Source organism: Camponotus floridanus, unplaced genomic scaffold (assembly GCF_003227725.1).
Source record: "Camponotus floridanus strain SB8 unplaced genomic scaffold, Cflo_v7.5 scaffold81, whole genome shotgun sequence".
NCBI classification, from domain to species: Eukaryota; Metazoa; Arthropoda; class Insecta; order Hymenoptera; family Formicidae; genus Camponotus; species Camponotus floridanus.
In genome coordinates, this window is record NW_020229851.1 from 4,198 (window position 1) to 126,093 (window position 121,896).

Below are 121,896 nucleotides of genomic sequence, written 5' to 3' on the forward strand. Positions count from 1 at the left end.
AAAAATTATTAATTCTTCTATAATATATTTAATAATATTTTAATATATCGATATCTTACTGATATCAGGGTACCCATTCGACTTGCCTCGAATTTTTTAGTACTTGTACATTTCATGTATATTTGTGTGTATTAGTATAATATTATTGATATTATTGATTAACATAAGAAAAGTTTTATCAAATGTGTCATATTTTGCGCATATATTTCCTGCATGTAAAATATCTAACAAATTTTCTATATAAAATATCAAACAAATTATACTTAAAAATTAATATTAATGGCTTAAAATGGCAGGATGTCCAACACCTAGAAATAATCTCTCAAAAGAGATCAAAAGTAAAGTTAATTAAAAATCAGTTAATAAAACATATTCGTTCGTAACCATATATTTTGTTAAAAAAAGTTCAGAGATGAACAAAAAAATTACAATTTAAATTTACCTATTTGGTAAATTAATATTTATCTCTATATAATAGCTATATCTATGCTCAATGCTGCACTACTAACAATAAGTCTTTTCCAAAGCGATAAAAAATTTTTAAACCGATATTAATATTAAGAATAATAATAACAGAAGAAGATTTAATAAAAGAAGAAAAAATTCTTTATTCAAAGTATATTATTTAATTATAATTTCGTGATTCGACTTTAAAAAAATCTGTCGTTTAATTCATTGTTAAAACCATTGCTTCCAGGAACTGTGTCCAAAAAACCTGGGTTTAATTCCAGCTCTGCAACCTCTAATTTTCAACGAGGCATTAAATTCGTTGTAAATTAATTGTTCAAGAACCGACGAGAAATTATTTCTGCAAAAGGCCATTTCTTGATAGTACGAACCGCGTTAGTATTTACACGAAAGACAATAAGATAGCAATCGCGTCTTAAACCAAAAAGACGAAAAAAACGCGATGTTTGTAATATTAATTATACATTTATTTAATAAATATTATTCATTTATTTAACAAATATTTAATTTCAATTCGCAAATTCACGAATATATTTAATTGACAAAATCCCGAACTTCTAAATAATTTTGACAAATTGCGATTTTACATTATCGAAAGAGCAAGTATTAAATTTCGCGAGTGAGAAATTAATATTGCATCGTTGGCTTAATATCAAATCACATTCATTATTTAATCATTTTTATGTTACGCATTATAATAATTAAAAAGATAATTGAAACTACGAAATTTAGAAATCAAAATTTTCCGTATTTATTAACTTCCGTATCAAAAACAGACTATTAAATTCTAGAATAATTTTAAAATAAAATGTCTAACAGACAACGAGTATTTATTGAATATATATTAATTTTGTAAACTTTGCGTTATGTATTATGTGCATTTTTTCAATTTTTTGCAATTAATATAATTTACAATATGTAATTATATATATACAATATATATAAATTATTACAATATATAAATTACAATGTTAATATGTTGATTATATACATAGTATAGATGTAAAATATAGATTACAATGATGCTATCTCTATCAAATAAGTCGATATCAGTTGCAAATTTGCACAAAAATGTTCCAAAATAAGCACGTCTTTTATTGCTTAAATTGATAAATGACAATATTTTATCAAATCGAATATATATATATATATATATATATATATATATAAACTGTAAATTTAAAAAAAAATAAGAAATTATTTATGTTCTAATATATAATTTAGCTTTATTTAATATCTTAATTATCAGCATTATTAGATAATGATAGCATTTACATTTGAACTTAACATTATATAAAATGTTTATAATGACATACAATATTTACTATATTATATTTATTTTTATATATACGAATTATATTATTAATATAATTAATAATATAATATATACGAATTATATTATTAATATAATTAATAATATAATTCGTATATATAAAAACGTAATTTACAACACAATCAAATTATTAAATATCCACATTACATGTAATTCACATTATATGCAATGTGAATATTTATTAAAAAATCAAGAATGATGTCAAACATTATACATCAATCTTGATTGTACAGCTTTTTCAGAGTACAATTAATATACAATTTTACATAATATAATATACAATTTTGCGCTCTTAAATTATATCTTATGTTTTAATATAAGGAAAAACTTTATAGTATATTATATAGTAATTATCTTACTATATAAAATACTATAGTTTAACAGTTCATAGTCTAATAATCCTAACAATACTAACAATCCTTATCGATCTTAATAGCCCTATCAATCCTGACAGCTCTATAAGTCCTAGTAACCCTATCGATCCTAATAGGCCTATCGATCCTAACAGGCCTATCAATCCTAACAGCCCTATCCATCCTAACAGCCCTACATTGATCCTAACAATCCTACAAATCCTAACAACCCTATCGATCTTAACAGTTTTACCGATCCTAACAGCCTTATCCATCCTAACAGCCCTACCGATCCTAAAAACTGTAGCAGTTTTATTTGCTGATTAGGCCAGCAAGAATCCGTGATTACTTAAATCCGCGATTTAGGAAATGTGCCCTAAACACGATTCGCGAACCTATTTCCTTTTTGTCACCATTTATTTTACGCGTCTTGATTTATTTTTTAAATGTTAACGTGTATTTTATGTCGGACCCGTTTATTTTACACGTTTATTTTATTGCGTGCTATTGCACGTAGAAATACATATGTATATTTCGTTTTTTTACTTCTGACCAATATTTTGGTCATCCTCTTCATCTTATTTAAAATAATTTGTCGGATCAGTTAAACCTACCTTTCACTGATCACGACCATATTTAATTTGGCTACTTTTAGCAAAAAGTTCAGAGATCTCTCTAAGGTCAATAAAAATGAATAACTCCTTTCGTTGCAAGTTATTTTCGCATGAGCATAATTTTACGCTCATTTATAGTCGTAATATGTAACGACCATTGTCATTTTAATATAACTTTGCTTTAACTAATATAATACTAAGTCATCCATCAAAATTAATTGATTGAAATTTTTATGTTATACATATATATATAAAATATTTGTAACAAAATTTATAATAAACTTATAATAAAATAAAATTAATTGAACATACATTTTTATATTTTTCATTGTATTTTTTCTTTATACTTACTTATTCATTAATTTTTTTAAATATTATATATGATTTACTTAATCAATAACTTAGATTTATAATAGTCAAAGCAAAGTTTCTGATATGCTACACTACATAAATAGATGGACTACGAAAAATTAAAACAAAATCAGCATGTTAAAGAAACAAGTTATTATATAAAATATTAATAAAGTTAATAGCATGTTCTTTATTAAACAAAATAAATAATTGACTGTAATAAAGAATTGATAAAAAATAAAGATTTTTTTTCTATATTTATTTAATTAATAATTTTTTTCTATATTTATTTAATTTTAAATTTGCATTCCTAAGATGCTGTACTACTATATATTGAAAAAAACTATTAAAGTTAATATACGTATTAAAGTTAATATATATATATATATATATATATATATATATATATATATTAAATGTAATTTGTTTAATTTGTTGTAGCCCATTTATTTTAAAGTAACGAACCTATCTACAATCAATATCTACAATCTACATCTACAAACTCCACAAATCCGTTACCTTAACATTAAATAAAAGTTTTTGACTCACCAACACTGATGCGCAACAACGGAGTCGATTTCGAAGCTACGTTGTCTATAACATACAAATATAAAATTCAAATTAGCAGTGTTTAAAATGATTAATATTTTATTATATATATATATATATATATATATATATATATATTATTATATTCAATTATTGTACGCAACGAATTTTATATTCGATACGAGCAATAATAAACAAATATATAAATATGGAATAATTTTATAAATTGTAAAAAACCTATTTTTTAAATCGAAACTTTTTTTATAGGATTTATATAAAATCGTTTTCTTTCATTCTTTCTTGTTTAAATCATTTGAATAAGTGAATCAAACTAATGCAATTTATAATAGGTAATATACAAATAATAATACCATCAGGTTGTTCCGCTGGTGCAGGATGCCTCTCCTAGGCCGGCTCCTCCTCTCAGATCGTCAGGTTTGTTGCGTCAATCTATAACATATAAAGAGAAGATTCAAATTGTAGCGGAGTTTAAAATAATTAATATTTCAAAAAATTATTATTGTATGCATTGAATTATATTCGATATAATATATATATATATAATATATATATATATATATATATATATATATATATGAGATATGATATGTATAATAATAATCAAATTAATAAAATAATTCTATAAAATAAAAAAAAAACAGAACATTTATTAATAATCTTCTATCTTCACTAATTTTATAAAAGCTTATATTTTTACAAGATTACAGCTTTTATTTAAAAATCTTTATCTTTAATTCCCTCTTATTTAAATCATATAAATAAAAAATCAAATTACACGATTAATTGTTTAATTTAAATATATTTTATATTTAATATATAAATACAAATAAAGAAATTATTTACCAGAAGGTTGCTCTGCCGGAGCCCGATGTCTCTCCTAGGCCTCCTCCTCCTCTCAGTCTTAAACGCGCAATACTTTTCGGCACTCCCGCACTCACGAGCGATATTTTTATATCGCTATTTTCGTTATTTTACGCGCGACACTGAACAGCACTCCCGCACTATTTCGATGCTAAATTTTATATTTGATCGCGCGATGTATATATTTAATATATATATACCTTTAACGGCACTCCCGGTTTCGGTACGAGCGAAAATTCCATTTCACTTACAAGAATCCACTTCAGGTCAATAGGTCGGGAATGCAACGATACAACGAGCAAGAATTAAGCCTAAACCGGAAAGAAGACGAAACGATTGACGGAAATAGAGAAAAATGAAATTCCCCAACTCTTTTTCGCGCATAATTATCCTATCTCGTATCGAACCTGGACCCGCTAAACACGATTTCAGGTGCTTCGCCCGGACATATTATGCCTCCCGCGGTTGCTATATGTTACACCAGGCTAGTGGACGACAAAAGAAGAGGATACCCACATTTTTTTAATGCTTACAACTAGCAATTTAGAAAATGGGGAGGCAACCCCTTTTACCGAGCGAAAATCGCGCCTAGGAGAATCCACTCGACTCCTCGACAGGGTTAACACACGCAGTGCGTGTAGCTGTAGACGAGCAAAGAGAAGGGACCCATTGACAACCATTCCGAGCAATCGATCGAGTTCTAACTAATTCGGGCCGAATCACTTGATGAAGCACGAAGCAAGAGTGTACGTTGCAGAGTATGCAAACCCGTACATCCCAATTAATTGGTATCGGAAGTAGAGACTCGTGACAATAAATGAAATTGGAATTTTTATACGAAAAGTTCAACGCCGAAGCGCGAAAACGCGATGATGACGCGAGAAAACTTAAACGCGAAAACGCGGTAACGAGACGCCGCCGTCCGCGACATGTTGACGGCACCGACGACGGAAAGTCGACGACGCAATGCGTCCAACGCATCACATATGAGCCATTGTGCGACTCGTGGTATTGCTGAGCTGGGTACTTAGCTTCCCCTTCAGGCTCCTTGAAATTTATCCTAAATAAAAAAATTTAAAATAAACCTCAAGGCACCATCCAAGTACTGAGCCACCCTACCGCGTCAAGGTGTACCCGTAGGGGGTTGCATTATATAAATTTATAATATAATATAATTTATATATATGAAAGAGAAAGAGAGAAATTTATATTATATATAATTTTATATAATTTATATGGAATTGATTATATCATTCAATAATGTAATCTGACTCATTATAACGCTTCCGATTTTTACGTCATGTATGAAATAAGTATGTAAGCATTCAGAATAAAAATTTGTTTTCTCATAGTAATGTTTACTTATATATGAATATTATGAAACTTATATGAATATATGATTTATGAATATATGAATAAAAGATTAAATACACGACGATCATTTTCTTTAATAAAGGAAAATTGAAATCTAATTCACAGAGATGTTAGAATAATAAATAACAATGAGAAAATTATATAATAATTATATTATATATAATATTATATTGTATATATTATATATAATAATTATTATCACAATTGCTGCTCCTTAGATTTGCAACAGCGTTCATATTAATACATAACTGCTTAATTCTCTTTCTTATTATTTATTTCCGTTCCTATATGTGAAATGTCGACCGAAAGATAAAAGCAATTTGGATAAGAAAGCTGTCTAATTGTATATATAAAACATACTATCTTAAACTGAATCAATCAAAATTTTTATTGATTAAAAATGTAACACAACGTATCTCTCATTTAAGTAAACGTTGTGTCTTTTTATAACATTTTTTGCGAATTATTTAGAACAATAAATGTGTTTTTAAACTCTGCAAATAATTTTTTAGAAGATATAGTTAAAATGTTTTAAATATATTTTTTGCTAAATGCAAATCAAATTTATCAATGAATTAATGTACGTTAATTACAACAATATCTTATAGTTGAAAAACAAAAGAATATTGCGTTATATGTTAAATGATAATTAAGAATAAATTCGAAAAGGTGAAAAAGGAACAGGCAATATGTCTAAAAGTAACATGAATGATAAATAATTTATAAATGACATACATTTTATATTTCGTTGCTCCGTATGTGTTGTTCGATGCTTTTCCCCCTTTTCTCTCTTTTTTGTCCTTTGCTATTTCTTCGTAGCACTCACATTCACTTCCGAAAATACGAATAATAATAATTAATTATATATGGAACGATTGCGAGACACTCCCGATCGCGGAATAATTACATGAGAAACGCACTTTTTAACATATCGTAAAAAACAGAAGACACGAGAGAAGTACTATTTTCGTTCAATATTTATACAAAGTTTCAAATTCATGCACTACTCATTATAAATGCTCCGTTTTATTAATATTATATTAACACGAATTATAAAATCGACAGATTAATCTAATTGAAAATCATGATAATCGTTCAATTAATAATAAATTCGATAATATACGAAGAATATCGTTTCGCACCACTATCTTGCTCGAGTGTCGCCGTATGAATGATACCAAGACCGCGGAATATAAACATTAGCGCGCTATTGTATACTCCGTCAAGGCTAAACATTGTTATTGTCTGTTCGAAATATTTTACTTATTTTGACGAATATATACGCGAAATATTTTAAAATATAGAAATTTAGATTTTAAATGATATAGATTAATTATATGATTATTTATTGAAGGATCACTTTCATTATATTAAATATATATTTATATTTATGATTTCGGTTTTGCACGATCTCAATCTGAATTACATTTAAATAATCGAAAAATAGATAAAGAGTCACGAATGATTTATATTTGATCAGGGCCGAATTTGGGGGGGGGGAGGGCAACAGGGGCTGAAGCCCAAGGGCCTTTACCAGAGAGGGGCCTTCAGAACACAAATTTTAGGGTAAAATTTCCTATCGAATGGTATACAACACTTAAAAAGTCTATGTATATTGCTTGACCTTATTTCACAATAAATTATTTAAACAACGTAACAATTTCTATTTGATTTTGGTTTAAAAATAGTTAGAAGTCTCCACCAAGTTATAAAACAGAAACATAAAAATCATATAAAGGCTATGGGAGCCAGCGCAGATATTATGCACACAAGAAGATTCAAAACTAATCAATAATTAGTAATAAATTTATTAAGTAATGTTGTTGAATATTGGAATCGCAGACGTTCTTTCGATCCTTTTTTAGCTATCTTAAAATAATATAAAAATGCAATTAATATAATAAAATAAAACAAATAATAAATCGTAACGGATAAGTTATAAGCAGATAAGTTATGACAAATAAAAACTATCAAACCACACGTATCATATGATATGGTCGTTCCATTGCAGGTCGAATCCTTCCACAGAGGTGTAAGTAGAGATTCATATTCCAATAGTCATAAATTAAAACTAAAAAATCAATAATTAGAGAACAAAATAACCCGCAATTGATGACACATAATAAATAAATAAAACAAAAGTCGATAAAATAAAATAAAATAAATGAATATAATAAATACGTAAATAAAATAAATTAAATGAACCGTGCGTTGGGCTCAGTAATAGCTATAATAGTAAATGATATAAAATCCGGGATTCGTGAAGGATTCAAATTATGAAGAGCATTCTCAATGTGCTGTGTAACCGAGCTGATAGTCTCATATTAAATATTAAATAAATATTAAATAAATGTCAATATTAAATATTAAATAAATGTATGTGCATAAACTTACTCGAAAACAAACATCAAATGTTTGGGAATTTGCTTACAGCTGAAATGTAATTATGATGTAAATATTCGATCTCAGTCTGCAAATTCAAACTATTATTTTGTTTTTTAATAAAACACATTTCGGAAATAAGACGTTTATGAAAGACTAATTCTTTATCTAATATAGCCACTTCATCCCATTTGAATTCATGATGCAATTGCAATCTATGGTCTGTAATTAGCAATTCGACGATTTCTAATGATGTGTTTATAATGTTTTTTAATTCTAGTTTGAAGTCGTCTACACTCATTTGACACACATAAGACGCGTTACAATCCTTACAATCAATTTAATAAACAACATTTATGGAAGATGATTTCGGTAGATCCGATTCGGTAGGTTCGATTCCAATATTCAACCAACTTTACTTAATAAATTTGTAACTAATTTTTGATTAGCTTTGAATCTTCTTGCGTGCGTAATATCTGCGCTAGCCCTCATAGCCTTTTTATTTTTATGTTCTTATCACTATTTTTGAAGTTTAATTTAACTAATATAACATTTATTGCTATTATTATACTAATATTGCTAATATTTATTTTCATTAAACATGGGTAATTTTGAATTTTTTCAATTATAAACTTATTAATTATCACCATTAATAAAATATAAAATATTCATGCACATACATTTAATTTTCAATTATTTAATTATTTATTCAATGATTTTGCAAGTTTAAGTTATGCGTATAAGTAACTAAAGTATTATTTATATTAGTTATTGCATATACTGGTCTCTGATTGCTATTCAAGTGAGTATATGATGAAAACGCATATTCCATTAAGTATATATATGCTACACTGGAATGCATAACACACTATTACGTTATAATTACACTTTTATGAAAGAAAAGGATTTGGCAATTGTTGTTGAAGCGATTAGGTTGCCAAAGTTTCAATATGTTTTCGATTGATCACGTTATGGCATCCTCAAACAATACAGAGATGAGTACTCCACGGGATACCGATCCTTATGCAAACATACACCGCCGTATAAAGAGATCGTCCGATTCAACCGATCTTTAGAGAGATCTTCTGAGATTTCGTCGACAAAAGAATTCTATTGTAGATCAAAACGGTTATATCCATTGATTAAGAATGACTGAAGATAATAGTGCTGGAACAATTGTTTAATCGATGATAAATTTTATATTAATTAATATTGTTGATCCTTTTGTTTTACACAATCATGGTCCTGATTTCCTTCTTTCAGATATTATTAATTCTTTATTAGTCTGAAATACAGGTATGAACCATGGATATTCGTTCTTTCGTATCTTTTAGCTTTCATATCTTTTTAACTTCTTTTTAATATGTGTCGCTGCAGGTATCTTTTGCTTTCTCGTTCTAGATTTGAAAAGAAAGATACCTAAACAGGTGCATGCTCAAAAATTCATGCGCTAAAAGAAAGAATAAAAATGGGATTCACCTGTACTCCACACACCTAACAGAGAATTAAGCGATGATAATTTCTAAAGACGCTGCATTTGCCGCATTACCTGAATGCGAGATTCAATATATCATGCGAATCATTTTGCTGCCTCTATTAATAATTTTGCTTATAAGATATATACTACGGAAAAATTATGTATCTCTCTATCTGAGATTCGAAAATCTAAGAGATTAAGAAATTAAACGGCTAACTAAACAATATAATGGATACATAATTTATCTTTATTGTTATCTGTGATTTAACGCGAGATATCTATCGTATTTCTTAATGTTAATGATGTAATCCATGAAGTAAAATTGTAGAATGCAAATTGGTTTTTAAGTAATATATCTTTATCCGGTTTTAAGTTAGTAATTATTATATCTATAAAATGGAATAAAAGTACTAATAAATAAATTGATATATTCGAAATAATTTCACCTTTTAATTCTATATTTCATTTTTAGATCAAAAAGATAATGAATAAAATAAAATCGAGAGGAAATATTATCAAAAACTGTTGGTACGATTTGACAATATTATTGAATTATCATATATTCGCGTGTAGTAATAAAAACATATTGTATTAAACATGCATGTCAATTGCTATACTCACAAATTTATATATTACAGTTTTGCTTGAGCATATTTGCAAACATTATTATCTATGAATAATATCATGTTGATAAAAATACAGCTGACAATAACTGACAATTTTAATCTTAACTATAGATAAAACATATGTATAACTATATTTATTTTTTGTGACATTCAGTTTCTCATCGTCTTTAATATCTTTAATTAAATCCAAAAATATTAAATATACATAATAAATATATAATAAATATACATATTTGTATATATTTTTAAATATATATTTACGTAGAAATAATTTAGGAGACAATATATATTTTATTGCAACAATATTATTATTAAATGCGTGATGCAAATATTCATAAATATCAAGAGTACTCTTTCTGTGAAAAAAATGTTTTTAAAATATTATTGTACAGACATAGATAATTTTTTTATTAATACGTAAGAATTCTTAGTTGCTTTTTATAATGTATATATATATATACATATATGCTTTCAATCTGTTAAAATCCTATTATTTTGTATAATTATAATTATGAATACGTATTGTTCTCACGAATAACTAAAAATTTGATAAGAATTAGAAAACTGACATTCTTTAAGAGAAATAAGAATATGTGCATTAGAATCAACAATTGATTTATGATTCAAATGCTTCACATTGTAATTCTTCGTCAGCAAAGGAAGACTGGAACAGTTTTCAAAGTGCAAGCTAAAAATAATTTAGTTTTTATTTTAGTTTGTTTTTTTTAAGTATTGCAGAGTTTATACTTTATTTTAAATATTCTTATAATCACAAATTTAATATTGTTTAGGCTAGTAAGAGTTAGATGCGGATGATATTTGATGACTTTTTTTTTAACTGAGATGCAATGTATCAGTTAAAAAAATTAATTTTTCTTTTGAACTTGAATAGCTTTGTGCACAGATTTTCCTTGAAGTAATACCAAATAATTAAATAAATCAAAATTTTAATTTAATAAATCTCTCCTACACCTCCTCGAAAACAACATAAGCTAAAAAAATATTAGGGAAATCGTTGAATCCGGAAGTCATTATAAACATTTTATTTTTTATCAACACATTAAACATTTAAATTATTTATAAAATAAGAACAAATGTTTCGTTATTATTCAAACTATTTTAATGTGAAAGTTGTGCATCTAAAATTACTTTTACTAAGAAAATTTAAGGAAATTAAAGCGAATCATATTTTATATTCTCAATCGGAAATTTAATGTTTTAAGCTAGTAAGAACTAGATGCGGATGATATTATATAATTAATGTGATGCATTATATTGCTCATGAATCACATATCAAAATTATAAAATGTGTATTTTTTTCAATTAAAAATTTTTAGTAAAAAGAATTGTACTAAAAATATAAAAAAATATAAATCTATGGCTATAATAAAAAGAATTTTTAAATATAAATATTTTTTTATTCATTTTTTAAATTTATTTTTCCTTATCTGATTTTCGTTAAAAAAAAAGAAAAAAATGAAAAAAATAAATCTATAAATCAGTAGGAAATACAATAAAAGAAAAAAAGTAATAGTCAAACACACATTTATTCGCGTATATAATCGAATATATCAAATACAAGATGATCATTTCGTAGACTAAAAGAAATATACATTTTTTATTTATGTTTCGTGTTAATAATTATACTTTGGAATGACCGGATTAATATTTAATCCGGAAAGTCAATCACACATGTCACGATGTTATTCCCGCAGTAGCGGGAATAATTGTGTCTCAGGACGTATGAATTTTCTCTATATTTATGTGAGAGATGAAACGCAGCCTCATTTGCAATGCAGGTCTCAGTCTTCGTATAATACATTCCACTTCATTCTTCATCATATCTCCAACAAACATGTACTTGATGTGATATCTATTATAATCATTAAGGAAGACATAAAATGATATAGATATGTATGTATTGATCTGACTATAAAAATGTTTGATCCGATAATAAAAATATTACGAAATAAGATCTGATATCTTTCAAGTGAAATCTTACAGAGAAATATTATTTTTAATTTTATATAACTCTCTGTTACTATTTTATATGTACTTTTTACAATCTTTTAGATATATCAGATGAAAAATAAATAATAAAAATATTTAGTAAAATTTATTAAAAGTGTTTCGTACACATACACACATGATCCATTAAATTTTTGATATTTTTGATATTTTTGATATTTTTGTGATATTATAATGATTATACATATACATAAAGGATACAATAAATCACAAATGGTATCCATATAATTCAAATGTGCTTGAGTGTGATCAACTCGTTCCAACATTTCATACAGAGAAACAGTGAGTTCAACTACGCAATGTGGCCGTTCTGCATTAAATCTCACTAATGTAGGACCGATCAAATGGCAAGCATATATCAATTGCTCTTCACTGCTCACAACTGGCTGTAGTTTTTCTTTGATAAATCTATAAAGAAATATTTTTTCATTAATTCAATACAATAAAAATATGTGATGATGAATAATGAATATAATGCTATAATAAAATTTATATTTCTAAAAGTTACGAAAATATTAAGCTTAAATTATTTTATATGTAGTATTTACTGAGGCATTGTTGTGATCTGTCCTACACCTGCATGATGCCATACTGAATGTGCCAGTGCAAGCATGTAACTGTACTTATTTTCTAGTAAGCTGTTATGTGTAATGTTGAAATTAAATATCTGAAATGGCGTCAAATTCTTGTATTGCCAATTAGCTAAAGCGGGACTGCTGATGGTCTCCACTAAACGATCGTGTAATGCTGACCAGTAACATTCCGGCAGTGCCGCTAACAGTAAACCGATGCAATTTATCCACAAATGTATCTCATCTGATGGTACAACGGTATATCTGTATATAGAATAAAAATAAAAGTTATATATGAATCAAGTTTAATGTTTACAATCACATTGTGTTAATAACATAATTATAAGTAAATTTAAAATAAAAGAAGAACAGTACCCTTTAGCCACAACATCTAATAGAGAATTAGCTACTAAATTTGCAGCGACTGGAAGGGCCATAAGTTCCACACAAGTTACATATAATGCATGTGCCGCTGGATTTGGAAATTCATTGAACCTCCAATCGGTAGCAGGAAAATGAGCCGTGCCAGACATTGCTTTAACAAATATGTTTCATTAAAATAAGCCACTTTCTATGTTTATTGTCTCATTTATAATTCCATGTTTGTTAAGAAAAATTCAAAATTTCTCAAAGAGTATATTAATATGGAAATAAATAAATTTTTGATTAAAAGAGATTTTTAATCTCTGGAAAAAATTAAAAACTTTTAGATTATAAACATATGAAAAACTACATATCTTTCAGTTTAAATCAATAGTAAAATGAAAATATTATTTATATTATGTGTAACAAAAACTTTTGTTGCCTTACTTTCTACGATCCTTTGTACAAGGCGAATGTAATAATCCAATTCTGGTATCCATTGCACTGCGTCATCGTTTAAGCGCGTCATGTACTTTTGATAAGCCTCGGAAAGCGCCCACCCTGGCGCTCTAATTTCCCGCAATGATCCCAAAACAGCAGACACCAATCGACGTTTCAACAACGGTCGATCTCGCAATTTTCTTTCATAATAATGTAATGTATTGTAGAGGTATGTGACAGGCCGATCTGAAAATATTAATAAAAATATTAATAAGTTTTAATTATAATTATTTTCGATAAAAACAAATTTTGAATTGCTATGCAACCTGCGCATTATTGAAAAAAAGTCTATTTCTTCTAATTGTAAAATAGAAAAAAGTGCACTTGAACACTTGACTTGGACAATTTATTAATTGCCATGCGAAAAATAATAGACTTTTTGATATCATTTTGCGAAGATAATTTGACATACCGTGAAATTTGTACAAACAGCCCAAATGTTCCAACAGTATCTCTAAACTTTTGATAACAGGTGGTATCTCTAGATACCTATGCACTACTATGTCGAAAACTGGCAGGAAACGAAGACACACGTTTCCGAAATATACGGGTAGACTTTGATATTGACTAGGCCCGCCGCTAGTTTGCTCCATAATGCCCTCAGGTGCAAACTTCTCAGGAAATTTCCTGTGAAAGGCGAGATGCTTCTCGTGCCAATTCGATTGTTTCCAATGCTCTGGTGAATTCTCCTTGACGAATTCTTGCAATCGATTTCTAAACTCCGCTGCTTTCAATAGTAATAGCTGTATAATGAAGAAGCAAACTTGTGCCTCGTTTCCTTCCTGGGTCCTTAACGCCAAACAAAGTATCAATCTGTCGATGGTCACTATGTTGTACTTCCAGATCATATCGTTGATACTATCGACGCATTTATTAACATGTTGACCAGCAACGCTATTCGCGAATTCGAACACTAAGTAATCGCAGAATTTTCTAAGATGGGCTGATAGTGCTCTGGCACCGATTCTCTCGAGAATCTTGTACGCGATGGGACTAATACAATCAGTCTTTAGTATCATCTTCCACAGAACGCATAGGAACAATGGTGGCGTTCCGGGTACAGAGAAATGTGCGATAATGTCGTTCTCATTGCTCATGGATGACCAATTTCTATATTCCTCTTCGACTGCTTTATTAATCTGTTGCTTGTTCTCTTTCGGTATGCTATTTTGTTGGAAGAATTCGCTCAATACAGGCGGGAAACACTGTAGAGTGTGATTCGCCCAAGAATGTGGCGTGTTTTGCATGATGGTGTTCAATAATTCCTTACACCATGTGCCACTGAGACTATCGGCACCTGTACCAGTCACGTGCATGGAACGCGCTAGCGTTAACACCAATGCTCGATTGAGTTCTTCCGATTCTGCAGATACGAGAGTCTTCGGCTCCGACAGGAATCTAGATAATTGTGGCTGTACCTCCGCCGAACCGAGACCAGTGATAAGTCGTAGAGCTGTGCTTTCGACGCACAGATGAAGCTGCGTTTGGTTGGTTTGTGGTACCGCTGCGAGGCTATGAAGATGCGACAATAACTGGACTCTGTAATGCGGCTGGATATGATGCATTCTGTAGCTGAACATCTCCAGCAAAGTGTATAGCGTACCCCAAGCGTGCGATTTGAAGACCGTCGGTAGTAACTGACTAATAAATCCTTTGATACCAAGACTCTCAATTTCTGTGTACACCAATAGTCTGCTGTAAGTTTCAACCAGTGCCGGCGCTAGCGCCATATTGCTCTTGGATTGCGCTAATTTAATCACATGCGTGACAATACTATGAATCAGGCTCATCTTCGAGTGTACGGTCAATGAATCCAGGATAGACATCGAGAGCGGCGTCGTCGGACCATTTGCCAGCGCCGCGGTATTCTGTAAGATCTGCAAGGGTTGCTGCTGTTGATTTTTCTGTGTACCCAGAATAGTATCGACTAATGCCGCCATTGGTCTACTGAAGTATTCTTGATTCGTCGAATAAGCGTTGCACAAGAGTGCGATGCGATAATCCGAACCCATACAGAGAGATGTGTTTGGCATAACTAAGTGTTGTAGGAACTCGTGATGAACCTTCAATGTGTGTGGTATAGGTCTGTGAATGTTGGAGACTGGTTCGGATTGAGCTTTCTTCAGCAAGTGTATCCATATGCATGTAATGGCCATCTGATGAGTGCATAATGCCTGTGTATAATCCGGGACAGGTAAGGGCTCCTTCTCCGGATAAAGAAGATCGTACAATTTCAGTACAGGCAAGAAATTCGACAATGGATTTCGTTGAATGCTGCCGGAAATAAATTGTAAGAGGACCCACATCAGATGATCCCTGCCCTTTCTCAAGTCTCTGCCCGCCAATTTATCATGTATTGCCATGACGATACTTGGGAAACACGCGAATTGGAAGAGGATGAAGTAAATGAGCTGTGAGGATAAATGCAACCACACCCAATGATTAGCAACAGTCCCGTCCGTTCCTTCTGCTGGTAAAGATTCATTCTCGGCTCGTTCCATTGCGAGTATGACTAGTTCTACCAGTTGTTCCTCCAAGACAATGCATCGTTGCTTATGCTATTATATAAATAAAAATGTATTAAGGTCAATACAATGGTTTTTAATACATATAATTTGAGAAATGCATTCAATATGCAAAACTAAAAGTTTTATATAAATATATTTAATTTCTTTTTCTTATTTACATCTTGCAATAATTTTTATATTAACATCTATGTATATAACTCATATTTTGATTTAATAGTTTTACCTGTTTTTGTAAACCAAGCATTGAACAGACCATATCTCTACTATACGGTTGCTCCAGAACATATCGGAGCAATTCTGTTTGAGGCTTAAGTAAATCTGGATCATAAGGTAAGTTTCCTTTCAAAGAAAATTTCAATGTAGTAGGATCCAATAACCAGGGATTAATCAAATGATCTGCGTATCCTGTATGTTCAACTACTGGTAACATTTTTGAGTGCCCTATTATAGATACCATTTGTGCAGTATTTCGAAAACTTTCAACAAAATTGGAAAGCAATTTTGCCAACTTCTGAAACATATGTGACATATATATGTAATATCAAATATATATTAATATATAATATTAAATAGTTATTTTCAAAAGAATTTACTTAATAAAAGAACATTTTTCATTTGATATCACCCAAGCAATGACTAAAAGTAAAATAAGTTGATTAGATAACATGTGAATAATTTTGATCCACACATATTAGATTTAGAAGAACAGTTCCATTGTGCAATCGTCACATCAGAAATGGTCCAACCATACAAGAAAATCTTATTCGCACATCGAATATGTGTATAAAAGTGTGTATAAAATGTGTAAAATAAAAAGTCTGCATTTTGAACATATACTTTAAAACATTTGTACTTTAAAACATTGATTTATTTGTAACATTTTAGAACCAAAAAAATTCTTAGAACGTTGGAACAATAATTTTGGATAAAAATTATTCACATGTTATCTAATCTACTTATTTTACTTTCAGTCACTGCTTTAGTGATATCAAATAGAAAATGTTCTTTCATAAAGTAAATTGTTTTAAAAATAGCTTTTTAATAGATATTTAATAGCTTATTATTAATGTATAAAATTGTTAATATAGTATCAAAATTAAGTTTTATTCTATATAATTTTTGTTAGAGTTATGTTTTGAGGAATATTTTCATGCATGAATAATTTTTAACATAAATTTTATATAATTTAAAAATATAATATTTATAATACTAAGAGAAAGAGAAAGGAATATAAGGATATATAAACAATATAGAGATATAAAGGCAAAAAATGTATAATAAATAACAATTTAGATTTAAAAGATATGGCTGGATGAATGTTTAGAAATATTGTAACCAAGTCCTTCCTTGACAATAGCTAAAGAATTAACTAATATTCATAATACTTGAATATTATCAAATTTATTCATTACTTACCCAATGAGGCCAATTCTTGTTATCAGGATAAGCTTTTTGTATTTCATTGACAATAAAATAACCTGGCAATAGGCATGCATTTCTATCGAAAATATATTCAATAACATTCTCTAAAGCTTTTAATTGTGGTTGTACTGATGCATTTAATCGAGCTGGTATAGTTTGCGCTTTTTCCTTGCATCCCTAGTATAAAACAAGATATAGAACATAAGTATATAAATATATATTTTTGTAAGTAATTTAAATATTCAATATTTAATCCAAGTAAGTATTATGTGAGAAGTATTCTACATGCACATTAAAAATATGATATAAACCATTTATTAATAAGAACCTACTTTCATGATCTCTCTAACTCCTTTATAATCAACTCCACCAATGATATGTCGAATGAGAACAAAGCATTCGACCCAAAAGTCTTCCAACTGATACTGTAATTTATCACAACTCAAAATACATTCGCACACTAATCTGAAAAAAATAGAAAATTTAATACTGGAAAGAAAATGAGAAGAGATAAAGACCAAAATTTTCATTTATCTGAAAATATACCTAGCAGGTAAAACATTTGATTGCACTAAGTTTTGTAACAGCGATAATAATAACTGTAATCGTCTATGATTAGTCATAGCTGCTGCCATTGAAAGAAACTGACGAACAGCAGCTTCCTGCTGTTCTTTTGTTAATCCAGTCATAACTCCTTTTAGTTCGTTTTGCCATGTTGTTATTTTCTCGCTTTCATTGTTAGGCTGATGGACAAGAACACAACTAAATGCTTCCTCTATTGCTTCGACTTTCTGAAATATATAAGATGCAATGTATAAAAAGAAAGAAAGAAAAAAATTATCTTGTTAATTTCTTTTTATATATCTAGATCTCTAGAATTAAGATTACGTCCAAGACTTCATAAAAAAATTATAAATAGAAAGAAAATAAATATACACACATATATCTACACATATAACACATCTAAAAATTATACTTTCTGATACTTACTAAAATATCATTCACTATACTTGCGATCTGCGTTTCACTGCTCATCTTCTTAACTGCATATTTTTGTAAACATACAAAATTTTAATTAATAAATAAAATGTAATTTAAAAGAATCGATTAAATATTTCGTAAAGATCATCAATATTTTTTTTCTTTCCTTTATACGTTTCTAAAAATAAAATTAATTAATATAACATTAAAAAATTAAAATATATTACCAATCACATAATCTGGTACATACACTCAAAACTACCTCAATGTTCCAACTATCTTGAACAACTAAAAAGGGTCACTTTGACCAACTGCAGTTAAAATGATCGACGATAATTTTCAGTGTTGCCAACAATATTTTTACCGATATGATTGGCCGCATTCAGCGGATTCAAGACCACTAGTAGCAATCAAACGTGATTGGTTTTTACTATCAGATCCGACCAATCAGCGTCGAATTACATCGGAAAATCTAGTAACTGTTGAATCCGCTGAATGCGGCCATTGTTTCTTTCTCTCTCTCTTTTTTTATTTCTCTTTCTCTTTTAGTAAACATTTCGAAAGAACAAAGAAAAAGTATACAGAGAGCATCTAAATATATAAACTCTTATCAGTACATATCTTATAGTAGTAAAATCAATTTCAAGCGAGAAGATTTTTTTGATTGATCATAAATAGCGTGAAAATTAAATCATATATCAGGTCATATTTTAACAAATTTTCTATATTTATTAAAGATCATTGCATGTGAAAAAATTTAATCATATAAAATCCGTATCAGACTACAGTATTGAAGTTGAGATTGAAGGTTGAAATTTGATCAAGTAGGACAAAGAAATTTTAGCTCTTTTTGTTCTGTTGCTAGGTCGAATTCCAATCTTCAATCTATGTAATTTGATATAAATTTAAAGACCAAAAATTTTCCGATATTGCCTTCAAAAATTTACTTTCGAGTAGAAATAGCAAAAGTTTCTTTATCCTGATTGGTCACTTAAATACTATTCTATCCGATGATAAATTTTCGAACATGATTTCCGCTTGTACGCCATAGACAAATAAACTATACTCAGATGGTTAACCGTCTACAAAATTGCCGTCATATTGCTAACATTGTTAACGTTAATAAAACTGTGACATGATAGAATACGATTCATCCTATCAATTAATATAACAGCAACATGATTAACTTGATTAATAATTTAATTTGCTCGATTATCTAAGTAGTTAACAATCAATTACACTTTATTTCCCAGCAGATCCACATATATATCCAACCAAGGCATCACAAAGGATTCCATCCATGTGTACAACTACACAGCTACGATTTCTATGCACTTCCGGCACATCCGGACATTGGCCGCGACGAGCCTGCGGTGAAACGTGGCGCGTTCAGTTCGCTTCAGGTTGCCAGGCCTGATGGATATTAGGCTGCGCACATAGAGCAGGCTCCCCTCCCCGGCCCCCGAGCAAGAGCGAGGAAGAAGCGGTGCGCTGTTTAGGCGCTGGTTAGGTGCCTGGTGCATCAGGGTAGGGGGGACCGACCGCGGTCACGTGACCGAGCTGCGTTTTGAGCGCATTAACGCAGGTACGAGGCGAATTCATTGTTTTTTCTCTTCGTAGTTTTACGCGCGCCACGGCCCCAAGCGCCGAGGTGCCGTGAGTCCCGCAAACGCTTCCGCCCACCGAGCGAGGCACGCGCGCCCACCACGTCGACGACGTAACAACCGTGTGAGTTTACCTAAGCAAGGCGCGATCGTCCTTTCTCGGAAGAGAAATGGCACGGCCATTCCGACGACGTCTCCCCGTTACGGGAATCCATCGCGAATGCACCGCCGTGACGATGCTTGACAAGCCTGCCTCTCGCCGAGCAGAAATGGCGTCCGTGCACATGGCCCTGCGAAGGAACATCCTCGCTCGAGGGAATCGCGCGCGCGCGCGCCAGAAGAGGCTCCAGCGCGAGAGCCTGGGCCCTCTGCCCGTCTCCGCTCGCGCCTCCCCTCGCCCCGGGCTCTCTCGCGTATCAACGTGCGGTATAAACGTGCGAGCGGCCGACGACGCGCCCGACAAAGTGTTCCTTTTTTTTCCGTCTCTCTCTCTCTCTCTCTCTCTCTCCGTCTCTCGTTCTTGCCGCGATCGGGTCCCATCGTTGGTTTTTTCTCGCGGAAATTCCTCGGAGATCGACGGGTTTCCCGCCGAGTCCCTCGCACGATTTTCCTGGGGAACTTACGAAACGCTTCGGGGAAGTCTCTATTTCGGGGATCGACGAAGGAAAGCGAGTAGGGGGTCGTTGTCCATCGCGGTGAATCGTCGTGGCGATAATAATACATTCCGTTTAACTTTCGTCATCGTTCCTCCAAATGGATTCTCCGTATCTTCTATTTATTGTTAAATGATCCTAACCTTTGGGGTTTTGGGATCTCTCGTGGGGTCTCGAGCACGTTTTTCCAGCTTAACTGTTCTTTGTACGCTGAAAGATATATTAATTATCAGTTTTTTATAGGAATATATTAGTGATATTTTGTTAATTTTTGTTTAATAGATAGGTGTCTAGATTTTCATTAATTAATTTATTTCGCGCCTTTAATATCGGTGATAAAAAATGTCCCTCGTGGCAGATTTTTGCCTTACAAGCTAGATTTTACAAGCTTTTACAGAGAAATTAATTTCTATTAGCGTATATATTTATTACTTGTATAAAATACATGTGTAACTTGCATAAAAACAAAATTAATTCATGTTGAAAAATACTATTAAAAAGAATGTAAAAATTAATATTGTTGGAAGTTTTAGAAGGATATTCATGGAATATTTGCTAAATACAACTTGACTGACTCATTCCAAAAGTTATAATTTATTTTGTACAAAATAAGATACATATGTTATATTCAGATTCTAATACGACTTATATTATATGTTTATATTCATATATAAACATACATATATATTATATTTCTACTAGAATACACATGTATTTTTGCATTTTCAGAAATCTAATAATTAATTCTCTCATCACGATACAAATGTATGTAACATATGTGTAATAACAAACATATTCTGTTTCAGACTGTAAATAGAGAGTGTACATAGTGTGATACCGTGAGTGAGTGAGGTTTTAGTTGGCAATGAGTTCAAATAATAAATCTTTGGTGTCCTCTGGTGGAAGAGGCGCCAATAAAAACAAATCACAACATGGCAAATCAGATCATCATCAAACTAAATCAGATTCGACAAAACATGACAAGGCTCAGGTTAGTAAACTCTATCATCTATCTTACATTATCTAACGTAAATCTATAAAAACATACAACATACAACATGTCTAGTGATTAAAATCTATAAAAACTTATATAATATTTCTGCGATAAGATGAAATAATTACTTTTTATTATTATTAGATTCGAAACTATTAAATAAGAAATACCTTGACTGTGTATTGTACATAAATTATTAATATTTTAGATTATTTAAGATTATTTCTTTCTTTGTAATATAAAACATTTGATCTCTGTTTGATTAAATGACTAAATGACAGATAAGATGTTGAATATATAACGTTCATAAAATTGTCAAACTAACATTTTAAAGAAAATTGTTTCTAACGATTGTTATATAGCAAAATACTAATCAGATCCGGCACGCACAAATTATCGACACCAGAATGGCGGGAGGTGAGGATCCTATCCTGAAGGAACGTATCAAGCAGGTCATGGATATGACTCGACGTTCGGAAGACGAAGTGATCATGGCTTTGCATGATAGCGACGGAGATTTGGATCGTGCCGTCAACGATCTTTTGGAGGGAGTGAAAACAGAATGGGAAGTTAAAAAGAAGAAGCCGCGTCAGCCTAGCGGTTCAAAACAGAATGCGGATCAATCAGGTGGTCAGGATGACAGTGGCGATTGGGAGGAACGACGCAATCAACGAGGTGGCGGTGCTCCGCGTATGCGAGGTCGTGCTAATCACGACAATCGTGGATGTTGGTTGAACTCTTTTTTAATGCCTTTATTATTTTTGTTATTTAAGAGTAGACGTATTTTTGTTATATAAGAGTAGACGTACATATGCATATATATTATCCTTTTTCTTCTTATATGTTTATAGTAAGATTTGAAAGTAAATACACTTGTACAGACGAATTTTTACACATCTATTTTATAAATAACTATTTTTAAAAAATTTTTGTTTGCAAATATAGGGCGTGGACGAGAAAATAAGGAGAATGAGAGGAACATGGAGGATGGTGTTCGTGATGGCAGCTATAGCAGAAGAGGCAGAGGTGGGCCCGGAAGATCGGGTCGTGGAGGTCGTGGCGGTGGCAGAGGTCTTGGTCCAAGAACATTTGCGAACCGCAACGATCCAGCGTCTGGCTCGGCTCATAGCTTTAATCGACCGATTGACACCTGGACAGGTGAGGAGCAGCAGCAGAGTAATCAAGAACCAAAAATAGGTAAGTCTTAATCTACATTGTGATCAAAATTGTCTTTTCCCAAATTATAACTATATATTATAGTTAAATTACTAGATATATAATAAAAAAACATTTTTATATATTTATAATAATTAGCAATACAGGCTTAGAATAAAATACAGTTTCAACATACATAGTTTGTAACGTTGTTTGTAATATTGTGTAATGGAATTACCATAAATACATTCAATTTTAATTTAAGATTCTCTTCAGTAAATAAATAAATAATAATTATGCAAGAAAGTAACGTGATATTTATATATTAATGAAGAATTATGGAATTGGTTTTGCTAGCGATGGTCCTACAGATTTTACCATAAGAAATTAGATTTAAAAAATGAAAATCTGTTAATATAATAGGAATATCATTAGCAAAATCATTATAAAATTAAAAAATATATTACAAATTTAAGATATCACACACACATATTTGATAGCAACCAAATAATACAATTATAATATAAATATAAATTATATATATATATATATATATATATTTATATATTAAAAAACGATTTTGTACATCTCATGTGTGTGTGTGTGTATATACATATTAAAATTGATAATCTGTATATAGATGCTTGGAATAACTTGGATTCTACAGAAGACTGGGACAACGAGGAATATACAGGATCTTTAGCAGATACTAAGGTCTTTACACCGAGCACGAATATTCTTGAAGCTCCTCCTGCTTTAGAAGAATCAAAGCCTCAGGAAATACCACCAACGCAATCGGGCCAAAGCGTTAATCTTTCATTGCTCCAGCAAGAAGTAAGATTTGACAAGATTTAAAAATAACGTCTCACAATCATATAACATTCCATATTATAAAACCATTCCAATTAAATTTAAATTATGAGATCAAAGTTTGCGTGAAACGCAAATCTATAATTATATTTATGATTTTTTTTATTTTTAATAAATTAAATTAATCGTCTAATATTACAAATAAATTTTACTACATTTTATATTATTTGACCATTTTCATATGTGGATAATATATACATTATGGTAATTAGCTAATATTAACAAATGATTAAAACTTGACTAAATTTTGACTGTTATATATATATATTTATATATGTACTCATATTACATTATACAAATTATTCAATTCTTTTAAAATAATAATTCTTAAAAAATTATCATTTAAACAGGATCATTAAATTTAATGTCAAATTTGTCAATATATTAACTATTTGCCATAGTATATATGGTGCTCACATATGAGAAGCATGAAATAAGATGGTATACAATTAAAATCCATATCAGCTTTGATGTATAAAAATTGTTGACAAATGACGAATTAGTACATGAATAAATATAATTACAAGCGTGCAATTTTTTCGCGCCAATTTTGATCGTTTATAATTAAAATTTATTTGTAACTTTTGACTTTCTTTCAAAATTTTCGATTATTTTGTCGAAATTGTATCTTTAAAAGAAGATATAGAGAGAATATTATGCAGTAATTGTATAAGACTCTATACATCCATTTACTTCATATTTTAATGATACTTTTTTGATACAATTTATAGGAATTACCAAAATTGTCGGAAATATCCGCGTTGCAGCAGCAGAGTTTGATACAACAACCTCAACAACAACCACAACAGCAACAAACTGTATTAGGCTTACCAACGATGCAATTGCCGCAACAACCTAGTGCTATTAGCAGTGGTGTATTAACAGCAGCGCAAACACAATATCTGACGCAACTTACTCAGCAGACGAGCGAAAACTTGAAAGCGGCTGGACAAACATCGTTTTCGTCATCTATGTCTAGTCAGGTATTATAATATACAAACTTTGATCGTCTTAAATGGTTCGCAAAAAGTGGAAAGTTCCTAAAAATAAAAAATTAAAGAGCAGCTAACTTTCATCTATGTTTCCACTTGCGTTACATTCCATTGTGAGAAATTACAAATATACGATTGCACATGTGTAGTAGATAGAGCATAAAAGAGTAAATTGTAATGTGCAAAGTACAAATCAAACCAAAATATCGCAGTTTTACTGTTTAATAAATTTTCACATTATGTATAATTAATCTTTTCATGCTTAATTTCACCTTAAATGATTTTTATATATATACATGTACAAACTTATATTTATAGCCCCAAAGACAAACAAAACAACGTCCAAGAGTTCCTCCACCATCAAAGATACCATCGAGCGCTGTAGAAATGCCAGGCGACGCGGTGAATAGTGGAATCGGATTTCTCGATGTACAATTCGGTGCGCTTGAATTCAGTAGCGATTCAAGCTCCATCGACGGTTCGGCAAACGAGAAATACAATTCCACAAATAGTACAATTCCCGGCGTAGACATGACTTCTGGTGCGAGCACCGTAAACACTGCCAATACAAGTAATTCGCTCGACATTGAAACGACGCAGACTTCCACCGCACCATTCAACGCCAGTTCTCAGATGGTAAAATTTACTCTTGTTACAAGTCATTTGACATATAACTACTTATAAATATATATGACAATTTTCGATACATGTAATTTACAATTATATGAAAATTTTCAGTTATCAAGTACCGACAATTTGCCAGTATCGAGCGAGCATTCGATCAGTTCCCAAAATTTCACTCGTGGCAGTAGCACTGGCCAAAGTTTGGACATAACTAAACAAGACTTTACGTCACAAGTCTCGCCTGGGAACGCGCCGACGTATGGGAGTACGACGACTTATCAACCGTCGCAAAAATCATCGTTCCAGCCATCGAGTGGTACGCCGAGCACTTACAACGCATACTCGAACAACCAGTCCTCGCAGTCCACCTTCCAAAATGCGTCAGCTGCCAGTACAAATAGTTATTCCGCGACAGCTACGGTTTCACAGGCGAGTTACAACTCAACGTCATTCCCGCAATCTAACGCGTCGACCTTCAATCAAGCGTCTCCTTCCGCATCGGCGTCCGTAACTTCCGGTTACAATCAACCCACCACCAGTAGTCAGGTAATAAGTATAGTAGTTATCTGATTTCAAATATTGATGATTTAATTGTGAGAGTTTTTTTACAATTATTTACTTTTCTTAATAGGTCTATCAGCCTACAAGTGGATACGTAGCGGCAACAACATCGCAATACGCGCAAAGCGTAGCTACCAACACAGTATCAAACAGTAATGCAGGATATCAAGCTTATCAGCCTGCTTATCAATCTTCTGTTACAACATTTACATCGCCGATAACACAGAATTCCGGTGTTTATCAAAGTGCTGCACAATCTGTAAGTACAACTTCCTCCTCTTATCCTGTTTATCTTCAAACTTTTTTTTTCAAGTTATAACGCAAGTTTACGTAACTAAATATTGAATCAATTCTCGGCAGGTTTATGCGAGTCCATATGGCAGTTATGCTAGCCAACCGCAAGCAACGTCTCACACGAATCATAAACTAAACAGTACTACAACGAAGGATTCGCAATATGATAGTAGTGCGACGACGTCGAACAGTTCTCTCGCGACAACTAGCGCACCGACGTTGGGTCTCACTTCAACCTCCGTCAATAGTTCGCAGACCAAAGTAACGAATTCAAATGGTTAGTAGATATTTGAAAAAAATCGCAATTGAAATCCTTTCAATAATTCAATTAACGGAAATGTATTCTCAATCAGCTGTACCGAAAAGCACGTCGAGCGGAGTAGTGACGGGCAACAGCGGTAACATGACTGGTGGTGCAGCCGGAAGTATGACTCCGATGCTGAGTCATCAGTACATTATGGGTCAAGCTGGTGTACCATATGCGGCTTTTCAGCAACCAGTGTACAGCTATGAAGACCTACAGTTGGTGCAGCAACGGATACCTCATATGGTCAGTTGCTTCTCAAACAATCAGTCCATTTGTTTCTTTATGATTCATTTTAGTGCAAATGCATTGTTCATGAGTAATTAACTTCTTTGGAGTAATGTACACTGAAATAATATAATTTATTTGACGTTAATTGACTTTACATAAATGCAATTTTGAATGTTACATCTATGGAGAAAAAATTATTAATATATGTTACTCCAAGAAGCGCGCTTACTCCATCTTATGTTATATATTATTATCTAATATGAAAATTCCCAAGGTAATCGTTTCTTTATTGCTTGGTAGCTGCTCGTAATTCCAATATTTTCATCGAAATTTTTTCAATCTTGTATGAATGCCTTCACGATGACAACGTAAATCTGTTTTTCTTTGTAGCAAGTTTGTTATGAAATAAACAATTAAAGACAGATCGGGTTTTCGATATTTTATGTAAATGTATTTATTAAAAGAGGGTGGAAGAAGCACTTTTGAAACTGTGGGGCTTACATTTGACATTTAGATGTTGATCATTTTAAGATGATTGTTTCGATCTCCGATCTATCTTAGCTTTTACTTTTTTTCCTTTCTTGTCTTGAGTTCATGTAGGTTGATGTGTACGAGTAATGTCATGTGAAACTGTATGAAAGTACGCGTTATACTGTCGCGTGGTGATGCGTAAAAATGGTCGGAAGTTGTATTACACTTTGTAGCTCTCTCTTCCCTTCTTCCTCTCTCCCTCTTTCGTTCGTTTTATTCAGACATTTTTTTAATCTATATAAATATGGAAGGAGTGTGAGATGATGATAGCAAGTACATTATAGATACGTGCGATTTACAGTTTGATTTATCGCCAGCAATAGTTTCAGTCGCGAATAAATACAACTTAAACATCTCTCTTTACTTTCTATATATATATATATATATATATATATATATATATATATATATTATTATATATATATATAAATCCAACCAACCGCATGTTATTTTTCCCTAAGTACGTGTAGAAACTATAGACGTTAGTTAGCCTTCTTGTATTTGGAGTACACAGTGTATGCATGTAGTTTTGTGTTTGGTTTCCCTGACTAACGTGCAGCCAACTACTGGTTACTATGACGCGGCCCTGGGCTATCAGACTACCGGTCCCGCTACGAGTCTCGGTGGTGGTAGAGGTGACGCGCTCTCCGGCGTGCAAGGCGTTCAAGGTGTGCAAGGTGTGCAGGGAGCCTATACCAGTATTAGCGACGCAAGATTCGCCAGAAACGACAGTAACGCATCCCCGGTACCTTCCACTATGTCGCAGCAGGTGAGTCTCGTCGATTTTTCTTAAAGCATAATCACGAGAAAGATGCTGTATATATATATATTACGAAAACTTTACCAAATTTTTATGAAAATTTGCAGACTGCTACGCAACAGCCAATGATGAATCCCACTCTTCCTCCGGGATATGCATACGCTTTTACGTACAGTAGCGGAATTATGCCGGGAGGTTTTCAATATGGAACTCCCGCTATTTATCCGGTAAATGAAATATTAAATATTAAATTAAGTTAGATATTATTATTAAGTATCAATACTATTTTAAACTTTCCAAAAAATTCGGGCGTTAATTCAAATTGTAAGAAAAATGTTTCGGTAAAATAAAAATTTAAGTTTTTTTTCTTTTTTTCGATTGTTCTCGATTGATTTGAAAGTGATTTGTAATCCAAATAAAAATCATTGTCAAGAAAAGAACAGCATTCAAAAACAGATTTTACAGCTTTAAAATAGTTTCCGAGAATATGTTCTCATGATCATTTTTATATACATTTGAATTTCATCAATCCTAAGATTCGAGCTGATACTTTAATTTTTTAAAGAGTACATTAATATTAATGATAATATGTATTTATAATACTAATAATTAAAATAGTTTTAATATTACTAAATAATACTGATTATTCTCTCTAATAAGAATGTTAAGTTGCTAAAAAATAATTCTAGTAATACACTACTAAATTTAATATAATAGTATTAATAATATCTAATATTAATACAAGCTGTAATATTTAATATCTGCTAATTAATACAAGTTGTAATATCTACTAATATCTAATACTACGAGCTCCCAATACTAATATCGAGTCGGTTTACTACGTCGTATAGCAAATAGCGACGGCCGGAAACGCTGGTACAAACAGCGGCGCGTACAGTGCCAAGCCAGGTAGTTACGGATCCGGTTATGGCGCCGGCGCGAGCTATGATGCGCTAGCTTCCGCCGGTCCGTCCGGGGAGTACAAAGGCACTGGCAGCAGTTACACCGGCACGCAGACCGGCAAAACTGGCACTTCCACAGGAAATACTAATACCGCTGGCTCTTCCGCGACGGATATCAGCGCCACAATGTACGCTAAGAGTCACGTGGCTCTCGGAAAAGTAAACGTGAGTAGTCATTTACGAACGTAAACGTCGTTGGAAATCCTACCCTCTGTATGTATCATGCGTATATATTGATGATTGATAAATTGGTTTTTTTCTTTTCAGTCTTATGAAAAGCAGGCTTTCCACTCGGCTACGCCGCCACCGTTCGGTCTTACGGGTAGCCAAAACGCTGGCTTGCCCGGTGGTTACGGCACGCCGCATCTATTCATCCCGACTATACCGCATCAGCTGCATCAACCGCTTCATCAGGATGGCGGCAACAGCACGGGCCAGAGGTCCAATACGAGTTCGCAGAATAAAGCTCAAGCAAAGCCTGGATACAGTCCGAGTTATTGGACCGGCAGTAATTAAAATGGAGCTTCGAACTTGACACACACGCATGGCAAATTGATCCAACATCTTACTAGTAAAAGAAGAAATGAAATCGTTTGCCACAATTGTGTGAAATGCAGATGGTACGAGACTTTGACTCTTCATTCCGCATTGACTCGTGTTTATATCGGAAAGAAAGATATTTTGACTTCGGAAAAAATAATATACTATTATTTTTCTTTGTTATTTTCAACAATTGGCGACGTCAATGAGAATGGAATAAAGAGTGAATATTTTTGAAAATTGAAAGGTATATGCAATTATTAACCGGATGCTTCCTTCAACGATTTGTAGCGATAATGAATTAATCTATTGTGATCTTTATTTCTTCAGTTAAGCACATTCTCGCAAACTTGTTCAATGCAGACATCAGAATAGAAATGCGATACTACAACAAAATAATTGCATTTTACGCAATGATACATGCAAATTTCATATAATAATTTGCATATTCTTTCCAATTGCGAATTGCACTCGTGCCAAATGAAATTGTAGCGTTTACCCAATGATTGCGGGAGACTAATCATCGTTTATGTCGATCATGATGATAAATTCTACTTATGACATAACTATGTCAAAATTTATGACATAATTATGTCATAAAATTTATGACAAATCTCAGGCACGTCGCACAACGCGACAAAGCTAGTATCGTGATTTTGTCGTACGATACATACCGGAAAAGAAAACGGTAACATCCGTTAGGTTTGCACTAGATCTCCCGTCTGTATATTACAGTGCAATTTCGAATATATTGTATCGACTGCTAAAAAGGGTGATACATAGTGTAACTTTATATTCTCTTTTCTTTTTCTCTCGTGTATAATGTAAGCATCTTGATTTAATAAATATGGGAAAATTGCATCTTTGTGATAGCGTGTCGCTTAAAAATGCGAGAATAAAGATGTACGTGTGAAAACGTAAGTTTTTATACAAATTTATAGCGTTCTTATTTTCGATATATTAATAACGATCTTGGATAAAGATTGCATTTGTTGCACTTACACATAATTGATTTGAACACATCTTTATGACTGGAATTGATTTTTCTATTATTCCTGATTTTAAAAAAGCGTATTTTATGCATCATATATATTATATTGAAATTATATAATCAAAATCGAAGCCATATATGTAATTCATATTACTTTTCAGTATCGTTACGAAAAAATTGAAAATATGCCATAGTATGAAACGTAGTAATTAAATATTTCTGCTCTTTTATTATTTTTGTACCTATATACTATTTTTATTTCTCTCTCTGTATTCGCACATTTGACCAGATTCTCGTAAAATCGCAAAGCGATGCAGAATAATTTCTTATTTTTTGTAAGATTGACAACAATTGAGATTTATGTTTTATTATCAGAATCTCTTGAATTATGATTTACGAGAATATATATTACATTTCTCAAATTAGTGCATTATATTTTTTATTTTTCATTCGTTTACTAATTTGTATTGGCGATTGGATGCCATAATTAGTGATTAAATAATTTAATTTATAAAAATTATATTTGAAAGCTTTAGCTTTTACATATGATTATTATCTCAAGGTTTCAAAAATATTTAAACATATCTAGAAACGTTACGGATCATCATTTGGCATATTAGTGCATTTCTAAATGTATGGAAAAGATAATTAGAAATAATTTGTTTCAAAGAAAAGATTAAGACTTCAGATTAATGAATCTTAATCTTTATTATATCACAGCTTTTGGAAAAGCATTAATGACATTATTAAATCAAAAGTGTTAGTGCAGCTTTTTACAGTTTATTCAAAAAACAGATATTCGCTCAAAGCATGTGTGCAAAGAAATGATGTAATAATTTCTATTGCAACAATAAATAGAATCGTACAGTTTAATACACGATAGATATGAGTTATACAAATCTTTGTTGGAGAAGAAGAATGATCAAGATAAAGACAAAATGTGGGAATTATTAAAACAAATGAGAATAAAGTAATTTGTGCAGTAACAATGAATAATAGCGATATTTATATCTTTTTCATTGAGATTATAATAATAAAAAAAGGAATCGATTCCGTCTGGTGTACACATTCGTTAATATTGCATTATTCGTGTTGATTAGAGACGCGCGAATTGTGTCACTATACAAGATATCTCTCACAATCATAATATACGATATTTTAATAGCATATTTTAAAGCAAAATAGTATCTCGAAAGTCATAAAAATGTTGAGATCAATTTTTTAATTATAAATGGCCAAAATTAATCGTATGATATTACATAGAATTATAAGCATTATGCAATTAAGTTTCATCATATGTGAGTGTTACATATAGCAGTTAATATATTGACAAATTGATCAACAAATTTTAATATTAAATTTGATTTGTTTAAATTTAATTCTGTTTATTTTAATAATTTAACAAAATATATATTTAGAAAAGGATGAATATAATTTATATAATCTATATAATAATTAAATCAATGGATTACTATAATATATTATCCATATATGAGAGAAACGACAAAACAAAAATCAATATCCGACAATATAAGTAATTGATATAAGTAACAGATTCTGATAAATATCAATATTATTAGCTTCAATTAATGAATATTGATGATGAAACTGTAATTATAATGTTATAAATTACTTTTGCGATTATTTTGATTGTTTATAATTCAAAAACTATTTTGACTTTCGATACTTGACTTTCATACTTTCTAATTCTATTTTACTTCCGGAATATTCTATTAAAATATTGAACAATGGAGGGAGATACTTTGTATACATATTAATCAGAAAACGAAATATAATACATTGACCAACGGAACAACATATACACATATTTTGAAAACATACTTTACATTTTTGCATTGTGAATAATGAATGATCGCAGATGTTTTTTCGGATGAAAAAAACAGAGAAGAGAAAAGTGAAAGAGCAAGAGTACGGTCAAGTGTAACGCACGAACGAAAGAAAAAAATGTACATGAAGCGTTTTCACAAAGGTGCTGTGAGAGAATTGTTACAGTTTGCGCGTGTACAATATAAACGTGAGGAGTAATAATGTTTCTTCTAGCACGAATGGACCGACCGAATGTGAGACGGTCGTCAAAGCTTTACGAGATACCGCTAATGTAAGCGAGAAGTAAATAGTTGTAAGTAAACTCTCGTTATAGCGACTGCATATATATAAATATATAAATATATAAATACATACACACATAAACTCGTATAAATGCGGTATGAATATATAGGATGCGTTTTGAAGAACTTTGAAGACCAAATGTAGTTTAGCTTCCTTGTTTTTTTTCGGAGGGAGAAAAAGTATAAATCTGTACTCGTCAACTCTGGAAAAAAAGACATCAGACTACATTGTCTTCGTCGTAGTCCCCACGAATATGTGGACTAACAACTGACTTTAATATACACGTTCGAACATAATCGAGCGTCAAAATAAAAAAAAAAACGACTTGATGAAACCAAGTCGAGAGAGAATCACAAGTAACGTTTTTCGTTTTGTCTTAGTGTATGTTTTAGTCCAATCGCACTTTTCGTGTATACTCGAATCAATCTAGGGTAATAGAAAAAAAAAGAAAAAAAACAGTATACTAAGTGTAATGTATAATGGAAAGTAAAGAGAGAGAGAGAGAGAAAGAGAGAGAGAAGGGATGCAAAATTAATGCGAAGAAGTTGAGTAAAAAAAACAGAAAAAAAAGAAAGATGAGATTCAGAGTAAGCACGTTTGTTCTGGTATATAACTATTATACATTAATAATTTTTGTATTTTTGTCAAATATTAACCGATTAAATGCGAGTGCAAAATGCATTACGCCACTATCGCTATTATATAATTAATAATAATAATAATAATAATAGCTACTACTGTGTATAAATATGGATATATAAGAATAAATGTATTAAAGAAGTCTAGTGATTTACATACCCGTGGTGCACACTTGTATTTTTCAATCCTGCGTTTGACGGTTACTTCCAAGATTCTTCCAAAGATCTTCCAAAATCTATTCTCATCCCAGTACACAATTATTACACTATTATAACATATTACACTATTATAAAGTTTTTTCAATTGTTAAAAGTAGTTAACTCGTTAAGATAGTTGTATGTATATACAAGATGGCTATTTTTGAAATTTTATTTTTTAATTCACCGCAATAATTATATTATGTATATACAGAACAAAAGGATGAATCTTTGAACAAGATTTTTGCGCATGCGCATGTCATTGAACACGTGATCAATTAATTTAACAGACACGTGCTAAGGTCATTCTTTCGTTGAGACCCATATATAAATTAATAATATTTTTTTGTTATGATTTATTCTAACAATATATATCAATAATATATCACGTAAATAAATATATATACATGCATCATAATATTACATATAAATAAATATATATGCATGTATCATAATATTACAAAAATAATTAACATATTCATATACCATATATTACATATATATATTACATATATATATATATAATATTTTTTACTTCTTTTTCGCAAGGTTTCCAATAATATCCCTTATCGAAATAAAATATATACAATTGAAGCAGAGATACCAGAAACGCTTACACATGTGGAACGAACGCTTGCGCACGTGGCACAAAATAATCTTGCGTATGTGTCATCTGTCATCTCGCGTCGTGTGGTATGTGAATATGTGTGGCTGAATATATATATATATATATATATATATATATATATATATATATATATATATATATATATATATGGACCGATGGAAAGCAAACCTCAAAACACAAAAATGAAAAAGGAATTGACATAGATAAATGGTTAAAAGAAATTAATTCGAAACCATTAAGAATTATGTATACTTTCCTCAAAGAAATAGGTAAAATTATAATAAAAATAAAAATGCAGGGACAAAGAGTAATTACAGCAAGAATACAATGTAAGGAATATTGAAAGAAAGTGAAAGGTTATGTACAAGATCAATACAAAGAAGAAAGAAAAGATATAAGTTTTATGGAGTAAAAGGTGTCAAAAATATAAAATCGGTTGACGATACACTAACTGTAAAAAAAAAACTTGAAGAAATTGAAAAAAATAATTAATCGAATGCTATAATGATGTTCGTCGAGAAGTTTACGATCACGATTGTTTCTTTAATGCCTGGTATTAAATGAAAAGTTTTGTGTAAAACTAAAGCGTCTTTTTCTCGAAAAAGAAAATGTATTCATAGGCAACATTTAATCAGACAAAAATAAGAACGAAAATAATATATATGTGATCTTGTTCTATTCTCACTTTTTTGACAGCTGTTTACGCAGACTTAAACATATGGAATTTTATTATATCTATAAAATGAATTTTTTACAGTTGATAAAGATATCCATATGTCTAAAAAAAAGGAGATACTCCTTTTTATTAAACATACATTATGAAACGTGAGGTACATTGATGACAGAATTAAAAATTAGTATCAAAGCTAGTACATCGAAAAATGGCCACTATGTGGCATCAACAGGTCTTTGCGCTTGATGCAAAGTATAATGCATTACGAGCTAACAAGTTCCCTAGTCTGGGTATGTAATGTTTCATTTGTATGCATATATGTGTATATTATAATAATAATATTATGTGTATATTATTTGTATGCATGTGTATATTAAGAAATAACTGATGATTTAAGAAATGATTAAACTTAATACATTCGATATCCTGTCAGGTATGTTATATATTCGTCGAAGAAATCAACTACTTCGTGAGAAACCTTCCAGAGATCCTGAAATCAGCACACAATATTTGAAATTGCGATCGGAATTATTACGTCGACGTTATGGGGAGAAACAACAGGAGCAAAGTAGCATGGGAAGTCATACGATTAGCGAGGATTCATCAGAAGGCAGATTGAAGCATCACCTCGCGCAACGAAAATCTACAGCGGAAAATTTCGCGTTCGCCGGTGTTCATCATGTTTTCGATCAGCATAAGGCAGCCATAACGATGCTGAAATTCGCTAATAATGATAGATCCAAATTGTGTTGCGCGTCATTGGATGGTACGCTGTCTATATGCGAAGTCATTGGCTCACCTCCGAAAGTTATTGCTTTATTAGAAGGTCATTCTGGCGGCGTGACTGCGCTTGATTGGAGCATCAGTAATGATCTAATAGTCTCTTCCTCTCTCGATACGACAATACGACTCTGGAAAATATGCCAGGACGTAGAGCCTATTTGTCTACGAGTGGTAAACGATCAACAGCGAGCAGAAGTTTTGTGCTGTAACTTTTTACCTGCCAATAATAATCTCATCGTGGCAGGTAATTCCCAAGGACTGATTCAGATCTTGAACGTGTCCACTGGTATATATATGCGTGGTGGGTCCTGCAAAATCGGTGGAAAGGTCGGTTTTTTATTTCTCGAGAAAAAAGAATTATAAAAAAAGAAGGTTTATACGCACACAAATTACTGTAATTTCCGTAATATATCTTGTAATATATTTCCTAGATTCTTTCCCTCGCCTGCGAGGGCAGCGGCGGTTCGGTGATTTGGGCTGGCAATGATAGAGGTGTCGTAGTGTCTTTTCGATTGGAACCCGGTGTAGGACGGTTGACAAAGTTGCAGCGAGTGCAAGAGACCGGCGGAATGATAACCAGCCTTTCTTGGCGCTCGTGGCTATCAAAAGATGCTCCTTGGGCAGCATTGTTAGTGAGCAGCGCATGTAACGCCGTATTATTGTATCGTGTCGCAGACAATCACGGTTCTCTATATTTTTGGAAAAAGTATCCTATCAAGCATAGGTAATATTTTGTTACATATATTCTTAGTTTACATAGTTTATATTCTTCGTTTTTTCCACTTTAATATATTGTTACTTATGATCACAGTGTAAGAATATTAAATATTCATCTTTTTTTTTATAAATGTTCTTTTTTTCTATGGATTTCTATATATTGGATGAAGTATCATGTCATAGAAAAAAAAAATATATATATATATAATTAGGTATTTTTACTTGCATAAAATCAATTGTGATTATGAATCTGAAAATATTCAATATTTGAACGTTGATATATCCACAACAACAGTTATTTTAAGTATAAGCAAGATAAATATACATATATATCTTTTTTTTTTCAATTTATTAATTGATTATAGCTTTCTAACATAAAATTCAAGCAATCTTATCATTTTACATTTTTATACGATATTTTTATAGGCATTACCCATTGAGATCTACCTTCTGTCCACAAATGGGTGCATGTTTAATAGCTACCGGATCAGAAGACGGAGCCGTTCACTTGCTGGATTTAGCGAGGGAAGGAAAGGCCGCTAGAATCAATCGATTACTTGGTCACGCGACACCTGCGTTAGCTTTAGCCTTTAATTATGATGAATCCTTACTTGCGTCCGCGGATCACGATGGACAGATTATTTTGTGGCGTAATCATCAACGTCATTTATAAAGTATTTTTCTCATTCCTCAAAGTTATTATTGGAGATTGAAAAGAAAAACAATTTGTTCGAGATATAAAGCAAATGAAAGTATTGTAAAAACTTCCATAAGTCTCAGTTACATAATTATAAAATGCGATGTATAAATGTATAGATTTATCTACAATGCCGAAGTTTTGTACATATCGCGATTTATTGCTGTGAAAATAAAAATTGAAAATTAATATAAAATTTTAGGATATTTATAAAAATATATACTTAGGGAGTTGATGAATAAATAGTACTTTTTTCTGTATAACAATATATTAATTGTTCTCTATTTCATTTTATATAGTGAGCATAAAGCAGTATTAATAGTAATAATAATAGTGTGGTGATAGCGAGAGACGTGATGGAGCACTCGTGGTACTATTATAATAGCGGTTTGTTCGCATAACTTTTTCAATATCGCGCGCATTCGTGAAACAATAGTGACATAAAACTCACACAGTTTCCACGATGCTCAACTACATTTAATATTCTGTTTCATCGATTTGTTCTGCTTCCAATGATTTATCCGTGTGTCCAGTATGAATAAGTATACAATGGAATATACATTATCGCAAATAAATACTTGTAAAAATCTCTCTAAAATAGTATTTATACGATCGTATTAATATTTATCGCGCGTTCGCGAGTATATTTTAGAGATCTATAGAAATATCTTTTACAATGTACCACATATCGTAGATTTATTAATGCTTGTATACTTTCGCACAGTATAGTATACTGAAGCGAAAAATAGTTGGGCACAAAGTTATTTCATTAGCATAAAAGTAAATAATAAATTCGAGACACTTATCATATACCACCATAGAAAAGGCAAACGTTTCTGTAACGTAATCTCGTATTACGTGTATATTCGAAAAAAATTAACATCGTTGGCAGATTCTCGCTTTAGTACGATATACGCGATTTTTCAATTCAAACGTAATTCGCGTATTTTCCATTTTTTTTCTGAAATTCAATATAAAATTGGACCGATCTACGCATAGTATTTTCTCATCACAGATCTAAGAAAAGTAAAAATATATCGATACAGCGTGTATATATTATGTAAAAAATTAGTCGTGCAAGTAATTTTTTTCCATAATTCTCAAGACAAGAGTCTTTATAAGTAGGATGATATATCCTGTATATCCAGCTATACAATATTTTCACAATAGAGAGCGGATTTGTTAATAATATTTAATATCGAGAAATATCGTGTGATAATGAGTATCGGTAAAGGACAAAAAAAGAAAAGATAACGCGAAAGACGGTTATATGTCTCTTATAGATAATCGCAAAAATAATCGTGTCGTTCTACATAGGCACTACTGCTCGTTTAACGATTACGCTATAAACAATAACTATTTACACGTATAACGAATTGTTTATCGCAATTCTTTGATGTAGCTTTTCTACGAATCGATTGTCTAGAGTTAATACTTGTGTCCATTTTTTTTATACAGTGTCCCTCTGTCATTACTTGTTTGTTCTATCACGATTATTAGACCATCACATGCGAATAGGAAGCTTCTTTAATGACAGTAAAGCCGCAATTATTTATATATTGACACGCTTTTTCCGTACTTACTATACATAGAGTACAACTATAACAACTCCGCGCTAACAAAATCCACTAGACAACCGATTGACCTGTAGCCGCGAATAATACCTGCTACATCCTCCTCAAATTATATACATTTGTTCGTGTCACACGATGATAGAGTAATCTCGGTATCATCGGTGATAACTTCATCGAATGCGTTAATGAAAATCAACGAGACATTTTCACGAGATTGTTTCGGACGGACTAAATTGTTTCTTTCTTAAAACACAACACAGACTTTAGTTTCATTGTAGGTAGGTTTCATTGTAACACGAATTGAAACACTTCACTTCTCGGTGGTTCCCAGAGTTTCCCAGCTATCGCGCTGAAAATTTCTTGTAGAAGATGAATCAGGCTGGACATCTTCGTGAGGCACCTTTGGCAACGTGTTATCATCACTCGTTACGATACATTGGTCTTGCGCGATGACGTTCTCAAGTTCCAATTCATGATTCTCTTTAATGTCTAACTGCTCCGCGTGCGGCTGTTTTGCAGGAACGAACGGAACGGACGGTATACTATTCGATGATACTAGATTTAATTTCAAACGATCCCTCGTATGTCTTAACTCTCCTAGTTGATGCTGTTGACATTGATCATAATCGTTGGTGAAATCAATGTTATTCTGGTGCGGCTCTTGTTGACAGCTATCCGTTTCATCCCGTTCATCAGACAATAAAGTCGCATTCGCGCCGGGAAAAAATTGGCTGACGCACCTACTCTCGCCAGTTTGAAACTGAAAGGGTCGATTCGAACTGGTAACAAAAAACTCATCGTTTCCTGAAAAGAAAAGTAAACATGTAATATGTTACATGTAGAAATTTTCAAAATACACATGTGATCTATCTACAAAATTCTCGTCTCATACTCTAACGTACCAGCATGATTGGCATCGTCGTAATTTAAAGGATACATATCTAATCGCGGCTCATTGATCATTTCTTCCCAATCTAAAACATAGGAAAAGCATCACTTTTATTCAAATTTGGATATTTAAATATTATTATTTAGATATTTAAATATTTAATTATTTAAGTTTTATTTAATTATTTAGATATTTAAATATTTATTTAGATATTTAAATCTGATGTTCAGTTTAGAAAATATTTACGAAATATTCATCATATGCATAAAATGTACCAGAATACGATGTTGGTTCTGAATTAGTGGTAACGTCTGCCTGATTGTCCACAGGTGGTGTTTCTTTCGGGTACTCATACACACAGTGGTATCGTTGCTTCTTGAACCATACGCTCTTTTTCTGATCCTGGACAAATGGCATAGACGTCGGTCCGATTATGAGAAAATACATACGCTCCAAACTACATCTATATTCACGTATGTCTAGCGTTTGTATTGTTTGTAAAAAAAAGTACTGGCGCTAAATACCTCAAATTTAAATGTCTGCAAGGGAAAGAGTCACGCGAGAGGTATGTTAAAATTACATGCATTGCTCTGTGTACTTAAGTAATCGACACACCTACCAACTCATCCTAAGCAGCAGTCAGAAGAACGAAAGAAGACAATGTTAATACATATGTACATACAAACACATACATAAAATTTTGTATACATCGTATTATTTATCTATTTACAACGCTGCTTACCCCAGATTTTAACGTTTTGTCCGGAGACCTCAATGCCGATCGATGAGGTGCTAAAGCGGCATTCCAGGCCGAAGGCGTAAACTCTTCCTCTTCTTCTTCATCTTCATCGACACCCAACTCCTCTTCCAATTCGGTATTCACCACCGTACTCGTCGCTTCGTCATCTTCGTTCGTGGTGGTACTTTTGATCCGTATCTGTTCGATATGCGGTTCGTTGTATCTCTGCAGGAGCGAATTTAGATTTAGAAAAACGATTATATAAAAGTCTTTAATATATTAAATGTATAAATAAGTTTTCCGCTATTTTTTATTCAATGTTTATTATTAACGAATTATATACATGTACAGTTTAATCATGAAAGTAATTCTCATTATTTTCCAGCATTTTCTTCAGATAAGTTATAATTCCAGATCGATAGAAAGTCTAGTATTTATTTGTGATAAATTCATCAAGTCATTTTCTTACTTCTACGACATTTTTAAATTTTTTGTAAGACAAAGTTACATCGAAATAAACAATAATCTAAAAGCGCTATGTCCGGTGAGTATGCTAAAGGGGGAAAAGGATTATAAAGATGAAGAGGAGAAAATGGCTTGATGAATTTATCGCAAGTAAACAGCACACTTTTCATTAATCCTGAATCTATAACTTATCTGAAAAATGGAAGTGTTGAAAAATAATGGGAATTATTTTTATGATTGAACTGTATAATTTGTTAACATAATAAATTTCATAAAAATAGTAGAAAACTTTTATACATTCAATGATATTTTTTTTATACAGAAAAGAAACGATTTACCTTCCACACAAATTCACCGGAACTGGAACTGTTGTCCTCGTCTTCCTCTTCTCCCTCTTCATCTTCCTCTTCTTCCTCTCCTTCTTCCTCTTCTTCATCTTCATCTTGACTGCAACATTCAAGCTCGGCGAAACTCGTCGACATTAGATCGTCTTGCAAGGGTAAAGGAAGAGGCAATGGAAAGGACGAAGGCAATTGTTGCCATTTAGATTCTTCCTCAGGACTTGGTAATGGTGCGCCTCCGCTCGCTTTCATGATTCCACGCGACTTATCCTCTAATGGACGCGTCATCGAACAAGTATAATCTAAATTTTCCTCCTCGGACAAATCACCATTCGTGGTGTCCCGATCTTCTTCCTGTAATCGCTCTGCCAGTCCTTCCAATAATATCATTTCGTTGGTACGCGTGTCGACTAATAACACATCCTCGGACGGTACCGAGTCTCTCGAAACGATCGACGCTTCCCTGGAATTTGATATTAAAGACTCAGAAGTGACAGTGCTCTCTCGCTCCTCTAAGATGGGACTAAGCGGCGTTCCGTATACATTGTATCTGAAGACAGAAAACGTTAGGTGTTACATTGATAAATTGCTATTTAAAGGTTCGTTGGAAATAATGTAATCGACCAAAACTAGCCAAAAAAATTTTTGTTTATTTTTTGTTTATAATAATAGATATAAACTGCACTATGATTTATATCTATTATTTGATCTTATATACTTGAAAAGGACCACAAGCGTATGGTCGAAACAAACGTCGTAACAAATAAACAAAAAATTTTTTGGCTAGTTTTGTCGATTACATTATTTCTAATGAACCTTTGATTAATTGACTAGCGATATTAAGATAATTTATAAATTTGCTATTTAAAATTGAGATCTATTTTCCATGAAAAAAACTGTACCTGATCGAGATATCTACACCTCCGCCCATTTGATCGGTTGAATCTTCAGCATCCTCGTCGTCCCATCGTTTACTGTACATATCGCTGGAGACGGTTGAGCCTTCGTCATCGTGAGCTTCCAAAGATTCTACGATCTGCATCTGAGCCTGTGGCAATTTTTCCCTGAGTTCATTACGAATCGCAGTTACAAATTCCTCCTCCATGTTGAACGACACATACGAATTGTCGCTACGTAAACTCACTGTGGAACTGTCTTCATCCTCGTTTTCACAATCCCCCTGCGAGCATTGTTCGTCTCGTTGAGAATAAATAGTATTCGCGTCCGTTTTTAAAGAGACTTCCGTTTCCGAATCGTACGATCGATGAGCGTCATCTTCAGCCTTAGATCCTTGAGTTTCATAAGTTATATTCTTTTTTTCCATCGTCTCGATATTTTTTATCGTGTTTGATTTCTCCTTCGTATCGACCGTTTGTGTCAATTCGTCAACTTGTTCTTCCTCTACATTCAATTCATTCACATTCGTGGAGATATGATTCGAGACATTTCCTTTCGAAGGCGACAAGCTCTTGTCAACGCCGGGAATAGAAATTGTACCCTCTGTTATACTTTCAGGGCCGGCAGTAGCGTAATATTCCGCGTCGAGAATAGTATCTAGCTCGAGTAGAATCTGGAATGGCTCCTCTTCGGTGTAGAACGATCCGGAAGTAGCGGCGTTATTGGCCGAAGGCAAGAGGTTGCCAGACGTCGGCAGACAAGTCGCTTCCTCTTCCTCGCAAGACTCCTTGTCCCGAAATCCCGAATCGGAGCTCTGCTCATCATCCGGCGTCGACAGTTGCTTTCGCTCCTCATCGTCGTCTGGCAATAGTTTTTGCTCCACCTGCGCGTTCTCCGCTGTAGAAAAATGATCATCGGTACTATAAATCGAATAGACGTTACAAAAGTTCGATGCATCCGGCGTAGATACGGCGGTCACGGTTAATTCCGGTGCATTATTACCTTGTTCAGTCGATGCCGATTCTACGTACTCGTTAAATTCCGCTTCGTCCGAGAAACCGGGTACCTTGTGCTCCAAAGCGGAGTCTAACGCGTGATTCCAGAGCAAAACGTCCACCGTATTGTGTTGGTCGGTCTCGATGTTACTCGAGAAACGATCGGAAATATCATCGTGGATTGTCTCTTTATTAACGAACGGTATATCGGTCTCTTCTTTCCTTTCCGCGTCTTCCTCGACGAAGGATGTTTGGTCAGGTACATAGCGAAGAAGAGGAAGATCCGGATCTCCTTTCGACAAGAGTCTCAATACGTGTTTTTCACTGCGCTGCGCGTTATCCGCGTTCATCTCGGACAGGGTGTCGTTGTTGCCTTCAGGAGTTTTTCCCGCGTCGTCCAAAAATAACCGTAAGATCGGCGTATGACCCTGATCCATAGTAAGAGTCAAGAGTTTCGGTCGCTCTAAATTTTCCAACGATCTAACTTTATTAGCGACGTTATTGTTATTATTCGGTAGTGGATCCCGTAACTTCTTCAGTGCCTCGTCGAACTCGTCCGCGGGAACGGTGTGTCTTAGATCGCTGTCGCTACCGGTCGTGGATAACTTCTTCTTGACGTTTTTCTCCGACGAGTTTTGCGCTCCCATTGACCACTCCGCATCAGAATCGGGATCGATGTGAACGAGGACCATAAGATCCGTCACGGACTTGGACTTTTGCTTCACTTTTTCCGTGTAAACACCCTTTTCGACTCGACCCTTCCAGCTCTCCTCCTCGGTTTCCGAGCCGGATTCCTGAAACATCGCGGAGTTCTTCATCCCCGGGATGTTTCTCACCTGTTCGTCTGGTCCGAGACGAAACGAGGACTGCTGCAACATGTCTGTTGCCGGCACGTCGTCCACGATGTGAGTCCAATAGTCGGAATCGATGCTTCCGCGTAAGTCTTGCAAACTGGCACTTCGTACGTGCTGCTTGCCGCAAGCATTCTGGCGCAAACTCTCCCAGCGTTGTTCGAAATCCACATGCACCGAATGTTCGTTCAGAAGAATTTGTCTCACATCATCCAAGGAGGGTCTGTCTTTCGCATTGACATTCAAACACAAGCGAGTCACTTGACATATATTCGACGAACAATTAACGAGATAGCTTTGCAAGAGTCGCGTACCATTTGGCGAGACTTGTTTCTTCAGAGATAGAATCATCTGAATGACTTGTTCGTCGTTCATATCGTTGTATGGCCTCTCGCCCCAACTGATGATCTCCCACAAGAGAACCGCGTAACTCCACATATTGGCTTTCAATGTGATCTCTTGTGTCTCGATCGTGGTATCTGTACAATTTAAGCTCTCCGGCGCGGACCATCTGATGGGTAAAGCTCGATCTCCTATTATATAATAATCCTCGGGATATTTCTCGACTCCGGTACCATAATCTCCCAACTTGGCTGATAAATCCGGAGCGATTAGACAGTTCCTCGCCGAAAGATCCGTATGTGCGAAGCCGTGACTGTGCATGTGTTTCAAACCGGCCGCGATTTCTATCGCGATTCGAATTGGAACATTTTCCTTGGTAAGTGCGTCTCTTGACGTGGTGTCGCAATTTGACAACAAGAAGCCTTTCAAATCGCCAGCTGGACACGACTCGAACAATAGAAGATACGGATCAGTTTCCAAGCAGAAACCGAGCAGAGCTAAAACATTCTGATGACGTAGTTTCAAGTACGGCGTGGCCTCACCGAGAAACCAGGCTTTTTCTCTAGTGGTAGCCTCCTCGGTGAGAATTCTCACGACGACACCACCCGATTTCGAGATTCCTTTCGACTGTTCCAAATCTGCCCGACCTTCAACAACCTTGCCGAACCATCCATGACCTATTTCTCTAAGATACTTGAGTTTTTCTCTTGGTACGTAAAGTTCATTGGAATTAAACCATTCGCTACATGGCTCTTGTAGAATAGAACGATCCGTATCTTGATCCTCGTTACGTGGCGTCGATAGAGGTATTGCTTTAGCTTTCGGAGGGCTTCTTGTTCCAGATACGATCGAGTCAACTGGTAAAGGTTCAAATTGGACTCTCTCGGAAGCAGCTAATGTCCTGGAGGCATCCAATTCCAATCCTTCAACAGATCGACCAAAGGTGCTTTCCTGTTCTATACTGCTCCCATCTTTGAATTCCTATAATAATAATAATAGAAAAAACGATTTTACGCTCTTGTTGGATGATATGAAAATAAAAGTTTATCACATACAACATACTATGCATGCTACTCATTAATATATGGAAAAAAATGATTAGGAAACTTAAAATCTATACTTAATACTATACAAGCTACAAATTGTAATAATCAAGCCATTTGTTTAAAATTTAAATAATTATCTTCTCTAGGTTAAATTATAATAAATTAGCCCTATAATATTGTATAGAATGCATTACAGTATAATCACATAGAGAGACTCTATCTATAAAAACTTATCAAATAAATATATATAATTACATATAAATATTAATTTATATATAAATCATAGTTTATGTAGACAAAGCCTTCATTAGAAATAACTAAATTAATTTTATAACTACATTCCTATTTGGACATTCCTATTTAGTTTATGCAATTGGATATAAAGAACCTGCAAGATCAATGTTACCTGATTGTATTTCTCTGCTTTGTCCTATAATTAAAAAAATGCAGAGACTGATGTTAGAGCTGTAAAGCAATGACATTATTTTTTCTACATTACTTAAGAAAATCTGATAGCGATCTCAAACTACCTTGAATCCCTTTGGTCTTCTATGCCTCTGACAACAGAGGCAGCCAGCCAAAGTTAATGCTGTGGCGGTGACGCTTGACAGAGCAATCGCATAACGCCAGTAGTGTTCCCAAGAAGCATGAGTGCGCGGTGAACCTGGAACAACAATAAAGTTTCATTCAATCCCTGTTCCAATAATACCCAGAACCGTTACTCCAAATGTTAGCTAATCCCATTCTCGTGCATTTCAATTGATTCTCCATCTCTTTCTACAGAAAAGGAAAATGAGAAGCGGAAAAGTGCTTCCTTCCTGTCTACAAAACAGCATATGTCGTGTACGCATGTGTATAAAGAATTTCAAGAGATGGACAAACAATCGAGTCCGGAGTAATATTTCACATCAACGGCCCTCAAAACTAGGAGAATTCAAGAGCAAAAGAAACAATGTACCCGCGGCGATTGAGGTGGGTACAGGGTAGGCTGCGAGCATCGGTAGACCCACCCAAAACAGCCAGCATGCCCAATGTAAGTTCCGCATCGCGTATACCGGAGGGGAGTCTTCGTTTTCGACGAGCTGGCCTAAGTCATTCTCGGCGAGGGAAGCAACGAGACGTTCCTCTCGTGGACGGTCGTCGACATGCGATGCTCATAATCCTCGCCTCCTCGCGTGCTCCTCCTCGTGCTCCTGTGACAGCAGCTCTGGCGAAAGGTGGCAACGCGCACAGCACAGACACGTTTTATCCGGAGCGTGCATCGTCGCCAGCGAGTCCAAATAACGCGTTGTGCAAAGAGAAGCTTTTTTTTTTACGCCATGTCACTCGTACATCGCTCTCTCGAGAGAAAGAAGCGTCAATGGGGATGTTTTTTTTTTCTGCGCGGATTACGTAGTACGAGGTGAGAGTTTAATCTGCGTTATCCCACGGATTAGGAAGTGATCGAACATCGAACCGGGTGTGAAATATCCGCTGAATTACGACAGCGAGTGGGGGAGATGGAGAGAGACGGAAGGACTTGTTCCGCCATGTTGTTGATCCTTGACGTTTCGAACGAGGTGTGATTGGTGTCAACAATATGGCGTCTTAATTTTCTTTGATCCATATTCTGTAGAGACCCTCTAATAAGAGACTGGCCATTCAGATAGAGTGAGCGTATGTTGAGAGCATGTTTCGTCCATGTTTATGCAAAATCCTGTGAGAGAGATAGATATAATATAGATAAGATTTATGCAGAGATTCTAGATTTCAGATCTGTCAGATCTGTCATATCTTTCTGAGGTTTAATAACATATAAAATTATATTTAAAAATTTTTCTAAATAATATATGTCAAAATAATTTTTCATATTTACTATTTAAATAAAATAAAATGTATCATTATAATTTTATATTATTTTATAATTATTATTATTTATAATATTAATATTTTAATTTAAATAAAATTTATTATAATTTATATAATATTAATAAATTATAATAAAATTTATTATAATTTATATAATATTTCTTATATATTATCTATTATAAATATTATAAATATCTATTATAAATATTATTATAAATAAATAATATTGATTATTTATTTATAATATAACATGTATGTATACATGTATTATAAATATTATAAATATATTATAAATATATTATAAATATATTATAAATATATTCCTCAGGATGTCCATTGTCTCCTCCAATTAAAAGATAGATTTAGCCTTCCACCTTACAAAAATTCTAGACATATAGCCTTTGAATTTATTAAACGTAGAATCCAATCTTTCGAAATTTGATCCTTTATTAACGTCAAAAATTAGAAGTCATGCAGTTCACTTTCTTAACAAATTTAACATTCTCGCAAGCGGTGACGATAACGATACTATTAAATTTTGGAATATCAACACAGGCAAGTTAAAGAAAGCACAATTTATATAGTATATTAAAATATAATAAATCCAACAAAGATATATTAATGTGAAAAAGAAAAATAATTAATAGAATATATAAAATAAGATAATAAATAGAATAATATGAGAAAAATATAAGTTAATTTTTCATTTATTGCAGGTGTTTGTTTAAATGCAATACTCCCAGAAAGTCAAGTCGGTGCTTTATTGTGGTCGGAAAATTATAAAGAGATTGCCTCAGGACATGGATATGGATATGGACAAAATCAAATAACAATTTGAAAATATCCATCCATGACAAAAGCGCTAGTCCAGATGAAACGATAATGTTGTGAAAATGTTTCGATGTAAAATCAGATGTTGAGAAGTTATCTGGAAATCCACAATCAGTGTTGAACATATATTATAATTCAATCATTTAATGGACCTTTATCTTCTCTTACATTCATTATTTAATTTTGAAAAAAGAAAATACGCATTTTGCACGCAGTTTATCGGCATTAAAAAAATGTTTTACGCATCAAAATATTTTTGCGAAATACACGAACATTATTTGCGCGTGTCGCAAAATGCGCATGCATAATTGTTCCAGATGGAACAGTCTATCTGTGTGTGTATACGTATGTCGTTGGATCATCCGCAACGAATGTGAATTTTCTACATTTATTCTACGTTCAGATTCGAGTGGAACACGTGAATTTGCTGCTCCGATTGAGATCGAATGCATGAAATAATTGTGAAATATTGGCCATTGTGTTTAAAATACGTGGATGATTGAGAAAAAAAGTCACGTCCGCTGAGTAAATCTAATGGCGACCGAGGAACATAAACGCTTAGCTGATATCGTGAAGGGAACTCACGCCCTGTTGCGCGTCGAATGTCATCAATATGGCTCCGAGATCGCATGGAAGCGCCATGTGGCGCGAAATGACGTTTTGCAGGTTCGCTTGTGCGCGCGTAAAATTAAATTTTAATGCTTATTAATAATACGTATTATTTACTTTAATATTTATTAATTTTAATAATATATATTGTTCATCTTAATACTTATTAATAATAATATTTTTTAATAATACATATTGTTCATCTTAATAATCTTGATACTTATTAATCTTGATACTTATTAATTATAATATTTATTAATAATATATATATTGTTTATCTTAATACTTCTTAATTAATACTTGCTAATAATTTATTTATTGTAATACTTATTAATTTTACTTGTAAGGCCTAATTGCATCAATATTATTTTGATTTTAAGCAATATTTAAATATATATCTATTTTTATTTATTTACAAAGAAAGTTAAATATATATTTAAGTCTCGCTTAAATTTAAAATAATGTTGGTACAACCTGGTCTTAATAATACATATTAATAACAGATAGATAATTTTTAATTTTATTAACTCGATATGGAAAACGTAAATTTTATCTCATCATAATTTCAGGAATATGCTGTGTCTATGCAGAAATTGGCCACTACGTATTGGGCAGATAATAATTTAAAAAATGGAACGTATTGCAGAATGGAATGGATAAAAACCCAGTGCAAGGAGTACTTTCTTCATGGTGATAAAAAGAAGTATGATAAGAGAGAACAGGACATAAACGCAAAAATGGCTCTGAAAAAATTAGATGTTGAGAATCGTACACGCGAGAGCGATCTTGTAGAAGATCAATTAGTAAACTCTCACGAGCGAAGAATATCGGTATTGGACGTAGGAAGTTGTTACAATCCTCTAAACGTCGATGATGCATTCGACGTCACTGCGATAGATTTAATTCCCGCGACAGGAGGAGTTTTTCGCTGCGATTTCCTAAATATCGCGATTGGAAGGGAGAAAATTCTTTCGGGGGACACGCGTGAGATTCATCAGCTACCCGCCAACTCGTTCCACGCCGTGGTATTCTCCCTGTTGCTGGAATATCTGCCATGTCCGAAACAAAGGTACATCTGCTGCAGGAATGCGTACGACGTGTTGAAGGTCGGTGGCTTGCTGATCATCGTGAGTCCGGATTCGAAGCACGTCGGTGCGAACGCGAGGCTGATGAAGTCTTGGAGGTATACGCTGAGCAGATTGGGATTCATGAGGATCAAGTACGAGAAGCTACGTCATATTCACTGTCTGGCGTTCAGGAAATGTGCGTGCAAGGATGTGGCGATGAGATGGTGCGAGCTGCAGCGTTTCTCCGAAGACGATAGAAGATACATGTCCGAGACAGAGATTTTCATCCCGCAGGACTTTCAAACCATTTGTCCTGACGAAAAACTAGAAAAATTACATGAATATGATAAAACTGATTTAGCGAGCATCTTTTCTGAGTTACCGTTTGATGAAACAGCCATTTAACTTTTCATTAGCTCGTGTGATTCATGTTTTAAGGATATTTAAAAAACTCGTGTGATGTATCTAATCGAGACCAATGTTTCATTTATATTTATATATCGTAAAAAAAATATCAATAATTTTTATTTTGGAAATATTTTTCCTTTTTGTCTTGATCGTTATATATACATATATACATATGTAAACAATATATATTAAGACACATATAGATAATATATATTTTTACATATATTATTTATGTGTGTACATGTGTAAATAATATATATTTTTAAGAAAAAAATATTTAAGAGTATACATATATATGTAAAATTAAAATCTACTGTAAAATTTTGAAATACAAGAAATCAGAAATACAGAAATTTTGTTACGGAATCGGCCACCTATTACCTAAAAATTAAAAGATGTCATCATCAACTTGACTATCTTGATATTAAATATGAGATATAAATTTTATTATTATTTATTATACCTGTAGGAATTATAAGATGTAAGGTGTAAGAAAATAAATAGTATGTTTTAAAAATTGCGCTTTTTTTAAAAGCTTAAGTTATATATCAAATGTCAGATGGCGCTAGAATCGAAGAAAAATTTTGAGCGAGTACTTTCTACATTCGAGATAATCTGTGATTCTTCTTCCTGCCATCTTGAAAATTTCTTTCTGATCGTTTCTTCTTGTTGATCCACGTGGTACGTATAATTTCACCTTTTTATTCGATCTCTTTAATAATTTTTTATGTTGGAATATTTATTTTATAATCGCGATACTTTCCCAAAGTCATCAAGTATTTTGCAATACGGGTATATTTATAGGAAATTATTTTTTTAGGGTTACATACATCATACGTAACCCATCAGCAAACCTCATGTAGTTTAAGTAAATCTAATAGAGAAATATGTATCTGAATATAATTTAAAGAAGCACGTAATAATGTGATTGTTATAGGGAATCCAAAATGTCTTCACACTTGAATTGGATGATAATCCGCGACAACAATGCTTTTCTCCTTAAAAAGCGCAACATCAAGAAACCATTTTCCACAGTTCGTAACTCGCAATATCTTACAAACATTATTAGTTGCAATTTTCAAAAGTGAGCCAATAACAAAGTTATATTAATGAATGTATAGGAATCCAACAATTTAACGAACCAGAGCAGCTATCGCTACTCTGGTGTGATCCATCGCAAGAGTGTAGGGATTGTTGATACTCCTGATAAGAAGGGATTCACAGTTGTCTACAAGAAGGCCAAGGCAGTCAACAAGCCTGCTAAGGCTACTGTTAGGAGTACAATGAAGGCGGGTGCACGTCGTTCGCTTTATAAATTAAAGACACTCTTAACGAAGAACAAGTATCGTGTAGATCTTACCAAGGTATATGAATTAATTGTTGCTTATTGGAATAATTCTATTTTAATATTAATGTTACTAATGCAATATGTTTTGTAGGCTGCACTACGACGAGCTAGTGCTGTGCTGCAATCCCAAAAACCCCTTCCTGCTAAAAAAACACGAACTACTAAGAAGGCCGATTAATTTGTATATTTTATTAAATATATGTTATAACATAATTTGTTATGGGTGACATAACCTGAGAAGTAAATGTGCTCTAGCTATGTGAAATTATTTGTCTTGATATATATAAATAATTGTTTTGATATATTATTATTTGCTTAGATGAATTGCCTTATGCACCTTTACTTTGCAGATATGTCTGGTGTTATTTTTCAATCAAAATTTTTATAATTTCATATTTTGATTACATTATAGCAATATAATAGGTAAGATTTTATATATGTTTTATATAATGGAGGGAATACTAAATTATTTAATCTTATATAAAATCATTTTTTTAATTTTTAGATAAAAACTAATTAAAAAACATTCCTGAAATATAATTATAATTAATCTAAAGGAAGATTAAAATTATTAGGTAACTTTTCTTTTTATTAATTGATTTATTATATGATATACAAAATGTTTGAAATGATGAGATAGTTTTACCACCAAGATCTATGAGTGCCATGATTTATGGTATTTGCTAACTGATTATTGATATTAATTTAAATTTTAAGTAGAAAAGTAGCACAATCTTAACTAACATATTTATTTTATTATTTATAGATCTCCTGTACATAATTCCTAAGTGAAATGGCACCTTAAAATTGTATATAAGGTATTTTAATTTTTATATTCTCTTCTATACTATTCTTTATATATCAAAATTAAAATAAAATGATGTTATATTTATCACCAAGATCTCTGAATGTCATGATTTTTCAATTTGCTACTTCTGATATTATAAAATTCATCATAAACATTTTATAAATAATATTCTTCGTTAACAAACATAGAATTTTCTATTTATGTTTCAGAAATTTGCTAAACTGATGCAATTTGTGATTAAACAACAAGAACTACAGGTAATTTTTATTTATTAGAATTCTTTTTTTTAACTATAAAATTATAATATGTATTAAAATGATGATAGTTTTACCACCAAGATCTATGAGTGCCATGATTTATGGTATTTGCTAACTGATTATTGATATCAATTTAAATTTTAAGTAGAAAAATAGCACAATCTTAACTAACATATTTATTTTATTATTTATAGGTCTCCTGTACATAATTCCTAAGTGAAAGGGCACTTTAAAATTGTATATAAGGTATTTTAATTTTTATATTCTGTACTAGATTCTTCTATACTTTTATACTATTTTTTATACATCAAAATTAAAATAAAGTGATGTTATATTTATCACCAAGATCTCTGAATGCCATGATTTTTCAATTTGCTACTTCTGATATTCTAAAATTCATCATAAACATTTTATAAATAATATTCTTTGTTAATAAACATAGAATTTTTTATTTATGTTTCAGAAATTTGCTAAACTGATGCAATTTGTAATTAAACGACAAGAACTACAGGTAATTTTTATTTATTAGAATTCTTTTTTTAACTATAAAATTATAATATGTATTAAAATGATGATAGTTTTACCACCAAGATCTATGAGTGCCATGATTTATGGTATTTGCTAACTGATTATTGATATCAATTTAAATTTTAAGTAGGAAAATAGCACAATTTTAACTAACATATTTATTTTATTATTTATAGGTCTCCTGTACATAATTTCTAAGTGAAATGGCACTTTAAAATTGTATATAAGGTATTTTAATTTTTATATTGTGTACTAGATTCTTCTATACTTGTATACTATTTTTTATACATCAAAATTAAAATAAAATGATGTTATATTTATCACCAAGATCTCTGAATGCCATGATTTTTCAATTTGCTACTTCTGATTCTAAAATCCAATGTAACATATTATGAATAATATTCATTATTAACAAACACAAAATTTTTCTATCTATGTTTCAGAAATTTTTTTAATGAAATCATGGGATTTGTAATCAAGTGTCAAAGACTATAGGTAATTTTTATTTATTAGATCTCATTTTTTTAACTTTAATAATATATTTGAAAATGATATTTATCCACAAAGATTTATGAATGCCAGTATTTGCTAACTGATTATCGTTGACAGTTTAAAATTTAAATAGAATAACAATTTAATATTTATTATTTAAATTGTATATGATTTTCAAATAATAATTTAAATAGTATGAAGATATTTTTTTCTATACATATATAAATGATTCTTATTCATCATCTTATATACAACCAAAATTAAAATGATGTTACAATAACCACAAAAATTTCTGAATGCTATGATTATATATATTAGTATTTGCTATCTGAAAATAATATTTTAATTTTGTAATATTTTAAGTTATATCCTTTTATCTTATGAAAAAATATCTTCTGTTTCAGATTTTATTTTCCAGATGTGTCCTTTATCGAAGTTTTCTTTATTAAATGAAATTATATTATTCAGGAGAGGAAGAGAACAAATTTTTTAATTATGTTAATATATTATATGCATAATTTAGATATATATAAAATTTATAAGAAAATTCTTAATTCTTATATTTTTATCTTAAACAAACAAATAATGTATTTCAAGATAAAAATAAAAATACAATGAGTAAGTGTGGGCTCTCTGTTTATTTTTATTAATATAGTTCTACACAAGAAAAAATTAACTTATCTCTCCAAGTGGTAAAAGAAAAAATACAGTACATATGTCTCGCGTGCTGGCGCTAGTTTCTTTTTCGAAGTCTTACACGCGAGAAAAAGATAAGAAATGAGTAATATAAATATTATAAAATCTACAGACAGGCATTCGTTATATACGGCGAAATACTAAAACATAAGTTACATAAAGTTTGGTTTCTTTTCTGGCTAATAATAGCTCGCACACAATATTTTACAATAAAATACAACTTTTATTTAACGCGCAAATCATATTTTGCTACACGTTTTTAATAAATATTGCAAATAATACGTTATTAATATAAAAATATGTATGAAACAGAAAAAAGTGAAACGATAGGAAAAGAAAAAGAGAGAAAGAAAGTGATGAAAAAAGAAAAGACAAGGGAAAAAGAGGAAAAAAAGAGAGATAGAAAAAGAAAACTAATCTAATTTATGTAAAGTGATGAATAATATAATCTTACTGTCATATACCAATGAAGATTAACAATAGAGTAAAACGCTGTATTTCTTTGACCCTCTATAACCCAATTATTATAGCATTTTTTAACGTACATCTTGTTCTATAAACAATATGTAATTGACATTACATGTTGTTATTTTTTGATTTTAGTTTGAGCAAAATTATCTCCCAAAAAAAAGAAATTAATTATTAATTAACCATACAAGATAAAAATAATGTTTTTTATAACAATTTCCTTTCCTTATATCATTGCAAAAATGATAATACAAAGTAACATTACTGCTTAAAAAATGAAAAAAATGTTTGGATTATACAGGGTTAAAAAAAGATAATTGTCAATTTATATAAAAAATGCTAATTATGTTCGTACAATCTGTATACATAATGTATGATCTATTGTCGTACAGAATGTCGTACATTTCAATATTTGATAAAAAATAATATCTATATAATATCGTTATTTTTATGTGTGAAACGATAAATTGATTAATATTCTATTTTAGTAGCCCCATAAAATATGTCTAATATAAATAATGATAGGCTTGCAAATCAATTGAGGTCATTGGGAATATCTTAGGTAATTCTTTACAAAACGTACATATATACACACACACACACACACACACACACACATATATATATATATATATATATATATATATATATATACATACATATATATATATATAGCACATGCATGCGCGGATTACGGATTTATATTTATTTTATCTTGATCTTGAAATATGTATATTATAAAGGATTTATTCCTAATTAATATATATTTGAAATCAAGCAGCGCTTTTTTTCCGAAATATTTTAAGTGAAAGATAGATAGTTATAAACCCATACAGAACATACTTTGTATTAGATATCTACTTTCAAATATTCGGATATCCAAATGTCCGCCATACGAGATTTCATAAATGTCCATAAAACATCCACGGATATGTAGATAATATATACACATCCAGTAGATATCCCCGCTAATTCTTTTTATATTCAGAGATATAGATATTTTATACATTCTATTAGATATCTATTAATTATCCATAGTAGACATGGACATTGTGTAAATATGTAAATATTTGATTTGATAGATATCTATTAAATATATTTTTCTGTATGGGAATAAGACTGAAAAGAATCTCTTAAAAAATTTTATACATATATAGAATATCAAAAATATGTCGGGATAGTTAGATATTTCGAAAAGCATACATTTTATAGAAAAATGTTTTAGATAAAAGTTACAGGATACAAAATAATGTATTTAATGATGTTAACAGTTTCACCGTGGATTACGTTACTAAAGTCAAGATTAGATTTTTTTCAAATAGGATCCCTTATTTTTTATTCCAGATTCTGATAGCTAATATGTAGAGCTTTCCAAAACATTGTTATAATGTTTATTTTCGTTTAGATTTCTATGAATTATGTATTTTCCAAGTTAATTTACTGCGGACGTTAAGTTTATCCAAAATTAAATGCAGATTGCACAGATTTACATCTTATGTACGTGTACATATTTAGAATTATTAATATTATTAATCAAAATCATTCATAACATATGTCAAAGTTAAAGTCATATCTTCTATTTGCTTTCTTATATATTATATATATACTCTCATTATAGTAAAAATTATTGAACTTCAACATAAAATATCTCAAAAATTATGTAACAGACTACAGGTTGATTCCAAGCGCATGTTACCCAGGAATGAACACTCTACAACATAATTCAAGATCAAGATGATCCGTAATATGTAAGTTTTTGTAAAGAATTTTTCTACATCTTTTAAATAGATTCGAAAAGACCAAAACTGCGTTATTTATAAAGATATATGAAATCAATGCTATATATACAGGAATGACAATTCCTTTCGTATATCGATACATCGATCGCCGAACTTGACGAAAATGACGAGATAATGACAATAATATATGAACAGTCGATATTTCTCACCTCTAAACCCTTAAGCAATAATAACGGAAGATAGGCTGATTATTGAATTCTATCGGTAAGTACAGTGGTACGTCCATTTCGTATCTCTTTCGATTGCCATTATAATTCGTTCTAAATCCCATTTCACTTGCGTTTACTTTAGTACGGATAACAGTGCATTATATGTACGATACAATTGTTTACGACAATAATACTAACCGTTTCTTAGTATAACATTTTTTCTTCCATTTAGATTTAGAATAAGACTATTAGATCTATAATAGTCATCTTATAATGATATAGGTATTTATTATATAATATAGAAGGAGAGAGCAAATATATATAAAGGTATTTAAATACAATTAATGTTTCTCAAATGTCGCGCGATACCTTCGTGTTCTTATTCAATTATGTTTGTGAATAATCCAACCTTTTTAATTTTGCAGATTTTTACAAATTTTTCATAAATTTGAGAAAGTTAAATTAGATAAAAGATGTGCACAACATAAAACTATAATCAGTGAAATTATAGCAATTTGTTCGAGTTTTTTGATCATTAAGTAATATTATATCGTACTTAAGCTACTGGCATAGTATCCTGAGACAGTTGTCTTCTTGTACCAATCCTTATGATGATTTCCTCATGGCTGTTTTTTTTTAATAAATGTATATATATAAATGTATATATCTTCCTTATATTTTAAAATGTACACATTTAATTGTTTCTCAAAGCGCGTTTTAAATAAAAATTTAAATTTAGGTAATTAAATTCCCTCCTTGAGTTATATCAATGAGTAATTAAAATTATAAAAAACCAAACGCAAAAAATCATTTCATTATAATTATTAATTACAAATGTACTTATTCGAAATAAAAAAATCTGTCCCATCTCTGATCTTACGTATTGGATCCTGCACATTTTGTACACTATTATATAAAAGTAATGAAAGCATTGCAATTCGTAACATGTACGTCACATTATTTAAAACCTAAGTTTTTCTCTCATCTATTAAAAATAATTTAGGTTTTCTAGACTCAATGATAATATTTCCTCGTTTTCATCTTATTTTTTATAACATTTTTCTTAATTTCGATACAGTTTTATACTTAAAACGTATTTAAGTGTAATCCTTTATAGGTAATCGTCAAAACTGTATATGTAATAGTTTTTTTTCTTATATTTCGCACTGGAATTATCAAATGATCCGCACTAAGAAAGATATATTAATTGATGAAAAATTATGACTTCGATCAAAGAATAAACGGATAAATTGTCAAAAGACAATACTTTTTCGTTCTATTTCCAGTTGGAGTACATTCGATATACACACGATACATATTCCTGCCGTGTATCTTTGATACGACGAGACACCCTATATGTATATATAGCGTGTACATGTGAGTGCAATAAAACCTTTCTTAATAACTATTATTATCAGCAAGAGCTCGCAACACATTACACGATTCTATTATTCACACGCCAAATAATACCATATATAATTAGTGCATTATGACGCAATAGAAAACATTAGTCATAAGGCATCGAATCGATTCGCACTGTATCTAATTTGCGCCTTAACGTCGCAAACGGAATAGTCACGCGAGGGATAATTTTATAAATTAAACTATACTAAACTTTTCGACTTGATTATTGAATTCATTTATCAAAAGATTCGAATTACCGCGAAAGAACTATTATCTGTATACAACTGCGGTCGGGAAGACTAAAAAAAATCTTTATTCTTTTTGTCCTGATTAGTCAATTAAAGCATCCCCAGTGTCTCCCCGACTGTAGTCTGTGTAGTACATTTGATATAAACTATAATAATCTCGTTATGTGTGTGCGTAATATGTTATCATAAGGAGTTTATTCATGTTCAATTTAACAAAATTGCTATGAATTACGTAAAAATTGAATATTACTCTTTGTGGTATAACATATTTGCACAATTAATCTAATTTGTTTTAAAAAATTCGAAGTTAAGAAACGCCATTTTTACCTACATCTTTATGAGTCTAAGCAAAACAAATATATATGGCAATGATGATTATGAACTTTGTAAATTCTATTAGATCTGATTTAAAAAACTTATCATTATAAATTTTATAAATAAAGAAATGCTTCATAAAAATATGAATGAAAACATTTACTTATGTCGTTTCTTTCTGTATAATAACTGGAAAATTGTTTTGCACATAGAAAAATTAAAATGATATATCATTTTCCTTTGTTTTCTTTGCCTCTCATACCTGCGAGAATTAAGAGCACGATGGTGGACAAACTCCTTAAGATACTCCTCGCGCGAGATTAATTAAGAATCGTAAAAGTCGCGCAGCTATTCCGGTTATAACGATGATTATATTTATATGTTCGCAGATACTATTTTTTTACTTCTAAAATCGAGAATACGTACAATACATTAAATAGTTTATATTTTATTGCTAGTTAATTTGACTGAGATTCCAATTTTTTGTTATATAAAATCTGAAGATATTCTTGTCAAGATAAAAAGAATGACAATTATCGAAAGAAATAGATATGGCATCGCAAAACGAGCTTAACAATCGTCAAAATATTTACAATAATTTATGATTAATAATTCATTTCTTCGTTAAGAGTGCATTATAAATTATTACATATAAATTCTTAAAAATCAGAAAATTATAATAATACACTGTTACATTTCGTAAAGAAAATTGACTGTATTACACATATACATATACATACATACATACACGCATACATACATACATACATACACACGCACATACATACATACATACATACACACATACACACACATACATACATACATACATACCTACATACATACATACATATACATTCATTCATTCATTCATCCATTTATTCATTCATTCATTCATTCATTCATTCATTTATACATACATACATACATCATACATACATACATGCATACATCATACATACATTTATTCATTCATTCATTCATTCATTCATTCATTCATTTATACATACATACATACATACATATATACGTACATACATACATATATATTATATACATATATACGTATATATATGTGCATATGTATGTATATGTACATGTACATGTATATACATATATATAAATAATCGCATTACACAGAGTACCAGTGCACCCGTCAAACCGCATTGTTATGACAATATATTACTTGTTTGAGATTCATATACTGTATAATATTTAATATACGTAATTATATTGCACGACAAATATCGCGTGAAAATTTTCCACTTTTCCAGTTCGAAGATCAAACTCGAGTACTAATTTTCTGCAAAGTACATCATACGAATATCTGACTATATATGTTAGGCTTGAACATTAAAATTAAATTTCAAATTATTTGATAGCTATGTTTTGAAAATTGGCAATATCCATTAGTCAACGCGATGATTCGCATCAAAATGCGTTCTCAACAATAAAAAAAGCAGATGGAGAATGAAAAAGGAGATAGTAAAAATATGTAAAAATATGTAAAAATACGAGCTTAACATATATACACACATATAATATAAGAATGCGCATGCGCGCATATGTATGTATATATCTATGTGTATATGTATATACTAAATTGATCGTATTTCAAGTATGCATTAGGTACATACCATTTTTATTTCGGTTTCCGTAAGTGTTAAATAAATCTACGAATCATACGAAGATGATCCATGATCGTGGGCTGGACTCGGCGGCGTTGATGGATTTGAGCTGTTGTTCGAAGCTATCGAATGTCTAGGGCTGCCACCAGATGGATGTTCCTGTAAAAAATGTATATATCCCTTAAAAAATACATATATATATATATATATATATATATATATATATATGTATGTATATTTTTGTCGTGCATACACACACCCACACATATATACACGAAAAATATCTATAGTTTATAATGGTAAAATTTTGGACAGCGCCCGCGATATTTATAAATGTATTCGTGATTACAGATTTGTTCTTTGTAGTTAAACTTTTTATACACACTTTTTGCTTTTCCTCTCTAAATTCTAAATAAATAAATAAATAAATAATTTTTAATTTAATTAATATACACACACACACACACACACACACACACACACACACACACACACACACACACATATACACACACTAATAAATATATATTAGTACGAGAAATTCAGCTATAAAGAATAAATCTTATATTAGTCTATGCTGAGAATTAATCAGTGTTTCATCTCATTTTACATTTGATAATTGTATTTGATTTTAAATAGAATATGAACGAAATATTTTAAATTTTATTTTTTCTTGGGAGATTTTCAAAGATTCATTTGCGCTTTTATTTATCTATTTTCCAACTAGTTTTTTTATTCAGTCTTATAATTTTATTTTTTATTTATCTTTTATATTAAAAAATAAGATATATATATATATATATATATATATATATATATATGTATGTATATATTTATACATATACGACGCGTAATTTATTATAAAAATCGATAAACATACATAAATAAATTTATAATAAATTAAAAAGATCGAATTGTTTTTTATTTTATTACAATAATCGACTCACCAATATAAAAAAATAACGAAATTAACATACCTTGTTATGTAACGACGCGATACTGCCAAGAGAGAGTGGAGTATGTGAACGCAAATGTATCGATTCAGAATCAATTTGGTCCACTGGAGTACGTGGTAAAGAAGGTGGCGTAGCAGTTGGTCGTGGTGGTGCAGGACCTCTTCGTGATGTTGTTGAACCTATGTGCATTTTATTCGATTTAATGATATTTAATGAAAAAAATAAAAAAAAAACATGTTCTTTATAAACACATATGCATACATATATACTTTGATTTATCTTTTATTTTCTTTCTCTCTCCCCCTCTCTCTTTTTGCTTTACTATTTATAATATTAAAAATATATAACATTTATTGTCTGCTAGAGCTACATATATATTTCATTATATATTCCATATAACTATATACGTTCCATAGCTATCAATGCTTTGTGTAAATGCTTTGTATAAAATTACCGTTGTGCGGCGAATATCCAGAGTTTCTCGACATATGCGAACTTAAGCGACGTGCATCAGAAGGGGGATGCCTAGGAGGCAATGGAGCTGGTTTGTTTGGTGTTTGAAGCGTAGAATCATATAGCTGTCAAAAATTTATTTAAAAAAAACTTGATATAAATTTATGCTTTAATATTAAAATTAAAATGAAAGAAAAATTAAACTGAAAAAATTATATATCGTCTTATTTATTAAATGAGTAGCAATTTTCATGTTACTTACTCTTTGTTGACTACTGTGAAGATGAGAACTACTATGATGGCTCGTATGTTGTTGATCAGCAGTTTCTAATGTCGTGGGTAAGTCTAACAAACGCTGTATCTATAATTTAAAAAAATATATATTAAATATATGAATAATAAACATAAAAATAGAGTTGATAAACATCAATATAAAGCGTTCAAAATAGTGATTTTTTAAAATATTCTGCTCATATAGCATAAAATAATCAAAGTATTGATTAGAGAACTTTTCGAATGAATTCTTTATGTACCTGTATCCCGTTTCCTGGACCCATATGACTGATATGATTGAAATTTGTAGGTGCAGAAATCATTTTCGAACGTCTATCTGTAGGGCGAACGGTTCTATTGCCTTCTCTCAGTGAAAATCGTCGTCGTGGTCTTGTTATTTGTCTGCCACTCGTATCTAATGGTGTCAAATTTAGTAGTTCTCCTAATACAATGTATAATATTGTTAAATAATAATTAATTAATCCAATAATAAAAATTAAAAATATGAAAATTAAGTGATACACGAACATGGCGAAATTTAAAATGTATGTTATGTATAAAATATACTTACGCTGACGTAAATTGCTGAGATAAATAACATACGGCATGTCATTTATTATGCAAGATGTAAGAGAACCTGAAATATTTAACGGTCGAGCTCGTTTCACATTAAGCGTTTGTAACCAATCTCCAGATGTACAATCAAACAAATCAATATGAGTCTCGCTATACACTAATAAATATCCTTCGCAATAACCTGAAATTTATCAGAATAATAAATTCAACGAGAATGACGAGAGAACTTACAGCTTGACATTCAAATTTAACACTTAATATATATGATTTGTTATATAGTTATTATACACTTATTATATAGTTATTAATGTTGGTTAATCGATACTTACTAACTGCTGTAGGAACTGCAGGATACATTATCTCTCGGTCTCGACTCTTTCTTCCTTGACTGTCGACATATACCGCTAACGTATGGAAGACTAATAAGAATTCACCCCGTGCTAATTCGATGCAACGTAATGCATCCACGGCACTATAGGTAAGAAAACCTAAGAGCGTATTCTCAGCATGGACCAAAGCTAAAATATAAGAATATTCGGTGAAAATAATATAAAGATTGCTATTAAATAAGAATGGATTTAATAAAGAAAAAATATTTGTCTTATATATATGTATTCTACTTACAAACAGGATGATGATCTCCCAAAATGCTGTAAATAGAAAAACCAGATGGATAGCCAACGCACAAGCGGCCTTCGGAAAGAACTTGCAGAGTTTGTGCATGACATGGTAACATTAATTCACGTAAGCGTTTATGTCTTGTTTTTGTACGTGTTATTTCATAGATAATGATTTGAGACGCATTCTATAAAATAAAACATGGCATTACATACAATATATAGATATAAAAGTAAATTAATTGTCACCAAACATTATCAAAAATATTCCCTAATTGTCTTACTTGTTTCTTTATTGCAACGCATAAGCAATAATTAAGCGGATTACGGCGCACTACTCCAGTTGTTAATGTAATGCATCCTTTAGTCTCCGCGACTTTAATCCATTCGACTTCGTCTCCATCCAAGGCACGTACTGGAACTAGCCGTACATGACGTTGTTTTCCGCTTAATACAACAATCAATTGTTCTTCAATAACATATTCAAGAAGATATATTTTTTTTCCTTCTCCGACTCTTGCAATTTCTGCAATAAATCATAATTTGTAACATAATTAATAACAATTTATACTATAGAATACAATTGCTATACTGTTATGTAAATACTTTTTATAAATAAAATATTTTTAATATGTATATATACTTTCTACAAGGAGATATTGTGATTTTTTAAATAATAAAGTTTATAACGCACATTATCTCTAACTTACCACTACGATCTAAATCTAAACAGAAGAGACCTTCTTCTGTACCAATGACTAGACGATCCGGATCAATAATTGCTCCTGACATCACATTCTTAATGAATGCCAAGGTATTGTCCAATAGTTCTTTCGCTCTAAAAATCTATGATAAAAAAGAAAAATATACATATTAATATTTTATATTTGAAAACAGAAAAAATAATTTAAAATAAAATCTTTTAATATGACAAGCATTTTGAAGATATAAAGAAAAATAAATAAAGAGATAGTTTCTTTTGAGTTCTTTTGCTATTTGAATTCTTCATTACATATAATCAATATACCGTTGTGTTTGGAAGATTATTCCTCTTTAAAATCCTATGAAGCTCGCTTAAAGCTACTACCCATTTTGTTTTTTCACTCTCTGTATCTGCCAACATTAACGTATGATTTCTCAATCCAGGAGGCTCCAATAGCGATGTCGTTATCTAAATCAAAATAAAAACCATTTATTCCAATCAAAAAAAAAATAATAATAATACACAATACACATTTTCAACTATATGTTTACATTGAAAATCAAATTATTAAAATATGGAAACACTAGGTTTATTACAACAGGTTTATAACAACAGGATTTATTAATTAATATGTGGATATATAATTTATCGTTTATTCTTCTTATTATTGATTCTATTTCTTACTATTTCTTACTATTTTAACTAAGAGATAAGATTGCAAAATTTTTACAAACAGATTAATTTTGAAAAATAAGATAAAAATAAGAATCTGTTGTTATAATTAAAATATTAAGAAAAACTTTTACCCTAAATATACACGGAATATCCTTTTTTGTAGCGTGTATTACGTCAGAATCACGAACCGAGCTCACACTGAATTCTTCGTCTCGCATATCTAGTACTTGCGAAACATATACAGATGGCAAAGCATTGCGATCTGGCGAAATATCATAAAGAAATAATTTGAAGTCGCAAACTACGACGAATTGACGCACCCAACCCTTCTTGACACCACCCATTTTTGGCACTTTGACATATCCTTCATACGCAGTTCCGATCCCTCTTGTAGGATCGATCCCCAATGGTCGTTTGGCTAAAATATATGTTAAATCAGAAAATAAAGTTTAAGTAACAAAAAATTGTGACATCATAAAGATAAAGGAAACAATAATTTAAATAACATATTTTGTAACAAGCTTTTTAAAAACAAATGTTACAGCTTATACAACAAAGAAATTAATTAATATATCTATTATTTGAATGAAATCATTTTTCACAAGATCTTGGGATGAAATTTTAATCATAAAAATTTATAATATAAACCATTCTAATATTACTTACTTTGATCATGGGGTACAGGACACATTGGAGGTACTTTATCACAACAAGGCATATGACATGCAAAGCCACACACTTCGCATACAACTCCTTGCCTAGTTAATCCAACCATTAAAGATGTACAATGATTACACTTTGTGGGTGCCGAAAATGTCCGTACGAGAAATTGGTGTGATTTAGGCTTTGGTTGCAAATTGGCTTGACCATGAGTAGATGAAGACTTGTTTAAAAGTTCATGAGATAATGGCGATGTTGGATCCTAGAAGAAAAAGGAAAAAATATTATTAAATTTTATCTTATTGTTGTCTTATTAATGTTATTTATGTTAGTGATTTAATGTCATTTATGTAGTTATGTTATTTAATTTTTGACTTATTTAATGTCTTATTATTTGAATGAAAATTAATTTGGCTTATTAAAAATCTTTATTTTTCTGTATCAATCATCCGTTTCTCTTATAGGACGAAGATTATTAATCAATTTGTCTGTAATCTTTTTTTTTTATTCATCAAATGTATGTTAAGATACTTACGATACTAAGTTCAGACAAATTACTTTTGCTGCTTGTAATACTAGGTGCACGATTGTCCTCAATGTCACCTTCTACACTGTCGACGCTTCCATGACGTGTACTACCTGATGTCTCTTTAAGAAAATGTTCGAGATATGACATCTGTGATGTAGGACGTTCTAAAACTAAAATAAAAAGACAAACATCGGATAAATAACATATTAGTAGTAATACACAAATGTGCTTAAAATTTTACAATTATAAATATTTGTAAAATTTGTAAAACATTTGTAAAAACAGATGTAAGGGAAATAACACTATCATCCTAGTATTAAAAATTCGGCGCCTACTATTAAATGTTCACATGTAATATCTTACCTGAAAATTAATGGTATAAATTATTTAGCACAATTTATACAATTTATACATGCTTCTCTGCTAGTCAACAGTAGTAATTGTGTGATTCTTAGTATTACATAAAAATAGTAATATGTACAAAAATAGTAGTATACACAAAATTACATTAAAATATACAAGAGATACATTAAACATGCTTCATTATTGTAAAATGTAATAATTGCATTAACAAAAAAGTAGCTTATAACATTACAAGTTTTAGCTAGTATTAATACACAAAGCATAATTCATGCGGTGCTTATATTAATAGTTTAGTTAAAATAATTAATCGATGAAAGTTATATTGTAGAGAGAAAAAATTATATAAAACTAATCATATCCATTAAGGAACAAAATTTACAAAACCTTTCAACACTATCATAACTTAAACAGAAATAACATTGGGCACAATATAATCGTCTTCTTATTATAAGTGTTAAAAATAGCACAGTGCTATGTTTTAATTAAAAAGTAGAACGACAAAGCGAATAAAACTGTATAAATAAATACACGATAATAAGAATCCTCTTTTCCAGATTTTCTATGAAAACGGAAGAAACGAAGATATAGAAAATATATAAGATATAGAGATACATAATTTAAATGGAATAAAAAATAAAGAATCACAACATAGTCCTGTGCTATATAATTAGCAGTAAAATATCCAATCCAAAATCGCTCTTTTGTTGCCACATCATTTACCGGGTGGCGATACGATGGCGGTGGCATTCTGATTGATGAATGTGTTGACTGGAACGAATCTATTTAATAAGCGACAAGTCGTGATGCGGGGGACACGCATTACTGGTAAGGGTGACGACGGCTGATGTACGATGATACGTTGGGGTTTGGTGCTAACGATGTTTGGAGATTTGCTTGATGTATCGCTGGATGAGACAGCTGTCACAAATATAGTTTGAAGATGAGCAATAAGAGGCCCCACACGCAGCTCGTTACGCCAATAAACAGAGGCACTTTGTAGTCTAGAAATCAGAATCGCATACCATACTGGAGAATCGAATTACTATACTAAATAGATCCCAGATAACGATCTCTATAATTCAATATGAACAAAAATTTTTAATGTGCACGTTAAAACTTACAAATTTTCTCGCATATAGCAGATCAATAAAGATATTTTTGTGATTTAGAAAAATATTTAAATAACGTGTCCAACCGATCATTGAAATTAGATTATTACATTGAATAATGACCATAATGATAACAATTTTGTGATAATTGTCTTTCATGTATGTATGTATATATTAATGTAATAAATATATAATTTCTTTTCAGTAATACTTTAGAATCTTTTCTATTTGCTAGGACTTTCTTATATTCTCGAGTAGATTAACGTATTTATTATATTGTGAAAATGAAGATATATTGTGATTAATGAACAAAAAGAGTAACCTATAGTGATTCCCCTTTAACTTCATTTTAAACATATTATAAATAATTATATAATATTTATAACATCAATTTTGTAGATTATGATAATAAAAGCAGAGACCAAATATTTAACTTTTGGAATAACAATTGATAATATTAATGATAATTAATTAATCGATTAGCTATAACATTTTCTCTTTCTCTGTTAAAACTTTTCGTTTTGAATATAATTTTGTAAAAAAAATAGTAGAAGAATAATAGAATAAAGATAAATGAGTACTAAACGTTCAGAATTAATAAAACTAAAAAAATAAGAAATAGAGTTTGGAAAAATGTAAATAAGAAAATTAAATAATGTAAAGCGTTATAGCTAAAATTTTAAAGAAAAAATTGTTGAATATATTCGGAAATCTTATAAGCGATAGAACTGAATATTAAGAACAACCTTCTCAATTTTAATAATCGCAAATGTAATTAAAAGCATGACATTGTAGCCATCTCTAATTAGAAAGTTCATAATGAACTTATAAATATAAATAAAGATAGTCATAGTTCAATGCTTTGGACGCCAAACGAGATCTTTAAACATGTATAATTTAGCATAATTTTTCGACTATCCTGGCAAAATAAATTTACTGCATACAGTTTGATGCTTTAAATGTGAAGCAAGATTTTTTTAAATGTATAGTTTCATATATATTTTTGATTTTTTATATAATGATTTTACAAAACAACCTTATATTTTTAGAAAATAAAAGAAAGTTTATATATCTTGAGTGGATCAAGAAGTAAGATCTTATTACAATTTTTATTGACTATTTATATATAAATTGGATTTATTGTATTAAAATAGAAAGATTACTTTAAGAAGATTATTGCTGTATATACTAAATCTCGCTTTATATGAAAAATCGAAAACTTAAAACTATATATTTTGTCACACTTCATGTGCGTATCTAGAATTAAAAATGAGCAGCATTTTTAATATTTGTCAAGAGGCATTCAAGCGACTTTTTTTTTACAATATACTTCAAAGTCATTGAAGTTAATGAAATCGCTTCTAATATTCAGTTCTACTTTGCAAATTAATAGAAAGAGAATTAAAACTGATTAAGAGACATTACTAATGTTAGATTATCATTTTTTTAAATTACAATAATTATATGTAATATTTTCAACGCAAAAGTTTAATCGCTTAGATTGATATTTAAAAAAAAGTAAAACTACTATACTTTGCTATTATATTGCACCATATTATTTTTATCTGAATTTAATATTAAAATTATATGTAATATTTTTAGCGCAAACGCTTCATTGTTTAAACTAATATTTTTAAAAAATAAGTAAAACTATCGCGTTGTTATTATCGCGGCATATTATTTTTATATGAATTTAATATCATAAGTCGTATATTAAAAAAAGGGTGTAAACAAAAAAAAAAGTATTATCTATCATATCTTTGAAAATCGCACGTATGTGATATTCTAAATCTCATCACACTTTGATATGCTTTTGTATATATATAGGTATATAGGTATATTGTTTAGAAAATATTCAAAAATTGAAAATTCCTTCCTGCAACGAACATTTAACAGGTCAATTTCTTCGTTTGTTTATAATTAAAAATAAGTGACATTAGAGCGTGAGCATAATCATAAATTGACAAACAAATAATATTGCATATGAGCTATGAGCAACTATTTAATGTTTCCACAAAACTACATGGCTCGAAGATACGCATGCAAAAGCCGTCACCGAAAATGCAAATATAGAAATCTCCGTAAGATTAAAATATCTTAAGTGAAAAAAATAAATGTGCGTGTGTGCGCGCGAGCACGCGCACGCATCTGGGCGTGCATACATGCGTATGCGTAAGATTCTTAAGAAAGTTTATAAGTATTATATAAGTATGTGCAAATAGACGAATATGTGTAGAATATCTCATAAATATCTCATAAATGAGAATGTATGAGATAATTCCTTCACATTACATGCAATAAATGGAGACAAACTAATCATTTTAATTACTTATGTTTTTCAAAACTAAAAATTATTTTTAATTTAGACAAGAAGTTAATTTTTCGACTTATGTTCATTAAGCATGTTTTATTTAATTAATAAATGTTGATTTATATCTTATCCTTTTTAAATCCATTTTTAAAACATTGTGTATATGCGTATGCGCGCACGTGTTACGTATCTACAAGGTGTCTCATGTTATCTCTAACTTCATTATCCTATAAACTAACTGTTCGTTCTCTTGAATCCAGCCATAGGATTCATGTCATTATTCCTCTTTTTTATCTTTATATCTTTTTAACAACTATTATTTTTGTCAATAACAAAAGTGGAAAAATATTTTTATAGTCTAGCTTTAAAATTTACCTTTTTTTAACTCCAGTATAAATTTGTTTATTTTATTCAAATTATTCTAATCTTGTTGAAATTTCTATGTAATTCCTATACAGATATAAAAATATTGATTTTTGTAACTGTAATATGATTCGCCCTTTGTGTATGCATGTATATGTGTATATGTCGTATGCGTGCGGGCACGCGCGCGCGCATGCATGTGTATCTCAGCACATCTTTATAAAACAAAATCAGAACTTAGAACTTATTCAATACTTAAAGATTAACACATCCACAAATTAAGTACATATCATGTATAACTGCAACTTGAATGAAGTGTAGATACAATATTCCCATAACGATATAATAAAATTTTGTGTATTTCTTGCTTGTCATATTATTAATGGAAATGTACTTACAGCCATCACCGGTATCAAGACGCGCTTGCAATTCTTTTATTTGCATATCTTTTCGCTTCAATTCGTGTGACATGGTATCTAACCGCTGCTTAAGATCCTTTAGTTCTCTAAAAAAAGAAAAGAAAAGAAAAATGAAACAAAAATATTCAATTTGTTTATTGTCTTTGACATGCATATTTTCATATGTTTTCAATGGAAAATTAAATTACTTTTGTGCAGCTATCAAATCTGATCGCGTCTTGGTAAGTTCCTCCGAAATTGCTTGCTTTGCTTGTATTTCACTCTGTAAAGAGCTCTGCAAGTTCAAAAGTTCCATTTTATCGAGTTTCTGCGATCGACGATTCCTCCAATTTTTATCGGTCAAAGTGGTTCCACTCCCAACGCTACCGCTTATTCCACCCGAATGTTTCAAGAATTCCAATTCTTCTGTCATTTTGGTGGCTAAGGCCTGAAATTGAAATAAATTTTCCTTTCTTATAAACAAACTAATAAAAATCTCTTTATTCTTTATATATATATATATATATATATATATATATATATGTAAGGAAGGATATATATGTGTGTGTGTGTGTGTGTGTGTGTGTGTGTGTGTGTGTGTGTGTGTGTGTGTGTGTGTGTGTGTCCCCTTCTAGTTTCGTTTTCATATATTGTATATACATATAAACTTGTTATCATCTTTAATGATTGAGAATATTTAGAAAAAAATAGATAATTAAGAATATTTAAGACAATTAAATTATATATGTACAAACCTGCAAGTATCCACGAGCGTCTTTTTCATCCGATACCCATTGAATAATTTCGGTAATTTGAGCTTCCCATTGCGCAATAGCTTCTTTTTTGTTTCTTAATTCTTCGTACTCGTCTTCCAATTGTCTTCTTTCGCCTTGTAATCTATTAACACTATCAGTAAGAGCACTAAGCTCTAATACAAGCTTCTTATTCTCTTCGACTAGCATAATCTTTTCTCTCTCGTGACGTCTATTTAATTCACTTATAGTTTCTTCACTATCTGTGATGTTTTCCAATCTTGCAGCATCCAATTTCTCCTTTGTAAGTTGCACTTCTCTCTCGAATAGTTCTCTCCTAGTTTCCGCTTCATGTAATTGTTCCTGAAGACTTCGAATCTCAAGATTAAACCTGCTTTGTTGTTGAGTCAGATTTTCGTTATATTGAACTTCAAGTTTCTCAACTTCTGCTTTTAACCTATTAATCTCCTGAGTTGCCAAGGCATGATTTGCACTGACATCATTTCCAAGGGAACGTTGTCTAATTTTTTCCGTCTCTTCTTGCATTTGCTTGCAATATTCTTCACTGCGTTCTCGTAACTTTCTTTCTTTACTGGTCTCTGCCATTGCCTCATCGATTCTATTCTCTAGCTCTCTGCGCAATTTTTCAGCTTTTCGAATGTCGTGGCGTAAAGTATCGACTTTCTGCATTGCAACTTCTAATTCTTCTTCTTTGTCTCGAACTTGCCTTGATAACTTTTGCTTTTGTTGTCTCAATTCGGACAATTTATCCGATACTTCCGTGTATTCCGTCATTGCAAGTTTACGTTGTGTAAGCGCATCCTTTAATTCCTTTTCTTGAAGTTTTAGTTTCTCTTGTGCATCCAATTTATCTTTAATAATTTCTTCCTTTTCCAAGCGTAAACATCGAACTAGCTTTTCTAATTCACGGAATTTCATCATGTCGCCATTATCTAAAGTTCGTAATTCGCGTGGAACATCCATAGATTTCAATTGCGATTCCAATTCTATATAGAATAAGAAGATCTTATGTCAATATACTATATTATAATTGAGACTAATAGATGAAAAATATCGCAGTTTAAATATAACTTTACCACAATTGCGTTTTGTAAGCACATTTATTTCGTCTTGTAGTTTTCTGGTTGCATTATTAGAATCAGGTGAAATACCAGGTGAAGAATGGCTTATACTCGACTGATTTTTCATATCATCAATAATTTGTATTAATCGTGCATTTTCTTCCTCGAGTATTTGTACACGTTTATCTGTCTGAGATAAAGCAGAGATACAACCCAGATCCGATATGCAACTGTAATATTAAATTTCAGTGATGAAAAAGGATATATTTCTAATGTGAATTATAATTAATCCAATATATGTACAATACTATTCATGACATTCGACTATCATAATTTTAATACGTTGGAAATATGTAGCAATCAAATTCATTTAATAAACAAAAAAAAAATAACTAGAACACCTTGTGAGTGGCATTGTTAGTGAAGAATATATTTTGATTATATAAAAATTGTAGTATTTTATGAAATCATAAATTATGGCACATAAATTGGCATAATAAATTAATCTTGATGTTAAATTTAAAAATTTTCACTATTATATATAAATTGGGTTAATTCAGTAACTCTCTGTGTTTTATATAAATTAATAAATAATTATAAATTATTTTTGTCATAAAAATTCATTTAAATTCGATGAAAATGTAGAATAAAGATGTAGCTTGAATCATATATACATTTATTAAATGTAGAATAATATAGAAAAGATTTTTAATATGTTATTCAATATATGTTTAGTATCAATTTACAAACTATACTTTATAATAAGCACAAATAATATTAAAAAAATAAATTTAATTCGATATATTGCGCACGAAAAAGATTACACGATTTCTCGCTTTTCACATGATAATTCAATATATATAATTGTAATGAATAAACAGAAGCCTCAATATTATATTTTAAAATTGAGGCTTAAACTGAAATGCTTTTCTCATCATTAAGTATCTTTAAGTATTAAAGTATATAGCAGATTAATAATTATAATAGGCGTATTGTGTACAAAAGTAGCAAAAAAAGAAAGATATCTCGTACCTTCCTTGTGTAAAACTAAAACCAACAAATGGTAGATGAAGCGCGGAGAAGGCAGAATTGGCGGCTGGTGGCACAGCGTCGGAAGTGCGAACATCGGTATCATCAACATCAAAATTTGATGTATCACTGGGTGACGAAACTTCAGGAATGTACGGCGCAGTACTATCTCTGAGTGTATCCCAATCGACTCCGTTGAACCAAGGATGTTTCTATATTTAAAAATATACACCATAAATATACTTTAGAATTATATTATAATCATGTCACACAATTATATAGTATATTCATTTTGCAAATGTCACATTTTTCATTTATAAAAATAATATAACAATTGTATATTATATCTCTTGAGATTTTTAGGTTTAAAATTCATGATAATTTATCACCATAATAATTAAAGAATATTACTAGCCACAATTGGTTAATTTTCAACTTTGTATATATGTGCGTGTGTTGCGTGTGATTATTAAATGTTATCTCTGTTAAAGACCATTCATGTAATTTGCAAAAAAAGTCTTACTAGCTTTTAAAGACTTTTAAAGCTAAATAAGAATTATAAGCTTTTCTTTCTCATATTTTTCAAATAAATTCATTCAGTATAATAAACTCATTAAAGAATATCTGTAATTAAGAAAAATTTTTCCTGTATATATTTAATGTAACAAAGATGTCAGCAAATTTTAATTGCTGAATATAAAAGATTATAATTGTTGAATATATAAGATTATAAATGTAAAATATATTCGCACAATTTTATTGTAGCAAAATTTACCTTAAAATCATCAATTCCATTTTGACCTAGTCTAAATTCAGAGCTGCAAATCAACTTCCGCATCAGATCTTTGGCTTCTTCAGAAACATCATATATAGCGTCCGTAGGAAAATCAAAACAATTCTATAAATTATGGAAACATTAAACTCTTTTCAGTAAACAAATAATATCTTTTAATTAATAAGAAATCTAAAACTTGAAAAGCTTACCTTGTGATTCATAATCTTTCCATAAGTTTCGACTAGGGATTCTGCATAAAAAGGTGTTTCACCATAAAGCATTTCATACATACATACTCCAAGAGACCACCAATCGCATTCAGGACCATACTGTCCCTGACCATCCTCCATTGCCTAGTAGATATAAAATCACATACATAATACATATATACATACATAGTGATATCTAGTAATCTAAAAATGGAGATATAATGAATGCTTGTATAATACATGTATACATGCATACATACATATATATGTATGTATATATGTATGTATATATGTATATGTATTTATGAGATATTTCATTTTAATCTTAACAGACAAATACTTAGAAAACAATGTTTTAAATAAAAGTTGTATTAAGTTTTAGATCAAAATCAATTTTGATTTCTTAAATGGAAATTCCTATTTAAGATTAATTAAGATTAAGTAAACATTTTTACTTTCTTTAAATCATAATATTCGGCTTTTAATCTTATGCTTCATTTGGCTTATTCAATATCATTGATACAGCAGTGTTTTAAACTGCTTTTAATATGCTTATTTCATATAATTTCTTTTGTTTCTCATGTTTACTTGATTAATGCGAGTTTCCTTGCCTCTCACATTTTAAAACTTATACATGAAAGATAAGAAGAGTTATGTGAAATAAGCATATCTCTCTCAAAAGTGTTTAAAACATTATTATGTCTACATCATTAATATTACAATACTATATTAATACTACAATGCTAAGAGGAATATAAAATTAAAAGTCGAGTATTGCAATTTAAGTTAAAATATATTTCTAATTAAAATTTTAAAGACTGCTATATATATTTGTTTGTAATATGAATCATAATATGCAAATAGAATTACCCTTAATATCTCTGGTGAAATATAGTCTGGAGTACCAACTGCAACATTACTTTGTACTGTCCCATCTTCAAATAGTCGTAAACAAGAGCCAAAATCAGCTAGTCTGATATGACCATTTGCATCCAATAAAACATTATCAGGTTTAATGTCACGATGCACATAACGTAAGTCATGTATAGAACCTATAGCTAGCACCATTTCTGCTATGTAGAACCGAGCCATATCTTCGGGGAGACGATCCTCAAATTTGCTCAATAATGTCAATAAATCTCCGCCGCAATAGTAATCCATGACCAAATACTATATAAACACCATATGTGAAAAAAATAATCATATTAATTGATACTTATATATTTAATTTATACTTTCTTTCATTAATATGTTTCCTGCCGCGTGAATCACATACGCCGTAAGCTAAACTTTTCATACAGACTAAAATTTTCATCATTAAATGTAACAGTAAAAGATATTTTAGAATCATAATATATTAATGCTTAAATGTAAAATGTATTGTGAAGTTATCACATTAAGGAGCACATACATCCAATGCAGCATAACAATGCGCTTAGATAATCTTTTTTCAACCTACTTTAAAATTGTTATTCCATTCATTATTCTATCAGCCTATTAAATATTTAATTACAATAATTTTGATATAATTTATAATCAATTATATAAGATTATATTAATAATTCATTGTCATTCAATATAAAATAAATATATATAAAGAATTTTTTGGAAAATATATGATACGTACAAGTATACAAAACAAATACTATACAAATGTACAAAATTACAATACATACTAAACAAATATAAAAAACAAAAATATCTGCATATCTATAGAACAATATTATAATTGTAGACTAATTTTTTCCCTATTTTTTTTTTATAAAATCATATAAATTATAATAGGTGTTTTTATTTGTTTAATTTGTGCTTTGTTTTATATAGGACATATTGAATATTACATTTTTACTTAATAATAATAATATTTGCAGTAACTATAAAATATATATTATAAACAAAACAATTAATCTTGATTTTGTACAGCGCATGCAATTCGTACGGCATGGAAAAATTAAAAGTTGATCTGGTATGAAATATATTAAATATCAATAATAAAATAAATAAAATCGTATTACCAAGTTATTGTCATCTTGAAAGGCATAATGCAGATTTGTGATCCATCTGCGGTCACCATATACTAATACATCCCTTTCTTCTCTAAAGCATGCAGTTTCAGCACGCTTTAACATCTCCCATTTGTTTAAAATTTTCATAGCAAATACTTTGTCCGAGCCACGCATTCTTACGACGCATACTTCACCAAAGGCACCTCTGCCAATGACCTTAACAATTTCAAAATCCTCTCGTGTCAATTGCAAATTCTTTATGCATGTAGTTATTGGTTTCACTGTAAAGAGTCGACAGTATAACTAGCACATTGATGGCTAAATATATTTAATGCTAATAATTAAAATACATTATTAATTTGTGTCTAAATCTAAATCTATATCTAAAAACTTACCAAATTCAATAAAATCAGAAACAGTCTTTTCACGACGTAATGAAGAATTACAGCATTCGTCATATAACACAAGTAAAACATCGATAAGTGTCTCGATCGAGATAGTATGACCCACTCGTCCACCTTGGACAGGACCACCGATAAACAGGCCTTCAAGTTGACGTAATTTTCCTCCTATGCCTATAACATGTTTCAAATTATTATTTTCTCATCTTTATAATAGTAAATACAATTATATATTTAATGACAATAATTACCAATATTTGGAAATCCTTTTGGCATAATATCAGGAGGGGGATGACCATAAAGATATTGCGACGAATCTGACATGTCTCTTTATTGATAAAATTATTTCTTACCACAATTTATAGTGGACATTTTCATTATCATTATTAACATTGGTTATCTCCTTGTACCACATTGTTATGTTATCAGTGATAAATTCCTGTAATATATAATTTATTGTTATAATAATAGCTTAAATTATATATTAATATTAGAAAGAGCACTTTAACTGCTTGAATCACAAATCTATAAATATCTGTATGAATCAAATAATTTATTTTTAAATTTATTATTATTAACCATTATAACTTATATATTTTAATCATATTAAAATTTTCACGATTCTTTCTACTGAAATTGCAAAATTATTTGATTTTTTAATATATTTTTATTGTAGTTATTTTCATTACAGAAAAAAATAAAAAAAAAGCAAAGAAAAAAATCATGAAAAAGATAAGATAAAAAATTAATAAATGTGAAAAAGATAAGAAAATATAAGAAAAACAGAAGAAAGAAAGAATATATAGACAGAAGTAGATAAGGAAAAAAAATAGCAAGAAAAGGAATACAAAGATACAAATTACACAAAAATGCATTTGTTTGCAAAGTGTTATATGCATATCGCATCATTGATAACCTAAAGAAGGATTCTATTTACAATCGCGCTGTAGCAATTTGGAGTATTACAAAAAAAATGCAGTTTTAAGTATTTTATTTATCAATAATAAAACACACGTAAAATAAGACGGCTGGTCTTTCCTTTTTATTATCAATCTTGTCCATCGACCGATATATATCAACAACACGAAAAGGTCGAATTTTATTCATTTCGCACTTGAGATCATTGTGGAGAGATCATTCACATTGGTTAATTACGTAACTGCGGTAAAGATAACTAAAAAAATATTTGGCGAAAATGTGCAACAAGAAAGTGACATGTAAATAAAAAAAAGTGCAAACGGGATAAAAATAGTCTACCGAGATAAATTACATTCGTGAGCAGAATTTGACAAAATCGCATACCTCTCCTTACGATACGAATACAATCGCGCGATGTTACATCGTAATGTTCTGTCAAGTAATTTTGTCAAATATAGACACGATATATATACGCGTCGTTACATGTAGCTGCAATAATCGTCCTAGATTTCAAGTTTATAACCTCGTCGTAATTTCTGCATACACTGCCATCCGCGAGGAAATTTGTATAGCGCAAAGTTTCTCTATCTAGCATATATAGGAAGCTGTTTCGAATAAAAGGGCTTTTTTCGTCGGCGATTTCATGTAACCGCTCAATTAACGCAAACATACCTGCTGTAACAACGCACGCAATTTTCAAAATCTTGCTCAATTGTTTATTTTATGCACTGCTTGGTTATCAGAAACTATCTTGCATTAGCCATCTCGGGCTTTATCCGAACCTCAACAATTTAATTGACCCCCTAACAGGCCCTATGCAGAAAAAATATGGCAGCTCTACGTCATTAAATGTAGCCATGATAACTGACATACAGAATAGCAACGCTATTCGATTTTCTAGCACTTCGATTTTCTAACATTAAATTTAGAGGTCGCTCGGACTGATTTCTATTCGAAAGATAATATACGGGATGCATACCCCTTTTCAAATAAAGGAAAAAGTGATTATCAAAAAATGTCAAAAAATTTGATAAGTAAATCGGGTACATTCTATCGAACGGTGAGTTTTCAGCTTCCGATACTGACCGGAAGTGATTCATTACACTTTCAAAATCATTTCAAGATCGATAGAGGCGTTTTCAGAAAAAAAATATTTCAGACAAGTTTCTCATTCTTTTACATGTAACCCAAATCTGCAATAAAAAATACCATATGCCATATTTAAAAAATTCGACTTTGGATCTGAATAGCCGTTCAGTACCGGAAGTTGGAAAATATCGATATAGAAACTCTTCTCTAGAAACTCTGAATCAGAGACACGAGTTACCTACTTTTGATTGGTCCGCCATTTTCTTGCTTTTCCCGCTGATTTTTAAATCTATTAATGAAAAATACAATAAGATAAAATACAATTTTAATATTTTTGTGCAATAATACTTTATTGATATAAGATTATTACTACAAATAATTATTATTTATTATTACACTATGCATTTTGCATTTAAATCATAAAAAATGATAATTTCATAATTATTACTTATCATTATTTAAAATGCAAAATGCATAGATTTGTTATCGTATATTTTCTTTAAAATATTTTCACCTTTTTAATCAAAAATTTTTAGTCTGAGGACTATAAATCTTTTTATAATTTTAAGAAACAAATTATGGCAGAAATATATACATATATATCCTTATATATCTTTCTTTCTTGCATGTAGGATTTAACAGAAACATGGCGGATGGCGGATTTCCGCCTCGTGTCCGGTCTTTTGATTTCAGTATCTCTAACTACATATATAATAGAAGTTTATAAAGAAATAACAAATTATTTTCCATTTATAATATATGTATATATATATTCTTTTAATACTGGTTTAATACTATCAATGATTTCTCAGAAAAAACAAAATACCAATAATAGCGCAATTACACAAAGAATTTGATATGTAAGTGTTTCTAACCCTTTACTTTCTATTGTAGCTCGTATAGCGATTATTTTCTCGCGAATACTGTTATTTTAATAAAAAATATCTGAAATAACATTCTGATTATAATCATGTGAAAAAAAATTAATAAGTTATAAATTCACATACAAATATGAGTCAGATATTGTTATAGCAAATATATATTTTTCTTGCAGCAGATATGTCAAAACATATATAATAGATATAACAAATTAAGTAATTATATAATTCTAAGATTATAAATATTATAATAATAATATTATGCTTTTTAGATTTATAAGGATTTAAACAATAAAACTCGAAGATTTCTTAAATTATCCTACATGAAAGCTTCATACATATATATGTATCTTTATCTAACAAAATAGAGTTTATATTTGTTAAACTTTTTGCTTTTATCATTTATTTAAATCTCTAACCATTCTTTTAATCACATTTTTCTTTTGAAGCTTCTATAAAATTAATAACATTTTAGTAACAATAGTGATTATAATATTGAATAATAATTTACAGAGTGATTACGCTGCTACAGAGTAATAACAATTTTATATATAATATGGACAGATCTTTAAAGAAATTACTACGACTATATCCAATAGCACGTAATTGGGCAGTTCTATCAAATCATATAACACCGTTTCCATCAGTACAGAGTTTATCACGAATATATAACACTAGTTTGACAGGTAATTGTACAGATATATATTGTTTAGATATATATGTGATATAAATATAATACTATAATTTAAAATTTTTCTCAGACCATACACAAATGGAAGATTTTCCATTATTAAAAAGAAATAACTATGCATCTGATGATATCAAAATACATAAATCCATGGAAATCTTAGAAAAAGCAGCAACAAATTATACAAATATGACTATACATGATGTTGTTCATACAATGTCTACTTTATTTGACATATCTAAAGAAATGGAAGATACACAAATTATTAAAAAGCACATAGGCTTTATACGTTTATGTAAAATAGTAAACAAGGACATTAGACTCATAAAGACACATGACATTATTGAAATCTTGAAAATATTTGTATATTTTAAACTCCCAAGCCACAGTATTGTAATTCAATCACTGCTGCAAATGATTCGTACAACTATAAATGAGATGTCTCTTCAAAATATAATGTTTTTAAATTTTTTATTAAAGAAAATGGATAGCACTCCATTGCGAGATGCTTTACTGATAGCTTTGCCTCTTGTATTTGAAGCACAATTACCTACAAAGTTAGAATCGGATAATATAGTTAATTTAATATGGTCTTTGAGATATGTAAATGAAAATAATATAAATAATGCAGAAATAAAAGATATAATATTCAAATCACTGTGGAAATATGAAAATGATCTAGATGTACAAACAGCTTGTATTATTTTTTACAATTTGTGTTCTATATATGTTCTATCTCCAATAGCTTTTGAATTATTATCTAAAGTACAAGAAATACTCATAGCTAATGCGAAAAATTTATATATCGAGGAAGTAATCAAGATACTCGAAAAACTAATATTTGTCACTACAATGAAGTATGTTACAAAATTCTTATATTAATATTTGACATTATAAAACGTAAGATATAAACAATATATTGTTTTTACAGCAAAAACCATGGATACAAGTTCTACAATGAGACATTAGTGGATGCTTGTGTCAATTCAGCATTATCTTCAAATATTAATTTTAACAGTGGTATTCATTTACTCAAACTGTTAAATGATTTAAATTATGCACATATACCATTCTTGGAATATTTAGCCGCAAAATGTTTCCAAGATCCAAATCTATTAAAAGATGCATCATTTTTTAAAGTATCAATTTTCTTAGAAGGACTTAACAATGCTGATTACAAGCCAGTATTTTGGGATATTATACGAGATGCGATATTTGCAAGTGAAGTGGAAAATAAATTTTTCAGAAAATCTATGATCAAATTTGCTCTACTTTTGACAGCATTAGATTGTTATAATCCAAATTTACTCAAGAAAGTTTTTTCTGAGAATATAAAAATTAGAATTGATAAGAGGAAGAATATTTATGCTAAAGAAATATTACTTTTATATCAAAGTGTTAAGACATTGTATCCTACATATGATGGACCATTGCCTTCGCAGGAGATACTAGAATATGCTTTTAACATTAGTCCAACTTTTCCTAAATATTCTATAAAAGCAGCATTAGAACTAGCACTGGGTGGACCTCAGTATATTTGCAATAACTTAAGAACAAAACTTGGTCATCATATTGGTAAGTAATGAAAAAACTGAAATTATTTGGATTATAATAACAATTTAAAATTTTATTTTTATTTTTATTTATACATTCTAGACCATGTTGTTGTAATGAGGAAAGGTGGATATCCTGTTGCAATTAATACAGTTATGTCCAATGAAACTAACACGATTTACATCGAGGATATACCAACTCCAAGTGAAAGTCAAATGTAAGAATATTCTCAATTTATTTAACATATTACAACTGTTTAATCCCTTACTTGTTGCTGTGATGCATGTTTTATATTTCAGAATACTTATCTTTAATTTACCTGATACAGCATATGCTGTGAATTCTCAAAGATTGAAGAGTACATGGTTATTAAGAATAAAGTCTGCTGAGGAATTAACAAAATCCAACACAATTGCAATAAATTCTACTTCTTGGGCAAAATTATTCGAACATGAAAAAGTTCCCTATTTGATGCAAGCTATAAGACTGAAATGTGAAGACCTTTCAGATTCAGTTAATTAAAATATTGTAATTGAATTTTGATTGAAATTTGTAATTGATATTATAAAACATTATCCCTACAAATAGGGATTTACAAAATTGTAAACAAATGCAGTTACAAATGTATATTTATTATTATGTGTATAGTAACATAAATAGAGAAATATGCATAGGTAATAAAACAATCTATTTTAAAATATGTAGAAATAAGGAAACCAAGATTACATACATACATAACTAAAAAGATCAATTAACAAATAAACTAGTAAAAATAAATTTTTTTTTACAAATTCTGTATTGAAATTATTATAATGAAACAATTTTACAGTATTTTTAGTTAATCAGAGATATTCCTTTCAGTTATTCTTTGTATATACTTTAATGAAAATATTTTATTGAAATTTCTATTGATTACAATGAATTTGTTAAAAATACAAACTAAAAATTACTGAATAACTATTATACCTATTTCAATATAAACCAGAATTTCATTATAAAATTTAATTAGATAGTAAGAATTTTGAAAAAAAAAACAGATATTTTCGAAAATTAATGAGGAAATATTTGGTTTAAAAAAAAAACGCAATATGTTAAAAATTGCATTACAAAAAATATTGGAGTTAATGAAACATTAATGAAAACTGTCTATCTTATAAAATTGAATAAAAAAGTACAAAAATATATTTAAAAAATTAAATTATAAATATAAAATAAAAATAAAATAAATTTATTATTACTCTAATATGTAGAATCCATAATAGATATTTTATCTAACATGTATATTTTGCCCAGAAAATGTTCTCGCATTATCTATTAATATCACTTATTACGATCTTATTATGACTTATCCGATATCGTGATTCGACTAGTCAGTGATTTTAAAGAGAAATTAAATCTTGCCGAAAAATTACGATGCACTTATTCTCGTCACGAAATCAAATTGTTCACGTTCATTCTCCTTTGCGATTTATTCGATCTCGAACGATCATTTTGTTCGTAGCTAAAGGAATGAAATCACAAATTTATAGCGTAGATCTTCTTGAAACCCATAAAAATGATAAAGAAGATGATGAGAGGATCGCTCCTATTATTGGTCGGTTTCTCGCCAAAGAAATATACTTGGATCATGTATGCTAGGATGATATCCAACGACCTGGTCATCGACACTTTACTTGCGCGTTCGATCTTCAATGCTTTCGTCAGCAGAACCTTGTATGTGTATATATATATATATATATATATATATATATATATATATATAGAGCTTTTATTAAAAATATTACTAAATAACTACAGTATAAATAACTACAGTATCTCTCTTAGTCTCACTCTTCCCCTTCGACCTGTCCGGCATAGGTGACCTTGCCGGTAACTATTTAGATCGCAAAAATAGTCATTTTGATCTCATTTTGACGCGATTTAACTGGCAAAATGACATAAAAATGATTATTTTTACTATCTAAATACATTACCGCCGACATAGCTCTCCGGATCATTAGAGTACTCAAACCTCTTCACCCGGCAAATGCCTTCGTTAAGGTGGAGATATCATCGAAGAGGTAAAATTTTTATTATAATTATTTCATTTAAATATAATAAATATAATATAATTTCATAAAATAAAGGGAAGTATACAATATATAATATACAATAATAATATTGAAGTGTGGAAAGTAACATACATATTTTATAAAATATAATATACTTATAAAATATAATTATAATATATTAATTATAATATTTATAAATTAATACAAAATATCTTATTTTATAAAATTATTTTATAAAATTATTACATTACAAAATTATTTTACTTATAAAATATTGAAAATATATACAATATACACTATTGTGTGTATTTAATACAATTGATATATAATTCATATTGAATATAAAATATACAATAATTAAACTATAAAGTATAACATAAATAGTTTTATAAAACATTATTACAATATATAATAATATTTACAACATATACAATATATTTATGATAAGAATTTATAATATTTATATAATATAATTACAATATATAATTTATAAATATAATTATAATATTTATAAATTAGTACAAAATATCTTATGATACAAAATTACACGAAAATGTCTGAAATGCACATAACATTCATTTAAAATTAAATCAAATGATTTTCAAACAGACGATTCAAATTATTCGTGATATTTATTAATTATCGACTTTTCATTACAAAACTTATTAAGAATTGCGTAATATGAATAAGTTGCAATGAAAAAATCGCAAATACATTTACATTATCTATTATATTTCTTCATTAATTATTATATCTTATCATCAATTATATTATCAATCTTTTTATTACAAAAAGAAAAGTATTTATATTGATACATTTTAATTTTTTAAGAAAATTTGACACGTGAAAAAATAAGCGAAATTTTGTATAAGCCAACGATCAAGTACAAAAATAATAATAGCAATTAAATATAAGATGAAAATATCTCGCGGATAATCTGATGATAACAATTCGAAAAATTAAAATAATTTCGCCCGATTGTCAGTTAATATCCGACAGGTAAAAAAAGAACAATATTAAATGTATAGAGCGACTATTTTTTAACGTATGTTTTACGTAGAATTCTATCGAGATTGATCCGCAAAGGAAAATTAAACGACTCGTCAAATGTCAAGAGTTCAGCTGCAAAATGGAACGAATCTCAGATCTTCCAGCTTATTCCCAATAGCAATGATTTTAACATTTCAATGAATCAATGACAATTATCATCACCATCTTTCATTCACAAAATCGAAATTTACGGGAAAAAATGGTCTTCCATTATTTAGAAATGTCTTTTTATTAATAAATAATGAAACTATTATAATATAACTATTTTTTTATGGAACTGTGCATGGTTACAAACGAGTATGTTTAAGGATCATGAAACATATGCGCATTTATCGCTTGTTAAATGTACAAGTACAATAATTTTTGGGTACCAACTGTTCGAGACAAGTCGAACCCAATAACAGCAAGATTTTGAAAAACTTCGTATTTAAATATTTTGCGACGTAAAATAAAAAATTATTAATTCTTTTATAATATATTTAATAATATTTTAATATGTCGATATCTTACTGATATCAGAGTACCCATTCGACTTGCCTCGAATTTTTTAGTACATGTACATTTCATGTATTTGTGTGTATTAATATAGTATTATTGATATAATATTAACAAAAGAAATGTTTTATCAAATGTGTCACATTTTGCGCATATATTTCCTGCATGTAAAATATATAACAAATTTCTTATATAAAATATCAAACGAAAGTTATACTTAAAAATTAATATTAATGACTTAAAATGGCAGGATGTCCAACACCTAGAAATGATCTCTTAAAAGAGATCAAAAGTAAAGTTAATTAAAAATCAATTAATAAAACATATTCGTTCGTAACCATATATTTTGTGTTAAAAAAAGTTCAGAGATGAACAAATAAATTACAATTTAAATTTATGGTATTAACCCTATTTGGTAAATTAATATTTATCTCTATATAATAGTTATATCCATGCTCAATGCTTTACTACTAACAATAAGTCTTTTCCAAAACGATAAAAAATTTTTAAATCGATATTAATATTAAGAATAATAATAACAGAAGAAGATTTAATAAAAGAAGAAAAAATTCTTTATTCAAAGTATATTATTTAATTATAATTTTGTAATTCGACTTTTAAAAAATCTGTCGTTAACTCATTGTTAAAACCATTGCTTCCAGGAACTGTCGAAAAAACCGATAGTACGAACCGCGTTAGTATTTACACGAAAGACAATAAGATAGCAATCGCGCCTCAAACCAAAAGGACATAAAAAACGCGATGTTTGTAATATTAATTATACATTTATTTAACAAATATTTAATTTCAATTCGCAAATTCACGAATATATTTAATTGACAAAATCCCGAACTTCTAAATAATTTTGACAAATTGCGATTTTGCATTGTCGAAAGAGCAAGTATTAAATTTCGCGAGTGAGAAATTAATATTGCACCGTTGGCTTAATATCAAATCACATATATTATTTAATCATTTTTATGTTACGCATTATAATAATTAAAAAGATAATTGAAACTACGAAATTTAGAAATAAAAATTTTCCGTATTTATTAACTTTCGTATCAAAAACAGACTATTAAATTCTAGAATAATTTTAAAATAAAATGTCTAACAGACAACGAGTATTGATTGGATATATATTAATTTTGTAAACTTTGCGTTATGTATTATGTGCATTTTTTTCAATTTCGTGCAATTAATATAATTTACAATATGTAATTACATATATACAATATATATAAATTATTACAATATATAAATTACAATATATTGATTATATACATAGTATAGATGTAGAATATAGATTACAATGATGCTATCTCTATCAAATAAGTCGATATCAGTTGCAAATTTGCACAAAAATGTTCCAAAATAAGTACGTCTTTTATTGCTTAAATTGATAAATGACAATATTCTACCAAATCGAATATATATATATATATATATATATATATATATATATAAATTGTAAATTTAAAAAAAAATAAGAAATTATTTATGTTCTAATATATAATTTAGCTTTATTTAATATCTTAATTATCAACATTATTAGATAATGATAGCATTTACATTTGAATTTAACATTATATAAAATGTTTATAATGGCATACAATATTTACTATATTATATTTATTTTTATATATACGAATTATATTATTAATATAATTAATAATATAATTCGTATATATAAAAACGTAATTTACAACACAATCAAATTATTAAATATCCACATTACATGTAATTCACATTATATGCAATGTGAATATTTATTAAAAAATCAAGAATGATGACAAACATTATACATCAATCTTGATTGTACAGCTTTTTCAGAGTACAATTAATATACAATTTTACATAATATAATATATAATTTTGCGCTCTTAAATTATATCTTATGTTTTAATAAGGAAAAACTTTATAGTATATTATATAGTAATTATCTTACTATATAAAATACTAGTTTAACAGTTCATAGTCTAATAATCCTAACAATCCTAACAATCCTTATCGATCTTTATAGCCCTATCAATCCTGACAGCCCTATCGATCCTAACAGGCCTATCGATCCTAACAGGTCTATCAATCCTAACAGCCCTATCCATCCTAACAGCCCTACATTGATCAACAATCCTACAAATCCTAACAACCCTACCGATCTTAACAGTTTTACCGATCCTAACAGCCCTATCCATCCTAACAGCCCTACCGATCCTAAAAACTGTAGCAGTTTTATTTGCTGATTAGGCCAGCAAGAATCCATGACTACTTAAATCCGCGATTTAGGAAATGTGCCCTAAACACGATTCGCGAACCTATTACATTTTTATCGCCATTTATTTTACGCGTCTTGATTTATTTTTTAACGTGTATTTTATGTCGGACCCGTTTATTTTACGCGTTTATTTTATTGCGTGCTATTGCACGTAGAAATACATATGTTTATTTCGTTTTTTTACTTCTGATCAATATTTTGGTCATCCTCTTCATCTTATTTAAAATAATTTGTCAGATCAGTTAAACCTACCTTTCACTGATCATGACCATATTTAATTTGGCTACTTTTAGCCAAAAAGTTCAGAGACCTCTCTAAGGTCAATAAAGGAGAATAACTCCTTTTGTTGTAAGTTATTTTCGCATGAGCGTAATTTTACGCTCATTTATAGTCGTAATATGTAACGACCATTGTCATTTTAATATAACTTTGCTTTAACTAATATAATACTAAGTCATCCATCAAAATTAATTGATTGAAATTTTTATGTTATACGTATATATATAAAATATTTGTAACAAAATTTATAATAAACTTATAATAAAATAAAATTAATTGAACATACATTTTTATATTTTTCATTGTATTTTTTCTTTATATTTACTTACTTATTCATTAATTTTTTAAAATATTATATATGATTTACTTAATCAATAACTTAGATTTATAATAGTCAAAGCAAAGTTTCTGATATGCTACACTACATAAATAGATGGACTACGAAAAATTAAAACAAAATCAGCATGTTATAAAGAAACAAATTATTATATAAAATATTAATAAAGTTAATAGCATGTTCTTTATTAAACAATATAAATAATTGACTGTAATAAAGAATTGATAAAAAATAAAGATTTTTTTTCTATATTTATTTAATTTTAAATTTGCATTCTTAAAATGTTGTATTACTATATATTGAAAAGAACTATTCAAGTTAATATACGTATTAAAGTTAATATAAATATATATATATATATATATATATATATATATATTAAATGTAATTTGTTTAATTTGTTGTAGCCCATTTATTTTAAGGTAACGAACCTATAATCTACAATCTATATCTACAAACTCCACAAATCCGTTACCTTAAAATTAAATAAAAGTTTTTGACTCACCGACACTGATGCGCAACAGCGGAGTCGATTTCGAAGCTACGTTGTCTATAACATACAAATATAAAATTCAAATTAGCAGTGTTTAAAATGATTAATATTTTATTATATATATATATATATATATATATATATATATATTTATATTTATATTTATTATTATATTCAATTATTATTGTACGCAACGAATTTTATATTCGATACGAGCAATAATAAACAAGTATATAAATATGGAATAATTTTATAAATTGTAAAAAAACTATTTTTTAAATAGAAACTTTTTTTATAGGATTTATATAAAATCTTTTTCTTTCAATCTCTCTTGTTTAAATCATTTGAATAAGTGAAGCAAACTAATGCAATTTATAATAAGTAATATACAATAATAATACCATCAGGTTGTTCCGCTGGTGCAGGATGCCTCTCCTAGGCCTGCTCCTCCTCTCAGATCGTCAAGTTTGCTTCGTCGATCTATAACATATAAAGAGAAAATTCAAATTGTAGCGGAGTTTAAAATAATTAATATTTCAAAAAATTATTATTGTATGCATTGAATTATATTCGATATAATATATATATATATATATATATATATATATATATATATATATGATATGTATAATAATAATCAAATTAATAAAATAATTCTATAAAATAAAAAAAAACAGAACATTTATTAATAATTCTCTATCTTCACTAATTTTATAAAAGCTTATATTTTTACAAGATTATAGCTTTTATTTAAAAATCTTTATCTTTAATTCTTTCTTGTTTAAATCATATAAATAAAAAATCAAATTACACGATTAATTGTTCAATTTAAATTATAATAAATATATTTAATATATAATTACAAATAAAGAAATTATTTACCATAAGATTGCTCTGCCGGAGCCCGATGCCTCTGCTAGGCCTCCTCCTCCTCTCAGTCTTAAACGCGCGATACTTTTCGGCACTCCCGCACTCACGAGCGATATTTTTATATCACTATTTTCGTTATTTTACGCGCGATACTGAACGGCACTCCCGCACTATTTCGATGCGATTAAAAATTTTATATTTGATCGCGCGATGTATATACTTAATATGTATATATCTTTAACGGCACTCCCTAATATTTATATATCTATCGCGACGCGTTGACGAAGCGCTTACCGTCCGCGGCACGTTGACGGCACCGACGACGCGAAAGGGTACTTAGCTTCCCATTCAGGCACCTTAAGATTTATCATAAATTGGAAAAAATTTAAGATAAACCTCAAGAGACCGTTCAGGTACTAAGCCCTCCCACCGCGACAAGGTGTACCCCATGGGAGGGTTACATTATATATAATTTCATATATAATATAATATATAATTAATTTTGTAATATACTATATACATTTTAATTCGCAAATATAAATGATAAATAAAAATATAAAAGATAAGAGAAAATCTATTATATAAAGCAATGTTTAAAATAATTGTTAGAGAAAGAATTTGATAATATTTGGAACGTCTCATATCACTACCTCACTGTTCGAAGGCCATTGAGAGAATGATCGTAGGTCAGAAACATTACCGCGATATTGTTTATATCGCCAAGGTTGACTATGTAAAGAGAGAATTTGATAATATATGAAACGTCACTACTTTATTGTTCAAGCTAACTGTGCGTGATGATCGTAAGCCATAAAACATCGTTGAAATATTCTATGAGTGAGTTGCCGATTAAGAAAATTTAAAGCATTGATCGAAATTTATAATAATTATAAATTATATTAATATTATTAAGTATCGTTAGAGAAATTATTATTATTATAATTATATAAAGAGAGTATGTTAATTTTTATATATGAAATATTTAAATAATTATATTATTTTAAAAATATTTTATAAAATATTAAAATATTTATATATAAAAGTATTAATTAATAAAAAAAATATAATAAATGCTTTATTATAGATACTTTAAATGTGTTAAAATAAAACCTGGAATATTTATATACATTTATATACATGCATTATATTACGTGATTTTTAGAGCGAATTATATATACCATTGAGAAAATGAAAAAATAATAAACAATATAGCTATTTTGAAAATAATATAAATAATAATAATAAATAAATAATTTTTATAAATTACTCACTAATAATAATAATAAATAATTTTTATAAATTACTCACCGCATATCTCTTTGACTGCTTCAGGCTTTCACTGCTCTCTGAGTGTCCGATGTCCTTCTTTTTTCTTCTTCATCCTTTTCTGTTTTCTCATAGCACTTATATTCACTCGCGAACAAACAATTAATTATATTTAGTCATATACTATAGAAACGATCGCGAGACTTTTGCACGGCATTCCCGATCGTGGAATAATTACGAGAAACGCACATTAATATATCGTATAAGGGATAAAAAAGTGCGATTTGCTCTACAATAGTAGCGAATTATATTTCAATACTAATCGCGATCGCGTTTAGGAAAAGAATTCAATAATACGAAGCGTTTTATATCACTACTTTGCCGTTGGAATGTCGTGTGAATAATAGAAGGTCATCTATGTATTTATAATTTTTGCCTCTTTTGTTTCAATTTTTATTTGGAATAATGAAGGATCGCGTTTCGATGGATGTATCATCGCCATATAATTTCATGTTATTTATTAAGAGTTAATTAATTGTTAATTGTAATAGTCGTAGCGAATATATTTCGATATTAATCGCGATCGCACTGTTAGAAAAATAATTCAATAATACGAAGTGTTCCGTATTACTACTTTACTACTGGAATGTCGCCGTGCGAATGATACAAGGTCTTCGCCTATGTAAACAATACAGCGCTACGTCATCAAGGCCGAATGTCGTGTTTTTGACTTCGCTGCCGAAATATTTTACGCGTACTATGACGTACATATACGAAAATTGAATTTATATACAAGTATATTTTTAAAGTCACACACACATGTACACACAGATTAATTATTTATTAAACGATTAATATACATCACAAGACTTTCCATTACGTTAATTATTCAATTTTGTCATTCGATCGTTTTACTGCGTGTTCTCAGACGAATTATATATATTTAAATCATCACATAATTATATGATAAAACATCGGACGAAATATTCTTAATTATAAATATTAAAAGAAGAATAATTATTGTTCTAAGGATTGCAACAAAATGATAATTTATAATTTTGATTCCGGTCACACATATCGATTCTTAATTGCATTTGATTCTTTTTAATTGCTTAATTAAATGAACGCATCACGCAAAATACGTGTTTCGAAATTATATTTTAATTATATTCCAATCGTATAATCGAGTATTTCGAATAATGGAAAGAGCAATGGTCAAATCAATTATTTATTAATAATAAAATTGTAACTTACGAATGTATTCCATTTATTCCATACGTTAACATCGCGGCAACAATGAATAAACTTTTAAAATAAATAATCAGTATATCGAAACAGTTTTACCGATTTAATTACTGATATAAAAACTGATCAATTGACCAATTAGTGAAACTGTTTCAATATACTTGAAGGATCGATTCTCGACGAACGATTCGAGTGTTCCCGCGAGAAATCAAAATTGAGTTTGGACGCGTGACGCGCGTAAACATAATATAATAATTCGTCATATAATAATTTTTTTAAGAAAATAATCAGTATATTGAAACAGTTTCACCAACTAGTCAATTGATCGATTTTTATATCAGTAATTAAATCGGTAAAACTGTTTCGATATACTGATTATTTATTTTAAAAGTTTCATTGTTGCCGCGATGTTAACGTACGGAATACATTCGTAAGTTACAATTTTATTATTAATAAATAGTTGATTTGACTATTGCTCTTTCCATTATTCGAAATACTCGATTATACGATTGGCCACTGCCTTATTGCTCGACTGTGATTGGTCGATTCATTTAAGTCTTAAGTTTACTGTCTAAGTTTTTATATGCTCCAGGCTTTAGTTGTTAGTGACGATTTTATTCTATGTCTGATCATGATATATTGGTAGAAAGATATAGTGCAGCTTTTATTTTTATACATTGAATTGTAATTTTAGAAAGCTGAGACGGACAATAAATAGTAGTAGTTTCAAGAAAATGACAACAATCGCAAGAATTTCACAAGCAAATATCGTGCAAGCTACAAGGAAACATACAGCTACTGTGTTTTTTTTCCACGGTTCCGGTAAAGTAACATAGTAATCTATCTGATTATAATATAAAATGAGCAGATGAATTAAAGTAAAATTTCTTAAATTAAAGTGAATAAATTCTATATTACTTGAATTGATTCTATATTACTAAATTTGTGTTAATTTATGTTTTATATTTATTGAAAGGTGGCACAGCAGAAGATGTCAAAGAATGGATTGACATTCTTAACAGAGAAAAACTACAGTTTCCACATATAAAATTAATTTATCCCAGCGCACCAAGTCAACCTTATACACCAAATGACGGAATGGTATAATTATGATTAATCTTGGAATATATATAATGGCATATTTATAATATGGTTTTTAATTAATATCAATTATAATATGGTTTTTAATTAATATTGATATAAACCACATATTTAAAACTTTTTAAAGATTCAGAATTAGCGGTGCTCTAATTAAGATTCTAACTAAGATTCTAAGATTAAACTTATTCTTTATCTTCTTTTTATAGCTTTTTGTAAAGTTTTATTAAAATTTTATTGTAGATGCAAAATGTATGGTTTGATCGTATAGCAATATCTAATCAAGTGCCAGAACATATAGAGTCAATTGATTCTATGTGTCAAAATATATCAGAGTTGATCGATAAAGAAGTAGCTAATGGAATTCCATTTAACAGAATAATTTTGGGTGGCTTTTCAATGGGTGGTTGTCTTGCATTGCATTTAACATACAGATACAAAACATCCATAGCTGGTTGCTTCGCTATGTCTTCTTTTCTGAACAATGGATCTATAATCTATGAGGTATATTTATACAATGAAATTATAAATATTTGGCATAAATATACTATTATAAAGAAAATTCATATTATAATATGATATATAATATTTGATTATCAAAAAATAATTATGAAGTACATTTATATAATAAAATTGTAAATATTTCACATAAACTGAAATATATTGTTATAAAGAAAATTCATATTATAATATGATATATAATATTTGATTATCAAAAACTAATTGAGGAGATCTTATAAAATTAAAATTTTCAAAATGTAATACGTTATACACTATAATTAAATCCTAAAAATATCTATTTTACACAAAACTTAATATTATTTTATGTATTTATTTTATATATATATATATATATATATATATATATATATACACATTTTAGCACTTAAAAGCAAGGCCAGAACATAATAAGGTTCCACTTGTTCAATATCATGGTACAGTAGATACTTTAGTTCCTATTAAATGGGGTGAAGAGACTGCTAACAATTTGAAGGAGCTTGGCGTAAATGTAAAATTTACACCGCTACAAAATATTGATCATGAATTGAGTCGTGGAGAGATTCAAAGTTGGAAAGATTGGCTCCTTAATATCTTACCAGATAAATAATGTATGTTAATTTTAAAAATATTAATATTATTATTGCCAAAAGTGTAAAATAGCATGTTGAATATAATTGTTTGTTTTTAAGAATGTGTATCTATAATTTTATCAATCATAAAACAGGGTTGAATATGGTGCAGTTACTTTATAAAACTAACTCGTAACTATATGTTGTTTTGTTTTTTAAAAACTCGTTACCATATTTATTACTAATTTCCAAAAATAACGAGTCATTGCAATTTTCTTTTCTTTTTCAATATTCCTTTTTTTAATATGCTAAAAGCTAAATTATACATACATATATACATAAAATTTATATTTTAAATTTATATTTTAAACGTTTTTTTTTAATTAAAATATAAAATTGATATACAATTTTTCTATTAATGTCCATTTTTGTTATTAATATCAATATCATTAACAATATTGGTACAAAATATATAATAATTTGGATATTTTTACTTTTTATATATCAAATAAAGTATATCTAAAACAATATCAAAATAAGTATTAAAATAAATCTACATTTAAACATACGAGAAGAGACAATAATAAATATTATTGTTTTGTTTAATAATATGGTATAATTATAAAATTTATTTATAATGGATAATAGTTTTGATGTATTTTTTAAATGAATTTATTAAATATTGTGTAATATGTGTAAATCATGCTGTGTAAGTTCAAAAGCAATTGTTGAATTCATTCAAAAAATGTACCAAGTTACGTTTTCTATTTCAAATAGATGTATTAACACTGTTATCGAGAAAAAATAATTATAGTTATAACATGATTATAAATAACACATTACTTTTCAATTAATATAATTTATATCATAAATTATATATTATTAATTATTAAAAGAAACTATAAATTTGCAAAAGCATGTCTGACTTTATGATGAGACATTATTATATTATTATTAAACAGTATAATACATCAAATAAAATACATCATGAATAATATCAAGTATTGATAAATTGAGCTCGACCTTCAAAATATTAAAATCGTTTTGTGTCTTATTATTTCATTATTAGGGAATGAGAATTTAATTTTTTTGTAATCATAATACATTAAAAAAGAGCTTAAAATTTACAAATATGAAAAATACTGTAATGAATTAAAAACTAACAGTATTTATATTACATCAGATTTTTATAGATTTTGATTAATTTGATATATTTAAGAAATTATTTGACGACAAAAAAGCCGACAAAAAATTTGTCATTCAGCACAATTATATGTAAAACTATGTGTGAAAAAGTTTTCTATTGACTCTATAAATATTTCCGTTATTTGAGAAAACCGAGAATTTGAATAAAATCAATGCTACCCGCTTGACCTGCTTTTATATGAAAGCGTGCTCGTATTATTGGTTACCTATAATTATCACGCTTTTTCTACAATTAATCTTAATTTTTTTACATTAAATCAATTTGATCAATTTTAGCATTTTAGCAATTTGATCAATTTTAGCATTATTATTTTTCAGAATGTCAATTGATACAATTGTTAAATTCACATGGAATATGCTCACAATTCATTTCATATAAACAGATGTTACTTGAATCAATTCTTGGATTTTTTCTTGAATTTTGAAATGCCCGAGATGCTTTTAAATGTTGAACATTAATCGTTAAGCTTCGTAATACATGTGTATGTGTTTGGTGTCGACATTCAGCAAGCAAAATGTAAGCGACATACGGGTATTTTAGTAATAGATTTTATCAATATATTGAAGTAGATCAGCATTAATTGCAATTTGTTAGACAACATTTTTATTAAAAATATATAACATTATGGCAGATTGGCGACAGAGATCAAGCAGATCTGCTATGTTGTGATATTATAGTTTGAAAATTCTTAAAATCTTGGTCCTTGGGTCGCTTGGCCCTCGATATCATGGAAAAAAAGTAGGTCTGCATAACGACGCAGGGTAGTTGCAGTCACCCTGACCTTTTCATTTCCTTTCTTTGCGCTGTTACTATATCTTAGAATTTGGCACTCGCAGTGTCGCTTTTTTTGTTTTTGAACTAAAAATCTTGTGCGTTACAATCCTTATAAAACGATATTTATAAGCAAAAATTTAAATTTAATGCCTCTTTGAATAGAGATAGAAGAACTTACTTTAAATTTTAATAAAATTTAATTTCTTATATAAGAAAAGAGAAAAAAGGTAGACAAAAATAAATTTCTGAGTATATTTTTCATTATTTTCTTGAACAGATTATTATGTATTTAGACAAGAAAATTGTGTGTTTATATGAAGTAAAATATATTCTTATAATAGTCGCGCATGTCATAAACTATATCGAGAACATAATATATTGAGTTCAGTCAATTGTATATATGTTAACTTTTACAATATTTGCATAAATTAAAAAAAAATCATTGTTATTTGATATGACAAAAAATAATTCGCGTCAAAATTTTTAAATTGCAGTATTTCCCCGCATCGGAGATTAAGATCGCGATCCTCCCTCCTCCAGCTTTCCTTGCCATCCCTTTTAGCGTGTATATGCACGCATGCGACGAAAGTGAAGAAGGGGCAAATCGCGCCGACGAGTCCATCGGCAACGAGTGCGCAGTGAAACGAAGAGGGTTGAACTGCGACGGAATTGCTGCGCCTTTCGGATAACTCCGGATGGGGTGGGTGGTGGATAGCCCCACTGGCCGCCTGGCGTTCTCGTTCTCGCTACCGATGTCACGTCATGACACGGACGTTTATTTTTCGTCGCAGTATCGACTTTTATGAGAAAGATATAAAGCACACGTTATCAGTTATTAGTTGCAATACAAAATACCTCGATGTGGAATCGATGTTTAACAACGAGGAACTTGCGAGGAGGGTGAACATGAAAGGGAACGGATTAGTGCGTGTCGAGCTAAAAATATTCCTATAGGGGGAAATCTTTAAAAAGAACGAGACAATATAGACACATACACATAGAAAATATATATACATATTAATATATATATACAGGGTGGAAAACTTGTATTGTAAAAACGTGGAACTGATATATACACAATGATGGTGATATTTGCGACGAGCAATTTCTACGGAGTGAACATAATAAAATTGTAAGAAGGAAAAGGAAGGGCAGAGTGGACGCTCATCGATGTGCAAATAAGGTGATTAAAGTAGATGTAGTCTGGACGTGTTGAGAATAAATGTGGGTCATCACGAATAGTTTTCTCGATGAATAAAATGAAATCAGAGTTTCTATTCAAAACATGAATAGAAATTGAATCACTAATAAAGATATAATTGAATGCTGAAGATGGATTTGCGTCATTAGAAATGTGTTTTTCATCGATGAATAATACAGAAAATAACCTTGGACAATATAGAAAACTTAATTACAATTAAAGAAATGCGTAATCGAAAAATAATTTAATTGCATACATAATAGAATGAGAAAGATACATAATAATTAATAATTTATTAATAATAATTAAATTTATATAATATATATGTATCATTAATATTAACGATTACATTATTATACGAAATAATATATGTTACATAAATAGCACAAGATAACAGGTGATATATCAATATAATAAAAGTTAAATGAGATTATGTAATGATTTCATCGAGGAAACAATATCTTTTTTATTATTTTCTCAGTGTGTCCGGAGACGCGCCGGTGAACGCTCGATGGTAAATAATATGGCGCGTGTTGGGCCGCAGTTGGTGACGTCAAGGATTGAAAGGTATGTCGATGGTTCGATGTAAAGAGGCTGGGCAACGAAAGTGGATACAACGAAATTTCCCAAAGGACATAAAATAAATTTCCCGAAGGGAAAAAATCAATATTCGTGTTACAGAAGTAATAAAAAAAACGTGAGGAACGTTCTCCATATTACTGAAGCAGAGTCGCATAATAAAGCTTTTTTAATCATTTTTTTGAATGGTTACATAATCTGTTTTTAAAGAAATCTTTTTCGAAGTGAAAGGAATTTGAAGAGATTCATCGCTCATTATTTTTCAAAATTGAAGTAAGTCTCTTCTATCTTTTTAAATTTTCAAAATTTCTTCTCTATACACGAACATGTTATATAAACATTTTCTACATACTTAAACTTTTGTAATATTTTAAGAAACTAATTAACTAATTAACAAGCCATTTTTTGAAGATAGAAAGAAACATAATGTAATTTCTCAAGTATTTTCCTTAAGAAAATTTTAATGTATTTTTCTTTTCAATTTCCAGACGAGTCTTCAAATTTCCTCTCGTATAATGCGAAACATTTTTCTTAAGAGATAAGAAAATCGAGTTGATTGTATCGATTTTTCATTTGAAAGACTGAATTATCTCGGAAAATAGGGCGAACACATCTAAGAAACGCTGTGAAGAGGTAAATCAAGATAAATCTCAAAGAGAGTGGTGCAGCGATCCAAAGGGTTGCGATGTATCGTGTGCAGGGTTGATGAGAGGGATAAGAAAGCCAAGAGCGAGGTCGCGACAAGTGGCGTTCCTCCCGATTGAGAAATAGAGATATCGTTGGAGAAGTAACGGAGCAGGCTGATACACACAAAGTGGGGACATTGTGGAAATGGGTCAAGAGTGTTTTTGAAGAATGGCGATGGCAGTGTTCTTGGTTTCCACTTAATGTGCCCCGCATCGAATAGACTGCACGAGAAATCGGTGCGAGTACGCTATATCGAGTGTTATCGCGGATAGATTAGATTTGTGCATGAAAAAGAGACAGTCCTCTCTGAGAAATTGAGTATACAAATGAGCATTGCGTCGTTAATATAGTCTAATGGAAATAAACGCGGATTGTTTTGGTGAAACTATAACTTTAATTATTATAAATTAAAATTTTGCGATTTTATGACTTTACAGTTGACTATTTTTATTTCATTTGGTATAATAAAAGTTCATTCTTTTTTTTAATATTCATAAATTAAAGATTAATGTGAAGTGACTTGAGTTTTAACTTGGAATATCGCGGATTGGATTGTGTTCACTTCCTCGTAATTTTGCGGTCCGTTTAAAGAACCGTAAGTTATTTTAAATGCTAATTTCAAGATAAACGAATTCGAAAAAAGTGCAACGATGTCAGTATCAAGGAGCTAGCTAATCTTCACGATTTAACAAAAAGCAAACTCTTTGAAGATGCAACGAAAATAACAACGCAGATACGCAAGTTCGACAACGCGCAAGAAATGCTTCGTTTATCGCGGCAGAAATACATCCGATCGAAATCGATCTACATGTTGAAGACTGAGAATTGTCAATATAATCGCGTTGCCTCTATTGTAGCAGTTTTTGTCGGGGAGACATAAATCTTTTCTCTTTTGTTGAAAGATCCATCAAATTTTTAACCATTTTCATGGTCTACGGATCGCGCAGAGTCACGGAGTCAGCAACCACGGGAATTGCTTGGCTTCACAATATTACTGCTCAAGGTAATCCGTTTTTATCCGATTTTATTTATATATTTATAATAGTATCATTTATTTAATTATATAATTTTAATTTTTTTTAATGATCTACAATTAATATGATTTTCTTAAATGATTTTATTTTTAGAATTAAAATGCGGATAAATAAATAAATAAATAAATATATATATATATATATATATATATATATATTTTCACTTATCCACATTTTAATCGCGTTATAATATATATATATATATATATATATATATATATATATTTTTATAATGCGCTACAGAATATAAAGATATTAATATAATAAAGAGACTATATACATATTAAATTTCATTATATAAAAAAGCAATTTCTAGAATAGGTCATAGCAAATATGAAATAATATCATTTAATTTATATTTTTGTATCTCGTAAACTTAATGGAAAGTGGATAATTTTGGTACATATTTATTGATCTTGTGATATTTCGATATATGAGAAACAAATTTTATTTTTTTAGAATAAATAATGATAGAAATAAAAATGCTAAAATGATAAAAAAAAAACTTCCTAATTTACATGATTCATATTATCTAGGTAGTTATTATTATTTCGTTCCATCTTTAGCAATGATATAACAAGAGAATAATAACGAACAAGAGGTTATAGATCAAATATATAGATTATGAATCGCATTGCTTTGCTGAATTAATGATATCAATGTGCCAAGTAAATTTTTTATAACTTGCATTGTTTTTATATAATAATCATAAATTATATATAAAAATTACTATTTACATAATTTAACAAATTATGTAAAAAGAACTTATAATAAACTAATAATAAACTTATACTATATTAAATTATGATTTATCAAAATGCAAATTAATATTTTAATAATAATAAATTACAATAAATAACATTTAAAATAATAGGTTATAAATAATAAAAGGTAACAAATTTCTCAAAAAATACACTACTTTATAAAATTGACGATGATATAAATTACTACTTGCACCATCACTTTCTCGAGCTACAGACCGGTCAATTTCTTATCAGGTTGTGTTTTTTTATGATATCTTTAATCTCGGAGTGCGCCACATACTGGTCACGTAGATTAGACGATTGTTATAAAACTTCTTTACACGCGACATACGCAATTGATCGACTGTCCAATGCTTGCCCTACTCTCTCAGCCTATGTAACATTACGATCACCACGTAAAGCTTCACTTTCACCTCGCGGCCGTCAACCAGGGTGAAAACTATGAAATTTGACTTATTAGCATAAGAGAGAGCCCATACATAACATTCGTCCGCGTTTACATAACACATTCATTGTCATTCATAAGATATACGATAAATAAAAAGTAACTTGATTGCTTTGTGATTTTGAAATTTTAACATATTTTAACGTTATATTAAAAAAAATATTTATTATTATATTAAAAAAAAAAATTATATATATATATATATATATATATATATATATAATGTAATTAAATTTTAATTTACAGACGTGTGCACATTACATACATACACACACACTAATTCTCTATATATTTTTATATAAAAATTGTTAAAAAATTTCCAGTTTTCATATTATTTTTAGTGAAGTTTATTTTAATTTGACCATCAAGTTGTATTTTATATTAAGAATTAGAAAATTATAAAGAGAAAACTAGAAGCTTGTAACTAATGAAAAATTTAATTTAGATTTTAGATAATCTGAAAAATTTGAATGAAAATTTTTAAAAATCTGTAAAAATATCTTGTATATACCCAACATAATAATATCATCATATGAAAAAGGACAACTGTTAAATTGTAGGCGAGATGAGCAGCAGCGGTGGATTCGGCGTCGGCGTAGGCGTCGCCGGCGGACCAACCCTCGCAGCCGCTCAGCAGGGCCAAGGGGTGGCTGCCCTCCTAGTGATGCTTGCCGTTCTCTGCTTTATTTTTGCTTACTGCTGCTGGGGCGCTCCCTTCTGCCGGTCTCTATGTAGACGACATTGTTGTTGTCGTTTGGAGGACCCTGAACCAGATGCGCGGTTCAGCGGCAGCGATCAAGCGATGGTTGCAACGCCGACGATTATTCTCTTGCCGCATGGCAGAATGCTCGTTGTCGACGGTACAATCTTCACACAGTTCCAGGCCGATCCTACAGGTAAAATTAAAAATTTTATATTTCTTATTTCCAGCTAGATGAAAATTAATTAAAATAATAAAATTGGTCATAGTGTATGAAAATAAAAAATAAAAAAAAATAAATTTTTTTAGAGATTTCAAATAATATTTTTAATTCTCTCTATTTTAAAAGAATATACAGAATGTAACAAGTATATCGAAAAATAAAAAAAAAGTTGTAGTCTTTCATTATGAAGAAAGCACATATCAGAAAAGAATTTATTTATTGTTTTTTTAAAAAGAAACTGGCTGATCAAATATTATGGAAAGAAAAAATTATAGTATATATAATAGTATATATAATTCATGTATTCTTTGTAAAAATTTCGATAAATCTTTTAGAACAAATAAGAAAGATGTGGATTTGATATTTTTGATAGGTTTAGATTTAGTGGAATTAGGCGATAGTGTGTTGCGCGCTCAGAGAAATCCACGAAGCGTGAATCGTCACCAGTTACAAAGTAGTCAGGGTAGCATCCTCGAAATGGACGCCGAGACACCCAGTAAGGATAGTTTGGGCTCTGTAGGATGTTTTCCGCCTCCTACTTATGAGAGTATTTATGGTAAAGAGGAGAGCGATATGCCTCCCTCTTATTCTGACATTCTTTTACACAGGTACATAATTACTAGTAGTAGTAATATATGTGAATTAGAGAGCTATTAATTATTACTATTGAGTGCCAAATTTAATTCAATTTCCAGATTCGCTAATTTGCCGCACGAAATCGATATGCGCGGTTACTGTCGTGACAGTAAAGAGGAGATCGAAATGCAGAGCTTAGACAGTTGTCCACATATCATCGGTAATCCGCTGAACTCGGTACCTGGGTATCATCCTTACGCCACGGTGACGAGCCTATCCAGTTTACAAAGCTATCCACGACGGAATGTCTCACGCAATCCGTCCATCATCAGCAACCCGTTGGACAACTTTTATGTGGATAACGAGCTTGGCCTGTATCGGCTCAGTCGAGAAACGATGCCACGTGTCTCTAGTAATGATACAAATCTTGAGACTTTCCACGCATCCCATGACGAAGTGTCGTTCCGCGTTCCGCTCGATGAGAACGAAAACCACCGGCATGCCGGTCGTAATAATCATCAGGTCGTCGGTAATGAGCTGATGAATACGAGAAACCGTGCTCGCAGCGTCTCCAGGCTAAGCCAAGACAGTCGCAGGAGTTCACTGAACCGAGACGGAGATCAACATCAGGTCTTTGTCAGATTGCCCGACCCCGAGGAGGTCGAAACTGTTGCACGAGATAGATGTGTCGATGAAGATCAGCGATCACCTCGGATGTATCGGGAAGATCAAAGCGCCAGGAACTCATGCCTGGATCATTCACAATTGCAAGACGAAGTCAATCGTAATGTCGTTGACAACGATCCTAGATATTTTGCAAGGAACAGATTGGAAAATGAAGACAGAAGTCGGGACGAAGCCGAAGGAGTTCAATTTCCTGACGAAGAAGCTGGTAATTTTGGCGCACTCGCTGATATTCGTGAGAGCAGAGTGTAATTTAACTTTAAAATGTGCGTAATTCTTTTTCGAGTGATTGGTAAGAAGAACTTAGGCTCAGATTTCCTCGAATTTCAAGTGAGATTTTTAAGAGTACGTACATAGAAAATTTCTAATTCTTTTTAAAAGTTCGTTAACCTAAATATAAAGAAATATCTACACTAATATTATTTCATCTCCTTCAAGGACTTTCTTTGTAAGAAAAAAAAACATTTTGATTTGCAATTAGTATTAATATTTTTTTTTATTTCATGCAAAGAATCTTAACTTATACCCTTTATATCAATTTTAAATTTGATAAATGTTATACAATGTTTCACATTATAAATAAGAATAATCAAGTGATGAATGAAAGTTGCTGCAAAAATTCTTTTGACATATAGCATTATTAGCATATTGTTTAAATGCTGTTCATATAAACAAATTAAAATTCCGAGTTAAAAATTGGAAATGGAGTTGAGAGAAATTATAATTATAAATATCTCTCTCGCGGAAAATATTACTTATTGTGTGAAAAATATATATCACGATGTTAATAAAATGATATATATACATATATACATATATATGTGACAATATAAAAATTGTACGTGACACTACAAATCCGTTACACACATACACGTACATATACACATGTAACATATTTCTGGAAAACGATCATACCATATGAAACTGAACAACAAAATTTTTTTGAATATCGAAAAGAGCTTTTGCACAATGAGAAAAAGAATCGGAAAGAATGTGAAGATATTCCTTTGTATTGTTGCAATATGAAAACCTAAACCATGACAAATATCAGAATACTAAACAGTTATTATATTCTTACAAAATAAAATGTAAATAGAAAAGATTTTGATGAATATCATGCGATAAATTATATTAATTAAAGTCCTTAATAAAAAAAACAACTGCAAAAAATGAACATTAAGTGATTCTTAATATAAAGATATTTTCATATATTCAAAAATTATTTAAGTTTAAATGAACAACTCATAGTAAAATTAACTTAATCCGTCCAAGCTTTAATAAGTTTCTTAAACATCCATTACTGACAACAATTTGAGAAAAAATATTTGTTCTTTTCTTTAATATTATATATAAATTAAGTAGATGCTAATTATTAAATAATTGTAATATGTTTGTGTGTTTGTATTATTTATAGAATAACACATTCTTTTTTGAATAGCACTATTTATATGAGACGTACACCAAATAATTTTAGTATTTATGAAAAACGATGAAGCAAAAACTATAATAAAAGAAAAAAATAAAAATTTGCATTAAAAAAAAGGGAATGTATCATGCATGAATAGAAGTTTCAAAAAATAAAGAAGGAACTGAAGATATATAATCAGATACAGCAAAGTATCAAAATGTTATGTTATGTTAAATGGCATGTGTGCTCCAGAAAGTGAATGATAATAACAGTTGATTTTAGATACATTTCTTATGTACACATTATATATATATATATATATATATATATATATATATATATATATAAGATAATATAGAGAATTATATAAGTTGTACACAATTATCATTGTTGTCCTATTTTGCAAGGAAAAATCACCGACCGAATACTAAAAGAATAAAATCCTGTGTGAAGCATATATAATACTATGTGCCTTCCTAGTTTTTAGATTGCTAAATGGAGAATATATGTAGGCAATGGGATTTTGTTTCATAATAGTTATTATAACAAATTTTTTTCTTTTTTTTTTAAATTTAAACACATTAATAAAACAATAAAAAAGTTATTGCTTTGCAAAATAATCTTAATCTAATAGAAAAAATATCTTTGAATTCAAATAATATCAATAAATTGATAAGATATCAATAAATTGTTTCTCATAATGAAAATTATGTAAAACTTACATTGTACATACATATATTGTTATACCTAAACAAATATTTACTGAATCACAAAAAGATCACAAAATGAATTATAGAGAGGAAAGCAAGGTCAGCTTATAGCATACGAATGCACAAACTAATAAATTGATAAATTATAATTTTTAAAAATTCATATATTTACATATTTATCTAGAAAATATCAATGTTTCGAATTGAGTTCATAATGTACATAGTCAATATAATCAACATTTTATAAAATTAACTATAATTACCTGGAAAGATCATATGAAAAACATTTATTTTCAATCCATATCACTGTTCATGTCTTCAGGAGCTGAAGAATCCTCTTCTTCTACATCCTTCTTGTCCCAATCTTTTAACTTGGCTCCCATAACAAAATCATCTCGTAGGACACTCCATATTTTGTCATCCTTCAAAAAACCAATTTCTTTATAATTATATGTTAAATGTAAAAATATGTACCAATATCAATAAACACAATTATGGCCTTGATAAGAAGTTTATAAGTTTAATACATATTAAAAAAGATCAATAATATATTATACTATTATACACAAGTATATTAATATATTATAAAATTTTATATTTTGAATATATTTTAATATCACTTATATATTACAAAATGTAGTATATAAAAAAACTTTGCTTACTTTGTTTTTATTATTTGTCTGTTCTATAACTTTTTCAGATTGAACAGTATTATCTATCGATATGCTTTTACTGCCACCCATAAGAATGTCAAGAAAAGCATTTTTATCGATACTTTTGAGTACCTGCTCGCGTTTTCTTTCTAATGGTCCTGCTTGTGTTAATTTTTTGCTAATATCTGTTTGTTGCTGTTTTACTGCATTAAATAATTGTACAACTCCTCTGTAAAATATAATACAGAAAATTTACTGACAAACACACAAAAGCTAATAATAAAAAATTTGCAAGTATAATATGAATTACCTTGTGGCTATTTTCTGCAGCATTTTTTCACGTTCTTGATCTGTAATGGAAGGTTTTACTCGAATGCCAAGATTCTTTTCTTTTATCTTTGGCTTAGTGTGTACAGCATGCTCTCCTGTTTTGACACTAGCTTCTTCTATCTCCGTTACATTTTTACTACCATCAATTTCAAAAGAAATATCTTCCTTTTTCTCTTTTACTTTTACATCACACAATTTCTTTGCTTTAGCTAGTACTATTGTCTTTTTTCTCTTTGGCTTATTTGTTCTTAAAATTTTTTGCATAACATCCGCCCATCCTGTGTTTGATGTAGATTTAGCATCATGTAATGATTCTGTATCGCTTTCATTCATTTCTATTAAATTCATTTTCCAGGAAACCGTGAGCGAGAAGCATGCACGTGCATGGACAACAAATTATCTCTTGGAAAAGCAAAAATCAGTTTTAGCGCCACCTACTATCGAACTTCGCTATGAGCGAACTAAAATCGGTCACGTGACAAAGAGTGATCAATAGGAATACATTCGGAAATCCGTGAGATAGAGGAGCATTTAATTGACCAATCAGGATAAAGAGAGCAAAGAGTTTTTTGTCCTGATTGGTCAATTAAATGCTACTTTACCCTGCAAATAGAATTTTTAGAACGCGCCATATTGAAAATTATGAAACATACTGCACACATATACAATATACAGGGTGTCTTAGCTCGTACACCCCTTTTAAAATGAAAATAAATGGTTTTTATTAAAAATCGCAAACAATTTTTAAGTAAATCGGATACGCTCTATCAAATGATGATATTTTCAACTTTTGATTCCGACCGGAAATACGCCGTCCATTTATTTCATCACAGTTATTTTCAAAGTCAATTTTAAGATTGACAGAGGAGAAAAAACGTTTGAGACAAAAGTTCCTTATTTTTTCACGTACAATTCGAATCTGTAATAAAAAGTATCATGTTTCCCTAAAAAAATTCAACTTCCGATCCGGATGGCGTATTTCCGGTCGGAATCAAAAATTGAAAATATCATTATTTGATCGTACCCGATTTACTTAAAAATTGTTCGCGATTTTTGATAAAAGCCATTTATTTTCATTTTAAAACGGTCTGGAATACCTTGTATATATGTGTGTGTAATTTTTTCTATCAATTAATGTTATAATAAATGCATTTATAGTCTGCATCAAGTGAAATATATAAAATTGCGAAATCGCAATGTAGCCAAAAGATTCTTAGATGACTTTATATTTATTATCAAGTAGTGTTGACATAATAAAAGATTGACAGATGAGTTATCATGGAATATATAATCATTTTTATTTATTACACCGTTCTCTCGTTTTAGAAGACTTAATCGCGATGTCGTGCAAGAAATAATTATATTCTTTACTTAAAGCAAAAATATATTTTTATTCAAACTGTTCCCTTCGACATTTGCTCGGTGATAGAATGCGGAAAAACCCAAGTTGCAAGCTAGATATAATTAAATCTGATTTCATCGCACGCAGTTAATTTTTCGTCACGTTCAACGCATCTGTCAATTATTTAATTGCGCTGTGGATCCGGTTAAATTGAATAAATACACATTCCCGCTCATCTTACTTGATACGCAATAATATTCGCGAGTCAGCGCTAATATTATCAGGTCACCTTCCCTTGCTGTCTACAATAACTGCACGTCTACATGTAGTGCAGAGTGGTACTAAAAAGGAACAGATCCGCAGATTCGACGGTGCGAGACGTGTGAGTGAGTCAGTCTCCGTCAGTCGTGAACAGACGCAGATAGGGTCGGTTTGGCATAGTCGAGTAGTTGCGTGTATATGTCGCAATAATCAGTCTTATTAAGAGTCTTGGTCGTGAGCAATAGAACGCGCGACGACGCGCGTCCCACAAAATGGCAAGACAAAGTCGTGTGGGTTTCGCGCTCCTCTGTCTGGTGTGTTTTCTCATGCAGACGGTGCGAACGAATTCGTTCAACTATGACGATTCGGTACACGGAGTGCCAGTAACGTTATGGTTGAAAGCGTTGAGAGCCTTGAATAAACACTCGCCCACGCATCACCGGTACAGCAGAGGCGAGATGATAAGTGTGCAGGAATTGGTGAGTTACGCCCATATGATTTCGAGAGATTTTCGCGAAAGATTCGATATCGTATCGTGGTAGAATGGAAGAAATGGATGTGATACCTGAATCTGAGATTTCACCATGTTTTTGTTTTACTTTCGATGCTTTCAAGATAGTCATGTGTCAGATCATATGTCATGGAGACTTGTAAATATAGATGACGATTTAATTTTCTTTGTTTGGTGACGGTCTGCTGTAGAAAGGAGGAAGGACCTTGTTTGCAAATATGACGCATCGCAAAAGTTTATGTGCAAAATATAACGTCAATCTATGATTATTTTTATATTGCATTTTAATTTCAATCAAGTTGTTTATGTGATTTGTATTGATGTATTATAATCTTTTATATAATATATAAACATGAGATATTATCTGTAGACTATATAATTATATGCTTTTTCTTAAAAATAATTATTAGATAATATTTTATATAATGCCTCTTTCATGATTTCTTGCAGGATATGTATAATAAACTGATAATGATATCAAATCATTGTATAATTATAATGATTTTGTTTCCTAGAAATAATATTTTTTCTGAGAAAGATGTTGTTTCTAAAATTTTAAAAATAAAAAAATGTCATTTCTAATTTTGTGTCAAATTCTCAAAAAATTATTAGTGTAAATTTATTTAAATATTTATATAATATTATAATATTTACAAAAATATTATAGTCAGAGATAGGAGAGAGATATTCTAATATTAAAAATTAATATACTTTAATTTACTTTCTAAATTAGCATACATAATTTTCCTATATTATGAAAAAACAAAAGATAGTAAAAAGAAGTTTTGTTTTATTTAAGATTAAAATGTATAATTCTGTTATAAGTTCTTGCAAACTGTTTCATTTCGTTGAATTAACAAGTAGTTTTAAACAAAACTCCCAATGAACTTGGATAAGATAACATTTATTTTATTTTTACAGTTGACCAACGTCATGTATAAATGTAATCCTTTGTATATCTGTATATTAATTCATATCGCTATATATTTTTATACATTGAATGAGATAATGATGAACCAAGATAATGATATTCTGGGTTATCAGGCCAAGTTATACTACTCAGTTGAAGAAATATATGAAAGAGTATTACTACGCAGCAGATTATTAGCTTTACAAAATATATTTCATATTATAATGGCATAACAATTGTTACAATAGCCAGAATAATAATTAGCATTTATTATTCTAATCATATCTAATGATTAAATCTGGGATCTTATAAAATTAATTGATTATGGTAGTTTGCATTTTACTTATACAAATAATTATGTTATTTTTATTGTAGGAGGAGCCACCTTTTAAGCTATATAAGTTTACATTTTATATGAACCCAATATGTGGAATGGAATCTTGTCCCAGGGAGGCCTGTACAATCGATGTGAAACAAAAAGGCGATATAGTAGATGACGACAATATAGAAGCACTGAACGATTCTATTCAATGCATGTACTTTTATACAGCCGAAGCACAGAATGATACGTCGCAGGAACAGCAGAGTTATCAGGAGCAGGAAGATTCTCAGATCACTCAGGAGAACGTGACTGAACAACAGGCAAATAATAATCGAAGCATCGAATTGGATCATGAGATTCAAGAAACTGGAGACGAAAACATCAGACCATTTATTGCTATGCCTGCTTCCGGTAACAACTACTGTCCAGGCTGTCCATATGAGTTGAATCCGAATCTTCCGAGTCTTTTAGTCTTTGCCGAGCAAGCATTAAAATCGATAGACGAACAGACTGCGAATGATTACAAACACAAACTGATGAGCATCGTAAAGGTCACTCGCTCAGTACCAGTCTCTTCCAATATGATACAATATCAACTGTTGCTATTGATAGGCGAGTCGGAGTGTCTGAAGAATGCCCTGGAACAAGAGCAGGAATGTCCGTTGCGAGCGACCAATTCGATCAAGCTGTGCTCGGTTACATTTGAGCAACGACCGTGGCTACCGACATCTCTTAAGATCATCAGGAATAATTGTACGGACGCGGAAAATCCTCACTCCAACACTAGCGATCAATCTCAACAGCCGGAGAGTCAGCCTCTAGTTACGGTCAAATATAATGAAAGACAATCATCCCATACTGAGGTAGCTGACGCCTACGAAGGCTTGAAAAATATGCTCGACAATTACACCCACACATCATCGACGCCCTCGAAACAATCCGAGGAAGCTATTGTGACTGAATCTATGAACGTAAAAATAGTGCTGAACAGAAGCCAGGATGACGAGAAAATTGTGAGTTTTACAGACAAAGCAAGGGAATTCGGAGAATTTTTAGAGCATTTTGATTTGCCCCTTAAAATGGAAGATGCTGTAGCCGATATGCGCGAAGCTGTTAAGGAGGAGAAGTTTCAGCGAAAAAAGATTTCTGTAGAAGATTTAAATGTCGAGAAGATTAATGGTGAAACGGATGTCGTTAATAGAAGGAAACGATCAACGACAGAAAGAACGTTGGTCGGTGGAACCATAACGACGTCTGTAAATGATCCAGAAGTTCAGCTTTATGCCAATAAAGCGCTGCGCAAAGTTTCCGAGGAATCGGACGGGCCGAATGAGCCATTTATAGTGGAAATCATCGAGGCAAGCGTTCAGGTAGTCGCCGGTAAGCTTTATAAAATAAAAGCCAAATTAGGCACAAGTGATTGCCCGAAGGGCACCAAAACCAACTGCCAATTGCAGGCTGGAAGCGAAGTGAAAGAATGTCTAATAACGGTATGGTCACGACCGTGGATCGATCACGGTTCACCTGAAATAACAATCACATGTCCTCCATCGCCGACAAACAGAAAGAAGCGATCTCTGCGTGGCGCTTATTACAACCAAAAGATGCTGCAGATCGCTGAGGATGTGAGGAGCGAGCAGTTATTTAATAACTTCGTAGTAACCTACAATCGAACGTATTCCACACCGGAGGAGAGAAATCTACGATTGAGAATATTCCGCGAGAATCTTGGTATTATACAATTATTACGTAAAACCGAGCGAGGAACTGCTCATTACGACGTCAACATGTTCGCAGACATGTCACCTGAAGAATTTCGATCGCGTTATCTTGGCCTGCGACCGGATCTGCGATCAGAGAATGATATTCCTCTACGTGAAGCCGAGATCCCAGACGTCGAGTTACCACCTAAATTCGATTGGCGAGAGAAAAGCGTTGTGACTCCGGTGAAAGATCAGGGCATGTGTGGCTCCTGTTGGGCCTTTTCGGTCACGGGCAACATCGAAGGCCAGTACGCGATCAAGCACGGCCGATTGTTATCTCTATCCGAGCAGGAACTCGTTGACTGCGACGATTTAGACGAAGGCTGCAATGGTGGTCTACCGGATAATGCATATAGGGCCATCGAGAAACTAGGTGGTCTCGAATTGGAGTCGGACTATCCGTATGAGGCAGAGAACGAAAAGTGTCATTTTAAGAAAAATTTAGCCAAGGTACAACTGGCTTCTGCTGTCAACATAACGTCGAACGAGACGCAAATGGCGCAATGGCTAGTGCAAAACGGTCCAATCTCTATTGGTATTAATGCAAATGCCATGCAGTTTTACGTCGGTGGTGTATCGCATCCGTTTAAATTCCTCTGCAATCCCAAGAATTTGGACCATGGCGTACTCATCGTAGGATATGGTACAAGCGGTACATATCCTTTTCTCAATATAATCTTAACAAACTGCTGAATTGTTAAAAAAAACTTTTAAATGTTTTTTTTTAAATAAAAATCTAGAAAAATATTAAAATTAATTATTAATTATTATTATTATTATTTAATATTTAAATTAATTATTATTATTATTTTTAATTATTATAGTTTATGATAATTTAATAGAATTTTGTTTTTTTATCTATTTTGTTAATATTAAAAAATACAATAATATAATAATTATTCCAATAATATATATATAAAGTAAAATTTCACTAAAAATCAATATTCTTTTTATATCTTTTTAATTTATTTTGTCGAATATTCACTAAAATAATGTTAAAATCAATGAATGTCACAATACTAAATTTAATATTCTTTCAGATTATCCACTTTTCCATAAAAAGCTGCCATATTGGACTATCAAAAATAGCTGGGGAAAACGTTGGGGCGAACAAGGATACTACAGAGTTTATCGCGGAGATGGCACTTGTGGACTTAATACGATGGCCACAAGCGCTGTGGTCGTTTAATACTGAAATTACATGAATAAGTTTCATGACAATTAACTTATATATATATTCGTTATAAACGAAGTTATACATTAGACATATATATATATATATATATATCTTTTTTTACTAACTTTGAATATCGATTTTAGATTCATTCACCTGCCAAATATTTAATAAGTGCAACTTAATTTTATTTTAACAGTATGTATTATAGTATCCATTAAATAAGATTCAGTTCAATTTTTCAAGTATTTGGCAAGCGTATGAATCATCTAGAGCCATTTAATTATATATACACAAGAGTTTAATCAAAGCAAAATTTAATTTTTTGCATATTTATACTGAAAAGGAAACGATTAGTCGTTGACGACAATCCTATTTGTTGAAATATTTGAGACTATATAGTAATTTGCTAATATTCCAAATCTTTTGCAAAACAGATAATATATAAGATAATATATAATTAAGATATGTTATCATGTAATAATGTTGAAGAGTTAGAACAATTGAAAATATTAAATGTTAAATAGAACTTTGTTAAGTACATTTTAAAAGATAAAAATTAAGACAGTCTAACATCGATATATTTATGCATTTTGCAATTTGTAAGTTTAAAAACAGTTTGTTCAGCTGTTTTTTTAGAATTTTATAACGAAGTTCTAGCTTTGCATAAATTCTGGATAATCATTTTTTTATATAATTTGTTAATTCAGTTAAAGAGTAAAATAGAAAAAAAATTATTTATAAGAAAGTATCAATGAAATAAGAAAACAAGTAGTTGATCTTTATTGAATGCAATATAAAAAAAGGCAACTATATGAAACTATGTCAATTTAATATATCTGAAATGTTTAATATATTCGAGTAAATATATTCAAAACCAAAATTGGTGTTATTAAATTTTCAATAATATATGTATGTGAGTGTGTGTGTGTGAAAATGATGGTATGATGTTAAATTTGAAATTAATTTATAAAATTTTCTTAATTTGTACAAAGCTTCTTTATATTGAAACGTAAAATTTATGTAAAAAATAAATTATTTAATTCCATTGAATTGATTTTCAAAATTTCGAATACACAGATATACATTATTGAATAAGAAATCAAAACATATTTATAAATAATTGTGAAATTTTAAAATTGTGAAATTATGTCTGCATATTATTATTAATGGAAACTCATTCATTTATAGAACTAAATTATAATTGTGATTTAACTAACAATTATCAAATATTACCAAGATATAATTGATATACTTTATATATGCATTATAAGTAACAAAATTTTTATTTGTTGAAAAATCATTGAAAGTAATTTATTATGAAGAATATATTTTTCATAATAAATTACTTTCAATATCCTGTATTCATTAACAAAACTCGATAATACGACTTTGATAATAGGAATAAGTAGCAAAGTAATATCAAAATTTTGTAAAAATAGGAAAGATTAAGATAGCGAAAAAATAGGAAAGATTAAGATCTGTAACAATTATGGCATTTTCGCAAAAAGTAACAAAATCAATGTTTTGTAGAAATTTGATTCACTATCATTTATAGTATAGCCAATATGTTGCAATACATTGTAAGATATTAAACTTTGTGTATATTATGCAACAATTATTACAGGATTATAATTTATTAGGAGTCGAACATAATCTATTAAATTCATCTTCACATTCAGTAATCAGCACTGTGAAACTGTAATGTTCTAAAGTAAACACATATATATATCCTAAAATCTGTACATACCAGTAGCAGTTCTACTCTTGTCTTTTCAGTCAAAACTTAATTCTTTTTATATTAGACAATTCTTTTTTTATTAAATTATATTTTCCCGTAATATGACATGTATTTTAATTCTTCGTTTATAATTTAAATTAATGTAAAAACTAAAACAGTTATTAAACTTCAGTAATTATAATTTGAAGTATAAAAGATACAAATAACACACCAGGAGTAAAATTCTGCTAACAGGTGTACAGTTTATTCAATATACATGATAGATATTCATGCAATACGTCAAATATTGATACAGAAAGAGATTGAAATACAAGTTTTCGTTATGTTAGGATGCCGAGGTATTTTTAAATGTAATTAATAATTTTTCTGATGATTTCTAAATATCGCAAAAATAAAATACTAAAGAATGTACAGACACATAGTTAACAATAAGTTTCAAAAGTCTTAAGGGATTATACAGTACATATTAATAATAATTGTAAGATCCCCACTGATTGTAAGGTCCATAAGCTTGTGGCCCGCCTTGACCGTACTGCCAATTTTGATAATTAGCATAATTAGGATCCGATGGAGGTGGGTACTGTTGGTAACCTTGCTGATAACCACCTTGACCACTATATTGTCCACCTTGAAATTGTTGTTGTGACTGATAGGGCCCGCTCGGACTGCTGCTGTATTGGTACGAAGATTGTGAACCCACGGACGGAGAAGGTGGCACATTTGACTGATCGGTTTTTACTTTCTTTGGAGGCGAAGAATCGCTATAACACAAACATTAGATCATTCTTTATTAAAAACGTAATTTTAATATACTTTTAAATTTTGCAAATATAAATAAATAAATAAATATATATATATATATATATATATATATATATATATATATATTTTTAATCAAGGAATTTTAATTAAATAGGAATAATATATTAATTATATTTATAATAGTAATATTTATGTTTCAGATGAATCACTTTATTATATTATTTGATAAAAGTTGCCTAAAATTAATTTATAAGATAATATTTTTATTTTAACAAATACACTTACGTTTTATTGTCGTCACCTTTCGTCTTCTTTCTTTCTTTCGCTTGTTTGATGCATTTCTGAAATTGTTCATGAGCTTTCAACACTTGCCGAATATCGGGACTAAAATCCTCTAGAAATTCAACTTTACGTTGTGCGAAAAGTACTCTTTGTTCGAGATCCGCGTGTTCTCTTTCTATAAACATGTCCATGTAACCTACTATTTCTAAGGTATCGACTGGCGTTCGCTGCATTGCCAAATCTATTAACTGCAGGTACAGTCTAGGATTATCTTTGTCTTTATCTGTGGCCTATAAATAATACGACAGTAATATATTAATCACTAATGCAGACCTCTGTCGGTATATATGTAGATAATAGATAGAAAAAGTAATTTTATACTTAAACGTACCTTCATTAATACTTTAATCGCCTTGTCAACATCATTCTTAACTTTACATAGAAATCGCGCGTATTTCACGGCAATATTATTAGCGATTGTCCGATTCTTACTATTGCTAATGTAATTCTCATATAATGTACACGCTTTCTCCAAATCTGCGCGACGACGTTCCAAGTTTATTCGTCGATACGCCACTTGTAGCATATTTGGTAATGCATTGTCAATATTCTCTAATATAGCGGCAGCTTTTTCGAAGTTATCCTGACCTTCTTCAAAGATCGCCCACTGCAAATGCAAATTCGGTTTCTTGGGATGATGCACCATACACGCTCTCGAATATACGTCTCGAATTTTTTCTGTATTATCACCTTTCAATGATTCCAAGTAGCGCACAAACTGTACAAAGAAAAAAACAATATATATATATATATTTTTTTTTTTTCTTATAATATTACAGTTATATAACCGATACACATACACACATACATACAATGATATTATTTACTTACTCGCATCCAAAACTCGTCGTAAAGTGCACAAGCTATAAGACATCTCTCGAATAAAATAATTATTCGATTTTGATCCTTTTGTTCAATTTCGAAATCGAGATATTCCTTCCAGTTTTTCAACTGGCATCGTTCTAATGGTTTTACATGGAAATATGGTCTCTTTATCTGTTAATCATACAAACCATGCGATTTTAAATCATATACATTTTATAAATTAATTCCAATTTTACTTGTTCAATGCGATATCAATTTATTTGAATTTTTTTAAATTTGGAATATATTTTTTTTTTACTTACTATGCAAAACTTTGTAAAAGATTGACTTTTGTATTACAATGGATCCACATTTACTGCGTGAATAGGTAATTCTAGAACTTCAGTGAGAGGGATTGAAATGAGTTTTATTCATTTACAGCAATGTGAAACACATCAGTGCAATAACATTGAAAAGCCTAATTTTATTTATTATATCTATTACTTTTACTTTTTATGAATATGTATAATTGCAATTGAATATGTGATACGCACCCCTTCCTCATAGGACCATCTTGCTGCCACTGCATTCACGTTCGCCTTGTGCATTTTGCGTCTGCTGCTAATGATCTTCTCACGGATGGCTCGTGTTTCTTCGTCGGTAGGCGGTACTTCGTGGGGCGGCGGCTCCTCACCGGGTGGTGCATCATCAGCAGCGGATGTTGCGGTAGTGTCATCCGACTTGAGAAGAGCCTTCACTTCAGCACGCAGTGCAAGGAAATCGTCAACACTTAAGATACGATTCGGCAAATTGGACGATACGAATTCCTGGAATGCCTCGAAATGGGAGATGTAGCCAAGGGTCGGTGTCGACAGTAAACGATCATACAGTGCTGTTACTCTGCTCAAACGTTTCCCTTCCAATTCCCATTTTATATAGCTCTCCCAAAGACGATCAGATCTGTTTTACATAAAAATATTACGTTACTCGATTATTTCCTGCTAACCATTTATTAAAATTCTGTTCACTTGTTACAATTAATTAAAATAATAGAATGATAATTTAACTATTTTTGATAAAATCATATTGATTAATAAAAATAAATATTTAATTTAAATTTAATATTTATATTTAAATTATATTTTTAAATGCAAGTTTAGAAGAAATTTGTAAGCTTATTACCTGAATTCAAGCCCACAAGCTTGTATAGCTCTCTCATACTGCTCCCGAAGCTTTTCTTCATCCTTTTCATAGACGGTTTTACAGTGGTTGATGTAATGGAGCCATAGGTCGACACTTAGCGAAATAGCTTTCAAACCTTGATCGAATACCTGTGGTAATGGATTATCGGATCGTATTTTAGAACAGCTTACAACTGGGTTGGACTTATCGGCGGGTAAATCTTATACCTATTTTGCTTTTAGCTTTCGTTAAGCATTATGGTTTTTTTCTTTTTAGCAACGTGTACTCACATATCGTACGCGTACTGTAAATAAAAAGATTTAATTAACACAGAGATTTCAGAGCATTGTGCATTCACCTTAAAAGTCAGGGGGTGTTCCGATCTGGGCGCCACTGTGTCTTCCGCCACATTCTCTTGTTTCCTCTCTGGCACGTGCACGTGTCCTAAGTCTTTGTCTCTGACTTTGATTTAACCCCCAACCCGACATATCTTACTTACATAAAGTAAGAATAGCGCATATATCTTATGCTTAAGTTTTACAATACTTTCTGTAGTAAGCTATGTGTACAAATGCTTACAGTAAATATAACACAATATTTCTTTTTTTTAATCAAGAGACGCTTCGCAAAATAAATTGGAAACAACTAGCTCATCATCTCGCTCGACATATGTATCATAATTGATATATATCGGTAAGATAGTAAAATATGTAATATAGCATTTTTTTGTAAGTATCGCAGAATAATAAGTAAATAAATAACTATATGATAAACGAAGAGAGTTGAATAGGTGCCGCAAGACGTGCTATGCTGTTGGAAGGGAAAACCATATTTATGTGCGTGCACACTGCCCACGCGTCTTCCTAACTCGAGCTATTTTCATTATAGATTAATATTATAATGATATCATATGTGTGAGAAATAACCTAATGAATGTAATATATAATTGTACTCACCATTTGGACATTTTCGGGGTTGCCCTTCTTCTTCTCGTAATCGGCAAACTTTCTCCAGTAACCATAGCAATATGGGTAACGCTCCAAAAATTTAGTATAAGCTTCGCGCGCAGCCTCTGCATCATTCTGCCATAAAAAAAATTATTTAAATAGTAGTTCTTCTAATAAATTTATATATCATGATGATATCTTATTTTTGTGATTACACTTGTACTACTTTCTAATAGAAATCGAATATTAAGAGTAATTGACATAAAAACTGAATTTTTTAATAAAGTAAAATTTCCATACGAGTTTTTATTTACCTCTTGATCAACATATTGTAAAAGATATGTCCATCCTGTGAAGTCAGACGGATCTTCATTAACGGCTTTCCAATACTTTTCTAGTTCGGGCAGTGTTTTCTTTTTCGGCGATGCTGGTTTGATTTCTTGTTTATCTCCTGCATCTGCTTCATTCGATAAAGCAACCTTCTTTGCAGGTGCCTCATCATTATTTTCAGATGTTGGGGAACTTGGATCATATTCTCCTTCTGCGTTCAATTTACGTTTAGCTAAAAGAATACAAGAAATGCGTAATCCTCAATAAACATCAATTTTAAACTATAAAAATTTATGAAATCATAGAAATAATACTCACTTCCGCTTTCTGTTTTGATTTTCTTTTCAGGCGTTTTGTTCAATTTTGTCCCTCCTTTTTTCTTTTTATCGCTGTCCGGTGGTAATTCGTCTTCGGATACAGATTCGGTTTCACCCAAGTCTGCTGGGGCAGCAACTGGCAATTCTTCATCAGAAACTGCTTCGGTTTCAGGCTCCTGTGCATTTATTATAAAATGTAAGAAAAAAGTTAATTATATATATCTATATTTGAAATGTATAATATAAATTTTACCTTTGCTGTGGATTCATTTGGTAACTCATCCTCTGATACTGCTTCCATATCAGGTTCTGTTTTCTTTGCATCATCGTCTGCATCATCCTCAATAGCTTCAGTTATTTCTATGCGTGGAAGAGAATCACTTTGCGATATTTCCATATCAGGTTCTACCTTGTTCATAACAGTATCTACATCTTCTGATATTTCTTGTTTTGAATCCTCAACTTCCATAACTTGAATTCTAGCAGTATCTGTGAATACCTCTGAATCTACCTCTTCTGTCTCTAGGATTGTCATTGTATTGCCGTTAATGGCTTCTTTAACTTCATTGATAGCTTTTTGAAAATCAAATAGTACACGTTGTTGATTTGAATCATTATTACCGATGTCTTCACTCTCCATTTCAATGTCTTCAGTCAGCATTTCCACTTTGTCCATACTACTATCCTCTATAATTATGCCCTCTGATCTTATGTTAGAATGATCCTGCGTGACAAATCAATAATTTTAGTATTTACTTATAATATTTAAAAATATTATATTACTATATTGTATTACGCTATCAATTTATACACACACACACATATATATATATATGTATAAATTAATAGCGTAATAAAAGACGTATATAAAAGATAAAAGTTGCTCATTCTTCAAATAAAAAATTAACAAAAATGAGGGAAAATAAAATCTCAATCTTGCAATTGAACAAAAATTTTGTATATTATGTACCATGTCTTCTACATCTTGCTCAATCTCTTCGCTTTGACCTATGTTCATCTCATGTATATTAGTGTCTTCGGAATCTTCCAATTCCAAGTGCAGCATGGGTGTATCTTCTTCGCTACGTTGTTCAACCATAATATCCGATAACCGTTGAACTCCATTCTCAGACATATTTTCTATTATGCTTTCTTCCATAACAGGTACTTCTTCCTGCAATTACAAGCAAATTAAGATTAAGATTGCATTAAAAATCTCTTTTGACCAATTTGACTCACAAATGTCTTTTTTTCCTCGATATAATAATAACTTTAAATATAACTAATAAAAGAAAAGAAAACAAAGTCGAACTAGCGTGTTAGGTTAGTTTAGCTTAGTTCAGTTAATAAGAAAACTTAAGTAAACAAGTATTAACGCTAATCGATGCTGGTGCAACCGGTTGCGAGAATTTGCGAGGTTTTTACCTCAGGCTCCTCGATCTCGTGAATCTTTCTGGGAGAGCGCGTTGCTCTCGCGAGTAGCTTCTTCACAGGCGATTTTTTAGCCACCACTGTCGTCTTCCGAGCTCGACCAGACCTCGTGCGTCTCACTGAAAATGTAAACGAAATATATTTGTATCGCTCTACACACAAGACGCTACTTCGAAATGGCGGTCTCGTGGGCTGGGCATTCACGCCGAGCGCACGTCTTTGCGTACGAACGATTGCCTCGGCAACGGCCTGGCAATCGATCGGACTGATCGACGGGATTCCTTTCTTACCTGGTTCGACCAGCGCGAGTTCGGCTTCGTCTCCGCTTGCAGAGGACATGTCTTATGCTCTTGATGCAGCCTCCGGAATGTAAAGCGTAGAACTCTTGTCGCTAATTGTTAACAGAAAATGGCGGCGCGATAGTCTGAACCAGGCTCGCCAACAAACGTGTAGTTTCGGCAAAATCGGCGCAATTACAAGCGTGGTTGTTTTGTTCTTTTTCAAAAATTTTAGGCGTTAGAACGTAATCTGCTTTACCAATAATCGTACAGCGATTATTGACAGTTGGTACCGATTGGAGGTATTGTGTAAGGATAATCCTATGCCTGAATAATTTGAAAAATCCATTGTACATTAACACTCTTTCAGAAAATATAGTTAGTAAAATAAGTACAGTTAAAAATAGAAATGCGCACAGAAAGAAAATTATTACGTCTCTCTCTCTCTCTCTTTCTCTGTGTAAAATGTTAAAATAATAATTTAATATAAATAAATTAAATAAAATATTAATACAAATTAAATATAAATCATATATAAATATACATAATAATATGTAAGTACAAATATAATACATATAATAATATAAATACAAATATAAATAATTTAATATTAATATCAATAATAATTTATTATATAAAAATATTAATTTTCTCTCTTTCAACATTACTATTTATTTACTTATATGTGTGTACGTTTTTTTCTTCTCATCATTTTTTATTTATTTATTTAACTCCTCCATACAGTGCAAACCAGTGTTGTTACATGCAGCAATATTGCAACAATATTGCAATGTTGCTGCAATATTGCTGCAATGTAATAACAATAGTCTGTGCTGTATGAGTCGAGGAATCAGTTTTTTGAAGTGAAAAACTAAAAATTATATTCTAGAATCTGACTTTGGAAAAGCGCAGTAAAACAGTCAAATCAAGGTTCAAGTAATTAATGAAAGGCTCCGTGATATATTAGTTCTTTAATAAATATAAAAGGTTACAGAGAGATATACAAATAGATATAAGATTTACAAGGTTGAAAGCTAAAAATAAATTAAGACCACATACCCATGAATTAGTAATTTTATGATTTATTATATATAAGAAATCAACAAAAATATATTTATAGAATTCTGTACATTAACTTGCACAAACTTGAAACAAATGATATCGATTAATATTATCTTACTCATTCATGTAAATTAATTTTTTATTTCGCATATAAAATTCTAATAGCTATT

General features: G+C 30.2%; 12 protein-coding genes and 1 long non-coding RNA gene across 28 annotated transcripts; 8 read left to right on the forward strand and 5 right to left on the reverse strand.

The window, feature by feature from the left end:
* Positions 1 to 11,937: 11,937 nt before the first annotated feature.
* On the reverse strand, positions 11,938 to 19,107 carry LOC105254593 (mediator of RNA polymerase II transcription subunit 23). 4 transcript variants are annotated; one of them, XM_011263371.2, is made up of 12 exons: positions 19,032 to 19,107; positions 18,814 to 18,866; positions 18,370 to 18,614; positions 18,156 to 18,288; positions 17,818 to 18,000; positions 16,625 to 16,909; positions 14,286 to 16,431; positions 13,820 to 14,059; positions 13,385 to 13,544; positions 12,986 to 13,273; positions 12,639 to 12,845; positions 11,938 to 12,282 (listed from the first exon to the last, which is right to left on the reverse strand). In XM_011263371.2, the coding sequence occupies exons 2-12, from the start codon at positions 18,856 to 18,858 to the stop codon at positions 12,144 to 12,146; spliced, it is 4,071 nt and encodes a 1,356-aa protein (XP_011261673.1). In that variant the 5' UTR covers positions 18,859 to 18,866; positions 19,032 to 19,107; the 3' UTR covers positions 11,938 to 12,143. The 4 variants fall into 4 exon arrangements, with proteins under 4 accessions (XP_011261673.1, XP_011261672.1, XP_019884106.1 ...); XM_011263370.2 differs by having other exon boundaries at positions 16,625 to 16,912; XM_020028547.2 differs by having other exon boundaries at positions 16,625 to 16,912; positions 19,055 to 19,080.
* Positions 19,108 to 20,194: 1,087 nt separating this feature from the next.
* On the forward strand, positions 20,195 to 30,125 carry LOC105254592 (protein lingerer). 5 transcript variants are annotated; one of them, XM_011263365.3, is made up of 15 exons: positions 20,195 to 20,389; positions 21,868 to 22,052; positions 22,418 to 22,781; positions 23,001 to 23,252; positions 23,851 to 24,044; positions 24,812 to 25,063; positions 25,391 to 25,708; positions 25,811 to 26,242; positions 26,328 to 26,516; positions 26,618 to 26,828; positions 26,905 to 27,101; positions 28,177 to 28,386; positions 28,485 to 28,604; positions 29,229 to 29,504; positions 29,607 to 30,125. In XM_011263365.3, the coding sequence occupies exons 2-15, from the start codon at positions 21,927 to 21,929 to the stop codon at positions 29,853 to 29,855; spliced, it is 3,390 nt and encodes a 1,129-aa protein (XP_011261667.1). In that variant the 5' UTR covers positions 20,195 to 20,389; positions 21,868 to 21,926; the 3' UTR covers positions 29,856 to 30,125. The 5 variants fall into 5 exon arrangements, with proteins under 5 accessions (XP_011261667.1, XP_011261671.1, XP_011261670.1 ...); XM_011263369.3 differs by having other exon boundaries at positions 28,216 to 28,386; XM_011263368.3 differs by having other exon boundaries at positions 23,878 to 24,044; positions 29,607 to 29,855.
* A 4,344-nt stretch (positions 30,126 to 34,469) lies between these two features.
* Positions 34,470 to 37,602, forward strand: LOC105254591 (WD repeat-containing protein 13). 3 transcript variants are annotated; one of them, XM_025414486.1, is made up of 5 exons: positions 34,470 to 34,529; positions 35,222 to 35,427; positions 35,571 to 36,247; positions 36,352 to 36,644; positions 37,064 to 37,602. In XM_025414486.1, exons 2-5 carry the CDS (start codon positions 35,346 to 35,348, stop codon positions 37,308 to 37,310), a joined length of 1,299 nt encoding a protein of 432 aa, XP_025270271.1. In that variant the 5' UTR covers positions 34,470 to 34,529; positions 35,222 to 35,345; the 3' UTR covers positions 37,311 to 37,602. The 3 variants fall into 3 exon arrangements, with proteins under 3 accessions (XP_025270271.1, XP_011261665.1, XP_025270270.1); XM_011263363.3 differs by lacking the exon at positions 34,470 to 34,529 and adding an exon at positions 34,619 to 34,793; XM_025414485.1 differs by lacking the exon at positions 34,470 to 34,529 and adding an exon at positions 34,619 to 34,733.
* Positions 37,603 to 38,431: 829 nt separating this feature from the next.
* Positions 38,432 to 47,049, reverse strand: LOC105254590. 2 transcript variants are annotated; one of them, XR_003123623.1, is made up of 10 exons: positions 46,432 to 47,049; positions 46,004 to 46,137; positions 45,880 to 45,903; positions 42,245 to 45,408; positions 41,340 to 41,892; positions 40,540 to 40,761; positions 40,322 to 40,425; positions 40,073 to 40,199; positions 39,811 to 39,882; positions 39,593 to 39,712 (listed from the first exon to the last, which is right to left on the reverse strand). XR_003123623.1 is itself a non-coding variant. In XM_011263359.3 (9 exons), the coding sequence occupies exons 1-9, from the start codon at positions 46,517 to 46,519 to the stop codon at positions 39,219 to 39,221; spliced, it is 4,878 nt and encodes a 1,625-aa protein (XP_011261661.1). In that variant the 5' UTR covers positions 46,520 to 47,041; the 3' UTR covers positions 38,432 to 39,218. The 2 variants fall into 2 exon arrangements, 1 of the variants encoding a protein (XP_011261661.1); XM_011263359.3 differs by lacking the exon at positions 40,322 to 40,425 and having other exon boundaries at positions 38,432 to 39,712; positions 46,432 to 47,041.
* Positions 47,050 to 48,415: 1,366 nt separating this feature from the next.
* LOC105254588 (S-adenosylmethionine sensor upstream of mTORC1) lies at positions 48,416 to 50,307 on the forward strand. Its single transcript, XM_011263358.3, has 2 exons — positions 48,416 to 48,818; positions 49,331 to 50,307. Exons 1-2 carry the CDS (start codon positions 48,687 to 48,689, stop codon positions 50,231 to 50,233), a joined length of 1,035 nt encoding a protein of 344 aa, XP_011261660.1. The 5' UTR covers positions 48,416 to 48,686; the 3' UTR covers positions 50,234 to 50,307.
* A 528-nt stretch (positions 50,308 to 50,835) lies between these two features.
* Positions 50,836 to 51,799, forward strand: LOC105254587 (60S ribosomal protein L28). Its single transcript, XM_011263357.1, has 4 exons — positions 50,836 to 50,917; positions 51,174 to 51,270; positions 51,358 to 51,600; positions 51,676 to 51,799. Exons 2-4 carry the CDS (start codon positions 51,184 to 51,186, stop codon positions 51,760 to 51,762), a joined length of 417 nt encoding a protein of 138 aa, XP_011261659.1. The 5' UTR covers positions 50,836 to 50,917; positions 51,174 to 51,183; the 3' UTR covers positions 51,763 to 51,799.
* A 333-nt stretch (positions 51,800 to 52,132) lies between these two features.
* LOC105254586 lies at positions 52,133 to 53,405 on the forward strand. 2 transcript variants are annotated; one of them, XR_003123625.1, is made up of 6 exons: positions 52,133 to 52,159; positions 52,351 to 52,402; positions 52,602 to 52,649; positions 52,844 to 52,895; positions 53,113 to 53,160; positions 53,354 to 53,405. It is a non-coding gene; the product is annotated as an uncharacterized LOC105254586 (long non-coding RNA). The 2 variants fall into 2 exon arrangements; XR_003123624.1 differs by lacking the exon at positions 52,133 to 52,159 and having other exon boundaries at positions 52,207 to 52,402.
* A 6,435-nt stretch (positions 53,406 to 59,840) lies between these two features.
* Positions 59,841 to 78,372, reverse strand: LOC105254585 (serine/threonine-protein kinase Genghis Khan). 2 transcript variants are annotated; one of them, XM_011263356.3, is made up of 26 exons: positions 78,207 to 78,372; positions 76,868 to 77,055; positions 76,611 to 76,790; positions 76,225 to 76,496; positions 75,080 to 75,379; positions 74,210 to 74,353; positions 74,001 to 74,123; positions 73,229 to 73,437; positions 72,212 to 72,426; positions 71,118 to 72,121; positions 70,572 to 70,810; positions 70,363 to 70,469; positions 65,825 to 65,988; positions 65,296 to 65,551; positions 64,761 to 65,047; positions 64,279 to 64,422; positions 63,962 to 64,097; positions 63,536 to 63,777; positions 63,259 to 63,439; positions 62,964 to 63,152; positions 62,630 to 62,815; positions 62,319 to 62,473; positions 62,048 to 62,146; positions 61,787 to 61,910; positions 61,354 to 61,511; positions 59,841 to 60,535 (listed from the first exon to the last, which is right to left on the reverse strand). In XM_011263356.3, the coding sequence occupies exons 2-26, from the start codon at positions 76,938 to 76,940 to the stop codon at positions 60,422 to 60,424; spliced, it is 5,301 nt and encodes a 1,766-aa protein (XP_011261658.1). In that variant the 5' UTR covers positions 76,941 to 77,055; positions 78,207 to 78,372; the 3' UTR covers positions 59,841 to 60,421. The 2 variants fall into 2 exon arrangements, with proteins under 2 accessions (XP_011261658.1, XP_011261654.1); XM_011263352.3 differs by having other exon boundaries at positions 62,319 to 62,500.
* Positions 78,373 to 79,376: 1,004 nt separating this feature from the next.
* LOC105254584 lies at positions 79,377 to 82,409 on the forward strand. 2 transcript variants are annotated; one of them, XM_025414493.1, is made up of 6 exons: positions 79,377 to 79,483; positions 80,015 to 80,187; positions 80,263 to 81,046; positions 81,121 to 81,764; positions 81,846 to 81,960; positions 82,043 to 82,409. In XM_025414493.1, the coding sequence occupies exons 2-6, from the start codon at positions 80,058 to 80,060 to the stop codon at positions 82,263 to 82,265; spliced, it is 1,896 nt and encodes a 631-aa protein (XP_025270278.1). In that variant the 5' UTR covers positions 79,377 to 79,483; positions 80,015 to 80,057; the 3' UTR covers positions 82,266 to 82,409. The 2 variants fall into 2 exon arrangements, with proteins under 2 accessions (XP_025270278.1, XP_019884108.2); XM_020028549.2 differs by lacking the exon at positions 79,377 to 79,483 and having other exon boundaries at positions 80,009 to 80,187.
* Positions 82,410 to 92,701: 10,292 nt separating this feature from the next.
* On the forward strand, positions 92,702 to 98,068 carry LOC105253874 (lysophospholipase-like protein 1). 3 transcript variants are annotated; one of them, XR_003123627.1, is made up of 8 exons: positions 92,702 to 92,926; positions 93,081 to 93,205; positions 93,446 to 93,706; positions 94,086 to 94,311; positions 95,797 to 95,995; positions 96,111 to 96,217; positions 96,748 to 97,436; positions 97,936 to 98,068. XR_003123627.1 is itself a non-coding variant. In XM_025414492.1 (5 exons), the coding sequence occupies exons 1-4, from the start codon at positions 92,839 to 92,841 to the stop codon at positions 94,308 to 94,310; spliced, it is 699 nt and encodes a 232-aa protein (XP_025270277.1). In that variant the 5' UTR covers positions 92,702 to 92,838; the 3' UTR covers position 94,311; positions 97,936 to 98,068. The 3 variants fall into 3 exon arrangements, 1 of the variants encoding a protein (XP_025270277.1); XR_003123626.1 differs by lacking the exons at positions 95,797 to 95,995; positions 96,111 to 96,217; XM_025414492.1 differs by lacking the exons at positions 95,797 to 95,995; positions 96,111 to 96,217; positions 96,748 to 97,436.
* Positions 98,069 to 99,222: 1,154 nt separating this feature from the next.
* Positions 99,223 to 112,559, forward strand: LOC105253881. The gene is made up of 7 exons (XM_020028290.2): positions 99,223 to 99,723; positions 101,524 to 101,859; positions 102,260 to 102,494; positions 102,582 to 103,395; positions 108,096 to 108,329; positions 109,647 to 112,008; positions 112,397 to 112,559. The coding sequence occupies exons 1-7, from the start codon at positions 99,648 to 99,650 to the stop codon at positions 112,543 to 112,545; spliced, it is 4,206 nt and encodes a 1,401-aa protein (XP_019883849.2). The 5' UTR covers positions 99,223 to 99,647; the 3' UTR covers positions 112,546 to 112,559.
* Positions 101,668 to 106,655, reverse strand: LOC105253873 (RRP15-like protein). The gene is made up of 4 exons (XM_011262208.3): positions 106,228 to 106,655; positions 105,927 to 106,146; positions 105,528 to 105,686; positions 101,668 to 101,853 (listed from the first exon to the last, which is right to left on the reverse strand). The coding sequence occupies exons 1-3, from the start codon at positions 106,593 to 106,595 to the stop codon at positions 105,558 to 105,560; spliced, it is 717 nt and encodes a 238-aa protein (XP_011260510.1). The 5' UTR covers positions 106,596 to 106,655; the 3' UTR covers positions 101,668 to 101,853; positions 105,528 to 105,557.
* Positions 112,560 to 114,488: 1,929 nt separating the features above from the next.
* Positions 114,489 to 120,847, reverse strand: LOC105253872 (pre-mRNA-processing factor 39). The gene is made up of 13 exons (XM_011262207.3): positions 120,677 to 120,847; positions 120,381 to 120,505; positions 119,926 to 120,129; positions 119,209 to 119,679; positions 118,957 to 119,131; positions 118,623 to 118,870; positions 118,318 to 118,443; positions 117,362 to 117,510; positions 116,734 to 117,139; positions 116,207 to 116,371; positions 115,707 to 116,093; positions 115,319 to 115,605; positions 114,489 to 115,032 (listed from the first exon to the last, which is right to left on the reverse strand). The coding sequence occupies exons 1-13, from the start codon at positions 120,723 to 120,725 to the stop codon at positions 114,738 to 114,740; spliced, it is 3,087 nt and encodes a 1,028-aa protein (XP_011260509.1). The 5' UTR covers positions 120,726 to 120,847; the 3' UTR covers positions 114,489 to 114,737.
* Between the last annotated feature and the right edge of the window lie 1,049 nt (positions 120,848 to 121,896).

Excerpts from the sequence above, each read along its gene's own strand:
- LOC105254593 (XM_011263370.2), bottom strand. The coding sequence starts at position 18,858 with ATGAGCAGTGAAACGCAGATCGCAAGTATAGTGAATGATATTTTA. Across the intron at positions 18,289-18,369 it reads TCAAATGTTTTACCTGCTAG|ATTAGTGTGCGAATGTATTT; the intron begins GTATATTTTCAG and ends TATTTTTTTCAG. Across the intron at positions 14,060-14,285 it reads CTGTTTGTACAAATTTCACG|ATCGGCCTGTCACATACCTC; the intron begins GTATGTCAAATT and ends TAATATTTTCAG.
- LOC105254592 (XM_011263365.3), top strand. The coding sequence starts at position 21,927 with ATGAGTTCAAATAATAAATCTTTGGTGTCCTCTGGTGGAAGAGGCGCC. Across the intron at positions 25,064-25,390 it reads CGTCATCTATGTCTAGTCAG|CCCCAAAGACAAACAAAACA; the intron begins GTATTATAATAT and ends TTATATTTATAG. Across the intron at positions 29,505-29,606 it reads TGGCTCTCGGAAAAGTAAAC|TCTTATGAAAAGCAGGCTTT; the intron begins GTGAGTAGTCAT and ends TTTTCTTTTCAG.
- LOC105254591 (XM_025414486.1), top strand. The coding sequence starts at position 35,346 with ATGGCCACTATGTGGCATCAACAGGTCTTTGCGCTTGATGCAAAGTAT. Across the intron at positions 36,248-36,351 it reads CCTGCAAAATCGGTGGAAAG|ATTCTTTCCCTCGCCTGCGA; the intron begins GTCGGTTTTTTA and ends TATATTTCCTAG. Across the intron at positions 36,645-37,063 it reads AAGTATCCTATCAAGCATAG|GCATTACCCATTGAGATCTA; the intron begins GTAATATTTTGT and ends ATATTTTTATAG.
- LOC105254590 (XM_011263359.3), bottom strand. The coding sequence starts at position 46,519 with ATGCGGAACTTACATTGGGCATGCTGGCTGTTTTGGGTGGGTCTACCG. Across the intron at positions 45,409-45,879 it reads AAGCAGAGAAATACAATCAG|GAATTCAAAGATGGGAGCAG; the intron begins GTAACATTGATC and ends TTATTATTATAG. Across the intron at positions 39,713-39,810 it reads CGACGATGCCAATCATGCTG|GAAACGATGAGTTTTTTGTT; the intron begins GTACGTTAGAGT and ends TTTTCTTTTCAG.
- LOC105254588 (XM_011263358.3), top strand. The coding sequence starts at position 48,687 with ATGGCGACCGAGGAACATAAACGCTTAGCTGATATCGTGAAGGGAACT. Across the intron at positions 48,819-49,330 it reads CGCGAAATGACGTTTTGCAG|GAATATGCTGTGTCTATGCA; the intron begins GTTCGCTTGTGC and ends TCATAATTTCAG.
- LOC105254587 (XM_011263357.1), top strand. The coding sequence starts at position 51,184 with ATGTCTTCACACTTGAATTGGATGATAATCCGCGACAACAATGCTTTT. Across the intron at positions 51,271-51,357 it reads TCAAGAAACCATTTTCCACA|GAATCCAACAATTTAACGAA; the intron begins GTTCGTAACTCG and ends ATGAATGTATAG. Across the intron at positions 51,601-51,675 it reads ATCGTGTAGATCTTACCAAG|GCTGCACTACGACGAGCTAG; the intron begins GTATATGAATTA and ends TATGTTTTGTAG.
- LOC105254585 (XM_011263352.3), bottom strand. The coding sequence starts at position 76,940 with ATGTCAGATTCGTCGCAATATCTTTATGGTCATCCCCCTCCTGATATT. Across the intron at positions 73,438-74,000 it reads ATGGAATTGATGATTTTAAG|AAACATCCTTGGTTCAACGG; the intron begins GTAAATTTTGCT and ends TTTTAAATATAG. Across the intron at positions 62,816-62,963 it reads TGCAGTTCCTACAGCAGTTA|GTTATTGCGAAGGATATTTA; the intron begins GTAAGTATCGAT and ends GATAAATTTCAG.
- LOC105254584 (XM_025414493.1), top strand. The coding sequence starts at position 80,058 with ATGGACAGATCTTTAAAGAAATTACTACGACTATATCCAATAGCACGT. Across the intron at positions 80,188-80,262 it reads ATATAACACTAGTTTGACAG|ACCATACACAAATGGAAGAT; the intron begins GTAATTGTACAG and ends AATTTTTCTCAG. Across the intron at positions 81,765-81,845 it reads AAAACTTGGTCATCATATTG|ACCATGTTGTTGTAATGAGG; the intron begins GTAAGTAATGAA and ends TATACATTCTAG.
- LOC105253874 (XM_025414492.1), top strand. The coding sequence starts at position 92,839 with ATGACAACAATCGCAAGAATTTCACAAGCAAATATCGTGCAAGCTACA. Across the intron at positions 92,927-93,080 it reads GTTTTTTTTCCACGGTTCCG|GTGGCACAGCAGAAGATGTC; the intron begins GTAAAGTAACAT and ends ATTTATTGAAAG. Across the intron at positions 93,707-94,085 it reads ATGGATCTATAATCTATGAG|CACTTAAAAGCAAGGCCAGA; the intron begins GTATATTTATAC and ends TACACATTTTAG.
- LOC105253881 (XM_020028290.2), top strand. The coding sequence starts at position 99,648 with ATGGTCTACGGATCGCGCAGAGTCACGGAGTCAGCAACCACGGGAATT. Across the intron at positions 101,860-102,259 it reads GTTCCAGGCCGATCCTACAG|GTTTAGATTTAGTGGAATTA; the intron begins GTAAAATTAAAA and ends TATTTTTGATAG. Across the intron at positions 108,330-109,646 it reads TGATAAGTGTGCAGGAATTG|GAGGAGCCACCTTTTAAGCT; the intron begins GTGAGTTACGCC and ends TTTTTATTGTAG.
- LOC105253873 (XM_011262208.3), bottom strand. The coding sequence starts at position 106,595 with ATGAATTTAATAGAAATGAATGAAAGCGATACAGAATCATTACATGAT. Across the intron at positions 106,147-106,227 it reads CTGCAGAAAATAGCCACAAG|AGGAGTTGTACAATTATTTA; the intron begins GTAATTCATATT and ends TATATTTTACAG. Across the intron at positions 105,687-105,926 it reads AGACAAATAATAAAAACAAA|GATGACAAAATATGGAGTGT; the intron begins GTAAGCAAAGTT and ends GGTTTTTTGAAG.
- LOC105253872 (XM_011262207.3), bottom strand. The coding sequence starts at position 120,725 with ATGTCCTCTGCAAGCGGAGACGAAGCCGAACTCGCGCTGGTCGAACCA. Across the intron at positions 119,132-119,208 it reads CAAATGAATCCACAGCAAAG|GAGCCTGAAACCGAAGCAGT; the intron begins GTAAAATTTATA and ends ATAAATGCACAG. Across the intron at positions 116,372-116,733 it reads GATGGTCCTATGAGGAAGGG|ATAAAGAGACCATATTTCCA; the intron begins GTGCGTATCACA and ends TATGATTAACAG.